This window comes from Hirundo rustica, chromosome 6 (assembly GCF_015227805.2).
Source record: "Hirundo rustica isolate bHirRus1 chromosome 6, bHirRus1.pri.v3, whole genome shotgun sequence".
NCBI lineage: Eukaryota > Metazoa > Chordata > Aves > Passeriformes > Hirundinidae > Hirundo > Hirundo rustica.
In genome coordinates this window covers 56,324,643-56,446,538 of record NC_053455.1, presented here as the reverse complement: position 1 = coordinate 56,446,538, position 121,896 = coordinate 56,324,643, and the positions used below count along the sequence as shown (strand labels likewise).

The 121,896-nt window shown below is 38.2% G+C and overlaps 1 long non-coding RNA gene across 2 annotated transcripts; it reads right to left on the bottom strand.

Annotated features, from left to right (window-relative positions):
- Positions 1–21,383: 21,383 nt before the first annotated feature.
- On the bottom strand, positions 21,384–69,568 carry LOC120754422 (uncharacterized). Of its 2 annotated transcripts, none has more exons than XR_009208005.1 (3): positions 69,247–69,568; positions 48,611–48,657; positions 21,384–21,494 (listed from the first exon to the last, which is right to left on the bottom strand). It is a non-coding gene; the product is annotated as an uncharacterized LOC120754422 (long non-coding RNA). The 2 variants fall into 2 exon arrangements; XR_005701436.2 differs by lacking the exon at positions 21,384–21,494 and adding an exon at positions 42,695–43,437.
- Positions 69,569–121,896: the final 52,328 nt, after the last annotated feature.

The following is a 121,896-nucleotide window of genomic DNA, read 5'->3' as shown; positions in this document are numbered from 1 at the left end:
CTAAATAATAAAAGGTGATACCACTGCAGGTACACATTAAACATTTGAAAATTCAAAAGCCAAAAACATCACTCTGGAAAAAATTAGAAACCCTTATGAGTTAGGGAAATACATTTTTTATTTTAATACTTATCACTGTGTAGTTCTCAAAGTCTCATGTGAAGATGGCAAACAGGGAACAAGAACTTGATGAAACATATTATAACTGATCTACAAAATGACTGTCAAAGCCAAAAAATATTAAGTGTAGACTGGAGGAATCAATGGCAAGGTAAGTAAAACAAATAAAAAATGTAGCAGCCCTGAATATTTAGTTCCAGGACTCATTTGCAGTATCTGGGTGTTTCTGGTGGTCTTTTGGGTGAGTCAGATATGAAATAAAGGAAAACAAGGTTGTTACAAGATCCAGCTTCAGTGATTAGACATGTGAAGGTAAAAGAGTCTCAGAAAAGAGGAGGCATGTGCATCGAAGTTTGATAACTTTGTGATAATTTTTAGGTCATTGTGGTCTCAGAGCCCCTCAGAGAACGAACAGATTAATAACACACAATAATCAGAAAACTATGAAGAAGGAGTGCCAGATCTCTAGCTGGAGCATGTCCCATTCTGGGATGTGGAGCAACCAGAAATGATCCCAAGACTGTGGCCAAACCATCCTCATATGAATATGAAGCACCTCATTCCATTTCTGTAACTTAAAGACTGATTTTAAGGCTTTTTCATATGTTTTTGTGCTTGATCAGAAAGCTTCCCTGGAAACGGAAGGAAGGTAAACCATGCCTGACAAGAGGTTAGCATCCACACCAAACCAAACACACCTTGGCACATTTTAAGGAAGTGTGCTTAGGAGCCTGGGTTTGTGGAGACATAAAATGCTTAGGTAGTAAAATAAGCCCAGTAAAAATTCCATCTTCACTCTTTAAAATGTTCTGATGATTCAGCTCTTGCAGAATTGCATATTTTTGAGCTACGAAAGATATCACAACATCTTATACTACTGACTGTCCCCAGTGCAAAGGAAAATAATGTATTTCAGAAAAGGTGAAAATTAAAGGTCAAAAAATGGCTATGACTCAGTGGAGACGGTGGATTGAGAGACCAGTGTCCAAATCATCACTCTTTGAATATTATCAGCTTTCTTCTGATTTTCATGTAATGGATTGCAATAAACAGATTGACAACAGTAAAAATAAAAAGACACTTGTAACTTGTGTTAAAGAAACCTCAGTCAGTCCTGACCTAATTAAGGGTATTTTTCAGGAGTACTCCCTCATAATGAAAATATAAGCCTTCCCCTGAAATGCTGCCAGGGAAACCTTCCTCTGCGATTATAATTGTCTACAGCAGTAGAGAATTAGACTAACTGGTGCCCCAAGTGGTTTTCCACTAATGAATTGTGCTGCTTTGATTCACTTCTTGTTTAGATGTTTAGATTTCTTTAGGTCTTTGCCATTGTCCCTCCCCCAGAACATATGTTCTGCCAAATGAGGGGAAGCTATATTTTGGGTTGTAATGGCAGGGAAATGCTCCATTACATAAGTTAGTTCTTAAAACATTAGTCTTGTTGCAAAGAGAACTTGAAGTGCACACTGAATGTTTAGTGAAGGCAGAAAACAACACTGAATGTTGTAGAAACAGTGAGGCAACAGAGTTTTGGAAAGGATCATATATGCTCATTCCAAAAGTATGTGCAAGAAACTAATCAAACGATTTATATTAAACTACAGAATAAAAGTGTTGTGCTTAGTGATGCTAAAAAAGGGATTTCCTCAGTGTTTTAAGCCTCCGTCATGCCTAGCTAAGGGGACCTGGAAAACACTCGAGCTCAGAGCTGTCCACCACTTCAGCCAGAGGTGGCAGGGTTTGGAAAGTATTAGTCAAAGTTAGAGTTGTGATGACCATGGCTCCTGCAAGAGAAAATTGTCTAGATATTTTTAAATGGCCTGATAAGTTCATCAGCAGTTACTGATTAACCAGAGAAAACTGAAACCCAAACATCTCCAGTCCAAAAGGAAATATTGTCATCAGATTAAGAGGGATCTTACCTATTCTTTTAAAAATCTACCTGGTATCACCAGATTTTTAAATAAAAATATCTAATTACACCCGTTGGTAGGTTTACATTAGGTTATAGCTAAACAGAAATGCACATGCATCTCTGAGTCAGTCTCTAATGTCACAATTACACTTTTTCAGATGGCTCCTTCTCCTTTTTTTTTTTTTTTTTTTTAAATAGAAGACCAATGTATACTAACAGGAGGCATAATTTTGTATCCTTCTGTTGTAATGTAGAGCTTTGTGCATTATTTATGTGTTCTGTCACTTCAGGCTCCTATACAAAAATGGTGCTAAATCCACAGGGTAACTTTGGTGCCAGAATCACACAGAGTCTCAAAATCCTCAGTCAATGCCACCCACCCACCAGATGCTTAGAGATGTCTAGTTATGAGAAACAACACAGAATAATAAACAACCTTAATATCACAACAGATTCTTAAAACAGTGCAATTCCAGAAGGAATTAATGCAGGAAAGCTCCTAATCAAAAAGGCTGGCACTTGTCTCCACTTGGAATATATATGCCACATGCTTTGCGCAGTTACTAGACACCAGGAATATCTCCATTTCATCAGAATATATTTCCCTTTGATGCTGTTAAGTGCATATGGCAACAGCCCCCTAGCTGGATGGTGCTTAGACAGGAATATATAATAGTTAAAGCAAACCAGTCTGAGGAGGGGGAATTAAAAGCAGCATCTCTTGATGGCTACCACAGGATTTGTTTGAGGGGGTGTTGGTATTTTTTAAACTCCTGTAAATCTTTAATACACATCAGTTTTGCAAAAGATCACGAATGTGGTCAAAAATGGTCTCCACTAAGGTTTTTTTCCTCTAATGCAAATTGGTTTTAAAATGGAAGAATATATTCACCTTTGTGAATAAGGATGTGATTCACAAAACACTTTTGCAAGATCCGTGCATTTTGCTTTGTGACCCTTTTTGTTTTGGCTTGGTTTTTTTTTCAGAAATCCTCCAACACCTTATTTCCAGGCAAAGCTGGAAGATGCTAGAAGTAGCAATATTTAGAGCAGTGATCAAACCTTGATGCTAACTTCCCCCAGCTTCCACTGAGCTTTGGACCCTCAGTGACTGGGTGAAATAGTCACTTTATAAAATGTGATCACTTGTCACACACACAAGCACACACACCAAGGAGAAAATAGGGTTCATAAAACACCATTCTGAAATTGTGTTTCAGTTCCAGAATTCACCTCATTCCAAAGAATCTCTTAATAAGATACAACAAGTTTCAGTCATCACTGTGATCTCTTTTTGGGCAACCCCAAATTTATTTCTGCAGCTCAAAGCAGTGCTGGGGCAAGCCAGGTCATGGGCAAAGTGGGGCTGTCTTTCACTCTAATGCAGCTTGTGCTTAGCATGAGAAACACAGGATTTGTTTGAGGCAGTGCTTTAATTTCTAGGAACCAGAATAAACTTTCAACCTAATCTTTGGTCTTTCCAGATGAAAGGGTTCAATATTGCCTAAATTATTAATTTTGCCAAGTGACAGTCCATAATTCCTATACAAGTCTTAGGTTATAGAAAAGAATTTTGAGCCCCTAATGACACAATATTAATTTTTTTTCAATATATCAGTTTAAGCACGAACAAGTCACTTAGACTTCTCTGAGTTTCAGTTCTTTCAACAGCAAGATGAGATACTATGAAGAAGCCAATTTACAATGTTTAGAAATACTTTGTAACAATTTTATTATATATTTGTCTCAGAATACAGTATTTCCACAAAAGACTGTGGACATAATTTCAAATAAATGAGCTGTTATAACAGTACTAATTTTTGGTTTTGCACTTCTATTGTTACTTTTAATTGCATTTGTTCTCAATGTCAGAATTTGTAGGTTTGTGATGTTCTAAGAGCAACATAATTTATGTTTTTCTGCTCATCAAAAATACTTTGACAATAATCACTGATTTCAACCATGAGTATGAGCTACATGCATGAACATTTAACTCAAAGGCAAACAACACTCAACTGACAGATTGTCACCATGGTGTTTTTACTTCGGTCTGATTCTGTTTATCATGAGAGGGAGAACAAAGACTACCTGCACACTGATTTGTCCATCACAGAAATGCGCTCACTGAAGTGGTGTTTGCGGCACGGTTTTTCAGGTGTCTGTGCTCAGAGGGAGATGCTGGAGAAGAGCATTATTTGGCTCATTCAGATTCTGAACATAAAATGTAATAAGCAGATACACAACATTATGGAGGGATGCCAAGGGAGAGAAGTGAGATGCAATAAAGTGCAATTCTCTAGCCCACCTCACCCTGGAGCCTGTAAAATTAAGCACACCACTTGTGTGGATTTGCTTTTGAACAATCCCAGGTTTTGTTCAGGACCACATCATCCACAGCAGTAACTCCTTGCAGAGCATTCCAGCATTTCTGCTTTCAGCCATAGGTAGGCAATGCAGGAACAATCAGGAAAAGGCAACAGTTATTCAACTTTCAGAATACAGATGAGTCTTCAGACAAGTTCACTCCAGCTTCAAACCCCACTGTTAACTTCTACTGGAGCTGATGAAAATTATACCAGAAGCAATAATGAGCTTTTTCTTTTAAACCCTCATTTCATGTTCTCACTCAAAGGTTGCCTTAATGCAAGAGACAGTCGGTGGCACTGGTAATTGCGCAGAGCTCTACAGAGTTCATTCCAGATTTTTATGTGCTTTGCTTGACAAGGAAAGCAATGGCAGTGTCTGTTCTGCGTCAGTTCCTCAAATCTAGAATTTCACAGCAATTTTTAGAAACGAGATTAATGTTTAAAGTGAAAATCAGAAGCACAGGAGTGTAACTGGATAATGGTATAATAAACTACCTGGGTTCCAGTGAAACCCAGACCAATAAATTAATACATGCTGTAGTGTTGAGTAGGCTGCATTGATTTCCAGTTTTTTTCTCACAGTATATACTCTCCCTGCTTTATGCATAGGTACCTTAAATAGAAACCTAGATCATGGACCCAGGTACCCCAAATACCAACCAAGGATCACAAAAAAAAAAAAAAACAAAAAACAACCAAACAACCAAACAAACAAAAAAAACCACCAACAAAAACCCACCACTTTTAAAGTAAAAAAAAAACCTGATAGACTTGAAGTATCTTGTGTATTTGAAATAAAGTCAACAATGTTGTATATATACACCTACACCATAAACATAACTCAATCATTCTCCCTATAAAATACTATGTTTCATCAGCTTGTCCCATTAAGTTATATTTTCTTGATACATCATTTCTCCTCTTCATTTTTTGTTGTTGCTGTCATGCATTGGCCCGAAATATCCAGGCATAAATGCAACCTGACTCCATTCCCAGAGTAGCCACTGCCTAAAGTTTTTGACATGGTGGATTAGGATTCTTTGATCCTAAGAAAAGCAGAGCCCAGTTCATAGAGCCAAGGACCACATGGCTCAAGCTGCAGAATGGCATCCTGCACTGGGAAAACGCGAAATTCTGTCGTTTTTTTCAGATAAATCTATTGCCAGACTGAACCACAGAATGTGACCGACTGTCAGGAAACGAATAAAGGTAAAAATGTAGCTTTTCTTCTTTTTTTTTTTTTTAATATTAAATTATATATTTAGCTCATGCACCTCTATAATTTTTCCTCACAGAACTGTTAAAAGCATCTTCACAGTGACCTTCACTGCTGTATTGTCATAGTACCTAGTAATGATTAATTCTGTCATATGAATAATGTAATTTCTTATGGATAGCAAATCTTCTACCTGATAATCACTTCTAGTTATTGAGGATTTATGTTCTACAGTACATCAATCAGAAAATGGCAGAACAAGGGGTTTAGTCCAATCCAAGAAAAGGCAGTCAAGTCTTCCTAAGTCTACTATATTTTCCATTAATATCTCCATAAAGTAGATAGATGTGAGGTATTTAAACAAATTTTAATAAATCCAGGTCAATCCTGGATTGACTACTAAAATGTTATGTCACTTTTTGAGAAAAATTTTAGGGAAATTATTTTGGGAGAGTTATTACTCAAATAATTCAGTATTTAATGTTATCAGCCATAGTACTTATATTTTGCTTCTCAAAGTAATCCTGAAATAACAAGGAACAAATACTCTTTTAATTACATTTAACTTCTGACTATTCTTCCTTTGATCAGGGAACAAGGAGGGACCCCAACTCCTACAGTGGCTTTATGATTCAGGGTTTAGCACAAATTGCCTACTGGCTCAGAATTTAACTTCTCTGACTTTCCCAGTTCCTAGAAAGGGCATTTATTCAGGGGGTGATTATGTAATTTTTCCTTAATTGTTATATCAAAACTATAAAACACAAGAGCTAAGTAGCAGCTTATTTACATACCAAAAGCTGGAGGCTGGTCTGTTGAAAAGTGTGTTAAATCCCTCAAAGCTTTCAACAAAGACTGGGCTGCAGCCTGAGAAACGTCTGAATCTATTTAGCACTTTCAGAGGAAAGCATAAGGAGCAAAGAAAAACCAAGGAAAATGTTTGGATTTCAACTTCCAGTATTTGGGTTTGCAAATAACTTATTCTAGAGACCAAGTACAGCTCTAGACCACAAATGCTCCTAAAGCATAAAAATGCTGGGTTTTGTTTAGATTCCCAAGATGAAAAGCCAAGCTCACATTTAAATGTGCAAATATTGAACACAATCAAAGCACTTCTATTTACTTGAAAATTTAATTCCTTGAAGAAATATTACAGCTTTAGGAATATATGCTAATTCTAATTGCATTTGTAAGCCAACTGAACAAAACCAAACTCCCCAAAATAACTTCTAATGAAAAAGTTTCTCAGAACTCATGGAAGTTTCAGCAGATAGACTTCAATTAATATGCAGGCCTAACACAAGGCAATCTTAGCTAATTCTGTGGAGTGGGATGCAGCAGGAAAACTGCATTTTCAGTTGAATGTCAGAAAAGGTATTTTAAAAACTATTAGTCTTAATGCCTGAAGTTTCCATGCAGTTTATGAAGCACCAATACAGCTCTATATGCTTGTCTCACAGTGGGAAGAGGATCTCCACCATGAATGCTTTCTCAGGGGTAATTAGAGATCCTCCAGGGAATACTGAAAATCCAGAAATTCTGATGCAGACATTTAGGACAGGAATAAATTCTGTCCTAAATTCTGATGCCAAATTTCATACTTTCTTAAGACTGACCTAGAAAAATTGTCATTGTGAATTGAGGAGCTGGGATTGAAAAAGATTGAAGTATGGAGACAACAATGTTTAGGCAATACCAACAAGTCAAGGCAGGTCACAGACAACAACCTGTTACTGCTTTTTTCCTTAACCCCATAGTCATATCTACCATTATTTGACCTGGCTGACTCCATTCAACCTGATCTTCGCCTGATTTCAGGCTTAAGTTTTAGTATTTTTCTTTTTTAAAATCTAGAATGGGGGAAAAAAAAAAAAAAAAAAAAAAAAAAAAAAAAAAAAAAAAAAAAAAAGTACTACCTCTCTAGAGACTCCCCAAGTCTCTCTAATCTCTCACTTATCACTTGAAAAGGATTCTCAAACTTTAAGATAACAGCTTTGGTGTGAAGAGGGGATACTTCTACCAGCCCCAAATCTGTTGACAGGGATGAACTCCACTAATGCTTGAGGGATTCAGCGCTTCCAAAGCAAGTCTTTATTTCTGGCTGAAGAATTCTGTGCCAGAACCTGACAGCCTCCAGAAGCTCCAGCTTCCTGCTCAACAGAGATAAACAGTTATCTACTACACAAAAATGAAAGGAATCCCCTGCACTTGAAAATATTTTAATGATGTAGCAACCAGGAATCAGTCACTTGCACTTGGAATTTTCACCTCTTTGATGTCTTAACACATCGTACCCAGGAAATCAGATAAATAAGCAACTCAGTGGGAACCATTTCAACAAATCTGCCCATAAAACAGTGAAAACTGAATTACAGTTCAGGTGCAGTATTTGGAAATAGGATACTTGAGTAAGTCAGTCGTACCAAGATTAAAACTGTAAGACATTAAAACTCATCTTGTTTTCAAACAGTTTGATCACCATTTTCATCCTTTGCCTCCAGATCTGGACATGTTTCTAAACTATCAGTTAATAGTTCTGGCATATTTCTAAGGGGCAGATAAAACAAAATGGATTAAAAAAAAAAAAAAAAAAACAAACAAAGCAGAATTATAGTTCATGACTAAATGTAATTAATTTGGGAGACTTACTCAAAACTTCCACATCTCCAAAAAATTTTGTGATTTATGTCCATCAAACATAAATGATTTATTCTTTTTATGAGTTATATAAATTGACCACCTTCTTCAAGTAGAAGATAGTGGTTTGTGTCTTTTACACAAGACTAAGGTCAGATGACAGATGACAGAAGTGCAAAGTAATTCATCAGAAAGACATAACACCTTTTTGCCAAAATTTTTTCCAGTCATTTTTAGATTAAAACATATTATGCCTGTATACTAGAAGAGATTTTTATCATTCTTACCCTGAAAATCAACCTTACACTTATTACCGTGCTGGATCTGGAAATTTTTACCAGCATTGGTGCAAAATCCCAAATTTTCATGACAGAGCTTTGTTCTCTGGTATGTAAGTATTTGTATTCATTGTACAAACAGTACAGCTGTAAAACTCTTCCAAGTAAAACTTCCTTAAGTTTTAAAATTTTTTTAAACAAGATTCAATTTGTGTTTGTCCACACACAAAAGAGCAAGGCTTTGCAAAGCATACAACCTATTCTCACAGCTTAGACATCTCAGTTTTATTAAGCAATCCCAAGAGGCTTGGAATGGATAGCATTTATCCAAAGCTATGTATTCATGTTAAACACGACAACAGTTTCCTCTCCCTCAGTGCCACCCACCCAGCAGCTACACGTCACCAGCTCTCCAAGGCCCCACCACCAACGGGATTGGCGGTGAGGCGGTAAGGACAGCTTTTAAATCTGCAGCAAGCCAAGAGAAAATAAAAAGGAAGAAATATGAATTAATACTAGCCCACAGGCAAAACTGTTCTTGCTGGTTTTCCCTCATGAGGATGAGGATGAGGGATGAGTTCGGGATGTCTGAGGAGTTTGGGGGACGTTCCAGACCGATGGGGGTGCTGATTTCCAGCACTGCTGTCAGACCCCTCATTCCTGGGAATATCCATGATCTGCTCTCCTTCTATCTGCCCAAACACGAGACAGATGGACAAACTGCCCTACTACAGCAGCACAGCTCATACCAGCCTGAGCATAAAGACTGTTCATTAGGGAATAAGAGAGAGAGGGGAAGCAACACATGCAAATCCTGATTTTTTGCCTTTGGAAATGTACGATTTAAATACTTGACAATGCTGTGGTGTTTCCAAACTGCAGAGAGGGGTTTCTCCAGGGAGAGGAAAACCCTGGACTAACGCCCTGGGAACCTCCTTTCTAAGTATAGCAAGCAAGAGGCTAGCTCATATGTTCCCTCAGTTCAAGTTGTTGCTAGAAAGTTCCTTGTTCTTTGCGTTACCGTAAGTTGATTTTTGGTGTAGAAATTTTAATATTCCTAATCGTTCTCCCCTATTGGACTCTTCCCTCAGACCCCACCTTAACTCCACCCCACAAAGAATATATAAATAACCCTGTCTGATGCTGGCCTCATGCCTTTTGCCACTTGTTACTGCCTTTTTCCAGTTCACTCCAAATATATTGCATGCCTTCTTGTTTGTTATTTTTACATTATTAAAATTCATTTCTGGACAATTGGATCAAGACTGCCTCTCTCTATCAAGTTGCCATCAGGGCAGAGTCCCAAGGAAACACAAAGGGGGTCTGATAATCCAGACTCAGATCCCTGGGAGTTTCCCCAAACCTCAAGGGACTTTGCATACAAGAAAAAATGAACTCACTAATTGTGAAGAGAGATGAGTTTCTTCTCCATTGATAGGCAAGGTTTGCAGCCCTCAAAATTTTTACCACCAGTCACTGAGTTTCATTAATTTATCCATCAGAGAGACACAAAGGAAAAATTTCTGAAAGAAATTACTTCCTCCCTGAACCAAACCAGACTGTCTCTGTAGCATCCGTGGGTAAACCCAAAACTTGTAAAACCAGTTTTGTATAACTGGTAAAACCAGAGGCCCTGAACTGCTGCCCCAACCCTGTGCAGGTCATCAGCTTCCTGACTGCTCCCATTCCATCTCACTTCCAAATCCAGCTTTTCTTTTTCTACCCTCAAGACTATTTCTGTTCCTGTATGTTGCTAAGAAATTCTTGGTTTCCACCACAAAAAGACACTTAGTCTTTAGATAAATTTTAGGTGCTATGAGCGAGATTAGCAAAAATGTTCAAGTATATGAACATGTATGAAAGGATGTACCACAATTAAATCCTTCGTGGGATGCAGTCAGTTACTTAATCCATTTATAAGATTTTGAATTCTTGCAAATCCTAGTACATCCGTGTACTATCCAAGCCCCTGTTACTTGCTTAGCTTGACTATTGTCAAAAGATTAACTGCTAAAGATAAAGTATGAATGGCTGTGCAAAATCATAGCATACCCTAAGATCTTTTAATCCATTACTACATTTCTGATCTGCAGACAGAACAGAGCGCAAGAATGACCTGGTGTGAAAAACCTTACAAATTTTACCAGCAAATGTCAGGACTGGCCTGCTGGCCTTGAGCCACACAGGAAGAAATATGAGGTACGTGAGACAGTTTTCATGATACTTAGGAATTTTTTTTTATTCATTGGTAAATTTAGACTGGATATTCTAGTCATAAAAATGCTACACACCACTTCAGATGCTTCAAATTTTTTGTCTTAGATTGTGACAAGAATAGGACTTAAAGAGATTTCTGGGTCTTTTCAATTGAAAGAGAAGAAAAATATTAAAGTAAGACTTTCACTTTATTATGAGTCTGACAGCTATAACTGAAACTTGAAAGTAGTGGTGTATACCAAAAAATAAAAAGTAATGAAAAAAATTCTACAAGGCCTAGAAGCTCAAAAATTAGTTTAATCCCTATATATGCCTAGCAAATGAGTTGATTTGATTCTCACTTTGTTCATATGAGTTCATTCAGATAACTTACTCTGAGCAACATATTTTCTGTGAAACAGGGGAAAGATTTTATTATTTTTTTAATCAGCTTTAAAGTAATAAAGCTTTACTCACACAACCTTCTTACATTAACAGTGATAATAAAAGCCAACTCCAATTAAAGTCATTTGGTCATTAAAAAAAAAAAAAAAAAAAAATGCTGCAGTTGACCAGTATAGCTTAAGCTTGTACTAAAATGTGATCCTAGAAATTATGGTAGAGCCCCTCCCTTGCTTTATTCAGTTATTCTTTAAGAAGGAAATATTAACTCTAGACCAAAACATCTCTTATGAAAATTTTCACAGCATAGTCTGGTCTAGAAACACAAAGGGTGAGAAAGTTACTCAGCCTTGAAAGGGAATTTGCAAAAGAAAGGTCGTTACAGAAGGGTATGATAAGAACACCCTGTCAACCAGCACAAGCAAAAAATCATAGCTTTCCTTTCTGAAAAAAAAAATATAACTACCAAAAAATGATGACTCTGTACTCTTCTCAAAGAAAGTTCTTCCAAGGGAAAGAATGCAATTTCTAGTATTTTCTTATATGGAAGAGGCAGAAATAAGATCTTTTAAAAAGAACAGGAAAACCTGGCACTTCTAGAAGTGCTATGAAGCCTTCAGTTATTTTTCTATTCCAGTGGTTAAGAATTGAAAAAGTGCTCTTGAGAGGTAACTGCCCATTTTTTATTGTATTTCAATGTCCTTTCCCAAAATGTTTTTTATCCAAGGCTTCTCCACAAATGCACATATTCCTCTGTTACCATTCTTGGATGACTTTTCTTCTTTTTAGCCCTTCATCTTTTAAAAGCCCTTCTAAACTTCCTAATTTTCAGGCAACTTGTCAGTGGCTTGATAAAAGCCTCAGAAGGCTGGGAAATGGTTCAGGAGTTAAAGCAACTAATAATAGAGTTCATAACACCTGCTGACATTTGCTTATCACTAATCACAGCCTCAACTCAGGGGATTTACCTTTTTGGAGAGGCTGATGCCAGCTGTAAATAAGATGATGCAGAAAAAAGTATTGCAGATCAAAACCAACACAGTTCTTCTCTTTCCTTCTGAATTTTTATGTATCTTTTCAGACCACAGTTACATTTCTCATTCATTTTCTGAACCGCTTCAGCTCAAACAATCCAGTTATTCAACTTATTCATATTATATGAATTATATGAATTATAATTATATTATACAAAATTTTTCAACTAAAAATTAACACCCATTTTTCCTGTTTTTGCTCTTTGTACTCAGCTAAATAGAAAAGATATTTAGAACTTCATTGACAGTCAACACACTTTTTAGCCAATACTAGAACCTTCCATATCTGTTTCTGAATTATTCAACCTACAAAACCAACAGTAAAATTCATGTTAAAACTGTTCCATTGTCCAGCCTGCCATGAGATTTCAGATAAAACAGGCATATTTTGCTCATGTTACCTGGTTGAGCTTTCATAACCACCATGGATACGATGCCCCAAATTCTTGTATATTTCTCCAATTTAGACAATCTTTGTACTAAAAGAATAATCAGCAAAGACAAGGGAAAAAAAAAATGGGAGTACCATAAAATTAGGAAAAGGTAGTAAGACGTACTAAAACCACTTCCTTGTTTAAAAGGGATAAATACCATATTTCCACACATGTATTCCACATATGTGAAAGACTTAAAAGCTTTTGCCTGTGAACAAAACTATAAACAATTGCTGAAATAACTTAGTACCAAAAATTAATCTTCATTGGACTTTCTGAAAATTAAATTACTATCAAGTTATATTTAACAATATTCTAAAGCAAAATTCTGTTTACATATTCTACAGCAAACATCACTTATATTATTAATTACTCCAAATTAATTAATACAGGCTTCAATATTTTTTCCCACATCCCTAAAAAATTTACCACCAGTCTCTGACAACTGAATGAAATAGAATCTCATTCTTCTAATAGGCTAAATTTACTTCTCACTGAAAGATTCTTTCTAGTTTTTACTCCACGGAAACCAGTATTGCCTGTTTATGAAAACTCCAGCCTTAGAAGAGAAAGAATCTGCAGAAACATAGCAATACCAGTAACTATTTTCCCCCTCACGAAGCTACATGAAATACATGAAATATCATGACTGCAATAAACTTGATAAGCTTGGCAAAATTTAAAAAACAAATAAATTTCCCCCCCAAAAAAATCCCAAATTTTGCATTTGTTTGTAATTGCTAGAAATGCCATAACATAACATTATACAAGAGTCACCAAAAAGACTAAACTTGGAAACTTTACTTTAAAAATCTTCAGGACTTAAATTTCCCAAGAAACTAGAGGAGTCTTAGAAACCTTGGGAACTGTAGAAATATTTCTGCAGAGATCTCTCACAGGTAAAACAAGAAAAAAAGTTTCATTAAACATTTGGAATCGCGTAAACTACTTTGTGTTTGGGTAAATTCATAACACAAGACCTGATGCTGCATTTTTGCATATTGATCTTGAATTAGAAGAAAATTTCATAGTCACTATTAATTTCTACATTAAAAGAAACCAAACTCTAGTTGTTCATCACAGTGGAAAAGTTCTCCTAAGTTTCAAATTTTTATATAGATTTTTTTTTTCCTTCCAAACTTTGATATAATTCATTTTCCAAATCATATGAGGGACATTCACATTCAGAATAATTTAGCGTTTGCTTTTGAAGCTTTTTCAACTGATACCAATCTACTGATACCAATCTACCTCTGCTTCTGAAGGGGGAGAGCTCAACTAAATCAACTGCAAATTGACAAGAGTAAAATAATAAGAAAGGCATAAAATCAGAGGGGGAAATATTAAGTGATTTTTACAAGAAACATTTGCATTGGGAACAGTAATTTGCTACAACATATATGAAACTACATTTGCTACCATAAAGAAGTGCTTCGCCCTTTTTTTAACCTCCAGAACTACTCATTTGTGGAAATTTGTGTTATTTCAAGCTTTTGTTAAGGCAGGGTCTTTGATCTTCACCTCTGTAGGCCATAAAGAATCTTTATGCCACCTCTTCCTTAACTTCCTAGATGAGCCTGTATTTTAGCTATATAAAGTTATCGCCACCTTGCTTGCAGAAGATGAGAAGCTCTGTTTTCTGCCTTAAATACAAAACCATTGAGCTCTTAAAAAGCCTTTGAAGGACTGAAAGATTTTTTGGGGGGATATTTTGGGGGAAGGGAGGTGGGGGTGGTGTTTTATTGGGTTTTAGGTGATTATTTGTTTGATTTTTTTTTTAATTCTGAAAATACTTCTGCTATTGTTCTGTAGTTGAACAGTTACCAATACTTACAATTCAGATCTTGGAATGAACCAAGCCATCGCAAGGCTCCCAGTGGTTTTAACAGGATCAGGGTTTGGTGCTGTAAAACAACTGGCTGCTCTCCTCCTAAACTCCGTGAGACCCGTAATGTCATTTATTATGTGGCATTAAAACCATGGGTGGTGTAATGCCTGCTCTCTGCATCATTTTCCTGTGTGCCAGCTGTAGCTTAACGTTGTATACAGCACAACTCACTGCAGTAAAGTTTCCTGAGAAGGAGCTGCAATATGTAGTAATTAAAATTACAGCAGGATTTGCCTTCTTAACCTTAATAAGCTGTTCTGTAAGTGTACAAAAAGCAACATTGAACACGTTGACTTAAAAAAAAAAAAAAAAAAAAAAAACAGTTCAGTATCTGCTTAAAGCTGATTTAATTTCAAGAATAAGAGAAAAAAGTTTGCTTCCATTTGCCTGATTGCCTGATTTCTGGGGAGCTTTCCCACTGAAGTTAAACCAACATTTAGCCAAAAATATTCCTGGATGAAAATAAGATAATTCCTCACATGGGATATACAGTTTAATCTCTGTATTTCAGCAACACTGACAGTAAATTGGAAATGGAGAAGGCATGAAAGAAAAAAGTTAAAGATAATTTTATTAATTTCACATGCTTCAATTATAGGGCAATCTCGTTCATTGATCCTCTGGCTTCTAAATCTGATCCTGTTTAGATTAAATAAAAATGCATTCATTTTGCCATGAAGCCTTATGTTTATGTTTTCCCTCAGTGAGAAATCATAGGGAGAGCCTTTGGGTTTGTAAGTACTGCTGTAAAGGGTACAAAGTTTTCCAGTAGGGCACTTCAAAAGAGTCCAAATAATTCAGAGAAAAACCAGATTGTTTACATACAGCAGACTGAGAGAATGATTTGTGTGGATGGACCATCCAAAAAGAAGCAGAGAAACTCAAATGCTTACTAATCACACAGTGACTGTGTAGAGTAGCTTTAGCAAGAGTTCCTTGTATAGGAACAAATATAGAGCAACTGGACAATGGACTCCTGTAGATGTTCACAGTCTGTTCTAAAAGAAAAATCTTCAAGGTTTCCAAGAACTAAATACAGAGAAAAAGTTACTGTTGTGGAAAGTCTCCAAATACACCAGAATATCTAAACATGGGGGTCAAGTTCAAACCCAAAGTGTAGCCAAAAACATTGTAAATAAAGAAGCAGTTGATGGTGCTGAAGTGTTAAAGGAAGACACACTAGTCAAATAAAATCTTAAAAATGTTTATTCGGAAGGAAATTTGCAGCTCATATAGGAGAGAAACCACTGTTGTTTTACGATGGACTGTAGGTATGATATTTCTGGCTCTAAGAGATTTTAGCCTGCTAGCAGCTGTTAATTTTTCCCAAGGGAAAATTTCTCAAGAAAGCTCCTTCTCAAAACAAATTTGGCAAACAACTATCCTTTCTCAAAACAATCTTTCTCAAGTGGTGTTTTGCTGTTTCTTTAGTTTAACTAATGGAATTAGAGAGGTGTTGTTCCTATTCACTGATCATGTTAAGTTTGTATCATTTGTATTGTAATTCTTCCTACCTTATAAAAGGTAGTAAGAATTAGACAATAAAGCTTTTCTATACTCTTTCTGAAATATTTAGAGTATTTTGTCTTTTTTTTGTGTGTGTGTCTTACAATGACAGTGGACAGCACTGAATCTGGGAAAAGGAGCACACACAGATAAAAGAATAATCACAGCAATACAGAAGTCTGCTCTGCATTCCCACTGTCATGCCCCTTCATGCTTTAAGTAAGTGAAAAGTGCTAACGAACTCTAAACTCTAATGAACTGAGGTGCAAAACTGCAAAACATCAAAGGCTCTAGACCCTGCAAAAACATTGACTGGACACATTGCAGAGCATTTCTTGTATATTTTATTACATACCTGTAGGAGTATACTCATTCTTAATTCATAACTATCAAGAGAAACAAGAAGAGAAACTCCTACCTAGAAAAGTCAAGACCAGGATCATAAACTACACAAAACGCTTGCCTTTCAGAACACATTTCTGTGCCGGTAGAACTCAGCCCCTACAAGTACGAGATTCAGTGTTGAACATCAATCAGCTGCTGTGAGGGTTTTGCTGCCTCTCTGAATATTTTCTACAGCAACATCTTTCTCAGATTGGCTAAAATCAATCAGTCAAGACTGAACGGTGGGGAAAAAAAAAAAAAAAAATGGGGTAGGAGTTGTGTGGGAAAGAAGCAGCTGAAACCTCACCCACAGAGGGGAATGCTCTGTTCTGAAAAGCCCTCTCTCCTCTCCCCAATGACCTTTGTGATCCCTCCAGTCCTGTGGCAAACAGTATCCATTTCTAACACAAAAAGTCTCATTTTTTATAGGTTGTATAAATCTTATCTAATGATTTCTGAGACAGGAATGAAGTATTTCGCGTCTGTCTGGCTACTACTTGGTATTTCCTGTGTCATTGAGGAACATTTTCCATCCCAACCCCCTCCACTTTAAGGCCCACTTTCTACATGGAACACAGAAAAAGCCAATTAATACAGAAGCAGAAATTAGGGAATACGCTGCCAAACACAGTAGATGTCTTCCATCACAGCAGCTAGTGTTACATCATTATAGATATTTTTAAAGAAATTTATACAACAATCTATCACCATTTATAGGTGAGCATTTCACGTAAATGCTAAAATCCAGCCAGGATTGTTCACAGTCAGAGTTGCTACCCTCTGTTTGAATAGTTTGTTATATTATCTGGCCAGACCACAAATTGTTCTCTCTTGATTTTTGGTAAGGGGATATGAGATATGGGACCAGAAATTACACTGAGCTTCCCAAGTTGCTGAATATGCTTTCCATCTCTTCCTTGCACCCCAAGAAGGATAAATATAGAAAATGTTGAATACCAATTGCACAAGGGATCACACTGAGATCAATACCTATTTATAATTTTTTACCTGAATAATCAAAGCAAATTAAAAACCACCAAACCCTCACAAAGTCCCATATTTCTGGTTATTTGGTCAAAACAGACCTTCACCTAAACAAGCTTGATTTTTACCTACAAGATTCACCTTCTGATACACTCAACCTGTCTTTCAACACAGCTTCCAGACATGTGGAAAAACATACAAACTTCTAGTTTTTGGAGACACCAGGATCACTTCCACTGCAGTCAGCCTGACTTTAGGAGCACTGAAATCTGAAAGTTTATCAGCTAAAGTAAATCCCGCTTTGGCATGTTCATCAGCCATGCACTGAAAACTGTTTTCCCAGGGCAGCCTCAAGACAGTTTTTGTCAGAAAAGCAGCAAGAACAGCTTCTTAGATTAAAATGCTAATTTAAAAATTCATTGTGCAGCTTTGTTTACCTACTTTCAGATAAACCTTTCCGGGTTTCAGATATGCTATTCCTTAGGTAAGAACCTTTTTTTTTTTTTTTTAAATCCGGTCATTCACAGATATATTGTCCCTAACAAAGTGAATTAATTTAAAGGAATATTTCATTGTACAAAGAACCAAAATAATCTGACAGATGAAAAGTAAGGCATTAGAGCGTCACACCCTCTGAAAAAGGTTCCAGTCTAAAATTCAGATTGACACCAGCAAGGCAACAGTTGCTCTATAATGACACAGACTTTTAAAACATAGCAAGATAAATGACCAAGAATGCCTGGATTGTAGATTCTCAAAAAATCAGGCTTTGTTGATGAGAAATGAAGTAAAATTTGGGAAAACATGAACAGTGCAGCTCACTCAAACAAAACTCACCCATGTCAGTAGGAAGTATGCTATAAAATCCCAATTAGCATAGCCTTTTAAAAAACATTCAAGTACCAATAGCTGTTGCATGGCTCTGTTTTCCAACCTTTTAAAACACAGTATGTTCATTAAAAAACATCTGTTCTCACTACAACACATTATAATAACTGCTAAGGAGAATATTTTGGTTTAATTATTAGCAGATGCAACATGCTTAGTAATGTTTCTTTGAACACAGAATTTCTACAAAGGTGACTAATTATTGTGACTAGTTTCATTCTTTAATCAAGGCAATGCAAGCACCACCAGCAGCAAATCTGTGGCCAGGCAGCTCCGGCACCCAGCTCTGTTACGTTATGGTGTTTTTTCCAGACAAGGGCAAGTAAATAGATTTATTTGCCTTCTTGGGCATCACCAGAACAGTTCTCCAATGAGTTCTGGTCAGCTGTACTTCTGCAAGTCCAGCAGCATAATTTCTCTTGCACAACTTTCCCTGCATCACTAAAAAAGGAAGAAAAACCATGCAGCACTTACAATCTAGACTGAATTTTCAGATATGGGATTTATCAAGCAATACTTTCAACAGTAAATGTACTTGACATTTAGTTGCTGAAGTAAAGTAAATATAGGACCCAATAGTGTCATTTTTATGGAGTAGAACTACACTTCAGAGTGTATGTCAAAAGTGAAATTCATTTAACTAAACTGAAAAGAACCATCTAAACCTGACAAGGGATATGAAAATAGGTTGATACAAACATTTCAAAGATTCTTTTACAAGATATCCCTGAGGAGGAGAAACTGTTAGACCATCAAAGAACATTATCCTGCTACCTACAGAGACTCTTTGTGTTGGATATTACATTTATGCTGCAAAGACTTCACTGTCCATTAGAATAATTTTGATACTTCATGTGTCGTTTCTCCTGTGATATTCAACACTCCATGCTTGCTCATTAAATCCCCGTATTTGTTTATGAAGAGCGCATCAGGCCAACAACAAATCTGGAGTTCAAATTTAGTCTGCATATGATCAAGGGGAAAAAACAACATTGACTTCTCTGTCAGCTGGTGTGAACTCATCACCATGCATTTACATAATCTTGTTTGGGAAGCTGCTGAAATGACACTGCTTTTGAACCTGCTCTTTTTAGGAGAGGCTGGGAAGGAGGAGTGGACGTGTTGCAGGTGGTGTTAAGGAATCGGTAGACTGGGAAGAGCAGCCACAAACAGGCTGAGAGCCTGTGGGTGAAAATGAAGGATCAGGCACAGCACATCGTGTGGCTGGGGTCCACTATGGGCCACCCGATCAGGGCAAGCTGACAATGAGGTCTTGCTTCAGCTGCAGGAAGAGTTACACTCCCAAGCTCTCATTCTGATGTGGGATTTCAAACACCAGATATCTCCTGGGAAAGAAATACAGCTGTCTAGGAGAACAAGAAGAAAAAAATTGAGGTATGAGAGGTACCTAGAGTAGGAGCATAACTGGATGTGGCACCCAGCAGGATGGATACACTTAACAGAGGAACTAGGACTGGAGGCAGCCTAGGCTGTACTGACCATGCCCTAGCTGAGTTCCTGATCTCAAGGAACATGGGTCTGGCAAAGAGCAAAATCAGGACCCTGAATTTCAGAAGAGTGAACTTGTAGTAGTTTAAAGATGAATGGATGAGATCTCCTGGAAAGCTCTCCTTAGAGCCATCAGAGCTGGCCACATTTTAGGACCACTTTTCTTAGGTACACAAGGACTCTCCAATCTGGTGCATAAGAAATCACGCAAGACAGGCCAGAAACTCTTTCTCTACCAAGGGAAGAAAGAAATACTTGGAGAAATATAGACCTTGCTTGTGTGAAGATTATGGAGTAGAGATCCTTATGAAAGCAGTATTAAGGCATGTGCAAGACAAGGAGATTAATCAAAAGGGAACTGCAGTTATAAAGAAGAGCCTTCTTGAGGAGACTTGCATCAGTAGTTTAAAGGGCTCATTCTGTCCTTTAGAACCACCCCTGCAAATCTCTGCTCTCTGGGGAGGATGTAGCAGAGCAGGTCTGTGTCTTCAGGCCATTTTATTCAAGTATTCCATGCTAGCATGGCTAGCTATTTATATTCCTGGCCATTTTCCACAGATAAGTAGACAGGAACCCTTTTTTCCCCTAGATAAAAAGAGAAACACCATTATTGGGTTCTGATGCTTTGGTATTTGTTTGTTTTCCTTACTTTGGAGCAGTAAGGCTGAGAACAGCCAAGAGAGAAAAAAGTGAGGACAGGACTGAGTGGTCTTTGGACTTTACAAGAGTAACTTCATTTTCCTACAGAAAGGATGAGCAACAGTGTAACTCACATGATACATGGATAGAATTGGGAAGTTGGCATAGGGCAAAACAGAAGTTAACACTCTGAAAAATTTTTGCTTCATACTCCATGCAATGTGTGCCTGCTTGGCCAGCTGAATTCAAACACTCAACCACTGGGTACCGTTTTCCCACAATAACTGCTTATTGTTAGGCTGCAGAGCATCTTGGTCCCAGTTCATGTAAACAGGACGATTTCCATCTCTAGAAGCCCAAAGAAAACACAACTACTTGATTATGTATGAACTTGTAGAAGGAAAAACTGGTTACTTGTAAACATTCACAAGCAACCCATGCAGTAAGCTATCAGAATTCAATTATATTCAATATAATGTCTTACTGAAGGAAAACAATTAATCTTGTATTCAAAAGGATTGAAATGACCTTGAAATATATTGTTGAGGAAGCAAACTTTTCAAAAGCCTTTGTAATCAGCTCTGCAACTAAAAGGAAAAAAAAAAAAAAAAAAAAAAAAAAAAAAAAAAAAAAAAGGCAAGAAAAGGAATTCACACCTGGGCTTTCTAGAACAGCACTGTATAAAATAACTGAATAAACGAAGCTGCACATTTCCGATCTGACTACCTACTTTAAAATCAATTTCTAAAATAAATTCAGCCACCTTTATGAAGTTCATTAGTTGATATGCATTATTATCTCATTTAATTCATAATTTGCAGCAATTTCCTTTTGCTTCATGCCAAAGTGTCAGACTGTAGTTTTCTATGTATGCAATCTGGTGTCATTTTCAGTTTTTAATTCCTCTTCCATTTCTCCTATGTTTTTTGAAACTCTGTAGTTCTTATTCTTTTATTCTTGAGCATTTCTGTCAGTGGCTACATACTCAGCTCTCTCCATCATTCTTCCACTTTACAGGAAGGAGTTTCCATGACCTGGGCAGATTGTGGTGGCTCTTAAAACTCATTCTTCAAGCCAGTGGGAAGCCAGGAGACACTGGAGAGAGCAAGTTCAGGTTATCACACCCTGGACTCATCAAGGTTCAGCATCTCTACCAAATGTCAACTGTGTGGTCATCCCTTAGCTCATTGAATTGCATAGTTGTACTTCACCCAGTTTAATCAGACTCCACATCCATAAGGGTCTCTTCTAAAATCACCTCTTCAAATGCATCTTCCACTTATCACCCCAAACAGAATTTTGCATGTTATTTCAAAACAAGAATTGATTAAATGTTCTGGTTCCTTTGCTTCTGCTCACCTTCTTTCCCTTCTCCAACTTTTTCTTTCCACCATACAACAGAGAAAGGTCTCTCATCTGTTCTCCTTCTCTAATTCTTGAACTTGCCTATTGATATTAGACTGTGCTGGTTTCAGCTGAGGTACAGTTAATTTTCTTTGCAGTGGCTGGTGTCAGTCTGTGTTTGGATTTGTGCTGAGCACAGGGCTGATAACACAGAGATGTTTTTGTTATTGCTGAGTGGGGCTTGCACAGAGCCAAGGCCTTCTCTGCTTTTTGTGAACTGCGCTGGTGAGGGGGCTGGGGGTGCCTGGGAGGGTGGGAGGGGACACAGCCAGGACAGGTGACCCAAAACGACCAAAGGGAGATTCCAGACCATGTGATGTCATAGAAAGCGGGTGAAAGGAGGAGGAAAAAGGGGACATTTGGAGTGGTGTCATTTGTCTTCCCAAGTAACCATTACCTGCGATACGACCCTGCTCTCCGGGAGAAGGCTGGATACTTGGCTGCCCTTCGGAAGCAGTGAATTAATTCCTTGTTTCACTTTGGTTGTGTGTACAGCTTTTACTTTCCCGATTAAACTGTCCTTATCTCAGCCCCTGAATTTTGTAGCTTTTACTCTCCCAATTCTCTCCCCAGTCCCACTAGTTGGGGAGAGAGCAAGTGGCTCCATGGGGCTGGGCTGCTGCCTGGGGTTAAACCACAACACAGACCTGCTTACATAGGTTTCTCTCCCACTTACCCCCAGGTTCTATCTTTTGAGGAGTAAAGGCTTTGTTCTGCCTCTCCAGCACATGAAGCAATGCCTGGCCCATGGTTACATGTCATTATAGCTATGCAAATAGTATCTCAAAACTATTAGCTTTGTTTAGAAGAGAAATCACTATTTTCTCTGAGACTAGTAGATCTGGATTTGATTACTGTCTAAATCTCCTGCAAAAATATTACAGAAAGCCAAGACAAACTAGGGCAGTTCATTCCATGAATTTCTTGGAAATGTTTAATATAAGCTTGTGCAATTAGGAGTCCCACAGAATGGGACAATGTAATATTTAGTATTAACTTCTCGTTTTCTTTTAAATTATGACATCATGGAAAGGAATGTTTTTCCATCATTTTTAAAAACTTTGTTCTTTTTAAATTCTTGGTAAAAGAATCTCTCAGGCCAAAACCTGACCTACCTTTGGACCAATTTGTGAGTAGCATGCCTGGAAAATGATTACGTTAAAAAAGGGGCCACAAATAAATGCCTCAAAATCCACCTCAAAAAAAATCCATTTATAAAAGCAAGCAAATTAACTTGACACAAAAAACAGTGTGACTACCAGCTGAGCTCTAATCACCTGGACCATTTAAAAAACATCAATAAGCTCAAGGTTACTTTAGTAACTCATCTATGATGAGAACAGAACTATCACAGTGAGGCAGCCAAACTCTTTTGTCTTCCAGACTCGCCCTAAGTCACCTTAGGGGCCTGTTCCCTCTTCTCTGGATCTCACTGATACACAGTTGGTGAATTCCAACATCTACTATCTCAAATTTTATTACGAATTTGTTTCCAAAACATCCAAGAAACACATGTGAAGCTGGAAAAATTTTGCAATCCATCAATTAAAGAGCTTTTTTCTTTTTCCTTGAAAATCTTGATTTACGATATTCCAAAATAGCTAATTATTGTTTCAAAACAACCAACTGTACTCATATAAAATTCCAGCCACAACCCAGGAAGTGAAAGTTGACATGAGGGCATGATAACTCACCCTTATTATGTTGTGTAAAACTGAACAATTTCAGACTGCTTAACACAGTAACACACTAAGCTTTCTCTAATTCCAGCACAGTATTTTATATTCATCAACAATAAGATTTTTTTTTTTGTTGTTCCTCAAAAAGTCAAAGGTAATGTGCAAGAAGCACTCAAACTAAAAGTAAGAAAGGACCATCATGTTATACATGTTCCATTCATGATTGTCATTGAAAGGATGCCCAACACAGGTTTGTTTCATATTTGCATACCGAGCTGCTTACTTCTTTTCTCTACTTTTTTTTGCTCAGACTCTCTGGACCAAAGGGATCATTGTGGGATTACAGGTCTATTTTAATATAAGTACCTTGTTCCACCCACTTCCACCTCCTTCTCAGAGTATAAAAATGGTTGTAAAAACAAACCTTTCCTACAGAACACCCCTCCTTTTTGAATACAGACATTTGCTAATCTGTTAATTACACCAAACTTCCTCTCCACCAGCTATGTCTTTCACCAGTTATTTATAGAACTCAAAATAACCCTGGTCCAGCATTTATTTAGCACCTCAGAACTGCACACCTCCTTCCTCTTCAGGCAGTGAAGGATTTTTAGGATGCTCTTCTTAGGATGTTGACTGCAGACTGTGGAAAGAAGCACTTTATTTCTGAGAAGAAAACCATCTCTTAGGCTCTTTCTGAGCACCTGGCCTTGTCCTGCCCCACCAGAAGTCACCAGGTGATGGACACGCTGGTACTTGCCTGTCTCAAGGCAAAGATCACTCACTGTAATTGTTTTTCTCTGTCAGGCGTGTTTGTGCCTCTGCACAATGACAAATAACTGCTGCGAAGCTTTGCCTTCCCCTCTCGGGCCCTCAAAATGACCACACACATGCAATTAGTTTCTTTTAATGATTGGTTCTGTTCTCTCACACTTGCAACATATTATTCAGTGAATTAACTTTGCCTCTCCTCCTTTTCAAAAGAACACCATGAATGGTCTTTCCCAGCACAGAATGTGTAATTGCTTCTTTTCCTTTGACCCATGTGTTGCCATGAGGTGCTGGTTTGCTCACTGTACAGTCTATTAATTAACAGGCAGTCCTAGGTGTGCAAAATAGTCAAATTTTTAGAAATAATCATCTATTTGCCCATAATGAGGTATATGGAGAGGGTTTCTGCTCTTAATGCATGGAGAATCAAAGGCGCTCTAAGATAAGCGACTAGAAATACATAGAAAATACAGAGCCAAAACCTAGCAGCCTCCCCAGCTTTTAATTTCTTTGATATTTCATACCAGAGCGTAACTTGTGACACTCTTTTCTTTCACTTTCATTTTCTTGCTCTCAAAAAAAAAAATTTAGCAATCTTTTTTCCACAGATTTTTACATTATTTGAGAAAGTATATGTAAATATATGGGAAATGAAAATAGCAGGCTGATGGGAATACTTTGATAAAATTGTACATGAATAAAAGATGTGAAATCATACTGTTATAAATGTCTTCATCCATTAAGTTTTAGTAGCAAGTAAATTTCCAGCCGTACAAAACTGATCTCTTCATCTTTCTTTCCCTATAGAAGTCACAGTTCACATTTGGAATATTATATGTGCTTCACAGTTGAAAGAAAATGCTATCAACTCTCAAAATTTTCCTCCAAATTAGTAAGCCAAAAGAATTAAATTCCCCTAACATCACAATATTTTGTCCATGTACGAACAATGGAAACTATTAATATGTACATTTCCAGAGTTATATTAGAGCCTCTGTTCATCATGGAAAAGTATGCTTTTCTTTCTTTATCCAATCGTATCATTACTAGATGGCTAAATATATTACATCCATAATTAGATGACTTGGTACCTTACAGCATACATTATATGCATTGTTTTATATATAATTTACTGTATAATCATGCAAACACTGAAATATTTCAAATTAAACTCTTCATTTGAATTCATTATCGTGTACAATTTAATCACCAGAATAGTCATAAGAGATGATGAAAAGAGATGAAAAATGGGAAAAAGGCTGGAAAACGCCTCTAACATCGAGTCAAATCATTAACCCAGCACTGCCAAATCCCACTAAACCACATCCCTAAGTGTCTGACCTACGTTTCCAGGGACACTGACCTCATCACCTCCCTGGGCAGCCCATTCCAATGCCTGACCATTTTTTCAGTGGGGAAATTTTTCCTATCCCTCAATTTTAGCCTTCCCTGGCACAACCTGAGGCCATTTCCTCCTGTCCTGTTTCTCGTTACCTGGGAGAGGTTACCAGGCTTCACCTTGCTGCAACCTCCCTCCATGTATTTGTAGAGAGAAACGGGGTTCTGTGTCTGCTTTCCCAGCTTTTAAACAGGGTAAATTGGAGAACACGAACTTCTCCGAAACCTACTTGATTCCATCTGCAAAGCCAAACTCAGGAATGGTTCAGGTCCCTTTAATCAACCACCACAGGACCTCGATGTAGCGCAGCTTCAGGTTGACACCCCCTCCCTTTGAATCAGGGCCTACCACATAAAGAAAACCAAATCCCATTCTGAACTGGTACTCCAAAATACAAAGATAGCCAAGTCTTAGTCAATGGCAAATTTCAGAACCTGGAAGTATATTAATAAAGGATATTTATAGAAGATCAGCAAGACTTCAGTAACGGAGGTGGAGCTACACTCAGATGGATATATTTCCAAAAAGCAGAGCCAAAGATGGACAGGGAAAGACATTTTATTCACTCTCAGCCATTTTCCACTCTTCTCACACACAGTGAGCATGTCCAGCTTTTACTCGGGAGCTGTCCGTGTGTTGCAGCAATGATTATAGCCTGTGAGGTAGCTGGTGCATGCCTCCAGAATTAGGAAAGAGCACAGCTATACGGAGAATAACCCTTTCTACAGGCATAGACAGTAGCTATCCCAAGCATTAGTGGGCAGAAAACAGCAGATAAATTGCAGTAAGATGTTTCATTGATCTGTCAGAGGAAAACACGAGAGTTTAGAAATTGTTCTCAAATTGCATAAGAACAAGTTGTTTCTTCCTACACATTTTACTAATCAGAGAGAAAGAAAGTTGGTAAACTGTGAAGTCTGTCTATGCCCATGTGATAGACTGGGGGGGCTGGGAGAGGGGGCTTGTTTTTATTGTAGAGGCCAGAAGATACAAAATCTTGCATTTGCGGCTGCCAGGTTCTAGGGGCGTTTTGAGCTAAAAGCAGGGTCCATGTGTTTACCATGTACTAAGGACTTATCCACCATGTACAAACTCATTTTATAAAATTTGAAATACTGACAGTTTCTTCAAAAAGACTGTGTCCTAGCCGGAATCCAAATTCAGTTTTATCAATTCAGGTCCTTTTTCGTAACAACAAAAAAGCCATCAGAGGTTACATAAAATTTTCCTGCAGAACTGTGGATGGGAAATGCAGAAAAATTTAGATGACATGGCAATCAAAACACACAACCTACACCCCCAAATACCTGCATATCATGCTCCCAAGCCTTGCTACTTTGATTTCAGAAAGCTAAAAAAAATTGCCTCCATGCACATTTGTGGTCTTTCAAATTACCTGATCTGCTAAGAAAATAAGATTCTGTCTTATTTCTGTCTGTACAATTCTGGAATTTCTCATGAATGATTATTATATGGAATATTTCAGAGGATTGTCTTAAGAGCTCATAATCTGAGAGTTACTATTAATGACACAGGCAGCAAAGAAAGTTTAGTTTTCTAATCAATTATGTTATAGAGCACTGCTTAAGTTAATTATTTTACTGAGTGTATAGTTATGATCCAATCATAAACTTTTAATGAACTATAAGTTATGACCAACTGGCAACCACAATGTCATAAAATATTCCCAACAATAAGGAATATGAACAAAAGAGCCTTTTTTTGTTGTTGTTTTCCAATTTAGCACTTTCAAACTCCATGGAAGACCTATAAACCTCTTGCTACCTTTCCAAGATTAATGTTAGTTTAGGGAAGATCAATGATTCCTTAGCCACCAGCTAAGGGAAAAAACTTTTCATTTTTATATTCCACTTGTCAGTTTGTCACAGGTAAGAGTGAGTATGTATTTGGGTCCAATAGGCTCATAAATAAAACAAGTAGTGACAAGAGCAATATACTGGGAACTGCTAAAAATGTTTTATTTTTATGCCTGTTTCTTCCCTCATTCCAATCTCAAAACCACCTCCATAGGATCTATAAATTTCCAAAAGAAGATGTACAAGACCTCCTACAAGATGATGTGTCTCAGTTGTCATGTTTTGACACAAATTAACCTGGTACACAGCTTCCCAAATTTTTTTTTTTTTTTTTTTTTTTCCCCCCCAATTTTAATGTTCATTAAGAGCTGGCAGGCTGGAGATGCCAATGCCTTTGAAGAGGGCAATACACTGAATTTACCTGGCTGTTCCTCACATAAGGAAGGAGCAACTTCTTCATTTATTACAAAGCAATATATACAAGAACAACCTATAGATTTACTTTTAATTAATAGTTCACAATACTTACATCAGAAGGTTTTTACGGTTTTTAAATATCAAAAGTGTGATGTTGTCTAACGGCAGACAACAATTCCTAACAGTCACTCAGAAATTAAAAAAATCATTAAGGCAACAATGTTGGAGAATAAAAACATGAAATGCACATGAAAATAAATAAAGAAAAATATTTTAAAAAAGAAAAATACGTGGATAAAGCTTAGTGACAGAGAGCTCATTGATGATAGTTGAACAAAACATTTTTCCCATCACCTGAGATGGAGGTTGGGTAGCAGCTATTGGAAGGGAGAGAATAAGAGAACAAATGTCAGACAGGTCCTGATATAACTGCATGATTAATTACTGCCAAAAAAAAAAAAAAAAAAAATCTAGGGTGTTTTCCCTGCTACACTTTAGGATCCAGCAAAAAAGGCTTTGATGATGAATAATATTTTTAAATAAATAAAAATTTTGCAGTAAGATTTTTTCCCCACAAAAGCATCAGAATAAAATCAAAAACTTTCTTCATAAAATTGAAATTTTGACAGTGGTTCCTTTAAAAAATTAAAGCTAGATCTCACGTACAGAGAATCTGTTGGAAATATCAGTTGAAGACTTTCCAACATTAGCAAATCTGTATTCCTAAATTTCAAGTGCCCACCTTACTCAACTCTAATTCTGCAGAACTCTTTTGCTACAATTTAACTGTTTATTTCACAATTTCTATATATGATGGGATGTAACTTCCTAAAATGTTGGAATGCCATGTATTTGTACAGTTTTATTACCATCTGGTAAACAAACTAAACCAAACAAAAACCCACAAATGAATGAGTTCCTCTAATGCAGCACAAAGAACAAACACAGAAGATTTAACTTGATTGTTGATAAAAGTCAAATATCAAACAGTGGGGGGGCAAAAAAAAAAAAAAAAGGCCACTGCATTAATTTCTAAGTGTAACTCAGTTAAAGACCACTGATTAATAAAAACTCTAATCATCACAAGCACAGACCAGAGACAAGGCTGAAAAACAGAGGTAATTTCCTTCTAGTCACTATTTCTATTCGCTTTCAACTGTTGAAAAACATTAGAAAGACACTAGAAATCAATGTCTAAGATACACAGATGTCAAAAAAATCCACAGCTGGTCATCAGTCCAAATAAAATATATAAACCAACTTCTGAAAAAGAAGACTGGAAAAGTATGGATTCTGTTCCCCACATAAAAATGTACAGACACATGATTATATACAGTCTCTATAATTCATTTGTTTTGGTTCCATGTCTTACTGCAAGTCATCAAATATGCATTGTTCCATACAAAAAGAAGAAATGGCATACTAAATCTTGAGCACAGATAAACCTTCTGACAAATTGGAGCTGATGACACCAAGTGGATACAGAGTTTAAGGATTTCAAACTTTCCTCCTTTCCAAACACTCATCTCTTAACTAGTTTGGGTAGCACTTCCATAGATGTCAAGCTGCTCCTGCTGCTCCTCCTTGAACTTTACTCCTAATTCAAAAGAACATTATTCACAAAAGTGAGCTCTAAAAAATCCCTAATCACTCAGGCCTCCTCAATAAATTGCATAATAAGGAAGAATACATTTCTTCTCCTTTTGTATATAATTTCTTAAACACTAAAAAAATAAAGAAATAAAGTGAAAATAATAGATGTAATATTATTGTGATTTAAGGATGTTCCAACAGGACACCGAAAGCCAGTTCCACCTCTGGCTTCAGAGGGCTGTGGCAGAGGGATAGGGTCGTGGCACTCCTGACACTTTCCAGCATGCTTAGAGTATGTTTCCCAAGGGGAAGAATCAAGGAGCAAGAATCTAAAGGATTGAACAAGAGAAGACTGCATCCAAAGAGACAAGAGAGAGGCAATTGACAGAAACTATCCAGAGCATTCCTGAAGGGCAGAGCCTTCTTAGGAACCTCATTTCACTGTGTTCTCTTCACATCCAAGGTGGGCACCAGAATCTGTGGGTGCCCAGGGCCCCAGGATTCCATGGCTCGAGGAGTCTATGCGTGGAATCCATGGCTCTGTGACACCAGGGATGGGCTGGAGGACTGTCTCCAGGCCAACGAGGGAACGTTGGTGCCAGCGGGAGGGGCTGCAGTGCAGTTGCACCGACAGCTGAGAGCCTGCTGCTGCTGCTCTTGTGGTGGTGCTGCTGGCGCTGGCGGTGTTCTGCTGTGGCTGAGCGTTGGCATCTGCACCTGGCAGCTCCTGGCAGCTCAGGGCAGAGCCCACGGACCCAGTTTGGCACTGCACTTGAGGAGAGACAAAGAGAGCTGAGAGTGTGCCCACGGGGTGACTCAGAGCAGGTCTGTGGCAAGGAGGGAGGGAGGGAGGGAGGGCAGATGAATCCCCTGCCCAAGGCTGCCAAGGGAAGGCCTCTGGGAGGCCAAGGAAGCCTCGAGTTGACACTAAGCCCTTCAAGGGTCCAGCTGCCCATGCTGAGCAGGATTTCATCAGGCTTTGTCTCAAGACAGTGGCAGGGTCAGAAGTGGTGGGAGCACCTGGAATGCAGGGCTGTGCGTTCCCTCTCCCCAGCCCATCTGGCAACATCTGGGCAAGGTCTCCATTGTCTGTCTGCAGCCAGCTTGGGAGGCCCTTCCTCTCCTCTCTTCTCCCTGTTTGGGGGACTGGGCTTGGTTTCTTTGTCCTCCTCTATGCTGAACGTCTCTCTCCTCAAACCTCTCTTTTCAGGCTCTGTGTCCACTTTGTCTCACACCTTCCTCCCCTTCCTCCCTCCCACTTGCTCACGGAGCATCTTTGGGCAGCTGGCTTTGGAACTTGCAGCAGCAGCTGTGCCCTGAGCAGCCCCTCTGGCCTCCAGCCTTTCTGCAGGGCTAGCAAGGACACCAGAGCTTTTCTTGCAGTGTCCATCCTCTTTCCTTTCCCTTCCTGAGACAATGCCCTCTGAATCTTGGCTCTTCCCTCCTTTCTTCCTCTTGCAAGGAAGGATCAGCCATGGTTGGAGTCATCTTCCATGTGTACCTGCTCCTGATGGCCGCTCTCACCATCAACCAGCCCGCTGGAAAGAACGGAGTCTCTCCTGAGGAAGACCAAGAAATTGTCCAGCGGATGAAGGAGAGGGAGGTGTTCCTTGAGCAGCACCAGAGGCGCTTGGAGCAGGAAATTGCAGAGCTGCAAGCCAGACAGGAGCCTGTGGCATGGTCTCTGTGGGAACTGGAAAGACAGATGGACTGGCAGACATGCATAGGGCTTGCCTTGCTTGTCCCTGTGGTGTTGGTGGTCTGGATGCAGCGCAGGAATGAACGCAGATGGGAGCACAGAGACCAAGAGAATGAGCCAGGCTTCCTGGGGGAAAGTCATCAAAGGAGTGGCCTTCCTGACCAAGCCCTTGGTGCTGCTCAGGGCCATTTGCATCTCCACGGGCAGAACTCTAGGATATCTGCGGCCAATTGCAAGTAGACTGCCCCGATTGCTCTTGAAATTTCTTCGTTCCATCACCAAAGTCTTTGTGCTTTATGAGGTTAAGAATTTCCTTTTTGTATTGATAGTTAGAAATAGCCTCTGTATTGATAGTTAGAAATACACTGTATCAATTGCTAGAAATAGTCTATGTATTGGTTAAGTAGTGTCTGTAGTGAATCTTAGAAGTAATCGGTATAATTTTTATACTCTGTGTTGATGGTTAGAAATACTCTGTATTGGATATTAGGAGTACTCTGTATTACTTGCTAGAAATAGTTTATGTATCAGTTAAAAAGTCTCTGTAATGAATCTTATAAATAATCTGTATAATTTTTATGCTCTGTCTTGATCATTAGAAATACTCTGTATTGCTTGTTAGAAATACTCTGTATTGATTGTTAGCAATAGTTGGTGAACTAATTCTTAGAAAAAATATGTATTGATTGTTATACTCTCTGTATTGATTGCTAGAAATAGTTTATAATTGTTCTGGTAACTAGTCTCTATAGTAATTCTCCTAAATAATCTATATTGATTATTATACTCTCCCTATTGATAAAAAATAGTCACTGTATATTGATTGTTAGAACTACTAGGTTTCTGTTAAGAAGGTAGATTCAAACAAAGGAATAAACTTAGAATTGCTTGCATGTAACCACATGACTTCCTATTCTCATTGGCCTCTGCCATTGTCCTTGCACAGTGCTTTCCTTTTACAGGCCCAAATACAAACAGCACAGAAATAGTGTGCAAAACACAGCTAGAAGTGTGTACCCATGCAGCTTGCATCTTTCTTCTCTCTTGGGAGGATATAGCAGAGCATTTAATTTCTTTCATGGGTACATGCCTAGTGCTCTATATTCCTGGCCATTTTCTCTGCACAGAAGCCCTTTTTTTTGCCCCCCTAAATAAGAGAGAAAAACATCTCTGTTGGGTTCTTACCTTGGGGCAGTAAAGCTGAGAACAGCTTAGAGATAAAGGAATAGTGGGGGCTGGATTCAATGGTCTTTAGAGGTCCTTTTCAACCCCAAATATTCTATGATTTTGAGACTCCTCCCTGAGAGACACCAACAACCCACTTGCTGTTTGGACATCTTCTCCAGAGAGGCTTTGCTCCCTTTTAACCTCTCACTTTCCATTTTTTTTGAGCTTTTTAAGTTGGAAAATCTTTCCTGACAACTCTTAATTTGTACTTAGAATGGCAAATGAAAGCATCTGGGAAATTTTTGACTTGAGCATGTTTCATGGAATGTTAAATGCCACTGCCCCTCAAGATTTCTTTAAATTGCTTACATATTTTATACCACTTACAGAATAATTTATATAAAATCCACTATTCTAGCCAATTATTTATCCTTGACATTGCAGTGCATAGCACAGGCAATAGGAAAAAGGTGTCAAAAGGCATCAAAAACACTAAAAATCAGATCTTTAATCATTGCACCAAAAGGTTCCAAAAGGAAGTGTGGAACTACAGAGTGGAAGCTCTGTGTATAACTTAGTACAAAAGAAAATTATTTGTCATTTAATCAAAGAAATTGATTAATATAAGTTGAAAAGATTAGTGCTACAACAGTCACATAATTTACTTTCCCAAAAGTTCAATGTGGAATCATTAAATATGAAGTTTTCTCTTTCAAGCAACATATTTACACAGCTGGACATCTAGAGCAAAATGCTGCTAGATATAATACAGTCATGATGAGATGGAAAAATAAAGAGTTTTCCTGCTTTACACAAATATCTCAGTTGCTTCAGTAAAGCCAGGTTGAGACTTTTAAAAGCTGTTAAGCCTATGCCCACTTATATTCTCAAAACTGAGATAATTTTGTTTAGAGTACTCAGGAAAGGGAGGTTTAAAGACTTAAATTTATGTTTCGAATAGGAAGAGGCTAGCTTTTGTACTGGAATAGCTAACTCTTGGCGAATATTAGCAATAGCCCCCAGCCTACTGTAACTTTTGTGGGGTAAGGGAACGTGGCATGACACCTTCCCTTGTTTTGATAGGAAATTCTGCCTTAAAAAAATGAGTGGCTGCAGTTGTGCCAAGATTTGCTTGTTTGGTGGAAATGAAACAAAATCCTCTGGTCAAAACAGAAAATTTCTCTTCAGCTCCAGAGTTCATGATTTGACAGCATGAAGAAAAATTTCCAAACTAAAGCCTAATACAAATGTACCACTTTGTTCCTTGGTGTTTGCTTATGGATAATACCTGTTACTGCTGCTAGACACTACACAAGCATGTGAAAAGGCTTATTTAGAAATCAGGAGGCAGAAATGCATCATCCTGGACACCAGTAAGTTAACTAATTTAAAATATAAACCTTATTACAGAGGCAGACACTTAACAGCTTCCCCCAAGAAATTGAGTTATTTAATGAGCTATGGAAGTCTAGCGCCTCCAAATCAGACCCACCACTAGGCAGTCAACAAAGCTGGTGCCTAGAATACAGCAGCGGTTTTAGAGTGCCTACAAAACTTCCAGCAAATCTGCTCCAGCTTTTCCAGCATCGTTAGCACATCTGGGTTTTCCATTACCTCCAGCCACAGCTCTAAAGAGAAGCCTGAATCACCACATCATCCATTTTACCACCAAACACTGCTCTGCTTATAAATGCTTCCAGAAGATAATCTGTATAATGTGGATTCAGAACTTCATATTAGAGAAAAGAATCAAGGAGTACAGCAACGTATCTTAGGTTTCCACTGAACAGTTAAACAGAAAAGTCTTTTTATCATATTTTAGCTATGTAACATCTCCTTTGGTACCACTTAAAAAAATCCACGCACAAGGACAATCTCAATGCCATCCAAGCATATGTGGGTTTTTCAAACACAAGCTTTGTGTTCTTTAACACAACAATAGCCTTGCAAAGAACGTTTTCATTTTTTTTGTTGTTTTCTTTCTTAAGATATTTTTAAATTGCTTCATGCCTCTATCTCCCCAAAAGCACCAGTGTGCTTCATTCACAAGATAAACTGACTTTATCTTACAATATCTTGGATCTCCTCTTTATGTGCAATGGCCATTGAATGAGTCCACAAGATGCAAGCTTTAGTATGTATTACACAATATATATTCTTCAAAATGAGAACTGAACACATAAGTTAAAGTCCAGGTAGGCAGACTTGTCAAAACTCAGGATAGTTACCCATTTAAGATGAAAAACTGGTAGCTCCTGAGAGCTGTGGAACTCAGGAGACATTTGCTGTGGTGAGCAATTACTTTATTTGCCCGGATAGGTCTACAAAATACAAAATGCATTCCCATGAGGCTGCATAAATTGCAAATGTTTTGAGCAGTTCTCCTTTTATTACCAGCTCACTAGAGAGACATTATTCCTCCTTGAAAAGAAACTAAACTAAAATCATGCATGCCAATGTTTTTATAATATCAAAAGAAGAAAGGAGATGCAAAGCTCATAACAGACTTCCACATATGACATTCTATAATCAATGCCATATTAAAGCCCTGATTTGATGATAAATAACCTGTGTCCAAACTTCAAGAAAATTATTTAAAATATCCAAAGATCCCTCTGGCTTGGCACCACAAAGCTCCAGCAGTGGAGTTAAAAGTTCCAGGTAATACTGAAGAACATAGAAAGTTTACACAACATTCCTCAAAATACACACCCCACCCCCAAAAATAAAGTGGTTTGGAAAGGTATCTTTGAATATGATAATCCTTCTTCATTATTAAGCTTTAAGGTATGAACGGAAAACTTATAATACCTATTGGATATGTTTATGAAATTAAAAATAGACCAGGTTGCTCAGGGCTCCATCCAACCTGTCCTTGAATTCCTTTGCCTATGGGTGCATACTTGCAAAGGAATAAGCAAACAGTCAGCAAAAACTTAAGCTAAAATAATCAGCCATGTGAACAATAAGCAGGGAAGCATTGTAGTGCCAGAACAGGTGGACAGAGAAATTCAGTGTAGCTTATTCTTTGTAATAGAATGTAAAGTGCATTAAATTTCCTAGATTCCATTTTCAAGAATACTTATTAATAATGCATCGTTTAATTTAACAATGTTTTTTAGTAAGAAAAGAAAGGTTAGTGATTACGGATTTAGTGCTCCTAGGTTGTGCACATAAGGAAAATGCTGAAATACCACGTACTGCAAAGCGCTGCAGCTATTAATACAATCTCTGAAGGGTTACAGATTCTGTCTTTTAAGCAAAAATATCGGTGGCATTTGGAACCGTTTGTTTAAAACTGCAGACTGACAGAATGGGGACATAAAAACATACGGCAAAAGAGAATAGATGGAGTGAAGTTATACACATCTACTTGCTATATTGATTTTTAAAATATATTCCTTGATGGACACACTCTTCTCTGTTTTCACAAATTAAATTTCTGTAAAGTGCCTGCTGTGATACAAAGAATGATAATTGGACTTATTTTTAACATAACAAATATGCACTTAAATGTCTCCTCACAGTGTGATGGTCTTTTTCTGGTAAATTGTAGAGCTATCTGCCAGTTGTCAAAAAGTACTTTAAAGTCTTGAAAAATTAAAGTCACGAACCTAAGAAAGTTTTACATTCCCAAATTTCATTCAGTGTGCCACAAACTGAGAACATCCTACTAGTGAACCAGCGGGAAAAATATGGTCAAATAAATGTCCGTTCTTGCACAGGGAAATGGCTCAACACCTGCTACTTACTAAGGTTACCACTGTTCACCTTACTTAGCTAGTACCTGAAATATGAAGTATGCAAAACCACAGAGATGGACTGTATTATCACAACATTCCCTTTCCCTCTAGATCCAAGAGCAGCTTGTGGAGGTGTGAGGTTGGTGTAACCTGTGAATTAGACCATCTCAAGCTATGAGCAATTGCAAACAAGCAGTAATAGAAAATCAAATTTCTCATATGCCCAATTATTTGACATTTCCTGTTTCCTCTCAGTTTGCTTGCCTCTGCTGAAAGCAATTCTTCTGCTCAGAAACAACAAATGTTATAGTTTCTTTTTAGCCTTTAGGAAGAATAACCTGTGAAATTTTAAGTCTTCAAGACAGAACTGAACTAAGGGTCTGCCTTCTTATTGCCAGCAAACAAAATCAAATGCAGATTTTAATGTGAACCTGCAGCTTGAGGCCGTATTTCTTTCCTCCTGATGATCTTCCTTGTGGTTACACTGGATAGCCACATCCTGCGCTGGCATTGACGCTACAACTGAGAGTGCCTGCAATCAGTTAGGAAAGGTTTAAGATGCATCTTGCATCCATTTTTAGGATTCTTGCTTTATCTTTTCGGGGAGTTTGCCTTTTTCCTCTAAGAGCAATATCTCAAAACTAAGCTCAGAAAATCCCTCACCATAGGACAGGTCTTTGAGGGTTGGCAGGGAAGCTAAAAGAATAGGAAGTTGAGAAAAAAAGAATGCAGCTAAGTGCTCTAACACTATCTTACTCAAGTAAAGTCACAAGTAAACACAAGTAAAACACCAATTGCAATTGTTTTAAAGACCTAAGAAAGAAGGGATTTACAATAAAATGGCACAGAACCACTTAAAATAAATTAAAAAAAAAAAAAAATCTTAATTTACAAATGGAAGGGACAAGCACATACTCCAAGCCACAAGACCAGTAAAGATATTTAAAGAATTATCGCTACTCTTGACTTTGGAGACATCCATTATTGTTTCAAGAAATCCTACCTGATAATGAAAAAATAAGAACATCACCAGCTGTCAGGTACTCTCTTTAATAGAGATGCTAGATTAAGGGGAAGCTGGAATGCAACAGAAATATCTATCAAACAGCAATTGATACCACCTAGGCATATCTCACTCCATTTTTTTTGGCTGCTGCAGATACTTGAAAGCAAATGCATCTTGATCCCTGCTACTCGGTGTGTTGCACAAAGTAATATCTCCCAGATTAATTGGCTTAATTTACTTGTTTACTGCAATCTTCCTCTGTAAAATGGGGTATCCGGATGAAATGTAATGGACTGTGAGATGCAAAAAGTCACGTTGGAAAAACCTAATGGCTCTTTCTGCTTCTGAACTAGAAAAAGAGGCATTGTCTAATCAGCACTGTTTACAGGGCTTATATAACAACAGTTCGACATATTTCAGACTACAAGAAAAGTTACAGGTGTTAAAGGTAAGATATAAGCTAAAAATAAATACTGTAAGTTCAGAAGTTCAAGTGAATTACTAGACCCTTTCCAACAGGCAGCACAGATGCTGGCAGAATTGTCAACACCTGAAAGTAGGAAAACTTGTGTATAACTCATCAACCACTCTCTTCTATCCCTTTTTGTGTCACCAGCACTTAAAACACCTCTCTTTGGCATATTTCTTTTATTTTTGTAGTCTCATCAATCTTTTTCCTGATTTCCTCTGACTAGTCCTTAGCAGTTGCTGGGGTATATATCCAACAGAATATAATTTTTCCTTTCTGTCCTCACATCACCCCACCCGGAGAATGCCCCTCAGCCACAGAATTTGTTTCTGCATATACATAAAAGCAAGACAGACTTGATAAGGATCTGCAATGATGTAAATAAGGTATTCATCCTATGCCTCTAATTTGTTTAAAACAACAGCAATTTTTTTTTTTTTTTTTATCCCTGTGGACTTAATATACATATTCTATGAATATAGATATTCTTTCAACACCTACTTTAATTTTCTTATGCTCAATTATCATGTCTGAAACAAGGATGGAATTATGAAAAGTTAGCATCTGGAATTACAAAAAAAAAAAAAAAAACAGGAAAAATCTACTAATTCATGAAAAAGTACCTTAACTGAGTACTACTTTTTTGAAGTAACAGGCAGTACTAATGTTTTTCCGGAATTTCTGTGAGACTGTTTAAAAATTCATCAAAGCACTTCCACACAAAGTTGGGCTTTGAAATATGTAATCAAACTTGGTGTAAGTACAGATCTCCCTTCTTGTTTTAAGCTTGATTGCCTAAGGAAGCGCAGAAAACATGACCACCCTCTATGCCAGTCTCCCTCCTCCAGCCCTTACATTTCCAAAACTGTTGACGAGTTTCTTTCAAAGACACAAAAGCATTAAAATGGCTCAAAAATAGCAGTATTTCCTCAAGTTGTAAAAAAAAGTTTTCTAGGTATAGAACAGATATTAATGCTGTAGACTGAATCACATCCTGTGATCCAAGTACCTTTTAGTTCTAGCTGTCTGTACCTCAAGTGTCTTTGCCTCTGTTACCTTAATATTTGTTCTGTTGGATATTTAATTGAAACCTTAAACATGTACAGAAAAAAGCAACCTACTTCATCCACGGCAAAAATAACCCTTCATGAAAAAAATACCGAAAACAAATTAAATACTGAAGGACAAAAACCCAGTCCTGTTTCCACAAATCAATAGATATTTCAGATGAGCTCTCATAAACCATGCAGCTTAGGGGCCACATATTAGGTTTTCTGTGCAGGAAAATACTGAAGCAAACACTTGAAGGAAAATGCAGTTGCCTTGGATGTTGGATAAACAAGTTCCTTTAGCAGGACAGGAGAAAAGGTATATTTTAAATTGCAGCTGACAGTTCCTTTACTTTGAAGGTGTTCTCGAAATCCAAACATCATCTACCTAATTTTTATTGAGAAGAAAGACTATGAAATAATTTTTTAAAGCCCTTTATCTGTTACATTTTTCCATCGGTCTGCTGAAAACTCAACAACAGGAATAACCCGTGGTTCCAATTGAAAGCTACCACACAGAGGACTCTCCACTGTAATAGCGTGGAAGAACTGAAGAGGTTGATACTCTCACATTGTCCAACATTTAGCACAGCTGTAATGTTTAATTGCCTGATGCAATTAATCACATCCACATTTTCAAAATTAGATTACTGTCTGCATTCAGAGGTGCTTGGGTTTCACCTTTAATATTCACTCATTGCTAATTTTAAAAACAATTATTTAACCTGCAAAAACTTACAAATTACCTTTTGGCCAAAAATTGCATAAATTGGGTTTCTACATAATTCATGTTCCACTGCAGTTGGATTCCCACAGAAGCTACCTAAAACTATTATGGAAAGAAAAAAGAAAAAACAAACAAACACCACAGAACCAGAAAATTCCAACCAACCAGCAACAGGATAATAAAATCTGTCTACCTCTACAATTTCTACTTCAACATGCTCCACAGCCGTATCCATTGACACCCAGTAGCCTGCACAGACCAGGACTCGTGGCCAGGGTGACACTGCTACATGACAGAGCTTTTTTAACCAACCAGAGATTTCCACAGCATGCTGGTTTGGGAGGAAGGCATGCCAATCAGTTCAGAAAAGTTTCTCCAGACATTGCACTGCTGACAAGAACATGGGGAAATTTTTTCACCCTCAGGAACTTGCCTGTGACTGGCAGCTGATGAAAGACTTTGTGAGAATTACTGAAGCAACATGTACTCCATGTGGCAATCTGTCCCCTCGTGTTGTGCTGAAATAAAACAAGCACTTGGTACATTTCACAGAAATTATTATATTTTATCTTTTTTTTTTTCCTGTTAAGCTTAGATTCTTTAGCAACAGGCATATGCAACTTCTCTGACAACAATCTTCGTTAAGATTAATACATACTTCCATGTCCAAGGTCTTGAAGTGAAAATAAAATGATGCAGTACTTTTTGTCACCTCCTCCTGAAAATTCTTTGCTTTGATTTGGCAGAACAGCCCCAGCAAACTGCGATTGCTGGTGTACAAAACGAGAGCATTTGTTCCATGTACAAAAGGAAAACAGCACTGCGAGCTCCCTACTCTGCTAAGCTGTTCTCTGAGTAGTACTCAGAAAAAAAGCAGCAGGACATTTCAACAGCATCTCAAATTAATAGTTTTCATTTGAAACAATGTCATCTATTTCTGTCAGAGGGAGTCACTTAGAGCTTCCACAGCCTGCCTCAGGGTACTCCAGTTCTGAGGACCCTACCCAGGCAAACCAGGATTCTGTTTCAATAAGGACTTCATCATTCACCCTGAAGCACTGGGTCCCACTGCTGCAGCCCCTGTATATGGTTATTCCATGAAAAATACATTCTGCTGCACTAGGCTGTCTTACTGCCTCCTATGAGTGAAGCTGCAGGTCTAGGCCATTTGTATTTTGCCTTGCCCTACTTCAAAAGATTTCAATCAGAACTTGAATATTGCCTTCTGATATGAACATGGAAAAATGCCTAAAGCTATCTGAATTAAATTTGGCACAAAACAGTGCTCTGAAAATACTATTTAACTACTTTTAGCCTACAGCAAGGCTTTACATCCAAGCTATAAACTCCCTAATAATAAGATGCCTAATAAAAGTGCTGACAGACCATTCAGAGCTTCAGCAGCACTCATTAAAATGCACTAGAATAGAACATTCTCAGGATGACGGATTTTCAGTGCCCATGAACATCCGATACCTTGACAAACACGCGCATTTCTCAGCATGCGCCCCACAGACTCACTCCTTCTCTCTGCACAGCTTGGAATTATATTACTTGCTGAAAAATAATGACTTTGGCACTGAATATTAATGACCTGTTTAACAACTAACATAAAATCATATCCTACCTCTCTGAAAGTACATGAAACTTTAAACAATATTTCCATAAAAATTAACATCAAAGGAATATTTTTACTGAAGTATTTCATAATGGATTGCTTTGCTTCAAGGCTTTATTTTTTCCATGTGTCCTAACACTTCTTCTTTTTTTCATAAATCTGTGTAATTTTGAAAATAAGTCCACATGTTACAGAATTTCCCTTTAATCATACAAGCTATTCCTCTGAAACATCAGGAAAGGACATAAATATTGTTTTCTTTTCCAAAAGTCACATTTTCAGGCATTTAGGCTACACAAAAATACTTTGGTACTTGCTCCCAGGAACAGCAAAATAGCATCCAGACTTGGATTAATAGTCTGCAAACACAGGGGCTGGGAGGATTTTTAATTCGTATGGAGGGAATTCCCGAGAAGCAGCAAAGAGAAATCTCACAGATGTTTATTATGAGTTTTTTGAAATTATTATGAAATCACAAATTTATAGTGGAATTTATACATTTGCTTCTTGTTACCACCTCCTCAAAGCAGGGATAACTTCAAGGATAAGTTCCTTATTAGGATCTTGTCTCATTAAATTTTGGGTTAGACTAGAGGTCCCTTCCAACCCCAACTGTTCCATGATTCAGTGAATTTTGAGTGTCTCAAGGAAGGAGGTCCTACATCTTCCTTCGGAAGCCTCTGGCACATTCAGACCCACATTTTCCACCTCAAGAGAGGTGATCTTAATCCTCTTGAAAGTATCTTTGACACACATGTAATCACTAAATCTTTACTGAGCTCTAGTGTAAGGGCTGAGCACAGCACCCCCATGAGAGCCCAGGCCCAGCCATCCTCCTGGTTCCAGTGACTGTGAGCAGTTGGTATGAACCACAATTTAATAAAATGCCAAATTAATGCCAAAGCAAGAAATCCCAAGCTAAGCCCTGGAACCACCCGCCACTGGAGCCATACTCAATATTTTCATACTCTTGTTAGTCCATGCAGAGCAGGACATAAAACAAAGAAAATCCCACTGACTCCTTCAGTCACAAATCCCCTCCAGGTAATGATTACCTTAAAACACAAATGGAATTCTGACACAAAGCCTTACTGGCAGGACACCGGTCAGCAGAATGCTTCAATCCAATAACATGAAAGGCGCAAAGAACACAAAGAACAAAAAAGAATATTGGCTACAGAGCACATGTAATACTTTACCACTTAGACCTCAATGTAATTAAATTAATTCTTTAATTCAAATGTATATAACCAAAAATATTTGTTATAAATATTTTCTGATTTAGAAAACGTGGGGCTTTTTTATTTTTTTAATTGTCTATAAAGCATCTGTTTTCCAGCATGAAAACGTGCTTTTTCATCACAATTATTGATCTCTACAGAGCTTCTAATGGGACTGGCAGTCACAGAACCACACAATTTTCAACATCCATAATGCAGCCACAGGCAATATTTCTGCTTTTACAAGGCACTCTAGCCTGAGGTACCAGGTTATTCGAAACATCATTTCTTAGTGGGAAATAACTGTAACACACAAGAACCCAAGCTGTCAGTTGTCAACAACTTTTTTTTTCATTTAAGAACTGTGTGACATGTACAACACGTTCTTTTTAACCAAGCAAGTTTTCTTTGTTGCTCAGAAATGGCTTCAAGAAGCCAGGATCCAGCACTGCCCAATGCTCATGCTACCACAGTTCTGTGGATCAGAAAGTTCTCCATACATTAACTACTCCTCTTTTATGGTGACACATCTATTCAAGCTCTCTTTTTTAGCTAGAACATGTATCAGCTGAGAAAAATTAAACCATTACAGAAAATTACAAAATACTACTTACAGACATGCTACAGAATAGTCAGAGAAATTACACCCTCATTCCATGTCATGAAAGGCTTCAAGACCGCAGGGGTGTAAGAACAGATATTCAGCCAAAATTGTGGATTTTCATGCCTTACACATTTCTTCTCTTAGTCTTAAACTCCTGGAAGCTTCTTGCCAGTGTGTCCAGGACAGTATTTTATGCCCTTTCTCTGCTTTGTGAGAGAGTTTGCACATTCTCTCATATTCCTGACTATTTCAAAATTCTTTCTTAGAAACTAGAATTTTTCCTATAAGAAATCAAATACCCAAGAATTTATCCCCTTACTACCCTATCCATTACTTCATTACAGAATTTAGTTTCTCTTCATATGTTTTCTAAAAATCTTCTGACTTTATTCCCAGAAATCCACTGCCAGGAAAAAGTATGAGATTTCTGATGGACTGTCTGATTTTTTGCAGCCTGAGGTCTCAATCATAAGAGATTCAATGTTCATCAGACTCAGATTTGTGCTACAGCTGTCAATTGTTCTCTGGTCCAATCAATTCATTCAGGTTTTACTTGCAGCCAGAATCACTGATTCAAGGTCAGAAATCTTTCTGTCAGGGTTGAAGAATATTCCAGCTGCAGCCGACCACCACTAGAGAAACGGGAGTCTTATGCCCTATGAGAAAATGGTGGATAAAGGAAAAAAAACTTCAGGCTGTTCATGTACTCCATAAATAAAGTTCATTAAAATCTCCTGCAACAAGGGATCATCTCTGTTACTCACATTAATGAAAGTCTAACAATTTAATTAAAAATATTTGCAACTGCAATTCAACCACCTTTTCCTTTCATCGTGAATTTTTGATCCTTAATACACTTTTTAATGGGAGAGGCCCACCTCTTTTGTTACAAAAGGAAACAAGAAGAAAACTCAAATCCATGGCATACAGTGAATCCCAGAAAGCTCCCATTTCCCCTTCATCTATACACTTCACCATGTGGGAAGGTCACAAAAAGCACCTGCTTAATTTATCAGACAAATTTTAATTCAGAAAAAAAAGCCCTCTAAAACAAATAATCAAAACAAGGAAAAAAAACCTGCCTCAAATCAATTTCCAGTTGATGCATGCTGCTCTATCTGACACAGTGTTTCAGAGCATCAGATAATAAACCAAAGTCATTGCACAAAATCTCTTTAATAGCCTAGTAAAAAAGGAGTTGTAAATCAGAATGCCTTAGGGGTAGATAAAAGTACAGCACAGCAAAGAAAAGCAGATGAGTACGACAAGCTGATCAGGTTCACTTTAAGTTTCCCAAGACAGAACAGGCCCTCACTTTCATAGAGCTTAGGTTAAAGTTAGAGAAGACAAGACCACAGAAACTTTGATATGACCTGTCAAACTCTAAAGATGCATTGTATAGAAAGTTAACAAAATCAGATATTAACTATTAGTATTAAAACACACAGGATTTTTGAGAATCTAGTCTCTGATATCTTGAGAGGCCCCTTCAGAACACTTGTTTCAGAGCTGTCACCATTCCAGGCAATCCAGAGACAAATGTCCATTATGAGACATCAGTAAGATACTAATCCTTTATATGAAGTGGTACTTGACACGTGAGAACACTGAAATTCTCCTGTTACAATCACGCAACAGCCCATGGTCCCACAGAGGCAGGTGTTTGTTACAAGCTCACATTGACACTGAGATGTCTCCTCCACGATTGTTCTGCTGCCAAACACACAGCAGCAACTATTTCATTATGAAAAAATGTCTGTTCCACAAAAATACTCCATGCTCCAGCCATCAAAACACCCCATCTAGCTCAGCTGCAACCTGCTTTGTATTTCAAGCGTCCTGTTGTGGGGACAGCAAGACTAAAGCAGCAAGATGCTAGGATTACCAGGCCAACACAGTCATATTTAGACTCTGCAAAAAATTTACCTCAGAATTTCTTAGCATTCCTTTGTTGATGCACATGCAATACACTGAAGAATTATTCAATGGTGGATTTCTGCTGCACATTCCAGATTGAGACCACCCCTCTTGAAAGAGTTTCTTATTATTCTACTCATGGAATAATGAAGCATTAATCCAGCTGAAATGAAAATCTCCTTTCAAATCCTAGGCTTTATCTATAGGTACAGTTTTTAATATACAGAAGATTAAAAATGCTGGAACATAAGGATACCCTCTTGGGATGTTTCACTGGCATCTTATTAGGTGAAAGATATTGGAAAGTACACCCTTGCCTATTCCCTTGGTGTCTTTGCATGAACCTGCTGGCGATGAATTTGAATCTGCCTCCACATCCTACTTTGGCAATAAATCTCAGAATTCCAAGCGCTTTCTCGTAAGCTTTAAACCAAACTCCTCGTATTTTCATCAATACACTGCAGCTCAAACATTGCAGGATAGGGAAATAACAACTCTGTATTCGTTTTACCCATGACCTTCATGATTTTGTGAACATTGATCATATCAACTTTCAGCCTTATTATCTCCTAGCTGCCTTTTTTCCCAGCCTTGTCTCTACCTCATAAAGTGACTGCTCTGTTTCCATTAATCATTTTGACTCCCGTACACAAATATATTGTGAAAATCATTCTCCACACAGACAGACATAAATAATGCATGAATTTCCTCAATACCTCTTGATCAAGACTCAACATTGGCACTCAGTAAAAATGGAGATGAATTCTGCTGAATCTAGGCCCCATCCTGTGGCAGGATTTTACTGATTTGCCAGATAAGGCATAGCAAGAAGTATGACAGGATCATGCCACAGGTCAGGAGAACCCTGTAAATTTTAAGTGTGAGACAGACATTTGTCACTATGTCAGCAGGAAAAATTTAAAACTATCTCATGACAAATGCCACCTGGTTTTTCCATTTCCCACCAGATATTTGTTTGCGTAGTTCTCCAGATAAATCACCACCAAAACCAAGGAACTCTTACAGAAATAAAAGTTATGCTGGTGTTAGGAAAGACAGTTCTGTAGGGGAGCTACACATTCATAGACTTATTGTTTAATCAAGTGTTTCCCATTCTTCTTTTATTTCTTTTATGAGAGTTCCCTCATTCAATATCCTGAAAGAATCCAAAAGGGCAGTGGACACTTCTCAGAAGTACCTTTAACTGAGAATAATTTCTAAACAGAAGTGAGGTTAACTACAGTTCAAAGCATTTTCAAAATTAGAGCCTGGCTCCAGAAGTATTGATGCAAAAAACATCCAACTGGCGCACAAGAGCTGTAAGGAAAGCAGTGCATCTGGAATTTTTTGGTGTTGGAATTTACAGGATTGCAATTTCCCTGTGCTTTAAATAACAAAAGCTTTAGGCCTACTTTAATTGCAGTACTGCATCCTGTAAGGTAGTGGTGTCCCTGTACATTTTTTCCAGACTTCAAGAGTGGGATGTTGCCCCCTATCACCACTATTTCACTGAAAAAAAAAAAAAATAGACTTGGAAATTCTTGTCTTGCAGGATTTGAATCACAGCAGAACATCTTGCTTTCTTTTTTTTCCCCTTGTATATGTAATTTTTCGATGTTTTACATAAAATAAATCTGAAGAGTAGCTATGCCTCACTTCAAAATAAATAAGGGATCATCTGAATTGCCAAAAAGAAAATGCATAATATTACTTTCTTTCAAGCCTGTAAACTGGATTTTCTTAACAGTAGAGTTGCATTTTGGTTTGAGCCACAAATATCTTTGCAAAAATATACAGACACACAGAATTTTGGAGTTAAAATTCAGGTGAATACACCATTGCTGATGGTGCTTAGACAGGAGATTATGGCACTCATCTTTCTGAGAATGCCTCTTCAGAAAGAGAAGCAGCACACACAGTTATATTCACTACCCTGTAAACATTGTCTCTATTTTGTAAGAAGCAGTCACTGAAAAATAAAATTATAATGACTGATGAAAAAAAACTGTGAAATAAAAAGCATCAACTAGAAACATGCAGAATGTCAACTGAAGTAATTATTTCCATTTATTTGCATTTCAAATTACCTGCTAGTATATTCTTGCTCGCCAAAACCCCACCACCACAATCAGCAAAAGGAATTTAGCTACTTCTAACTGAGAAAAGTGCATGCTGTTCACATGCACTTTAGAAAGTTTCTTGCATAAATTCCGCTTGCAGCAACCAGTTTCCTGGAAACCCTTCTTGCCAAAAGATCAAACTGTGTAGTTTTATACAAACAAAAGTCCCTGTGAGAATTCTACTTGATTAAGAACAGATTAAAGACTGCACATTAACACCCAAAGACTAAAATTTTCAAAACATGCAGATAATTTAGAAACCCTTTTTCCCGTAAGTTTTAATCAATGATCTGCTTTGAAAACCTCAGTGCAATTGTGTATTGGATTAAAACAGAAGAGCCAGCTCCTGAGGCAATTCATAAGTGCATCAACAGATTTAAACAATGCCAAGTGGATAAGGAACTGGCATCAAGGGACAGGGCTTTCAGGAGTGTTTATTCATGTTCTTCACTGGATCTGATCACAAAATTTCCATTCATTTTAACTAAGCAGAGACCAGACAACATCTACTTTGCTTCTCCAGTATTAGCTGATTTATAATAGCTATCTATCCCTTGCAGGATACATCTTCTAACCTGTCATTCCAATCCACACCTGTCCTTGCTTTACACAATTTTATAGGTTCACAGACCAAATCTATATTATAGTTTAGGACTGCTCATAGCATAGCAGGATGCATCCCTACCCAATTATTTCCTCAATCAGAGCCAGCTTTGGTGCAAAGCTATCGGCTGTACAAGCATGCACAGCCACCATGAGCTGAACACCACCAATAATGGCTAAGAATCTGAAAACAGTAAAGTTTGTCAAGTTTTTTTGTTTTGTTTTCTGGTGCCCCACCCAGTCACCTAGACCTGTGCTACCCTACAAGCAGCACAGTGCTTCAAATCCTGATTTAAATCTCTCTTAATGTATTCTTTCATCCAACTGTGAAATAACACAAGTTAAGCCAAGGTTTCAGTTCCAAGTGTTACCATGGTAAACAAACATCACGTCCTTGCTCCATTTTGTACCCAAGAGGCAAAATCTATCTAACCCCAGTATTTTTCAAGAATTCTTATTTCCTGGCATTCTAGGTTCATATAGGTTAAAAAAAAACAGCATATTGTCAGTCAGAGCTATGAAAAGCTGAAGAAAACTTGGTAAAATTTGCTTTTACAGAAAACATTACCATACTTTCCTCCTACAGGAGTTTTCTTATTTTAAGATGGGTCACAGGAGTTTACACGCAAAAAACCTTCAGCACTTGCACAATAAGCAGCAGCAAAGCACATAACCCCACCCAGCTGTTCATGAAAGGCAAATCACACTTCACCTGTCATCCAAACGTGGAGAACCGCAACCAGCATCCCAAATGCAAAGTGCTGCTCTGGAGTACTTGGGGCTCACCTGTTGTGTGTCACGCACCCATCTGGGTGCCAGAGCTGCTGCAGGTGTAACTGAGAGAGGGACATTCATACAGCTGTGGGACAAGCACACGTGGCACTGCTTTCCCGAGCTGCTTCCACAATAGGACTGAGTTATAAAAAGCCCACAGATCTCACACAATGTTCTACCGAAAGCAACACACAAGCAAACCTAAAGACTAGACAAATATTTCCACGTGTTCTACCAATCATAAGCAGTTCTTGGGACAATCATATCCTCTCCTTAAGATCTCGATGAATGTGATTGCTATTAAGGTTTTGTGCTTTTTTTGGATTGTGATTGCAGTGGGTATAATTTTTTCTATTTTTTTCTTTTTGTTTTGTAATCATTACTTTGCAGAGAGAAAATGAATTTGTTCTCTTACCTGAGTGTTAAAATCAGTCACTGGAACACAATTCTGAATGAAGGGCCCTTGAGGAAAGGAATAAAAAAAAAATTTAAAAAGGGGTTATTTTCTAGATTACAGTTCTAAAAAGCAAGAAAGTTGAAAAGTTTTCTGTGAACTATTTAATATCTCTAAGCTCCACGACATCAGCTTCAACTCAAGATTTTACAAGACCTGGCTCACTTGAGCACAATTTTAAATAAGTTTTTTCAGCAACTTCAGCAGTTTTTGGTCAGTTATTCCATAGCTACTTCAGAGGGAAAACCACAGACTGTGGCTAAAAGTCTCTGAACAACCCCTGAGATACAGGCATAGAGATAAAAAAGTAATTTCACCAGTGTACATCCTAACATGCAGCATCATATATCCTTACAGACAGCTTTCAGAGTGACACAGAGTTTTACATCATTTAAAGATACTGCTGCCTTCTGGGAGTTTTCCTTTCTATAGCTGAAGTGGCTTGAAGTTACATTCATTCATGCACAGTTGCACCAACCATCCAGGAAGCACAAAAAAGAGAGATTTCCTCACACAACCTTCTCGTATAAACATTTGAAAAAAAGACACTTGGCTAAAATTACCCATTTTGCAATATAGAGCTGGCTTCCCCCCCGCCCCCCAATCATTATCAGTGGCTTTAATTCTTTCAGAAACATACTGATTTCAGTGCTTTTAATATCAGCAAGTCAGTTTCAATACAGATTTGTATCAACCTTGATGAGGCTAGGTTGAGATATCTGTATATCTCATCCAACTCTAGTCAGTGACAAAATGGCACAATTTCCTTCTTGTCTGCTCTACCCTATTCATTAAGGAGTTTGTCTAAACAGCTGTTTCACCATATTTATATATTAAGAATTATCTACTCCATCACCCTTTTCTTCCCTCTTGTAACTGTACCACTTGTACTACTCCTAAAGCAGTCTGAGGTTTCTCTTCACCATTTACAGACACACTCAAAGATGAAACTTGCTTATCTCACAGAATGCCAGTTTTTAGTGCTTCCTTTCTGCAACTTATGCATTCTAATAGCACGCATTCCCTTGGTGTTTTGAGAAAAGACAACATATTAAATCAAACTCCCAGCTTTGGAATTTGATAATGTCCCCAAATCACTGTTTGTCCTGAACTGCTCCCTCCAAGCAAAACAAACCACCCCTGAATGGAATAATTTCTCTTGTCTTGCCTGAGATAACAGTGTCTATTACTCTGTACACTGCCACCCTGACAGCCTTGCAGGAGCATTTGTGTGACCAGTCCTAAAGAACTTTCAGTGAAACACTTCACAAGAGGTTATTTCATCTGTACTTGTGCTTCTGACACTTGTGTTAGCAGCTTAATGCTCCCTGGAATTTTCTAAATATTTAAAAGCAGGAAAAAGTTATTTGGTCCTGGGGATTTGAGAAGATCTATATGTGACAGGGAAGCAAGAAAGCAGGTTACCTATGAGCAACCGGTAAATGGGAGCCTCAAGTCTTTTCCCCTACCTGTTATTTTTCCTGTTTGGGCTCAAGGATGCAAGACACTGGATACTTTTATAATATTGTATTTACAAAGACAAGAGGTGATTTGTCTATGTATATATAAATATATGTGACTGACTTGTTAAAAAACAACAATTACCCATTGACAGTGGCTTTTTAACCAAAATCAGGATACATTAACAATCACAGCTGACAAAAAAAAAAAAAAAAAAAGTTAAATCTTACTAAGTTCAAAGTAGTTAAGAACTCTTGCCTTAAAACACTTTCAAGCTCTCTATTAGCAATAACTCTAAAGAATGGGTTCTTCATGCCAGAGATATATATGCATGAAAGGAAAAAAGATGTTAAGAATAGGTGGATTCAAATGAAGGGAAAACAGATTCAAATTAGGTTGCGAACACCTCATTCCAAGCACACCAGGAAAGCGCCCTGAGAGAGACATGAAACCAACACACAGATTTTTCTTCCACGTTTGATACTGATGAAAGCTAAACCATACAAAGCTCTATGTAAGCTAAGTGCCAGAAGATTAAACAACATCCAGAACAAAAGGAAACACTTTTTTTCCTGAGCCGCTTTGTCTGACCAGAACATTACTTCATTTAGGCCTTTTTCCATCTCCTACTTCAATCACATCATCACCAGAGTAACTACCTGAAGCTGTGCCTTCATGGCAGCCTGAAGAGACTGATGCCTTTTGTACAGCTCAGCTGCAAATCATGCACCTAAGACAGCTTTATGATTAGGTGTGAGGGAATGAGGAGGAAAGACAACTAATATATCCACATTTTAATAGGGATCTGAGGTGCCTAATGATAACAACATGTTGATTTGAACAGCTACTCACTTCAATCTTCTAATTTACTGATGGAAGAACTAATTTATTTTATGCAAAAATTCAAAGGAAAGTTCAAGAAGACAGCCTGAGAAGCCTTCTATAAAAAGACACCTACTTTCAAATGATTGACGCTGCTGCAGATATCTGCAAGGCATTTCCAGCAGATATTGATTTTGTTGATGTAACTGCAATTCATAGATAAATACTGCTCCACAGAACACCCTGTTTACAGAATTTTCTGTGAGACTAAGAAGAAAAAAGGTTTTTTTGATCAAGTAAATGACTTAGGAACAAATACTGCTCTGGAAAAACAGGGTTTTTTTCCCTGTGTCTGCCTGTTTGATGAAAACATGAAACTGATTAGTGAAATACGCATAATGTAAATGCATTTTCAGGGAAAGTGAAGAGTGATTCCTCCCCTAGAATATGAAAGCTAAGATATCCCAAAATTTGATTGGGGTGGGGGGGAGAGGGGAATGCATATTTAAATTGGGTATTTGATTTTGGGTTTTTTTGAAGATGAAAAAGGAAGCACTTCCTCCCTCTCAACAAAAATATTGGTTTTATGTGGATGTCCCAATATTGTTTCTGTCAGGAGGAGGGAGAGGTGATGCACACCAAGGCCTCATAATTTCAATCAGAAATACAGCAATTCTAGAGCTTGCAAGATATCACAACTTTCTCCCTCAGCCTCAATGCAGACAGAAAACCGGGAGCACAAGCAATCGGCCCCTTTCATAGGAAAAGCCGTAAATCTTAGCACTGTTAAGGGATCAAGCCTAAAAATGAAATTCCAAAAATGTATGATTTTTGTTTGTTTGTTTTTATGTCTTCGGAACCTGTGGAGTGGAAAATCTCTAAATGAGGTGGATGGATGAGTGCCGTGATTTTATAATCAGTCAGTCAGGTCCGTGTGAGGGGAGGCACGGCCCGGCCCCGCGGGCTCGGGGGGCAGCGCCTCGGGGGGAAAAAAAAAAAAAAAATAATATACATACACATATATGTATAAAAGGGCACCCAGGGGTGAGGGGCAAGTGTGACATGTGGCCGTGACATCGGAGGAGGAAGGAACAAGGCGTGATTGAGCAGGGATTTCCCTGCGGACAGCGCTTGGAGAGCCTGAAGGAGGAGCTGCGTCACGGTTCCCACTCCCCACCCCCTGCTCTGCTCGGAATTAATGCTTTAATCTGTCTTTTACCTCACCGTACAAATCTATTTTCTTTGGAAGCTGTTTAACCTCCCCAAGATGAGACTGTTTTGCCCACGACAGAAATGGGTGCATCCTCTCCCCATCCTTATTTTTTGACTCAGAAGCTTTTTCCCCATCTTTTCCTATTCTGCTGAGGGGGAGGGTGAGAGCGCAGCGGGGTGGACGCTGGCCAAGGGTGCCCTCACACACAGACCGCACTTGTCCTTCAGATAAAAAGGAACCTTAAATCCATAGGGAGCAAAGGATGTAACAGAAAAGAGCTTAAATGCTAACAGCACTGGGAGAGCTCCGCACCTGCACAGAAGCATGACCCCAAATAACCGGATCATCCCACTGCTCTCAGGCATTACTTATTTAAGTGTCCATTGCAGACCTTGCTTGAAAATGCTGCTGTCCTGGCAGCAGGGCTTGAAAAAAAAAACAACTTTGTGGGGTTTTTATTCTTTTTTTAATTTTTTTGTTTTTTTACAAAAAGAACGTTCATCTTCATCAGGAAGGCTACAAAATCACAGCCTCTAGGAGAAAGAAGAAGTATGAATCTCCCTCATGAACAAACTTCATTTTAACATCTGTACTGTGTCTTTTAAAAATGGAAATTTAATCAACATTCAGAATGATACGCTGAGAATTTGTGAGAGCTCCAGTTAAAAGCAGTGCCTTACGTTTTATTTATTCTGTTTGCTTTTCCCTCACAAGAGGCCCATGTTAAGGGTACTGTCCAAGTACTTACTTTTGTTCAGTTTGCTTCCTTAAAACAGTTTGAACAATATTTTATATAACAAGATATTATAGTTGTACATAACTAGTATTTATTATTTCAAAGCACTTAACATTTGTCTTTCTTTAGAATTCTGCACTGAAGTTCCCACTGGTATCTTTAGCAGCAGAGTTAGGACAGGGCTAGCCAAGGTTTGAAATGTCTGGTTTTACTTATCCAAAAGTTAATTTTCTGTCATAGTGTACAGCAATTAAAACTGACAAGAGAAATACCTGTTCTGAAGGATGAATTAATAACTCCATTAGCCCTGATTTAATTCCAGGGAGAGTGACCATGCTACCTCTCTCCTTCAAAAGGCAGCAACAAGTTGGGCAGGAGGTAGGAATTTATGAGTTTCTACCTATGAAGTGCAATTTACTTTCCAGTTTTTAAATAGTAGCTTTCAAGTGTTGTTACACAGATGAATAGCTAAATTTATCACAAAGCAAATATTACAACCACTAAACACAACCACTATTACAACCACCCAGCTCTAACTCCGGACACACGGACAGGGAACAGCCTCCAGAGCTGCCACTTTGGGGACAATTTTAACCCACACCCAAAGCCATTAAGAACAATTTGGAGTGAAAGTCACTGACCCTGAAAGGTAGGTCTGTGATTAATTTTATTGCCAGTCATTGCATTTTAAAGTAATGCTATTAATAAGAAATTGTACTTAAAATGAAGCACATGGGTAAGTCTGAAGACCTGGATGCTGCCCAGAAGAGACAAGTATTTTTCCTTTGTTCCTCACTATGTGTAACTCAGACAAAAAACTAATTCCTCTAAGGAAAAAAAAAGTAATACAGCTGCCTTTATAGGCACAGCCCTTTATTAAAAATGTAAATTGAAACTCAACTGCCCATGTAACCTTTACCTCCCACTACTGAAATATCTGCTAACCTACTGTCTGATGGGAAAAGTAAAAGGCTCGCTTCTCATTTACTGGGTGACTGACTAGCAGTGCATTCTATTTCAGTCATTATAATTGCAGTGTTGGGGGGTTTGTTGTTGTTGTTTCGTTGTTGATTTTTTTTAAACAATGCAGAATGATCGATCTGCCAGACACCTTAGAGAGCAAGCTCTCTTAAAGTAATGCTTGCATGACCATTTCAAACTCAACTGACTATATTATACTTCCCTAGAATGACAGCATGAATAAAATATATTCTTCTCATGTCATTCTTAAAAACAGGTATCATGCAGCAACAAAAATATCAAATTTCAGAGTCACATTCAAAGCTTGGAATATTCCTCTCAGAGGTAACATGGCTCTCAGGAGTTTATTCCCTGTAAAATGCAAACTCAAGAAACAAAACACATTGCCAGTTCTTTGGTTTATGTATTTAGTCTTGAGGTTATGCTGTCCCTGGGCAACAATCATGTTTTGTTCTGCTCACACTGGCAAAATAACATGAGCTTTCTATTTGACTTGATGCTGTAATGGATAATTAATCCAGATCAGATGGTTTAAAGCAAAGAAGACTTATTTCAGCAATGTACTTGATCTGTTGACAAGACACTATTCTAACTACATTCCCGTGGAAGAAAGTCTGCAATGCTGACACATAAAAAAATCCAAACTTTCTACCTATGAAGTGCAATTTACTTTCCAGTTTTTAAATAGTAGCTTTCAAGTGTTGTTACACAGATGAATAGCTAAATTTATCACAAAGCAAATATTACAACCACTAAAAAACTTGAATCACATTGTTATTATGAAGATGCTAGAAAAATAAAATGCGTTTTTGGAAAAAAAAAATGTTGTCTCATTTTATTTTTTACCAAATTGCAAAAGAAAGCAGCTGCATAGCACAGGTTGGGGGAGGAAAAGCTATGAAATAGGTTTTTTCTTTTTAATCAATAACTCATAAATTGATGATAGAAGCATACTCTTTAAATTGTGATTATAATGGTAGCAAAGGTGTTTTGATTAAAGAGCTTGGGATTTACTCCACTGGAGATACAGTGTCTAACACTTGCTGTGTTGGACACTTCATGTGACAAGTTATTAGGATGGGAATAAAACAGTGAGAAAAAGGCAAAGCAAATAATTTGTAGTCAACTTCTTCTCCTTGCTAATATGCAACTGTAAAGGGAAGGAGCACAAAGGAGGAGGACAGACATTCAGAGACAGATACTGCATGTGAAAGTGCCCTGGGAAACAAACTCTCCTCATTGTCAGTAGACTTCCTACTACAAGAGAACTTTCCTTCTTGGCTGGCTTCCTCTACATGAAAACGTGACAAGAAGTGGGTGAATGTGTACAAATGATGTCTGACATCACTGAATTCCAGCCATTCTCTGTAGGATATCAAGGAGGAAAAAGCAAAACAAACCATATCTTTTATCCATTTAAAAAGTAGGATGTTGTGACCTATTCAAACAACAAAACAAGAATAGAGAGGATAAATTGCCAATTTGTCTATATGAAATAAATGTCAGATTCAGAATCACTAACAGTCAACACTGTAAGGGTGTTCCTTGAAATAACTAAAAGTGATTTCACAATATAACAGTGCTTTTGAACTAGAAGTTTTTGAGATCCTTATGAAACCGTATTTCCTTTATGCATCTATAAGGCTTTCAGTTACCAACTATCTTTCTTCATATTGTCAGAGTGATTAGAATATGAGCACTACTCAAAGTTCAAAAGCACAAGGAGGCTTTCTAAGAAGTTGGTTTGTCCTTTTTTTTTTCTTTTTGTTCCACATTTGGAACTCTGTATCTTAAGAGAGCTCACTTGCCTCTAATATCTTCTAAACCCATGAAGTTTTTCACAGCCTGGAAAGACTTCTGTACATAAAATGGTATTCAGAAAACAGTGAAATTGAAGAAAAAATCCTTGAAAACACACAGGAAAAAGAACCCTCTGAGAATTCATGACAGCATGTTCCTTTACCTTCTTACCCCACCTAAAACTGCCAGCAACATGATAAATATCAATCCCCAAACATTCCTGCAATATCAGTTTCTCAGGAAATGCCAAGTGTTATGATCGCAGTTTGGATTACTTATTTAGATTAATTCAACATTTAACAACTACTCTTTCAGAATGTTTATTCAAGGACTGCTGTAAAAGACAGATTATTCTGATTTCTCCTCATTTTAGTCAGTGTTATTTTGAAACAGTTCTCTAGGAAAAACAGTGCAACATTGATGAGATTTTGGATTTGTTAATTCTGCCTCCAGGAAAAGACATTGTGTTAGAAAACATCCCCATCAGTTAATGTGCTCGTGTCAGGGAAAGTCAATTAGAATTCTGAAAGAGCATTTGCAGTGTGTTACACTCAAACATGCAAAACTATCTCAAAACCTTTTTAGGCTGACTTGTTTCTGTGTTACCATGCATATTTATCAACTTGTTGATTAGAGTGCTTTGTGATGGGGTACACTTTCCCTGGAAAAATGGGCTAATGGGTGTTCCTTAAATGTATGTTCTACACAAAGAACACCTTCATGGAAGGGGTGCAATGGGAAAGTCATTCCCTGTGGCCTCTTAGGAATATGGAACATCCTGTCTTTTATGCCTGTATAACATATTTGCTATTTTTACCCTCCTCTGTAATATATTTAAAAATTAATACATGGAAACAATGTCACAGGGTTTTCAACACATTAGAAAGAGGAGGGCTAAGTTTTCACAGGTAATAAAGCAACCAGTTTCAGGAATGTAAATGAACTCTTTTCCATCTATACAAATACGTTCAGCTATTGTTTCCAAACCTTTGTGTTTCTACAAAGGTATTGAGCTTCAAGTCTCATTTTGATGTCACTGCTTCTCACAACTTCAGTGCCAACAGTATCCTAGTGCCAGTTCAGAAATAAAAGAGAAAACGACAGCAGTGGCTGGGGTAATCCTGGTTATAAACTCCTCCCAAAATGCCTGATAACAGAGACAGGAGTAATCATATTTTCACAGGGGAACATGAGGGGGAAGGTAGCCAGAAACTGTGAGAAGAAAGGAAAAGGAACTCTACCATGGCAGCTGAGAGAGCAGCAGTATTGTCAATATTTTGGCCCTTATGGTGGAAGTCTGAATCCTGTCCTTCCCATCACAAAACAGCTGCACAGCTATTTTGGAGACAGCCCTGGCAAATTATGCTGTTAGTCCCCACCAGCAGTTAAATTACCACAGGAGATTACATTGAAGACAGCCAGCTTATTTTAAATCAACACTTAAAGGTATGCTGTGCTCAACTGTTTTGGTTTTGAATCAAAACAGATTAGAAACATTCAAAGAATCTGTTAACAGCAATTTGGCTGCTCAGAGAGCAGAATCCAGTTCAGTAGCAGAAATGAAAAATTGTTCCAACTATAATTTGAACAAAATTCTGTGAGCCATCAGAAATGGAAAATAAAAACTAACACGCTGAGTGGAATTTTTCCTAATCTCAATACTCTGAGCAAGGCATGTAGTTTTACTGGAAAGCGAAATACACAGGAGAAGATAATTTCTGCAATCCCAAATCACTTAAGACACTACATAATAATGACAAAGGCCTCTCTGATGTTTTGAGATGACATCCTAGAAATCCCTCCTAAGTCTGGTTAGCATAAACAAGACATATCATTAAGCGAGAGCAGGGTCACTATTTTACTAAAAGAACTGTCACAGAAAAATCTGTTGACTGCCTATTTTAAATGCAGTAACAGAGACTATTCAAGATATGAGAGGTATGATCTGGTTGTCTCTATTGTCCAAATAGTGGAATAGTAAAGAAGGATAATTCAAGTTAGAATTCAAGTTAGACTCAGGAGGTGTCACAGAGTAAGATCAACTGGGAGATCAGATCTGGCTGTCCAGCACTTTATCCTGTTGGAACTTTAAGAGATGAAGACCACGCAACCTCCCCAAACAATCCATTTCAGTGCTTTCATAGAATCCTTGTGAAGAAGCTGTATCCTTATGTCCAGTGCCTCTACTCGAGGAGTGTTCAGAATTCCTGCAGATGTCTCACTCAACAGCAGCACTGCTGCAGAGTTCTTGCAGAGTCGACACTCTGCAGCACAGGGCTAATTTCAGCCTTATTCTCTAAGATATTGTCATTAGCATAAAGCAGCCTTTAAATATCCTTTGTTCACAGATCAAAATCTCTGCTTCAGAATGGAGTAAATTATCCAGGCATACCGAGAAGAACCAATTTCACAACTTATAGATTCTTTATGACAAGGGTACAAATAAAAAATTTGCCTTAGGCTACACCTGACGCAAATGTGTGGGTAGAAATGTTATTTAGGTACTTAAAATAGGGAGTTCAAGCAAAAGCATGCCCCCTCACAGGAGTCTTTCTTGCATCCTTTCTCAGCAATTTGTCTAAATGGAATAAATTTTCTCCTTTTATGTTTATGCTTTTTACACAGAGCTTCTTTGATATAGAGGACACATATGAGGATGGAAAATGATAATATTTTATTTGCTCATTGTACAGAGAGGGAAAATGCTTTCAAGACTTGTAAGTACTAGTCACATTTTAGAAGAAAGTATTTTAAATCTTTAGAGAGATTACATGATTTCCCAAAGTCTCCTAGTGAGATAATGGTTGAAATAAGAACAGAACTACATTACTTCATCCAGTATACCTAGTTCTAACCCATCCTCTGATTTAATTCATCTCCTCTAATATTAGATATTAAAGTTAACAGGCTCAGAGAGTAATGACCACGTTCCTGGAACAGAATCCAATTAAGATGACTTAATACATAGAAACCATTCCTGGATGAGAAAGGCTGAGACATGAGGGGTTGGGAGACAAGGAAAGAACTCAGGTGAAGCATCACCAGTGTTTCCATTCTTCCCTAGCTTCCTCTGTTTGGTTGCTGATGGATAACAAACACCAAGTGAGATATACAGCTATTTATCATTCACCTTCAGTATGTGTGCTAAGCATAGAGAATTTGATAAATCACTAATCACCAACAAAGGAGATAGTGCTGTAGAAATAACACAATGGGTACACTTGGCTATGGGGATATTGCAAGAGGCCAACTGTTTAAAGAAAGGGGTTTTCCTCAGATTCCTAGACTTTTGGAGTTACTATAACAACACAACAGCACCACCTAAAAAATGCTTCCCCTCCTTTCTTTCTTACATATGCACAAGACTAAAGTGTTTTAGAAAATCTGATCTAACTGAGGAACCTCTGAGCAAAGAATAATGTTGACCAAAGCTGGCACAAGTTGCCAGTCTCACAGAAAGGGCTGTATTGCACTGCTTGGTAACTTAATTTTCATAAAAGGCTTTTAGCCTTTTAGCCTTGCATCCTATTTCCCAGGATCCTCAACAGCATTGGAGGTTTCTACCTAGACACAGAGGAATTCACTGACGGACAGCTTTAGACAGTGAAGAAAGAGCATCTTCATTCAGCAGCACTGGGAAAACCAGGGGCCAAGAATGGCCCAGAATAACAACTCCATGGGGACAAGATTTGCATATTAACAAGGGTGGGTGCAGAGGCTTGCCTTCCAGAACAGTTTTGGCCTCTGAGGAGCAGGGTGTTACTCTACACATCTGATTACATGTGGATCATATCTATGTGCCAGGGATGGCAATGTTCTGCTGTTTAAGGAAACCAAGATGCTACTGAATATGTAATCTGATTATTTTACGGTGTTTTAAATACAATATTCCAACAAATAGCCTGGCTGATCCTACTGGAAGTGGGAAAGACATGAGAGGCTGCCTACATTATTAAACTGCTGTGGAAGCTGCAATGTATTGTCAGAACACAAACAGTATTTACCTTCCAAGCCCTTCTCTAATATCCAGTCTCAGCTACACATTTGTTTAAGCTCCATGGCTTGGCTCTGATGACAGGCATATAACTCATATAGACGGAAGCAGCCACACTGCTGGAACAGACACAGTGCTGACCTTTCCCTGCGATAGTTAATTCTTATAGTTGTGAGAGCCTTACTTGTTATTTTCTACTGTCTTAACCTATTGACCAGAAAGAGTCTATACAGCTAAATCAACCGATGCTTTAAGGGGGAGTTTGCTGCTATATTATAACAAAAGCCTCTAACTGCTCGTAGTACAGTTTAACACTCAGGCTAATCAGTTAAGAAAGAGAGAAGAAATAGGCTATAAAATAAGATACATTACTAAAACTCACTGTAAAGTTATTGTGTTTATTTAAAAAAACAAATGCACTGCACTTGTCTCCTGCCCAGATGCCGATCTACCCTCAGAACTAAAAAATAACATTTTTGAGATATTTTATTTGATGTCTTACTGGCTGCGTTATATATTCAGAGCAGATGGTCTGAAGCAAAGAACAAAGGCTGCATAATTTGAACTTTAACTCATACTTCACAAGTCGATGCTTCACTCAGCCTGCAAGAAAAAGCAATTATTGCACTCGAGCTAACAATATTATAAAAGGGGGTCAGTGACACACCATTTCATTGGCAAAAATATGGGCAGTAAAAAAAAATTAAACTAAAAATAATTAATTTTCTTAAAAACACCATTATTTCAACCCCTCGACTGAAGAACTGTTCAAAAGCATAAAGGAACACACTGACATGACATTAGCTGCTTGAAATCTTACCCTGAAGTACTCTGAATACATTTGTGATTGAGCCTTTTTTTAAGTTTTAATACCACCTTTTTCCCTCTGTGTTGCTAATTAGATGCTTTTCTTTGACTAAAATTTTAAACAATGACAGGTTCAAAACAAATAGGGTGACCTATTCCTAAGTAATGTTAATTTAATCTTATCCACTTCTGGTAACTTCTGTTTTTAACAGTGGCTACTTTCATCCTTGGGAAACAATGGCTGTGCCTTTTGGAACAGGTAAATGACTCCAGTGGGTGACAAGTTAGTCCTCTTATTGGGATATGGGAAGCTGTCCCTTCCATCAAAGGTAAGCTGGTCGGAAATAACAGATTTTATGCTTCACCAAGTTTTGTCCTGCCTGCATACAAGAGGACATTATCTCACTGCTGCCACAGCTCTGGAAAAAGGGGAAAAGGACCTGTGTGACCGAAGTGCAAAGTGCTCAGCTAGAACCTGCTATTTAATGAGGGGGACAGGGTTAGGGTTAGGAAAGGACAGAAATCTCCTTTCAGCAGCTCATGCCTGCTGTGGAGGCAACCGCTCCAAAACACAGCACAAAATTTGGATTTTGGTATAGGCAAGCATCCCTCAGCTGTTCCCATGGGACATTCTTTTCCTTGAAGTCCCTGAATTGAAGCACATCCTAGAAACATTTATGGATTGTGGAAATACTTGACCTACTGTAAGACAAGGCAAAAAAAATCTCACTCGAAACTCCCCAGCTCTGTCTCATTTTGCATTTTCACCTGTTAATCAAAGTGAGTATCAAAACACTTAATTGAAGCCTTTGAACAAAAATCAACTTGTAAGCCAAGGCATTTGGTCATGCTTACCCAGGTCTGCCCCAGTCTCCCATAAAGCACTGCTTTATTTATCAGGACAGACTAATTAGCTGCTTGTGCTGCGCTCAGCTTTGAGCAAAGCAAAGAAGCTGGAAAACTGCTAGAGACACATTGCAGCAAATGGAAAAGCAGCTGGGCAGTTACACAAATTCATCCTCTGTGGGAAAAGAAAAGTTTAAGCCAGTAAATGCAGCATCAGACAGTGCTTGACCTTTGAAACTTCGTGTCAGCCTTGGTGGGAAAACAAATATTCCACTTGTCATTAACGGGCATCTCTTCTACATGTGAACAACAGGCTATTGTGCCACAGAAAAAAAGAAATGTCCTCAACATCTTACATTAATCCTCCCTTAGGGGGGAGGGCAGGGAGAAATGTGAGGTGAGGGCACTCACACACACACAAAAAGTCCCCAAAAGAACAATGCTGCCATTGTTTTCTTAAAAAAAAAAAAAAAAAAAAAAAAAAAAAAAAAAAAAAAAAAAAAAAATAGTAAAATCACCGTAGCAAGATCAGTTTTAGGTTCTAGGTTCCAGGAAACTCTAAAAGCAAGGGTCCTTGAAATACTCAAACTTACTACATGTGTATAATCCTTTAAAAGCTGTGAGGGTGGAACAAGAATAGCTAGAAACTAAGTGATGCAATGCATCACCCTGGGCAAGAAGAGCACAAAAAAATACCTAAAAACCAACACTGTCCTTGAATCTCTTCCCCTCTCAACTTTTTTTTATTAATTTGCAGCTAACAATCAACATCACAAATGCTAATTTCATTTCCAATATTGTTCTGGAAGGTCAAAGACTGCACACAAATAGCTTAAGGTGAAATAGCATAAGAATGAGAATGTTGCTCCAACTCTAATGCATCTCCTGAAGCATAGTTAAGACACTGAATTGACTCTTCTCTTTTTAGAGGACACCAAACACTGTGTGATGTCAGGATAACTAATCACGTTGTATTATTAATCTAGCATATATAAAAAAAATCTTTTACCTGCATCTTGATACGAAAACTACTTTAAAAATTATATTAATCAATATGTCTCTGTTGTCTTATCAAAGGAAATAAAGCAGTTTACTTCTGAAATAAAGCATAAAATGCAAGTGTCTCAAATGATTAGTTGGCTGTATATAAAATGGAATGCATGTCTATTTATATTACTTGGTAAGTTATATGTATGCACTGCAGAAACCATATTAAGAAATAAAATCAAATCAGAATATGACAGCTCTCAAACTGATCTCATCTCACACTTCCTAACTGCAGACAGGCCAATCTGCTTGATCTAGAACATTACAAAGCAAGTGCCTTCCTCAGACCCCTCTAAGTCAGGTAAACTCAGGATGACACCCTTGCATGAGCATTCCTGCCATAAAACACACCGGTTAGAAAAAAAGAACCGTCTGTCCAGTTTTTACAACAGTGGCAAGGAAAGTAACAGATAAAAACCTGCCTTGGCATACAGATGCTACTGAACACTAACTGTTCTGGTCTGTGTAACTGCAGCTCCTGCAGTATTTTGTGTCAGGAGTTTCCTTGCCTGGCAGTGTTCATTAGGAGACTTTATATCAAGGCACTTATGCTCTCCATCTGTTTTGAGCACATTGCCGACGTAAATCAGCTTAAAGCGAGTTTATCCACCCCTTCCAAGTTTAGGAGAATCCTCATTTGGCATGGAAACATCAATTCTCGTGTGGTCCACTTCCAGGGATTGCAAAGCAACTTAGAAAGGAGGCAAGCAATGACTGCAGAGTGCCAGCGTGTTGCCTTCTGCCCGCAGTTCTCCGGTAGCTGTAGGTCAGTGGATTTACAACTCTCATCTCTCAGTGAAGAGGATGTTAAGGTGCTTTTATTCTTTGCTGCCAGAAATCTGTGCTATCTGAACTGCTGCCCTCTGTGAAACTGAATTGTCCAAGTAACCCATAACAGAGAAGTTACTTGCAGAGTTTTTGTGGTATAGTACATCTAACTTTTGCCCATTTACAAATCCAGTTAAATCACTCTACACCACCACCACACAGATCAAAACCTGGCATAGAAATACAACAACTAACAAAGACTCTGCTTTGAATTCGATTAATTACAAGAATTCTTGTCCTACCCTATACATTTTAGATTTGTTGCTTGATTTTAAACTGAGACTTGAAGGAAAGCATGCAGAAAGAAAATCCACATGGAATTGGATGCTTTCATTCATATCCTATCCACTAAAGAAACAACACAGCACTTTGAGGAGTGCTGCAAAGGACAAAGGCCACAGGTTCAGCAGACAAGGGAAAGGATTCATGTCCTCTTTTAATGGAGAGCTGGGTTTAAGCATTTCTTTTCCAATTTTTAGTTTTTTAAAGGTTAAGAATTGTTAAAGACTAGCTAAACTGCTATTAAAGGTTTAGGGATTAAAAATGTGAAAATTTTTGTCTATCATAAAATTTAAGCCAAATCAATGTGTCTGTTTATTCATCAATTCAGAAGAATGTATTGAAATGAAATATTCATGATACAAACCTCTGAATTGTATTGTTAGATTAAGCGTGCATGACAAAAATAATCCCAAAACGTCTTTTCAGATTTTTGCATGTAAACATAAGTTTTGTTTTCTAAACTATGGCATTTTTAAGGAGGAAGATTTCCTGTCCACTTCAGTATTTCTGGATCATATCAGACTTACTACAAATTCTTTTGATATTTATAAAAGGAAACTGGAAAGATGCATAATTTCCCTGAAGCTGAAAACAACGACACTCAAACAGAGCAGTGGTGTGTGTTCCATCTTCTCCCACCTGCTGCAGAGGTAAAAAACAAACCTTCTCTTCCAAAGTCTCCAGTCCACATGGATTCAAATACTTGCGACTGTGCTCTTAACAGCCAGACCATGCTCTGTTTTACAAATAAGCAACTTGTCTCATTCAAGCATCTATTAATTAAAGTCTCCAATATAGATTTTCCTTCAAAGAAAACCTTCATGCATCTACTACACTACTGCTTACAGAATTCCAATTTATGCTTCAGGACCAGACAACAAAACATTGTAAACTTTTTCTTTAAAATCCACTTCCATTCTGTTTATCCTCCTTTTGTTAGGTTTTTTGAAACCAAATTTGAATTTTTTCTTTTTATATGATCCAGGCCTGTATATTTATGAATAAGATTAATGTGATTAAGATGATTAATAACCTCAAACAGTTCTCATTCCCCAATAAACAGCAAGGCAGAGATTCAGCAAGAGGCATTCTTAGTTTCCACGTGAGGCCTCAAGTTGGAGTTTAAATATTACTTAATCATTGAGCTCTGCGCTGAGAAAAGTTCCTTTGTAGGCAACAGACTTCATTTTATAGGGTATTTTCCCCTGCATATTTTTAGATATACTTTTCCCCCCTTATCTCACACTATTTTCTGTAGAACATTTTGTGAAAGACCCTCTGCTCACAACCATGTCTGAACTAACCTTTGCTGTTCTCACAGCTTGCACAATGTTTTCATAAGGTGTTTTATATACATTGATACCCCATAAACAACTCTGGGTCCTGCTATTCTGTTAGAATAAATCAGCATAAGCTCCCTGCCTACAGAACTAAACTGGCTTGCATTTGCCATAAATTGGGCCAACTCTTTATTTAGTGATATACAAATCTGAATCCAGCTGCTGAAACTTGGAGCTGCATAAAATGCAACGACCATGCAGAGACTTGGTTCTTCTCAAACTTAGGATATAGTTTAACTATCCAAGTTTGAGGTCTGAAAGGACCCAATGAATTCAGTTAAAATGCGGGGGGGGGGGGGGGGGGGGGGGGGGGGGGAAGAAAAAAAAAGAAAAAAGCAAACTCCACGTGGCTTTCTGCCAAAAGCTATACAAAACTTTGAGTTTAATACCAGGTCAAGATAAAAAATGGGATTTAGTGATTTTTTTTACCAGTCTGCTTATTCTCTATCTCAGTTAAAGAAGAGAAGAAGGGAGACCAAAGCACACAGAAAGCATCCATGATAAAAGCAGGGGACCAGCTGGGGAACAGAGCCCTTGGCATAACTCAGCCATGATCCACTGCAGCTGGAAATACGTAGAAGGATTAAGGGATGGTGGCAGCTCTTCCCTGGGGATGATACCCGAGAAGAGTAACAGGGCAGGCTGTGCTGTCCACACAGCAAAGGACTCAGCTCAGAAAGAGTCACCCAAAACATAGGAGATACCAATCTTTTTATATCAATGCCACGTGCTGCAACAAGCTTCTTTAGAGGAAGTGTCACCCACAGAAAGCCCTGGATTCCCACAATCTGTCAAGAACGGCAAATATTTCAGACTTGAGTGCCTCAGAGTAACAGCTCCAGCAAGCAAGTGACCAGGTTTTTAACAGGTTCAGCCCAAGCTGCTTCTCACCATTTGCATTCCCGTTCTTGGGATTTCAACTCTTGTTGCTGTGAGGAGCCCTGAGCCAGGAACCAGCACTGAAATTCACACAGTACAGAAAGACCAAGTACAGAACTGATAACCTGGTGAGGTGGTGCCTGAATCCTAGTGTTCAGTGAGCACAGATGGACCAGCATCCCAGCTGCTTCACATCCCCAACCACCTTGCACTGCTGATATTTGTCACATCACATGCAGCACCACCACAGCAAACTTCTGCTCTGAGATAATGCCGAGTAGGACTCACCCCTGATCGAGAAACTTATCATCATGTGTGCTTTCATAATCTCTGCAGCAAGGCCAGAATTAATCAAGGAGAAACTGGAGTTATATTTTTAGATTAGAATAAAAATGCCATTTATGGCTCCCCTGGCCTGATTATGCACACAGACCCCCACACACCATTTATGATGTGAATAAACAGTTGTAAATAAAGATTTGCACTTTGAGGAAGCTGTGCTTCAGACCTTGAAGCACTATGTTTCCCTGAGCTTGGCAGTGAGCACACAGTTGTGATTTAGCAGCACAGTTTTTCAGGATCTGTGTTTTAGGTCAGCAAATACAGAGGAAAATGAAACCAGAATGTACTACAAAGAGGGCAAGCAGAAAAACAAGTAAAAAACTAAAAGAAAGAACTTTTGGGGAAGAAACTTACAGAAAAGGAGATAATATGCACTTGAATAGAAAGGAACAAGTAAAAATTTGGGATTGTAAAAATTTGCTTCAAAAAGTTCACTTTATATAAAACGTCATAGGATCTAAGGAAGTGATTTAAGCAACTGTCCCTATGTTTGTTCCATCTTCCACTCCTCAATTCATATTTCTGCTGATGTAACCTCCCCTTGGCCACTAAAATTGCTTTACTACAATCTTCTCTTCATACTTATTTGATGGGTTAAATACCATAAAGTTTCCACGTGTTACATCCTATCTGTATGTTCACATATATGCACACCATATTGGATGAAAACAATGTATGGAAAGTCTACCATTTTCCATTACAGAAACAACTTTTCAGCTCATTCCTGAGTATGTCACTGATGGAACCCTATACAAAGCACTTTATTGCTTCACTCAGCTCAATGATTTGTGTGAAAAATTTCCTAACCTTTTTTTTTTTTTCTTTTAACTTTGGATCTTTTCCATAAATAGCAGCTATTCAGAATACACAAACTGAGGAATGTTGACAAATCTGCCATCAATTCATAGAAAAGAAGGACTAACTGCTTCTTCACCTTTCTTGTTCTAACTCTTAACACTGTTTAATCTCAGACTTTTTTCAACTGCTGATAATGATAGCAAAGATACTTCGCTATGAAGTTCTCAGCTGCAATTTCTTCAAGGTTATTCACAGTGTTTTACTGAATCACCTTTAATATTAGTTGATTAGTGCAGTGCAAAATTGATTCCTGACAGATCAGTTTCTAAAATGGTCTAGGAATGGTCTAATCACAGGCAAGAAGAAACCTTCTAAGGCAGGCTCCAATTAAAATCAAAACAATACCATCCTAGCTCCATACTTAAATGAAATTACATTTCAGCTTCTTACAAAAGCATGAATTGAAATTACATTTCAGCTTATAAAAAAGAATAATGTGGCAGATCAGTTACTTACAATGGTTTCATTCCTAAATGTTGTGCCATTCTGTGTTCTGCTGCTACCAAACTATCAATAAAATCCCCATCTCTTATAATTGAATTCAAAAACTCTCTGTCTAAATGTGATCTTTTTATACCTTGCTCTCAAGTGGACTGCAAATCAACTTATCTTAGAGCTCAGTTTGGGTTCAATCAAAGCAAAACTTCAAGGACTGTATTTAAGCAGTACTGTGATTTAAAAGCATGGAGAAATAGCATCAAAATCATCTCTGGCATTTGCAGTTCTCCCAACATTAAGGCTTGCATACATGTACTGGCCTAAAAGCTGTAGCATTATTTATTTAAACTCTAAAACCAAAAATCTAAGCTTTCTTGTGAGAAAAATCTGATTCAATACATTTTCTTCTAGTAGGAATGGCAGCTTGAAAACAGAAGTTATTCAAAGAATATAGGACAACTGGAGCAAAACCACTTCATTTCACTGAGTTGTCTGCAAGCTTAAGAGGACAGATAGATTACATTTCTGCAGAATGAGGACCTCCTCCCCACAATGAATTGCAACAGGAAGGAAGCACGCAGCATCCCACTCAAGAGGGCAAATGTGTCTAAGTAATTTTATGTCGTCACTATCTGCAAAGCCCAAACCCTCAACAAAAGAGCGCACACACACACAAAAAAAAAAAAAAAAAAAAAAAAGAAAGAAGTCTTGCCAACTCTAATGCAGATGCAACCTCATTCTTCCTTACCAATAATTCAGCAGCACAGAAAATGTTTTTCAATAAGAAACAATCCACCTTTGGGATCCCAAAAAACAAATGAAGGTGAAAAGTAACACCCAACCACAGCAATAAGGTTTGTGGGGTTTTTTTAGGAGGTGATCATTCCACAATGAATTTCTTCAAAACATAAAGCTCTTTACCACAGTCCAGAAACAGACAAGGAAAACTGCTTCCTCAAAATCTGCCACCCACATTGTCACCTACTCGTTATTCCCTTCATTTTCATGCTCGATTTGAGATTTTGTCCTGTACAAAGGAAGAGGATGCTTCTGGCAACAACCTGTCTTCAAATTCTGCAGAGACTCAAACCCTTCCTGTCCCATCATCATAATGACAAAGCATCACAGTTTGATGTTGATGGGAAGAGACAAATTCTGTCTACACAAATATAACTAGCTGCACTATTTCCAAAGGAAGTTGGTGTGTCAGACCTATGTGACAAAGTTTTGGCAGTGGGGGCTGCAGGAGTGACTTCGGTGAGAGGGCAGCAGGAGCTGCCCCACCTTGGGCAGAGCCAGTTCCAGCTGGCTCCAAAATGCACAGCTGAATAAATGGAAATTGAGCTCATTTTCCCAAGTTCCCCCCATGGTCTGTATACCTTGATAACATTCTACATACATTAATAATTGCCTTCTGCATTTCAGAAGAAGCAGTAGCGTATTAAAATTCCAGTATTTCAGGGAAGTTCTTTTCCTGACTAAATCCTGGCAAGAGTCAGTGTGGACCTAAGTGAAAAACAACCCTCTGGAGGTTCAAATGGTTATCTCTGGAAAATTGTAGTAAGACGAGTGACATCAGTGAGGGTAGCACAGATTTTCAAAGGAGCAAAAAGACCAGAGCCTAGCACAGTTTTACAAAAATATATATACACACATGTGGTTTCTACTTCCTCACAAAATTGCATATTTTCATTCTTTCCAGCAGTAGGGATCACAAATGTGAGCATCCTTCCTACCACATTAGTATGAAATCAGCTCTGAGGAGGCAGTGGCAGATGCATCATTAAAAATGTGAACTCAAGTGCTGGCCCCAAGCTGCCCCTGGGTTGTGGCACTGAGGTCTGCCATAATTAGTGATGAAGCAGCTTTCAAATCACTGGGAGCACATCTACAGCAAAGCAGGTGGGGAATTCAGCCACCTACCTGTAGCAGCAGCCCTCTTGTTAGAAGGTTAGCCAAGACACAGACTCCTTGTTTATCACAAAGTGAAGAGGATCCTCGTTTATTCCTCCTTACAGCTCAGCCATCCTGACTCCAACCATTCACTGACCCTGGCTGCAGCAAGCTCCTGCTGTAGGTTTCCCTTGCACCCTCTGACTGCTGGTTATTTCCTGCTGAACTCTGACTGCAGGTATCAGTTTGCAGACTCTGAGTGCAGGCTTTCACCCAGCTAGACTGTGACTGCAGGCTCCAACAACAGGCTCTGACTGCACACACAGACTGACTTCACAGCTGCGACTCCCTTTCGCCAGGATCCTTCTTCTTCATGACTCTTCCCACTCAAGATCCTCAAAGTTCCTCCCCCCTCCTAATTCCCTCCTCCCCAGCTAACCCACTCCCTTTTATCACACTTATCTTTATTGGATACAGCTGTGATTCATCAGGGGTGAGGCTGAACTGGGTAATTAACAGAGCTGTTACTTATCAGGGGCAAGTTCACCTGTATTCCTTTTCTCCAACACTCCCAGGATTTTTTCCAGGTTTCATATTTACAGCAAAACACTTCCTCTGTGCTGACAAAACAAAACAAACCCACAAACCCAACACTCACACACACACCACCACTGAAAAATCCTTAAACACTGCATCCAATTTGCAATCTCTGCTTTTTAAGCCTTTAAAAGTTCATTCATGCCATGAGTTGAAATTCATGGATTGAAATCAGAGCTGAGGGACTCAGGCTCCTGAGTCTTCCATGTTTTGTGCATGAACACCCTTTCCATGAGCAGGAACATTAAAATAAAAACCAAACCAAGAAACCAAAACTGAACTGGTAATGATTGTAAAAGGTATATTAATGGCATTACCGAGAGAATTTCCAAATCAAATAAAAATATGCCAGAAATCTCACAGGATTTTTGGGTATAGAGTTGGTTGTTATTTTATATGGGGATTTGTGGGTATTTTTTACATGTCCCTTTTTATTCCTCAGGAACTTAAGCTTACAGTCTGCTGAAACAGTTTCATGGCTTAAAGTACTATAACAAAAAAGGCATCAGGTTTCCTAACTGGCATAGGAAACAACTGAAGAAGCTGTATCATATCTTAAAGTGCCAATTTTAATGAAAGCTTATCTCACCTCATCCTCTTAATGACAGGTTGCGTAATTCTATGTCAAACCGCTCAAAATGTTGCCTGGCACTAAAAACACGTCTCAGCTATCGCTGCCTTCCAATTTTCAGGTAATGATTTTGATTCTCATGTTTTTTATTTAGTCGGGACTCGGGTTTACCTGATTTCCTTTGTATAAAATACAACACCTTCAACCAGCAGCAGATAGTTCCCTGGGCACATGTTCTGGAATAAAACATTTGCGTGATTGTTTTGATTTATTTCCTCTTGCCTCAGTCAAGTTTCAGGAATTGAGCTGCTTGTACTCCTACCCTGCAGGGATTAACTTAATGAATCTCTTTGTTCAATCTGTTTTGTGCATCCCAAAGTCAATGTGATACAGTGAGAGCAGGCTGGGGTTTGGTGAGAGGGGAAAAAGTCAATCATTTCACCAATAGCACACAAGTAGAGACTGTAGAGAAACTGGTTGGACTGTCTGAAAGCTATTTTATGCTTGTCCAGCCTCTGTCTCCTGAAAATAATACCCCAGTTTCAGTCTCATGTAAAGGTACTATGAGAATTGCCTCTCTTCTTTACATCAGCCTGAGCTGGGGGGAGGGAGGGGATTAGTGTGGAAAGGCAAGAATAATGGAGAAAAAACGAGACAAAACTTTCAATAGTAAGCACCTCCAAACAGCTAGATGTATCCAGAGCTCATATCCAGGGCTGTAACTGTTCTTACTCTATTTCTGAGCCTTTAAAAGCAGGAGCAATAGCTCAGGTCCTAAGCCATTCTTAAGTATTAAGCATGTTTATTTCAGCTTTCTGCCAGAAGCTACTCAGAATTAATAGCACTTTTTGCTCATGGCAATTTCTTTTTTATTTATTTTATCAGTTTACGAGTAAATTTTTTCTTAATAATTTTCTCTGCAGGGAACAGGAAGACATTTATTTCCACAAGGAGCATTTCTCTTTCCTGGTGGTTCAAACAGTTACATTAAATAAAAAAAGTATGTACAAAGTTTTAAAATAAGGATATATACACTCCTCTCACTGTGAAATACCATCTTTTTTTTTTTTTTTCCAAGTACTGACAGTGAATTGGTTCTTTTAACTCCCAGACATTTCAAGAACAGCATGAGTCTTGCAAAGGCAAGAGAAAACAATACAGAATAAAAAGTACTGATTAGCTTGTGGTGGCTCATTGAGTCAGAATATGGTTCCCTACTGTGCTGTCTCTAAAAATCTTAAATCATCCTTCCCTTCCAGAAGCACAAAGAACAATTTGATCTCTCAAGGTAACAAAGTTAATTCCTTCAATCCAAAGCAAAAGGTTTTTAAGGGTAGAGGACCTTGTTAAATTGCGTAACTAAAATGTCCACCAATATACTACTAAACATAGGTTTTGGATTTTTTTTTTTTTTCCTTTTTAAGACAATCAGACCCAGCTATTTCTTACAAAATAGCCCCACAGGTTTATGCTAAGAAAAAACTTTCTACTTGGTCCTACTTCATTGCTTTACTACTAGCTCCAGTTTTAATTGCCCAAACGAGAAGGTGTTACCATCAGGATCCTTGAAGCATCACCACAGAGAAACAACATTCTCTACCAATTGGCTGCTGTCCTATGTTTTTCAGTATCTATTGGTTTCTTTCACTAGAAGCTGCTAAAATTTCCACCCATTTCTCGAGATCTTTATTACTTCTGAAAAGTAAGGTATTACTACTTGAATCACTTAATTACCAGTATAATTAATAAGGGATGGGATGACGCACAACATGGAAGGACAAAGCAGTTAGAGACACTTCCATTACATTTTTCCCAGAAGCAGTCCCATGATTGTTTTTTCTTTCATTTATCTTTGTTTCTTGATAACATGTTATGAATTTCTATTTGGATACCACTAATATAGTCACTATGTCACCAAATCATTCTATTCATTTTTTTTTTTCATAGCTGTCCCAAGCTTTTCCCCAATTTGTCTTTCCTTACTACAAAGTTCCTTCTCTTCACTCACTGTGGTTATCTTCACTCTCTTTCAGGCATTTAAGTTTTGAGGCGTGTAATGCCAGCTCCTTCCCTGTTTATCTGGTAGAGGCAAGTGATCTGTCATCTTTGAACTTATGCTTTTGTCAATGCATCTCTTTACATTCCCACTGTTCAAATCCTGTCTTTTTGTGTCCAGCTGACTCCAAAATATTCAGCTGATGTGTAAATTCATTCCTGATGTTTTCTTTACATCCCCGACAGGACCAATAAAGGAGAATGATGCCAGAATGAAGAAATAAAAGTTTCTCTGGGTGTTTCCAGACTTTCCTGCAATTTAGAGAGATTTTATAATAGATTTTTCCCTTTGCAGTAGAGTTACAGACTTTAACGACCAAATCCTGCTTTTTCCATGCTGCAGCTCTCCTTTGCATGTCACACATCATCTCTCAGTGTGCACCCAGCCTTGCTTATCTCAAAAGGTTTACTCAAAGCATAATACTTCACAAATAGGGGCCCTGAACTAAGGCCCTAAAATAACATAACCCCAATTAGCCCAAACACTGAAGAATGAAAGGAGATTCTGAAGTTAGCTGTCATCAGCCATATCAGGAGAGAGCAATGGCAAACTTTTGTCTTGGGAATACAACATGAAAGCACCAAAATATTAAATTAAACATTGTTGTGCTTTGGTAAATGTCAACAACTACCTCAGTGGGAGAGTGACAGGCCTCTGGCAGAGGAATTCAGTATAAAAGAGCAGATTTCAAAAAAGAACCTGTTTTACTCTTTAAAAGGAACTGTCAACATAAGTCACAAAGGGTGACAGAGAGAAATGAGATTGGGAACAGTCTTTTAAAAAAACCTATCATCCTAGGAAATCAATAAGAAATAACTAATAAATTATACCCTCTGCTATCTTGGGATTTAGTGTTCTAATGCAAAGTTCCTTTCCTAATTTGGTTAAACAGTTAAGATATTTAGCACATTGGGAAGACACACAAGTAACATTACTGCCTTGTGTCTTAGCCTCCAATATAATAAAAATGTAACTTCCTATGCAAATACATCTCAGAACTAAGGATCATCTCAAAGAAAAAGGCATTAATGACATCGTAGGCTTTATCCTTACTATTATCAGGACAGTCAGTTCATGTTCTGTGTCGGTGTATGTACAAATGCTATATGTATAGAAAACAAAATATACACATATATATGTTAACAGTGAATTCATGGGGTGCAATATACATAATATGCAAAATACATAATGTGCATTCATAATGTGCTATATACATTATCCAGGTGAAGTAGCTTTGGTACAAGTAGCACTTCATAAAACAATGCAGAATGATACGCAAAAATTATGTATCTAATTTATATCACCACTTCAAATCAGAACTCACAGCTAATCCCTTTGAGTTATTGAAACCTCCACAGAACATCAGATTTCTGAACCTTGTTATCATCTTTCCACACTGTAAATCTACAGTGACAGCCATAAATCTATAAAAACTATTCAGCTTGAATCTAATAACCCAAAACTACATAATGAATTTCTACCTTATCATTTTACTCTGCATTTACTCAAAGGCCACTATACCTAAGTTTCTACTATAAACTGACTTGTGTAATATATTACTGGGGTTCACAAAATAAAGACTGCTTAGCTAAAAAATAGCTTAAGATATAAATACCAATAGTACCTATAATTGACCCCTATGTAAAACACACACCTTTCGTATCACATATTTTTATAAGACAGTGCTGTTCTGATCATAAGCAGATCAAAACCAGCCCAATGCAAAGATGATTTAATTCCCCATAAACAGAAAGACCTTTTCTTCATGACTAGTTGTCAGTATTTTTCTACACATATAAACCCAAAAAAATACAGTACAAGCAGAAAGAAAAATAACCTTGAAAAACATTCACGGCATGGACTACAGGTCTGGTCGAGTTCAAGAAGAAATGGCACAATCCACATACTTTTTTGAGACATTAACAAGAAAGATTCAGGATTGCTGAATGCACCAAAGAGAGGGGTCTAAATATAAACAGTAAATATATTAACTATAGAGAAATGCTTATATAGGAATACCCAGATTAGAAGGAAATAACGTATAATATAAATGCACTAATTACAGCTTATTATATCCAATAATATATGCAATAAATTCAGAAGGTCACTGTATACAGGCTTTGTCACCAGGCCCCAAAAGCACAGCTCTGGGCACCAGGAGCTCTTTCAATGGCCATGGATAAGCAGCTGTTTGAGCCGATGCCTCAGGCGAATGTACTCCTGCACATGGGCATCCCAATTGCTCGCCAGGTGCTGAAACAGGTTGGGTGGTTCAGCCACCCGCAAGTCAGAGGGCAGACTGATCTCCAGAGGAAGCCTCTCATTGCCAATCACAAAGTGGTGGAGTTGTTCTGTCTGCGGGGAGCAGTGGAGGAACTCCAAGATATCCATCAGCCACTGCCAGAAATCCCCCCCTGCACCACCGTGTCAGGGGGATGGTGCTCAGGAGATGCATCAGCACCGTCTTCAAGGTGTAGCTGGAAAAACCTACACCCAAGCAGGGAGCTGCTGAGCTGCTGCAGGCGCTTGCAGTGCCAGCTGTCCTGGGGGGCTGCCTAGAAATGGGCCTGAAGAATTTGGCCTCTGCCACTGCATAAGTCTCTGGCCACATTGTGCTGAGCATGCCAGCTTCTATCAGCTGGCTCTCCACAAAGATGTCAGAGTCTCCTTGCCGCACACCAGAGATCGTCTCAGCCATAAAGCTCTCCTTGTCCTTGCTTAGCTGAAATTTACAGGAGTGGCTGGATGGGTGCAGCATTAAATGCCAGCGGTAGGACTGAGGCAAAAGCAGCCAGGCTATTCTGACAAATCGACAGAACCAGCGGGCAGTTGCCTCCACATCGAGGCAGGAGCCAGTGCAGAGGGTGTGCAGGAGGCTGGGCTCCTGTTTCCTTCTCAGCTCCTCCTCAGGGTGCTGGAGGCAACACAGCATGTCCTGCCCCAGCTGCTCCCTCGTGCAGGTGCACAGCAGCTCCACACGGACACAGAAGTTCCTCTGGGACATCCCTGCAGTGTCCAGCTCCAGCTGGATGGCGTATCCTGGAGGGGGATCCATGGCAGGATCTTTGTTCCTTCTGTGCCACGGTAAGAGGACCTGGATTGCAAGGAAACATTTCCCAGGGGTGATGGGCAGGTGTGGGTGCCGATTTCCAGTGCCCAGCTCCCACAGCTGACGGAGAACAGTGTTCTGCATGTCCAAGAAGTTCATCTGCGGGGTGCCAAAGCCCTGCAGAGTGTGTGGGATGAGCAGAATCTCCATTGTCTCCCCAGTGAACACAAGCAGGCACAGCAGCGGTGCCTCTTGCTTGCTCCCTGCCCTGCCAGAGCTGCCAGGGACTTTCAGAGCCCATGTGAAATGGCCAGCATGGCCTGAGAGTGCAAGGGGAACACTGGCCAGAAATCACCCCTGTAACCACAGTGGTCTTCAGGGGCTGCACCAGGGAGAACTTGGAGAGGAGCACTGCCAAGTGAGAATTGTGTGCCTTTCAATAAAAATGCTTTTTAAAGAGTCCCCTAATCTCAGCCAGTCACAAAATCAAAACTAGTGCAGTTCACCAATACTTCATCTAAAGTTGTTCTAATTTTAAAAAGTATTTAGCACTTATATTTTATTTTGCATAATGACTTGTTTCTACTTATACTTGTGATACCTGATAATTAAATGGATTATTTTCATAGCACTGAGTCAAGACTGTTTTTGCAGCGATACTAAATTAGGCACTAATTTTTCAGATTAGCCAGCAGATCTTTGAAACTGAAGATGAAATAAAGGGCATTTGAGGTGTCAAATGTCAGCTCTCACCCACCATCAGGTAAGAGTTACCGAGAGGAAAGTTCTACCTATGCAAGTCGTTTTGTGAGCACTAACTTGGTCACTCCATTTTTAAACTATCCAAGTGGGGATTATATGCTTTCATTAACAGCACTGATTTACTGAGGGATTTTTTCCTTTCATTATGTAAGAAGAAGTCCCATGATCATTTTCAGTGTGAGATCTGTAGGGAGAAGTGACAGTAGTAAGTGCAGTGCCATCAATATATCAACCTATGCAGCTGTTTCTATGTGCCACCACGCAGAAGAGCAAATGGCCCTTTTATCCAGCTTAAAGTTGAACCAGGCTCCACATCTAAATATATTTTGTTTTTATTTCCTCAGGCTGTCAGCTTCAAAGGATGAACTGAGACAAACAAAAAGGACAAGCACTAGTGGTAGCCTGTTACGTTACAAAATACATACCTCATAAACAAGACCTTGTAAAAGGAATGTCATCAATGCAAGAGTTGTCAGATAAATAGCACTGAAATTACTAATTTGGCAAACATATGGTTTTAATGAGGCTGGAAGAAAAATCCTTTCCTACTGGTGTAGTTGAAAACTATGAGCTGAGAAACAATTACTTAATCTGAAATGAGATTTGTTACATAAATCCATATAAAGTCATTGCTAAGGGTTTCCACTTCTTTACCCTCTGTTCTCTTACATCAGCCTTCTTAGGGAGCTCTTATAATAGAAAAAGCATAATGTCAGGATAATTATTGAATTCCAAGGCCTTGGAAAATGTCCTTCTTCCTCAGATACCACTGATTTTAATTTTATTTTTAATTCCTGAGTTTGCTTCCTTTTCTCATAAACAATAATCTATTTGCTAAATGAGACCTTTCCTTGTCTTTTCCAATTCCAGAGAATTTTTGCTAAATATAGCACTCCCAGTGCAGAGAAATGTGTTTGCACTCTCCAGACTAGAAGTTCAGGCTAGAAGAGGAGGAAACAGGAAAAGAGAAGGGGGGCAGAGGGGGCTGTGTGAAAGAAATAAAAGATGAAAAATCCTCACAGTGTAGGGCAAAGCCAGCACTGCAGCAGAAGACTCTGTGAGAAATACTTCTCCACAGTGTGCATGATGCATCCTGATGATAAAATAAAGCTCTTGGAGCCACACAAATTCCAAAAGCTTATGCTGACTGCCTTTGATCCAATAAAATCAGCAGCATCTCTCTTAAACAAAAGTAAATTTTTTGCAAATAATTGAACAATTTCAATAATTTCAACAATTTATCTGCTTGGTGGATAAGGAATTGGCTGGATGCTCAGGCACAAGGAGTTGTGGTCAGCCAAGTAGAGACCAGTTAAAAGTGGTGTTCCTCAGGGGGTGACATTTGAATTGTCACTGTTTAACATCTCTGTCAATGTGGACAGAGGGATGGAGGGTACCCTCAGCAAGTTTGCCAATACCACACTCTGTGTGCAGTCTCTGGAGGGCAGGGATTCCATCTAGAGGGACACTGACAGCCTGGAGAGGCTCAGGAGAACCTCACAGAGTTCAGCAGGGCCAAGAGCAAGGTCCCGCACCTGGGCTGGGGCAATGCCCAGCACTAACACGGGCTGGGCTGGGAATGGATTGAGAGCAGCCCCGAGGAGAAGGAATCGAGGGTGTTGGTTGACAGGAAGCTCAACAGGACCCAGCAATGTGAACTCAGAGCCCAGAAAGCCAAATGTGCCCTGGGCTGCATCCAGAGCCCCGTGGGCAGCAGGGCAAGGGAGGGGATCCTGCCCCTCTGCTCTGCTCTGCTCTGCTCTGGGGAGATCCCACCTGGAGCCCCGCATCCAGCTCTGGGGCACCCAACAAAAACAGATTGTGAAGCTGCTGGAGGAAGGCCACAATGATCAGGGAGACGAAACACCTCTCCTGTGGAGACAGGCTGAGGAAAATGAGCCTGTCTAGCCTGGAGAAGAGAAAGCTCCAGGGAGATCTCGTTGTGACCTTCCAGTACCTAAAGAGGGCCTGAAAGCAGCTTTTTACAAGGGCATGCAGTGACAGGACAAGGGAGAATGACTTTAAATAAAAGAAGGTAGATTTAGATTAGATATTAGGAAGACATTCTTCATGTGAATGTGGGAAGACACTGGAAGACAGCCTGGAACAGCTGTGGCAAACCCATCCCTGGAAATGCTCAAGGCCAGGTTGGATGGGGCTCTGATCAGCCTGTTTTAGTGAAAGGTGTCCCTGCCAAGGGAGAGAGTTTGGGACAAGATGATCCTTAAGGCCACTTTCAACCCAGGCCCTTTTATGATTCTATGAAGTGCAACCTGAACCATTCTCTGTTTCCTTGAATATTGTGGTCAGAGAAGTGTTACCCCTTTTTACAGTATAAGAGGAAAAAGATGAAATATTCTTGTCAATAAAAATAACATCTTAAAAGGTGATCTGGTGTTGGTGACCTTTAGGCTGTCTCGTTATCTTTTAAGAAATCTTGTAAGAAAATGGGGAAATTATTGACCACTCATACGAAGATAAGGTCTAGAGGACAGAAGTTCCTCCTGCCTGCTTTGTCAGGGGACTAGAATGCCAGGGCAATTAAAAAAAACTCCGACAGCAGAAGAGGATGTGTACAACCATCTTCCCTGATAGAATTCCGCCGGAGAAAAAAGATCAGCAACAGGGCTTTGAACTTTGATGAGGCCCAGACAAGGCAATTGCTCTGTGTGTCAGGAAAGAGGCACCGAAAGTTGGTTCCAGGCAATACTGAACTAGAAAGTCAACTTAAAGAGAATAAAAAACAATTACCCACCTCCTGCTGTCACCTCACCCATGTAAAGATACCTGGCATAGCCCTCCAACTTCTAAGCTCAGAGAGTTTTGCACAAGCAGCATAAATGTGTCATCTTTTTTGTGATGACAAACTGGTGTTTAGCCAATTCACTACCCAGCAGGCTTTTGCAGCAATCCTTTCAGAATTTTCCCCTAATTTCAAGTGATTTCTCCCATTTATTATTGCTATTGAGCTATAAGTTAAGAAATTAACAAAAGAAACATATTATACCTCTGACCTCATGTATGTGATTTTATTAGAATAACTAGAATAGTACTAGCAAGGATAGTTTGAATAATTCAATAATTAGAATTCAGTAGATTAAATGATTCACTAAATATTTTAAAAGTTAGAAGAACAATTCCATAGTAAGAACAATTAGAAAATTAAAGTAACTTTGACTTTCAGTATTTGCAGCTATGCATTGTCAGGTCCAGGAGTGCACATTATTTTGAAGCTCTTGATGTGATTGAGCTAAGCAAGAGCTCCAAACAGGAAAAGCAGCTGCTAAAACTCCTACAGATAAATGGCATTTGTTCAAGGGATCCACTGCACTCAGGGGCCCTGGATGTGATTTTCTGACACATAGAACCTTGCTGCAAAGAACTGCATAGAAGAGGAAAAAAAAAGCAAAACATAAACAATAAAAACAAAAGAGAAAGGTATGAAAAAATTGAAAGTACTCTTTTTGTATATAATTTATATTGATACTTCTAGCCATAGTTAGAAAAAACAAATAGAATGGCACTAGGCCTAGGGAAAAGAAGAATTTCATACATTAAAAAGTAAATTAATGATGCTACCACCACAGGTGTTGCAGTAGCTGTATCTCTTAGAAAAATAATTTAAATATCCTGCGTATTTCTGCCGTTACAAATGTGCCTTATTTATAATGTTCTATGGATTTTAATTGCATCCCTCTAGCTCAGTGCTTTTCCTGGACTTAAAAATTACAATTTTTCAGTATCTTTCCTCAAGTGCAACACAAGACTAAAGCAAATGTGCTGTTTCTATGGGCTCCTTCAGCATGTCCAAGCATAACACAGTAACTTCAACCTAAGAAAAATCTTTTTGTCAAGGTCTATGGGTGACTTTACCACAGCCTCCTCAATAGTCTGAAGGAAGCAGTGCACCCATTCCACAGCCAAAGCTGAGTCTGACATTCTACTATCTTTGCCCAAAAGTAATTTCCTGCTTTGTTTCATCCAAGTTGATTTTTGAGGGGCCAATTTTCAATGTGGCACTTCAAAAGAATAAAAATTATCTTCTACACATATAGCTGTTTTCTCTTTTTCTCCATTGTTTTTCTCTATTCTGATAAGAAAACTAATTAAACTCACTCATTCCTTCAAAAAGAAGAGCTGGAAAGTTTTAAATACAATGAACTCCACTAAGTGCAAGTCATGAAGTCAAAATCATTTTCGAAATGTGTTAAAAGAGCAAAATCGTTGATTTTAGTCCTTAGGCCAACATAGAGCAGTCATAGATGCAAGATGGTAAATCTGAATAGAACATCAGCATGACCCTGATCCTATGCAATATTGTCCACTGAGCTAAAGAAAAACATTTCTTTTCTTGAGAAGACATTTTCTGCTGTTTCAAGTATAACAACATAGTTTAAGAGCAATGTGCCAAGCAAAGATGGCATAATGCAGAGTTTTTAGAACATAAAACACAAGGAAAACAAAAGTTTGGACACACATTTCAATGCTCTTTCTTTGCCACGCTTCAAAATTATTTATATGTTGTGCAGAATAAATATTAAAATGCCACTTTAATAATAATAATAATTAAAAAAAAAAAAAAAAAAAGTTACTGAAAGGAAAACTTTCTTCCCACTCTCCAAAAATGTCAGGCAACCTGTTGTGGCCTGTGCACAGTCTGTAACACACAATCACTAATGACTGGTGAGTGGTTCCATAGCCTCACTAATTTTTTGCCAAGTATCAGAGAAATTATTGAACTGAAAAGAAAGAGATTAAACTAAAAATTAACTTCATCCATCACTCTTTATGAGCCATGAAAAAAACGTCTTCAGAGGGAATAAATCTTTGTATGAGAGACTACTGCTATTTAGAACCTTCCGTGCTTGAAAAGCGTGAATACCTTACAGGTTGTCATCTGTTCTGTTGACATTTTGCTCTTTTGATTAAATTTCCTGTGCTGCTGTGTATAATACGAAATGGTGGTGAGTTGCTGTTGCATTTCAAAAATACCTTTGCTGTGTAAACACTTTAGCAGTCTATTCAAATTCTTAGATATATTATTACTGGCCTGGAGCTCTTCTGAGTAGCAGTTATAGGCTTGAGAAACGTGTTTATTAGCACTGCTAACATAGAGCAGTAATTAGCAATTACAGCACTCTCCTCAGGCTCAAAATGTTCTAGGAGTCACAAGGAAGATCTTTTTTTCCAAAGCACAAAGAGGAGTTCAATCTTTTTCTTATTTGTGAATGACATGACACACAAGATTAGAGTTAGATAAACGGAGGTGTTTCACAAACATGGACTAAAGGGATTTGCCAAGGCCACAGCTGGAATCACCAGGACAGCGGGGTCTGAATTCTGTTTTCAGTTCCGGTGTCAAGAGGGATTTTAAAGAATAAAAATAAATAGATCAACAAATAAATAAACAAGCATTATTTTTGTTATCCTCTTGACCAGAAATCTCCATGCATGCAGTTAAGCATTTTTCTTGGGTTGGGTGATCTGAAATGCTGACAATCACAGATATTCTGAACTTTTACCTGCATACAGAAACTTTATTCTCAGTGAAAGGCCACAGATGGACACAGAAAAGGTATCCTAATTTATCTCTGTGGTTGCCAAAACAGACAGACCAGTTTCCTAAGAAAAAAACAGCTAATACTCCTTTCAGAAGAGCAATTCACACCTCATCTCCCTCGCTTTGTCGGAGCTTCATTGGCATGTGTTTAGCAGAGTGAAATGGGCCGAATTCTCAGCTTCAGTGACTGCAGAGCCTGGCCTACTGTAACATTCTGTGCATCTCCAACTCTGACTGAGGTCAGGAGCAGCCCAGATTCTTTCAAGAGTTACTGAGCATCTAGTGAGTGAGACTTTCACAGAATATCACCATCCACAGTTTCGGCAGGACTGATACCGTCTGTGTGAAAGTCTTGAATGAAGACCATCACATCCATGGAAACGCTAAATTCAACTGTTCTCAACTGAAACATGAGAGAGCTTTGGACCCTTTCCAAACAAGAACTCCACTCTGTACACACGGTTAATTCCTTTCCCCTTGAACCCAAAGGAAAAGTTTACTATAAAGGTAAATACTTGTTCAATAAGGCTACAAGATTAAACTTAATGATTTATCTAAAAACAGGTGCAGGCTTTGGGCACTTACTATCAAAGAGAAGTGGAGAGATGTTCTTTAGCAGTAAGCTGTTTTGAACAAAGTTGTAAAATTAACTTTAGCCAAAGAAATTGAGTTTTCTAATAGCATTTGGCTACAACTGTCTCAGTATACAAAAGCAGGTGAAGAACATCTACTTTTTTTTTTTTTTTTTTTTTTAATAGCACTGCTCCTGGCTTGTTTTTAGCCCAAAATTAATGACAAAACAGGTGCCCTTCTGGGCCCCTGGCCTCTGCTCAGGGCTTCCCAGGCTAACATATCCTAGCAGCAGCCACAGGATAAATCCTTCAGATGCTTCACATTTTAAGGTGCTCAGGACTGTGGTGACACAACATAAATGTTTTGACAAACCAATCTTGATTATGCATAAATCAAGGAAACCATGACTTTACTGAGATTACAAATCTGGTTTTGTCAGTGCTCAGAAGAAACTCTGCTCCTGAATTACATCTCCTGGCAGAAAAATGCCCCAAAGCAAAACTACTGCTCACTTCACATCCAGATGGAAGAAACACGGTTTTGGACAGAGGGATGGTTGTTGTAAACTGATGTGTAAGAAAAGCATACATGAAGCTAAACTGTGTGAAAAATCTTATTTTATTCGGTATTTTGACCCCACGTCCAAGAACTAAGTATCCCACATTGCACCAGGGCTTGTGGGTGACTGAGGTATGAGGGAAGTACTGTGCTAAAAAAACATGTAATTTTTTAAAAAATATTCCTTTTTCACAAACTACAGTAGTAAATTACAGTTATTTACAGCAATTTCTCCTCCCACCTTCCTTTAGCAGTAAAGTTTGAATGGGGATGACAAATGTATCTGAACAAAACCTGAGGAACGACAGAGTCAGCACTTGGTGACATTGTTCCTCCCTTCATATACCAGGAGGCTTTGTGGTGATCCATTTCTGACATTTTCAGCTATAAAGAAGAAAGAAAAAGATGCTGCCAGCAGCCCTTTGCAAACTTTCAGGTGATGGCTGAGAATGATAAGGGGTGACCTCTAACTCTTGTGTCTGGCAGGCAACTCTCCAGTTAGGAGGGGCGAGACCCACTCCTGTCAAACACAAATGAGGAAGGATTGGGAAGAAAGAGGCTGCTCTGTATCAGCTTTGGAGTAATTTCTGCTGCTGTGTATCAGCTTTAGAGTCCTCTCTGCCTTTGTGTGGCTGCTGAAGAGCCTGGATTTGCCAGCACTTCCACACAAGAAGCGTTATCTGGAGGTGCGTTGGTTTAGGACGGACGGTAAAAACCAATTAGTGGCTGACTTTGAAACTGACAATCGGATTAACCAATTAAATATAGGGATACACCTCTGGATCACACAGGCTTAACAATCAGGAGTGTTATAAATAAATAGACCAAATTCGATGTATCAAAAATTTAGAATTTTATTGTGAGACAAAATATCAGTCTCAGAAAGCCACAATTAAAAGGACAGCGTCGAGCCCGGGATCGCCACTGGGTGAACACGGATATCAGCTTCTGCCAGCCTGGTATCCCCCCAAGTTCACAATTTTGGTCTCCAGCCACCCTTTTTTATACACTAGATCGTGGAGTGAAGTCCAAGATTCTGACGTTATCCTCTTCGAGGCGTCTTCATTAATTATTCAAGTCCCGGTATCGGGAGTCTGAATGGACCGGTAGGGTGGAACAATGCCGCTGATGGCCGAGCCCGGGTGTGTCGTGGATATGTTAATTTCGACGGAGACGAGTAGAGATATCCATCTGAAGTGATTATCTTGGTCTCCGGACTTGTATCTTCGTCTTCCGTGGTCCTTTGTCTCTTTTCAGGGATTCCCGGCAGCGATAGTTTCAAGGCCCCCTCTCTGGTAATTCCAATCATACTTTCCTCGTGTCCCTCCTGTGCTTCCCAAGCTGAGGAAATTTTCCATTTTGGTTTCTACATTTTACCTTTACCTATGTTAGTTTGAGCACATCTTTGACACTCATATTTATACAGTTAACATTTACCCTTTATAATTTGATAACACGAATTAACTTTAGCACATATATTACAAGGAGGATGCCAGGAAAAGTCTTTTTCCCTTCTGGCTTGCCTGGGGTAACACCGGCCCGCTGGGCCCCCAGGAGGAGCGGCCCAGGCCAGCCAGGCCCCTGCGGCTTTCCGTGCTGGGGGAGAGCCAGCGCCGACCTGGCCGTGCCGACGGCCCCGCTCCGCTCCAGGCGGGGGAAGGGGGGGCTGCAGCTCAACATCTGGCTAACTTTAAAGCCCCTCAGCCCCAGCTAGCCTGAGGGAGATGTCTGCTGAGCCCCACTCCCGGCGCCTGCGCTCGGCCCACCCCCTGACACCGAGGGCGGAGGGGTGGAGAGGGGCGAGGAAAGCCCGGCCCGCTGGAGAGATCGTGCAGCTGGCACCACAGGCGGCTGCACCGCCCGGCGAGTGGCCCTGCAGCAGCCAGAGCCCAAAGACTGCGGCCCAGCCCAGTGAGGCCTGACCCTACCACCTCTGGTCACAACCGAGAGGAACCATCATGCCCCCTTGTAGACCTGGGCAGGATATTAACTCTTTCTTTACATAAATGAAGCTTACAAAAGCACTGGCCCTTCTCTGAGTGAGAACAGACAAAGTGGTTGAACTGTAAGGAGACGCAGTGTGAAACTGAAGTCAGTGAAGAGAGGGAGTTGAGTCCTTAGTGGAAGAAGGGGTTGAGGAGTTGTCATTTCAGGCTGGAATTTTCTTACAAGCTATGGTATTGAACTGCAATATACTGGTATCCCCTTTAAACCACGGGTAAAATAAGCATTTTGAGGAGATGATTATTCAGATTTGCGGATTTGAGCAAAAGTATCTGTGATGGACTGAGTGAATATTGAACAGAGAGAGATGAGATACAGAAGCCCGCTACGCCAGTGAAGAAGTGAATGACATTTCTGTTCCTTGAGATGAAGAATCTTTTGTCTTTGGAGTTGCTCATCTTTAAAAATGACACTTCAGTATGCATGAGTCCATGTCCCATATGCAGCTTGGGAAACTGCTAACGCGAGGAGCTTCACAGGCTGCAGAGAGCTTTTTCTAGGCGGGGGCAGATTTATGACATGGGAGCCACCAGAGGACTGTTTCTTGTGGTGATGTTACTGTGGAGTTCTAAAAGAGACTCCTCTCCCAAAGAACTGAAGAAAGTTTATTTTTTAAATGGTGAAACTGACTGAAAAATCACAGGTTTTGTCTCTGTGTTGTTTGTGGGAAAGTAAATAGTTTGTGGGGGAGGAAGAGTGTTTTGAAAGTTTCATTTTGATTCTTATTTTCTTTGTTTAGTGTGTGTTAATAAATCTAGCTTTATACTTTTAAGTTTGGGCCTGCTTTGCTTCTCCCCTGCCTCTCAGAGAGGAAAAAGAGTAAACACTTAAACCACTACACTAAATTTGGCAAACAGAATTGGGCAAACATGAAACCACTACAGAAGGGGACACTAAAACCTGAGCCTGCACATTCATGGTGTAATTCCCCTGCACAAAAAGAGTAAAGTTTCCTCTTGAGTGTAAGAGATAGAATACGGTTTTGTGTAGAGAGCTAGGTCCAGGCAGGAATTTTCTCTTTCTCCCAAAATTTAACAGAGCAGCCGTCCAACGGAGATGTTACAGGAAAGGGCAGTTGCACATTCATGGAAATATCAGCAGTTAGTGGATTTGCTGTATTTGAATTCAGTAAATTCTGCCACAACTTGCAGTGCAATAAGAGAAGCAGATGGACATAATTAATTATGGAAGAACTTCACAAAAGTAGTGGAATGAGATATGTTAGGTGCGATTTTTTCCACCAAACACTGAGAAATCTTTCAATTCCAGCATCTTATTCCCTCATCACTTTCTCAGAGATGCTTCTAAGTTTCTCAGTAATAGAAATTTTCTTAGCATTTTAATTTAAAAAAAAAAATCATTAAAAAATTATACAACAGTGTTTGAATTATTTTAAGTGTGTTCAGGTGTGAATGTCACTGACTGTTGTTCTTTAATTAATAATTTTGTTTTTATGCTACACTCAACAAGTGTCTTGCTAACTAGCAGAGACAAAGAGAGAAGGGGGTAAAGAATAGTGACAAAGAAACCAGAAAAAGAAATAGAAGAAATCTGTTTTCCGGTATAAATTTGTACTTTGTGTCACACTATTTAGCTCACTACAAAAGCCCAATAAAAACAAATTATATCTTGTTCTTCACCAATAAACAGCAGTGAGAAAGGAAAACTTCTTACCCTCACTTCAGTCAGACCAGAAGAAAGTAAAAATGGGGACTGTACTCTGTACAGGTGATTTTTGTTTCACAGGGATAAAAATCAGGCATAAAACGACAGAGTATGTGCCTAGCTCCAACAATGCATCTGCCACATAAACTTGGCTTCAGCTGGAGCAGAATAAATTAACAGAATGTCTGGACATCTCAGCATCATCTCAGAAAAAAAAAAAAAAAAATCTGATCCTAGAAAATCAAAAAATCTAGGAAAATAGAAATAATTCATCTGAATAACTGACATTCTAGCAATAAAACACAATTTTTTTTCAAAATTATATGCTGCTTAGTTGATTCTTTGAGTTTTTAAAATATATTGTGAAATTTATCCTTGTGCAACAAACTTTTTTTATCCATCCTGTTGATAGATATAAATTAATTATATTATTGATGTATTTATTGTTTAAGATTTTTTAATAAAAGTATGATTCCTCCCTATTTATCAGTGTATTAACTTTTAATGTATTTGTGTTTTACTCTCGCCTTTTATTATATTCAATAGCAACATAGTTTATGAACTTAAAAACTGAAAATGCAAATCCTGTATGCTGCTGTTCCTTTAGCACTAGCTCACTTAGTTCCACATAAGGTTTTGGTTTTAAATAAACATCTCTTCAGAAAATCCAAGCAGCAGTAAATTATTTTTTCACTAGACTTTTACAAGACAAGATTTTCCAACCCATTGTATTAACACACATTCTAAACTGAAGCTCAGTTTTTAGGATAAGTGACAAGAAGAGAAACTAAAAATATGTGAACTATCAAAATATCATAATACTGAATCATAAATTAGTTGAAATTCTGAAAACAATAAAAAACTAAACAAGAAAACTCCAGAAATTTCTTCCAGAACAGGCCTGTGTGGGACGTTGATATTTGTGAGAATCGAGCCTAGAGCTGCTTGGATATTTGCATCCAAATTCTCATTAGACAGAGCAGAAATCTGATTTTGAACAACCAATCCTCCCATGCTCAATTCCAGCAAAAAATTAGAAGTCATGAAGAAACCTTTGAAACAGCCCACTTCCATAAAATCCCTCAGGTATTTTCTTCCAGGAAAAAAAGTTATCATAGTGAGCTTCCTTTCCCATATCATCACCTGCTGTGCCTATTCCTGTTTTAGAGAGGGCAGAGAGAGCGATTTCCCGGGAGCATGGGACTGCGCTGGAGCATTGCACAGCTGAAAGCAGGGGGAGAGGGGCCATAAATAGTATATAAAAATGGTAAATGGTGCATAAACCAATTGTCAAGGACAGCATAAACCCAGTTCTGCTGTTGAAGTGACACACTGATGATGCTCATCTGAGTGAGAGAAAACATAAAACCACAAGAGAAAAAACAGGGTCATGGCACTAGGGCAAATTTAATCCCAAGTTCAGCCAAAACTGCCAAAACTTAAATAAAAATAAACTCTATTCTGTAGAAAGACATTATTTTCTCCCTAGGCCTCAATCTATTAATTGTGGGCAGGATAACACTTTCTTCCTCTTTCCTTTTTTATTGACAATTTGCATTATAAAGCCTCAAGCCAGTAAATGATTCTTATCATTCCAGTTGTTATTTTTTTCATGTGTCAACCTATTTAAGATTTTGAGTCCAGCTACAATACATCTTCAAATGAAAGAGTGATTCTCCTCACCTCAGAGGACTCTGAATCAGATCCTCTGTCCTCAGAAAACCTCAAGCAACCACAGGAAACAATAGGGTGGGAAAGCAAGGAGGAGAAGAACAAAAGGAAAAAGTCTCCTTCACTCAGATATATATTTATAAGCAACAATCAACCAACCAAAAACAAAGCAAAATAAGAAAAATTTCTGCAGACAAAGTTAATTCTGCAAAAGCACTTCTGCATTATGGAAAAATCTATGTAGCAAATTGATCTGACTGAAAAGATAAAGTTCTAGGCTGAGGAACGAGGAGTGAGTCCCTCTCTCCTCACATGAACAAACAAGCCTATTGTTCTGTCATTGGAAACACTCGCAGGGTAAGATTTCAAAACCACTGAATGTATACAATTAACTGACATTCTCGTTGACTTTTTTTTTTTCTATCAGGAGAAACCGCTATTACTTTTCAGTGCTTCATGCAGTATTCTAACAACTGCTGCATTTCATCAACTTTGGCTATTTCAGAAATTTAGTCAATAACATGGTGGGCTAAAGAAAAAACCCTTAGCAGAAATATTTTTAAAAGGTAATCAGGTTGCTTGAGTTCTTATGATCATTCACCTGCAAGTAGAAAAAAGCCCTTTTTCTTCTGCATAATGCAGCTGGGCAAGCTCCAGTCTAAGAACTAAAATTAACAATATAAGAACTCTGGCAGCACATATGGGAATGAATAAGGGGCAGGTCACAGGATCATCAGAAAAGAGTATCTGCTGCTCTTATTTTAGACTCAGGATGCACAACTATCTCTCTACTCAAGTGCTAATATTCTTTTTCGTCCCCTTGAAGTAAAATGCAGTTATTCCTCTTGGCACAAAGCAGGTAATTGAGATGACAATGAGCACAATTGAAAAGACTGCAAGGTTCTGCTCTCCCCATGCCTCTTAGAGTGGCAAAGCCCTGGCAAAATTTTCTTTACATAATTCTATGCCTGCAAATTGGGCCAATTCTTCTACCTCTGAAATGAATCTCAACAGACAATAAAAGAGAAAGGAACCCCAAACATAACGCGAGCCTCCCACACAGGAGTAGGTAGGTGGGATAGCAACGGATTCCAGGCAGGAGTCAAAATGAGAGAGATTCAGAATGGCCATGAAGAAACACTTCAGCATGTTACCAGTGGAGCAGAAGACCCTTCCAACCTCAATTGTCCTGTGACCCCCTGTAATCGATCATGACCTGGTATTTTTGGGGTTTAGATTAATTTGTGACCTCACGTTTTTGACCTAACGCCACCCAAACATGGCATTCAAGAAAGAATAATTGGTTTCTTTGAGAGCTTTGGACTTAGATCCTTGCTTCAGCTACCAGTGTGTTGTACATTTCAATTTTTTTTCTGCATTTGACGGAGGGATACTTTAAGAAAGATTAAAATAGAAACTATAAATTGGTAACATCTAATCACTTTGCAATAAAACCTAATTTTATCAAGACAAATCGGTTTGACGTATACCTGTTCTTTTATTGCAACTACAACTGCAACTATGATTGTCTCAGTACACTTTAATTGCAACTCTAATTGCAGCTGTAACTGCAAGTCCAGAATGGCTCTGAAGAGCCACAAAGTAAATATACAGGAAAGGAAGACCACTGAGTGGCTAACTGAAAACTGTGGGTTTGGTACTGCATAGTGATCAAGGTAATAAAGAAGAAATTTGAATGAATTTAGATTTTTTTTGTTTTGAATCCAAATTGCTTGTGTAGCCTGGCTCTGAAAGTCTCCCTATCTACATTTAGCATAAAAGGCTAAGCTTGGCATCCTGTCATAAGCTAGTCTTAGCCATCACTGGACAAAATCCAGCCCACCACATCTTACCACTAGGCCACATTTAATCTTTTAAATCCTTGCCTCATTTACTGTGCTTCCAACTTCAATTGTGTTATTGTCCCACAGATGACAGCTTTCTTCCCTACTCCTGATTTAAATCCAAGGCATGTTCCCAGCCCTGATTTAGCTGCAAAGCACCCCAGTAGACAGCAGTTTGGTGGGAATACAGTACATGCTTATTTAATTACAGGCAATGCCATAATGCATATGGACAAGACAGCTAATTTGACACTGAAGAAACAACAGGAAAGGAGAAGCCTGTGCATGATATTCCCTTTTAAAGACTGTGAATAACAGGGGTTTAATTACATCATGTCATATCTATATGCACGTAGATGATCAATAAGGCTGCTCCAGACAGCACTCCACCAGATACATTAAAGATGTAGTTTAGTCTCATGCAATAAAAGCAGTAGGTTGTCAACTTCCTCAGGGAATAACCCTGCCAAGAATGGTATATTCTGGCTGGAGGTTGTCACAGGTATTTCCTGTCTAGACTGGAAAGGAAGGTAGAGGATTCCTAATGTCATTTCACCTCTCAAACAAATTTTATTTAAGATGTTCATTTTTCACCGCAGCAAAATAATTTCTCTGTCTTTGCAACCAACACATCCCTAATGTACTTCTTCTCTCTTTTCTTTGGTTGTTTGTTCTAATCTCATTTTCCTCTGCAGTTTTCATTATTTCTATTCTACTTCCATTCTCCTCATCCAAGTGCAACCAACACATCCCTAATGTACTTCTCTCTTTTCTTTGGTTTTTTGTTCTAATCTCATTTTCTTCTGCAGTTTTCATTATTTCTATTCTACTTCCACTCTCCTCATCCAAGTGCTATTGAAGGTTTTTCTCCAGAACATTCGATACCCTAAAGTTATCAGTCCCTCCTGCTCAAATCAACCAGCATGAATGTATCCTTTATTTATTCCAGTTTCATGTTTCCTCCTCCCTCTGCTTCTCCCAGTCCATTAACATTTTTAGAATTCCCATCAATTAAAGGAATTTTGCATCATAAAGCACAAATTTGTATGTAACGTAGACATGAGACAAGAACAGCATGGGATGAGCCATGGAAGCGCACAAGGGATCAGCATTTTGAAATATTTTGCATCTCATGAACATCTAGGTTTCGCTCCCAATTTACCATAATTTAAAGTTGGTGTGGCTTTTTTTAAATTAAAATCAGATTTACCTATGAAATTCACTGTATTATCGACGGTTCCTGTAAAGCGTGATATATGGAAGAGCAAGAAACATGCACCCAATAAAGCAGAACTTCGTCTTTAATTAATTCATGCTTACAAATTTCAAAGTTCTTTTACACATCGACCATCCAGATGGTCTTGTAAATAAGTAAGAGCTTTGGGTGCCATTTTTAGAAACAAGTTGTATGAAAGATGTGAAGTAGAAAGTGCACTGAGATGGGTGACATAATTTATTGACAATGCTGTGGAGAGAATCTTTTTTGATGCAAGGCACAAACTAGCTTACATTACTTCCAACACATTCTTTAATATTCTGGAATTTGATGGGAAGCTAGAGAAAGAGAATGCCATCCAGCACTGGCAAGACTATAAATTACATGAGAAATATTAGGCATGAATGTATTTTTCCTAATTAAAAATAAAATATTTATATTATATAGCTTTTAAATATGGTAAATCAAATTTTCTTTTTTTTTTTCTTTTTTCTCATGCAAGCCAGTACTCAGGTGAGCTTGTCTTCCTGGAAGAGTTATTAGAAGAAAAGGCCTCTGTTATTTCTTAAATAATAAAGAAGGTTAGTCTTGATAAAACCATGCGAAGAACCACCAGCAAAGTAAAGTTATTAGAGAGCCTTTTACATGGGAGAAAAGAAAATATCCCAATTTACTCATGTCATAGTTCACATATCAAATGAAAGTTAAAACATTTTGGATGATTATCCAAAGAGCTGCTTTCCAACAATCCGCGAATGACACAAGGAGGGTAGAATTTTCCTGATCTTGTTTAAAAAAAAGTTCAGTAAGGAAAGGACCTCAGCATACCTACACAGTTATTTTTTTAAACTGAGCTTGCTAAGTCACAAACTGTGAGGTTCAAAATAGCTGCTGCATAAGCAATTTGTTTCAACAATATACAGAACTTCTTATTTTGGTGATAAAACATAAGGGAGTTTGTATTTCAAAACTTTGAATCTCTGCCTCCAGATTTCTTGCTTCTAATGGAGCTTAACTTTTTACTAATTTGCAAAGGCATTCATGACTTGAAGGGGGAGATTTAATCTACAGTGGAAATTGGATGCTATGCCCTGTCCCTTGTGGCAGTGCGCCTGAACATGTGCTACCAACTCATCAATGAGGTGGTGAATATTTATCATGTATAAACTTTGATTTATCCTCTCTAGAAGGGACTGGTACTGTACACCCATCAACAGCACAAAGGGGATACAGTCCATGAGAAAAAAACAAGATAAATCATCCATTTTTTACATTTTTGCAATAGCAAGGGAGCTCTCAGACAGGAATACTCAGGTGACCTTGGGAAACCGGTACAAGGAATGAGTTCATTATTTTTGCTTTCCCATATACAGACTTCTGTGGGAGATTGGGTACAGAAATCCCCAGCCCTTGGGAAAAGCGATCATCCCTTTGACAAGCACTTCTAGAGACACTGACATAAGTGGATTGAATTCCCTCCTTGGCCTCATGCACATCATTACAGGACACTGCACTGCCTAAAGGTGAGTGATTCTGTGAGTATCTGACATCGTCACTCCATGCCCTACATCTAACAGTGTACATGGATGGCAGTAATAAAAACAGAATAGTAATGTTTGCTGTGACAGAGCACGAGGATCAGAAGCATATTTATCAGCTTATTCTCTCTCTCTGTTTGTTTGCTTTGGGTTTTATTTTATTCACAAGGAATTACGCTGTGGAAGGAGAAGAGAATTGAGATATAGCACAGTCTCTGGGTAAAAGCCTTTCCAAAACTATTTATTCAAAGGCATAAAAAATTAGTTCTATTACAGCTGTTTTCTAATAAGATGGGTTTTGTTTGTTCTAGAGTGTTAAAATCTTGCACAGTCAAAGGCTGTGAGAATAAACATTATCCTAATTCACGAGGCTGCATGCAAGAGTTTGCTTGTCTGGGATAGTTCAGATGGATATCTGTCAAGTTACTCCTTAAGACAATAAACATCCTTCCTAGATTTTTCCCTTCTCAAGTTAGTGGATCATTTGGTTCATATAGTCATGCTTGTAAATACATACAGTGGATGACTTAAGGAGCTCAAAATCATTAATTTATAAAGAAAAGTGGATGACAGTTTTTCCTCATTTTCTTTTTCCTTCAGCAGTGTTGATCATTGGACCAGAATAGCCTCGGCTGCTGATGTTTTAAACCAAATTAAACAACTCTGCATTACATGTTGTTTTCAACAAGGATTCTGTGTTATACAAGAGTCCTCTGTCAAATCAAAATCTCATTGACAACCTCACTGCCCCTGTTCAAGGTGATGGACACACTGTGGGACTCGTTACCAACATGTCTATTTAATTTTTATCCAACAGAAGACTGACTGAACTTAAGTAAGCAGCTGGCACCAGTGAAAAGCCAAACTCTGACATTTCTCTTACTGAAATAGTGGAGAGCTGTATTGGTAATTACAGCTTTTGAAGCATGAAGAGCTGCTGTTGCTTCATAGAAATTTTTACAGGAAATAAAAACACTGAGGCTTCTTTGGATTGAAATAAAAAGATGAATCTTAAGTGTACACAACAGTATTGGGAATTATGTAAAAATCCAGACATCACCTTAAATGCCCAATTAAAGGAAAAGCAGTCAGAAAAAAAAGAAAAAAAAGAAAAACCAAATAAAAATCAAGCTGCCTACTTATTCAACTTATTCAATGTATATACATCCATAGGAAATGGGTGCTCCATGGCACTACAATCTTAGAAGGAACAGTAAGATTTTTTTATTTTATTTTTTAAGTTCAGAGCAAAGCAATAGTGGCAGGGCTGCAGTCACACAAACAGAGTTTAGATAGGCATAAATTTACACTTCAGCTTTTTGATTTCTGTGTTCACCATGCAGACCTATTTCTAACCTTTTTTAAACTAAGCCAGACATATATGGAATGTGTAAACAAAAACAAATCAATACTACCTTGGATGAGTATCCCTTTTCCTATCTCAGTACTCTTCTATCTTTCACTTAATGCATTACACTGTGAATGTTTTCAGAACAAAACATTCACTTTTCAGAACAAAACATTCACTTTGCCTTACAAGGAAACAGTAATTTAATTCCAGAGTATCAACTTTCTAGAAATTGCCAAAAAAAAAAGTTAGCAACCATCTTGGTAATGCCTTGTGTATGTGCTCAATAAGCATTTACTGTGGTAAGGATTACAATTACCTTGAAACCCATTTATTTAAAAATGTTTGTCTTTCAGTTCTTCAGGCAATCTATCTATTGATATGAAGATGCTTTCTCAAGACTGCCTTGTGCTCCACTTCTCTTTATTTTTACCCCTGAAACAGGATAAAAGCAGAGCACCAGCCCTTAGCATTTTTGTTGTTTTTTGTTTTCCATTGGCCATTGAACTGTAAACCTGATTCTCTTTGATGCATTTATATTTGCCTGCACATTGAGATTTACCCATGCCTACCTGTTTAATTTTCACACAGCATTTAAAGGCCTGCAACAGAGGCTCCACATTCATAATCTGTTCATCTTTGTAGTAAATGTGTATGGCTATAAAAACACATTTTATGTGTCCCACTGAAGGTATGACAACAGTTTCAAGAGACTAATATATGCACAGCTATTTAGGGCTTTATTTCCACCTTTCCCTGTCCCAAACTAAATTAGCTGTTCAATTAAATCAAAGCAAACAAAAATCCCAGCCCACAAACAACCCAGCACTGCCTGGGCAAATGAACATGGCCTGGCACAGAAGAACAGTGACTGGTCTAACCATGTCCATGTTTGGCATACAATGCTTTCAAAATACAGCTTTTCTTATTCCAGATTGAACTCTAGGTACTATTTTCACACTGCTTAGGTTATTTTAATTCTATTAAATTTAAAGGAATAATAATAATAATAAATAAAAAAGTATATGAAACTAGTTCAGAAATAACTTAAAAATAAATACATAAATATCCAATGCATTTTTATATCTGTCAAGAAAAGCCAATTAAAGTCTCCCTGTAGTGAACAGAGGTTTAAAAGTCTGAGTTTTCTCCTGGATTACACTGTGAGCTGCCTTCTCAGAATGATTCATCATGATCCTCATTATTTCCAGCTTCCAATTTTCCTGTGCTTGGCTGGGTTACCTCAGCAAATGACCACTCATTTGCAAACAGTGCAAGTTATGCATTGCCATAAACAGATTATTTGTGGCTTGCCCAAACGCTAATGGGCATCCCAAATCCAACAATGCTTCCTAGAGCAGTAAAAATCTATTTTTAACTCTATTTTCACTTTTACAAAGTCAGCTTGTTTTTCTGTTAGTTTTACTCGTGCTTTGCAATTTGGATTCCACAATACTCTTCAGTATAAAATAAAATAAATGCATAATGATTGGAATGGAGGGCTGCATTACTACAGAGCACTGTCCTTTAGCCTTAAAACAAGAATGGCACATTTTCAGAGCTCAGTGCCCCTTGAGCACTTCAGCAAAGATTTATACTTTTTGGCAAAGTTGCATTTTAATAAAGATGCATGATTACTTCATTTTCTTTCCCCCAACTTCAATACTCCTTTTTCCCTTCCGTATTTACTGAAAACTTTACACTTCTTGATAATTAGACCATCACACATAGCCCAAGAAAGAGCATTTTCAATAAGTGTCAGAGAAAATTGCAGGAAATTGGGAATAACAGAGATTAAAAAAATAGTTACAACACACACAATTCTCCTTTGTTATATTTCAAAGAACATGCAAGAAGAAATAATTAGAAGGAAAAAAAATCATAAAGAGATTGTATAGATGTATTGTATTGTGTGCCTGTTACAAAGTCCTCCAAAATGGTGGAATACATCATCTCTTAATTCGTGTTAATAACCTTAAAGATAATTTCATCAGAACTCTTCACTTTCAGACCTCAAAACACTAAAACTGCTGAACACACTTCCTCTCACCCCCACTGCCTGCCCAACATAACTCTTTCAATATCCAAATAATGTGTGTATCTAAATATAAAATTGATTTTCTTCCACATCAAGGTTGATGATTATATTTTATGAAGCATCAGGAGGTGCTGATTACCTTATGAGAGGAGCTCATAAGATACACACAAGAACTGCACACTCAGGCAACTTGGGTTTTAATTTCTTAACACACCTCTGGTTTTGAATGAGGTGGCATTTAATAACATTCCCTGGAAAATGGCACTAACAAATGTTAATACTTTTTTCCAATCAAAATGCCTGTTCACTTGAATGTAACAGCAAGTATTTCCTTCAGTGCAGTAACTGTGCACATGACTCTGGCATTGATGAATTCACAGTGTTTTTAAACTATTATTAACTTTTTCCAGTTTTGAATAAAAGCTTCCTATTCCTGAAGATAAAATTAGTTTATAATTTACAACGTTTGCTTAGCACAGTGCATGCAATTTCAGGCACTGATAAAGCTGGTGCTTTCTTTCCTGATGTATTTTTTTTAAGTGCCTCAGCAGAACTGATTATCAGTGCAGAAAGCAGCTGCATGCAGTGCCAGAAAGCGCACTGTCGTGCCAGCTAATGTAAAATATTATTTGGAAATATTTCTATATAAACAGCATTAATAAGATTTTTTCATTACAATTCAGATCGGGAGTAGGGTTTAGGTTATACGGTTAGGAAAAGTTATTAAAAATAAGGTTTGGGGAGAAAAGAAATGTCCTGCTCCTGACAAAGTACACAACTAGCTAAAAAAAAAAAAAAAAAAAAAAACCAAAACAAACAAAAACAAACAAACAAAAAACCCCAAACCCACAGGTCTAAAAACATTGCAAAATATAAATAAATCTACTTTATATTCTGTCATAAATTCCTTGGCAACTATCACATGTGATTTCAAATCTCTGCAGCTTATTTACTCATTGAGGATGTTGTTAGTCGCTTCCACTGAATAAGTCAGGATGCCACAATTGCACTCTTCATCCAAAAATAAAAGCAAAGAAAACGCCTTCTGCTGGTTAATCAATTAATTTAGTGTTAACTTCAGAAAAGGAAAAATTAAGCATATATTAAACAAATATATGCTTTAAATATCTGATATAAGCTAGGGAAGGAAAAAAAAAATCAAAACATCCCTGGCATGTGTTGATCAATGAGTAACACAAGGCAATGCTATGTGCTCCAGCAAACATATGTTCTCTGATGATGAAATAATTATGTTGGTGTCTACACAACACATGCCTGAATGTCCTTTAACTGAAAAAAAGCAGATCTTTAGAAACAAGGGGATGTAGCAGCTGGCAGTTCTGCGTGCTCCAGCTGAAGCTGTTGGCGTGCTGCAGAGTCACCAGAACACAGCAGCTCACCAAATGAGACAATGAGCAGGGCAATAACTGGTGTGAAATCAAAGACCCACGGCATATTTTCACATGGTGCACTAATGACAACACGACTGGAGGCAATGCCAAAATCTGAAATTCAGAGGAAGGTCAGGAACTCAGGAGAGGCAGATGTTGGTTTACAAACTCATCACCCCACTGCCTTAACAGGCAACCAGGACGCTGCAGTCAACATGGAATTAAACTTTAACAACACCTGGATGCTGCAACTACTACCCAATGTGACATGATGCTGTACATTCAGTGTCTGCTCACAAAGACAGTTCAGCCATGCCCCAGAAAACAGGGCCCAGTTCAATAAGATATCAACTGTGTGCCACGTTTCATATTCCTGAAGGAAGTTCTGACACAATTAGTGCTTTTTTCCTCCTCTTCCTCCTTTACTAGGTTTTTTCTCCCTATGTGGAACCAAGAATTGACTGCCTAATAACACTTGAGGTCAGCAATAAACTGGTTTTAATTTATTTTAAGTAACTTTGAACTTGAACAAGTCAGTTTCAAGAACTTGCATGATATCTGCAAAGGCAGGGAAAACAACTACCTTAAACTGGATATTAGGAAAAATTTCTTCCTCAAAATGATTGCCAAGCACTGGAAGAGGCTGCACAGGGAAGTGGTGGAGTCACCATCCCTGGGGTATTTAAAAGATGTGCAGGTATGGCACTTGGGGACATGGGTCAGTGGTGGACTTGGCAGTACTGGATTAATGGTAGGACTCAAAGATCTTAAAGGTCTTGCCCAACCTAAATTATACTGTGGTTCTAGAAAATTAAGAGTAAAAAGCCTTTATTAGGCAAAATGATTATGAACTGGCAGAAGAGAACCTCAGCTTCTCCATTTTGGAGTAATGTAGTTACTGCACAACATGATACATTAAATTATTCTAGTTGGCTCTGCCATCCTATCCTGGAAAAATAATCTTTAGTCAGAAGTAGATATACAGGAACCATAGCAATAATTATTGTGTATGGATTCCATCTGGAAAAATAAATAGTTTCTGATAAATTTAATAAGTTATGAGAAAAGTAATTAGAAATTTCCATAAATAAACAATCAACTTAAAACTCATTTGGATTCTAGCTGACAATAAGTTCATTTCTCTGGGGGAAATTTTTTGTATGATTGAAAATACATCTCCATTAATTTCTCCATGCCAATGCCTTTCTGTGCTGTTTCTCTCTACTGCAGATCAGTTAAAGTTTCAACTCTTTCATGTTTCCGGGACAACAGGAGTTTCACTTTGTTTTTTAAGACTGCAAATTCAAGGGATACAAAATCCACCTGAAAGCAACTTGGAAAGAGGCTTAGAACAAGGAATGAAAAAGCCAGAGTCTCACATAAGAGGGCAGCTTTTCCTGCTGCAGTGTGACAATAACTTTCTGAACATTGAATAATCATTTTTTTAATATCTCCTCCATATAACGATAGAGTATGTGCTGTACAAGACTCACTGGGACAAAGGTAAAGGTAAGATCATTATTTGAGATGCCAGAAATTAGCTGAGCACCTAATTTCTTCTGTTGTTCTTTTGGTTTAATAACTGTGAAAATTATCTTTTAATTACAATACCAACGCTCCTGGTTTTATTCCTCTATAAATCTGAGCAACTTGGGTTTATTTGTTCTTATTCTTTACGCCTATAGCACACATCACCTGCTGTGGTTAGAAAAGGTGTCAGAACCATGGAGAAATTCATGTTTCCTTCCTCTCTCTCCCAGAGAGAGAGACCAAAGTGGCTGGACAAAAGTGTCTTCCTCTGGTTTTATTTATTTAGCTCTCTATTTTCTTTGCCTTCTTTATTTAGCTCTTTCTTCTTTAGCCCATCCAAAATAGGGAGAAGCTGCTTCATCCCAATTTTCTGCAGGGTTTTAGAAGTTTTAAGTTCTCTTGGAATGGGAAGAAATAAATATATCTTCCTCACAAAAGACATTATATTTTAACAGTGGCGATTACCTACCAGAAACCCTTACTATTCCTGAATTACTTAAAGTATTGTAATTCTTTCTCCTGGGCTAAGGGCCCATCAACAAGCCAAGGACCAGGTGTGCTTATTAGGCATTTTTATTTTCAGAGCACACATATCTTTTAAACAATATTGTTACAATAACATATTGTTTCTGCCCTGATAATTAATTTTTTTTGAGAAATTAAGAAATATTTGGCTACATAATTTGCAACAAATAATTGTTCATTATATGCTTCCATTTCACAACAGCACAACTTTTTTGAGCACTTTTTTACAGCACAGCTTGAAGAAGCTACACTTTAAGTGTTCTTCAGTGAGGTATGAGGTAAATAAAGAGTCACAGTACTTGAAAAGAAACCTCTCACACAGAGGGAAGAAACACTTATTGGTTGCATAGGTTTGAAATATTCTTTAAAGACTGATGTCCTCACTTCTGAGGCTGCAAAACCTTTTTAGAGAGAAATCTAAAAACAAAACAAACAGACAAACAAAAATTCCTAATGTTTAACAACTTTTCTTTTACAAAAGGAAAGCCTCACTCATACAAAATGGTCTTCAAAAATGTAACGAGGTCCAAGTCAGTATTGAAGAGTTAATCATGAGCGTATGTACATGGAATTCCACACATTTCCTATGTGTTTTGAATACATTTACAGAACCTATAGTGGTTACCCTAAACGGGTGCTAAAGTAGTAAGAGCCAGAAATGGATGATTTTGCCCTTTTTTGCTGCTGTTGTTAAAAAAAATATAGACCACAAACAAACAGTATTAGAGACAAAATTTGGTGCAAGCCATCAGCTAAATATTTTCCCCTGGAGCATGATGTTATTCTTATATAAGTAATGAGTCAGTGAGCATAGAGACAAGCATCTGAAATAAGTACACCACATACAAAATTAAGTGTATTTCAGGGCATCAGCTATAGACGGAACCTGACGTGTAGCTTAGGAAAAACGATGAAACAAAAAATAAAGTCCGAGTTGTTGGGTTTGTTGGGATTTTGTTTGGTTGGATGGTTGGGTTTTGGGAGGTAGAAACAATTTAAAATATTTTCAATAATTACTGCTTTATTTTCAAGTGTAACTAGAGTTTAAAAGTCATGGCTGAGTAACCTTCCCTGACACACGCCTGTGCAATTTGTATTCTCAGAGGTGAATTCTACACAAGCTTTACATGGACGTCATCCAAAAGTGTCCGCCTAATCACCAGGGCAAGGTTCATTTGGGCAGAAGAGGACAGCAACACCTTCAGAGCTGAGCTGGCTGGCAAAGATGGGGCAATTTTCCTCTCTAGTGTAGGACCTGACAAACATTTGCGCTCTCTAAAACATCCTACTGAATGGGATGAGTGGAAACCTCTGAGCTGGAACTCTCCAGCACAAGAGAGAGCTGTCAGCATTGCATTCACACTGCTCCAATGAAATCCAGGCTTTCTCAGCCTCCTTCACACACTCTGTAAAAATCTGTCTTCCCAGAAATTTGAGGAATGGATGCCCTGATATTTTTGTTTTCTTTTCTTCACCGTTATTAACATTGCATTTTATACCAAATGCTACTTTGTAGGCCCCAAGAGGAAATAGGCTGTCTCTTCCAATGCAATTGAAAAGATTATTTTACTACGTGTTTAACTGTTCCCTAACAGCCAGGATTCATACACAGCTTTCCACACCAAAATAAAACAAGTACCTTATTTCTCCCTCCTCTTACATCTCTCTCTAGTCACTGCACACATGTGCTGTTCCTAGCTAATTGCCACTAGCAGTAATTCCCACACGAATCCCTCAACAGGCTTGCATGACTTTTTTTTCTCCAGTCTTCACATTATATTGAAATAAAGATTCAGGATAACACATTCTGCACAGGCCATTAAGCGTTATTTCTATATGAATTAGAAGGTAAACCGTTTCCTACCTCTTCGACTAAAAATGTTACTTTAACAGTCTTTGCTTCTGCCTGTGAATTAGCCAAATCAACCTAAACTATTTGTAAATTCTTTACAGCTTCAACTGCCTGATTCAAGAGAGAGGAATAGAACACTTGAATCAAACAGGGGTAAGAAATTCTAAGGTAATAATAAATCCTATTCTCCCCTCCCCACCAATGCCTTCATTTCTATCAGCTGCAGGAAAGCAGAGGCATTCTTGTCATGGAAGAAAAAAGATTTGAAAATATTTCATAAGGCGTACAAAGGCAGCTGTGCCCAAATCTTTATGTTTGCAGCCACTAGCAGGGTTTTTATTTCATAATAATTGCTAAATGTAACAGTGGGAAAAAGTCCTCCTATTGAGGCTTTTTTTCTTCTTTTTCCCTGAAGATAATTTTTCAGGATTATCTATGTTACATATTCTGGTTTTAAGCCATTCATAGTAGAGATAAAGGAGTAGACACTGAAGGATGTTGTCCATATCCCTTTAAATTTACTGGAAACATTGCTGGATCTGTCAGGGGGGAAGGGAAAAAAATCATTTGATTTTACAGAGATGGCTAGTAATCTTTTCTTCATGGATACATCTATAGCCATCCAGGACCTGATTGCATTTTCTGCTTTCTCTTACTGAATTTCATGAGCCATTGATAATATATGAAGATTACAAAAGCAATGTATAGCAATTTCAGATTGCAATAGTGCAGTATTTCAAACACTGGCATGAGAAATCGAGAGATGAAGTTAAACCATGTTTATTACAAAGAAAATGACAAATTTTAAGATGCCATGTTTCACTTGTGATTTTATGCATTAGTTTGATTTGAAGATATTCAGCATTCCCTTCTATGCCTCATTTATTCAGCTGCTGATAATACACAGATTCAGCTTGCCAGTGCAGCAAAAACAACCTTATCCAGAGAGGACATCAGCATGAGAATTAACCTTGAGTGGCAGAAGCTGATCTGCGCTTGGTAACTACTAAAGAGTTTGACTTCCTTAGGAAATGCAGCTGTGAGGAATAGACAGGAGGTCTGGGCTAAATTCTCTCACAATCAGAGCTGAACAAACTATCTGAATGGCAAGGTTATTGACTGTCTATTCTAGTTGATAACTTAAGGGGTTTTACTGTAGTTTTATGTGTATAACAAGAATGCATTTTTAGCTTAAAATAGAAAATACTAAAATTGATGCAATCTCCTTATTTAGGAAAGAATATTATAAATACACTTAAATCACAATATTCATAAGGATGGATGGATAAAATAGACAGACTCTCACAAAAATTTGACAAGGCAGTCTAGTTTTATACAAAAGCTCTAAAAAGGTAGGAAAGTACGCCTAAAAAGTCTAATCCTTTGGATACCCTGCCTACTAAAATAGGGAATAAAAATCCCACCACGTCCAGTAGGCAGCTCCAAGGTAAATCAGTGAAATGCAGTAGGAAGCATAAAGGAGATAGCCAGAGTATACTTTGCTTTAAATTTCAGCGGGAAGACACTGAGTGGAAAATCTCTTACGAAACCTAGCAGTAAAAAAAAATAATTTAAAAAAAAGGGGGTAAAGAAGCCAGCACTGAGCAACTTCAGTTTGCTCACTAAAAACTCACAAATTTCTGTTCTAATGTATCACCAGCTTCCTAAATAAAGAGCACTGATCATCTGAAAAGCAAATGTTACTTCCAGATTTAGGTAGGAGAGTTTCTGAAGCTACTTTAAAAAGAGTAAATAATTCCAAGAAGAGCAAGCTAGCAACACAAAGCAAGCAGAACACAGAGAGCTACCAAAATGGACAGAATGTGTGTTTTAGAAGTACAACAGAAAACCTGATATTCTATTTTAAAAGTCTTGCAAAAGCAAAGAAATAATGAACTCCTAAACATAAAATTACCTTTTTTATGTACCACACAATCATGTCTATTTTCCAGATTCTGTGTAAATAGTGAGATAACATTTTCTCATCCAGTCCCAGGATAGCATACTTAAAATAATCAAGGGAAATCACACCATGTGAATTCACAGCTCTACCCTTCAACTTCAGCAAAAAATATCTCAAAAATCTCCTCAAAATACATGCTACTAAAGAAATAAATGTGTCAATGCATGACAGAGTCCTCCTGTTCAGTTGTAGGGACTCATATTTAAAGAGACTGGAAAATTATTTGGTCCACCACAACATACAACCCCCAATGACAAAGAACAAAGTCTCTTTATACCTTGCTGCCATTCCCCTCCAATTCAGAATTTAAATAGCAATTAGGAAAGCATGATAAAATATCTTAAACATTGACCATAAAAAAAAATTCAAATATGAAATGCATGAGGAGGAGTGAGAGGAAATGCAAAAAGCTGTAGGGCCACACTCAGACAAGTACTTAGATATTTAATGTGCATACTCCAAAAAAAACCCCAGTTATTACATCAGTAGAACACATGGCTTTATCCAAACTTTAAAAACACAGCTTTAAGACTAACCTTTAATTTCCTTGAACGCAGTCCTACTTCTCTGGATTTGCAGTGAAGGTACATCCAAAATCAGAAAGAAACAAGGGAGCTGTTTTGCCATCAGCTCAGGGTTGAATAGTCCTTGCACTGGGTGAGAGAACTCACTCAGCCCACCTGAAGCTCATTAAACCATTCTGGCCCGTGATACAAAGCAAATAAAGCCCAGGCAGGGAAGCCAGGGAGCGTTTGGGGTTTTTTGGTTTTTTTTGTAGGAGGGTTAATGGTGATGTTGTGCCAGCAAAGGAACTTGTTGCAGTTTGATTTCCTGCAGTATCAAAGAAGCTGCTCCCTCTACCATGGAACTTTTGTTCCTTGGAGTCTCTAATTCTATATTTTCTTCTATGCACTGACACTGACAAAACAGGGACATGACATAAGAAGTGCTCAGCTGGCAGAAGACAATTCATAATATTCTCTCCTTTACCCTAAGCAACTGATCTTGACACTGGAAATTTTTTGCAGCCATGCTGTCTCTAACCTCTGGAAATAGCAAAACAATTAAAAATTTAGGTAATTACTCAGAATACAGTCAAAACAGTTGTTGAGACCTTACAAGAAGAATAAATGCACACATTACTGTATCAGTGAATTCTGAAGCAAAAAATAAAATGTTCATATAGCCAACACGTGGCATGGGAGCCCATTCTAAATTTTGGTGTTAAAAGTTCAAGGACTGAAATTACATTTGTCAATTAGAATAATTTGGTAATTAACAACAGCAATTTATTAATATTCTTTAGTAGCCAGATAGTAGCAGCTATTTAGAAACCCGTAAACTCTAGTTTAGAGTCTACTCCAGACTCTCTTTGATTAACAGGGCTTCTATTTCCCTGAAAATATGTTAATGGAAATAATCTTCCATTAAAATAGGAAAACTTACGAGTAACATATTTAAAAGAAAACAATGACTCTTTGTCATTGACAATAAAGGAATCACCACTTCATAAACAGAAGCCTACCTTCACTTTCAGCCTTTTGATGAGATTGTGCTGAACTTTTATGGAAGTATTTACTAGAAGAATCCCAGGTAAAGGCTGTTCATTTATTTGGAGTAAAACACAAAAAAGGCATCTCAACTGCTACAAGAAGTGGTGGAAGAGACACAAGAATATGTTTAAAAGTAAATGAACCACACAATAATGAAAGTTTGCCAAAAAGGGAAGAAAATCCTAAAGCTTTGGCAGAAAACATCTCCTTGAAATGAGTCCATGATCAGCTTAAATGATGAGTAGAAAGGTGCTCTATGTTTTTACATTGTATTCAAATGAGATGGGAGAAGTCCTCAAATACAATGCTGTACAAATTGAGCAAGGAATATATATGTAAGTGTGTGTAGAATATATATACACTATACATATGTATGTATGTATAGAATATATGTATATTCTATATGTGGAAGACTGCTGGCTATATTATTATGCCAAAAAACAGGAGTCAAGCATGGGAAATTCGCTTCATATGTGAATAAAAGCAGGGAAGACCCCTCTGAAAGCCTTGATATTTATCACCAGTACTGACAGAGCAGCAAGACGCCGTGCTGCATCGTCTTTAAGGTGTGCTTCTGTGGCAGCACCTTTGCTCTATGGGGCTATCAGGCTAGCTCAGCACCCCGGAGCTGCGACAGGAGCGGGGAACCGTGTTCCCACGGCAGAGCCTCAGGATACATGGAACCTGCTGGAGTCGAGGCAAACTCCCGCTGCGCTTGGGCGTCAGTGAGAGCTGGGGTTAGGGAAGAGAGGAGTCTTTATCTGGGATAAATCCACAAAGTTTATTAGTGAAGGGATCCAGGGAGAAAGAGCAAGAAGCGCTACTCTGCGCCGGGGTTTTTAACAACAGGGGTGGAGACAACTTACAACCAATCGGGTTCAACCAGGGAGGAGCAGAGGGTGGAGAAGGTAACTGGAGAAACCAGTGGGATAGCAGTGTGGGATGGATTGTATTGCTCAGGCTTCGGGGGAGGTTTGATGGACATGGAACATGCTAGATAAAGGGGTAGGGTTTACAATTATGGACAGGGAGGGTAGGCAGGGTTTAGGTGACTGATAGGGAAGGTACTGGAACAAGAGGTGGGGAATGACCATATAGGGAACAAAAGGGGAGAATACAGAACTTGGGGCAAACCATTAACATGCAGAACCATAGGAGAAACTAGAACAAACCATCTTAACGGAATACAACATGCTTCAGGCACCAAAGTAAACGTGTATGTTGAGACCTAAAAATTATTTCAGTCAATAGCTCTTCAGCAAATGAACTTGCTCACAAACACCATTTTTAAAAGAGATATACTTCATAAAGTTGCGTCATGGAATAAAAGTGATAATAATATATTTAAATAATTTCCCTTTCCTATGAGACATGATTGATCTTCTTGTATAGAACAGTTAAAATTTTGCTTTCAGCCAGTGATTGAAGGGGTATCATTTTCAGGTAAATAATATTAACTCATAAAGAAGGCTTTCTAATTAATTTTTCACTCATGTTTTGAAGTCTGATATTTTATAGAGCTTTAATTTTGTTCACCAACATATTTAGTTCACCAACATATTTAGTACATAAAACCTCTCTTGTGATAACTGGTTTTCTTCTTGCCTTGTAATTTCTGTTGTTTGAAATGTTAAGGAACCTGAAATGCATAAAACATGGCATTAAATGCTACAAAATGTGGTGGGGGAAAGGATCACAGAAAATTGTTACTACTTGAAATAAACTCCATTAATAAGCACTTCATTTCTTTATTTAGAAAACAAGAACTCCCTAGACAGCAATAAAATGGCATTTTTAATGCTGTTAACTATGGAAACTCCAAACGCCTAATTTGAGCCACACAATTTCTGTTTTCTTCTCTCAGGTCTCTGAAGCTTCTCTTTGGCACAGCCCTGAAGGAACGAACGATAAAAGCATTACGAGCCTTTGTGACAGCCTTTTTCTCTTTCTTGTTAGTGAAGAAGATAAGATTTATTTTACTGTCAGAAGATCAAAAAATGAGGAAACATTTTGATAGCTGAGGAAAACAAGTTTTGATTCTGTGTAGCCAGCATTGAAGTCACACTATGAATCGACAGAAACTCCTTTACACTTGACAGTTTTCATCACATTAGGGAAAAGAATCTCTCAGCAGTTTCAGATGAAGATTTTGATATCACTTATATTGCTGGAAACTCAAGAGTAATTCCAGCAAAGTGCTTAATCCTGCCAGAACATCTTGGTAGTAAAGTTATAATCCATATTTATTTTGGCCCAAGTTGTTCCTCCCACTTGTACAACTCCCCTACCAAGGGATTCCTGACAGCAAGGGAATAACCAAGGGTTCAGAGATGGTTTTTAAAGACAGAGGGAAAGAAAAAATCATTACCAAATCAAAGGGGAGTGAGGGGGAGAGAGGGCTCAAATGGACACAGTGGGACACAGACAGAAAATAACTAAAATATCCTTACAGCACACCCTCTAAAATAAGCGACCACCAAAAAAATATCATAAGCTTTGCCATCTGGCAAACCCCAACAACTTCCCTCCAAGGCTGGCACAGCTGCCTTCATTTTAAGGTCAGGTGCTGGTCAATATTTAAAAAAAAATCTCTCCCAGATTAATCAAGGGGGATTGCTTTCTAAAATACCCTTCCTGAGAATCAGTGTGAAATATTAAAGAAAAACTTATACAGTGCAGCATATTCTGACATTTACTATGGGACTTGAGGGAAGATGACAGAGAGAAGAAAAATATGGTTTTAATCCCACATTCTTCCTGTTAAAAGAGAGATTACTTAAATTATTATTTAAATTATAATTTTATTAATCCGTCTTCATAGCAATGAATATTACAAGAAGAGCAATTTTCACTTCCATTTATACTGTGACCTATATTGCTTGCACATGCACATTTTTTAAGAAATAGAACATCAGAGTAACAGGAGACAGAGGCTTATTTGCATATTAAATACATGTTATTTCATGGCTTTGACAGTAAGAAGATTTTTCTTACCCATTTTGGAAGCACTGAAGTTAGGAGAATAGATTAATAGCTGATTAGAGCTTTGTTCTGGACTTAAGACTCTCCAGAAGCTTGTGCCAGGTACTTGGTTTTATTTTGCATGTGCCTGATTGTGTTTTCCACACAAAAGCCACTGGCACCGACAGCTCTTATTCAGATTGTATATTTCTTCCTTAGGTAAATGGGGGAAGGTGCAGTTACCCAATAATTTTGTCCACCAATTGCACCCCTTTTTTCTGTCCTCTCCTCCCCACCAGCAGGAGCAACTGGAAATTGTGATGATTAGTCAGGGTGGCAGCACACCTGCGAAATATGGCCACAAATCCCTCTTCTGGAATGGGCATAATCCTGCAGAGGCAAAAGCAGAAATACAGTTTCTGGCAGAAACCCAAGCACTTGGGAGATTCAGAGGCAAAACTGATGGGGTTTTTTATGTGTCAGAGACCTTAGAAGCCTTTTTTTTGTTGTTGTTTGAAAGTTAACTAAAGGACAGCATAAAAAAACATGGGGTTTGTCAATCAGCTTTTGTATCCTTACGTACAATTGCTGAATTAAAAAAAAAAAAAAAAAGTAATTTTCTGATCAAATTCCTTTCCTGTGGAAGGCAATTACCTAAACTGAAGAACAGAGAAGTGCAAGAGAAACTTGCATTCATCCTAAAATCTCATGAGTCCTCCATGATTTTACAGGGATCAATAGGAAGAGGAAGAAATAGGAATCAATTGGTACAGACCAATAACCAGGATACTCCCAGGAACTACTGCCTTTCCAAAGGAATTTCCCTTTCCCCTTTCTTCACCTTTTCCTATCTTCAAGCCCTGCTACCCTCGTTGATTCAGGGTTTTGAGATGCTGCTAATGAGAATTTTATCAGTCTTAAGCATTTAATTGATTTTTTACCTTCAGTATCATGCAGCACAGCCTCCACAGGAGGGGAATTAAGAACTGCCAATCCCACACAGTCTCCCTACTTATCTATTATAGCCCTTGCTCTTCTGCTTCCTTCCTTTCACAGAGAGCATTTATTGCCCTGCTCAGCGCACAAAGCCTTTTCCCAGCCACATCAGGGAAAGCTAACAGAACAAATACTGTTTAAGTCCCCCAAAGTCTTGTAAAACCGCAGGAATAATGGTGAGTCTCATTACGTGAAGATGAAAGAAGGAAGAACTAAAGGCTTGAACAATCAGTATCTTGAGCCTGAACTGTTCTGCTAAGACCTTGCAAGAGCCTTAGGTCCTTAATGGATGTGGGGAAATAAATTCATTCTTTTAATAGCATTCATCACTCTGTATGAGATTCTAAGCCATTTTCAAGTAAAAGCATGATCTCGATGGATGACAGGATTGTGACAGGTTCCTGTCCTCTCTTACAAGCCAGAATGTCACTCTAAATTGCTACTCATAAAAAGTGTAAAATGTTAATGCATTATCAAAAAGAAGGTGCTGGAAATTGAAATTCAAAATAATTGTATATACACCAAAGATGCCTTTGTTTACGGAATGTCTTGACAAAAATCTAGTGTATGCACAGCTTTGTTTTCCATTAAGTTCATAAAGGAGACACACCTGGTCCTCTAACAACCCTTAAATTTAGTTTCCACCGATGTATTGCTATCAGATTAAAACATGTGAAGTACAGAGCAAAAAACCATGAATATTAAAGCTTCCCGAGAACTCAGGAGCACTTTGTATAAGAAAGTTACCACACTAAATTAGAAGTGCTTTTTCATTTCAGCAGAGTGCACTGCAGTATGTTGTCAGGCAGAGAAGAACTCTGAAGTACTGTCCAGGAAAAATGAAGAGTCCAGTTAGCTGATATACTTTAATTAGAATCTAAATGCTCCTCTCACTGAAAACCTCTGAACAACTCAATTAAATCCATACTGATCCAACACCCCGAGCTGTGTGCTGGTTCATTTTCAAACCACAGGAGCTAGGACAGAACTTACTGTACAACAGAAATGTACATTCCTCTTTAGAAGGGTGGAAAGATCACTTAGAAATGAGATCAGGCTGCCTGTTCAGACTGAGGTTTTGCCACAGGCATTCTGTGCTCTTTGGAGCTTTTAAGCAGTTTATTTTTATGGCAGACACATGGCAAATAGCACATTGCTGATTTAATTAATCCCATAAATAACCTTTGCGAAGCTGAGCACTGAGGCTACAAGAGGTGGCATTAATCACATATCTTTGTTTGAATAGTTACAAAAGTTTTTTGAGCCAGATTTTTGGTTTGATATGTAACTGAGCCCAACAAGAATATTTAGATACCCATTAATCAGACTGTTACCTATACTGAATTACATATTGCATAGAGAACAGAGGCTAAACACAGTTTAATCTAATGTATTTGAAACATGATTGTCAGAATGAAAACCAGGAGATTATCTTAGTTCTTGGGCATAGAGACATGTCATGGCATTGTCTAAATATCTTTAAAAGAAGAAAAAAAAAACATTCAAAATGTATCTTAAGCCTTAAATTAATAGAAATAGCACATAAATATTTAACAGAAAAACTATAATGCTTTTAAACCAATTGAGAAATAATTTTACAGGAATCTGCTATTTTTAGAGCCAGTTCAACAGCTCTCAATAATATAAGCCAAACTGAATTTTGCCAATTCAAAAAGAAGAACCAGTGAGAAAACAAGATATAATCACACTGTCCCTATCCCAGAAAAGAAAAAGCAGAGCTAGACGAAGTGCCTTGGTTAATGAAAGAGGAGGCAAAATAACTCATAATCACAAAAACCTTTTGATTATGAGAGATTTTCCTCTCTGTCTCTTTATACTGTCCAGAGAGTCTCTATTTATTACTATGATTTACAAGACTAATATTGACTGTGCTGTATGATTCAGAGCCACATACAAGCCATCAGGAATTGTAGCAACTGTGCCTACAAACATTCACACAGAAAGGTACAATGCACTGATTGGCAACCTCAAAAGAAGTGGTCTTTACATTTCTTGCATATAAAGCAAAAGAAAAGCAAATATTTCATTTTAGATCTTAATGTACACTACTTCCATTTTTAACTTATCCCTTCATTTTTCTGTGTCATGCACAACATTTTTCTATTTTCAGACTGCTCTTGAATGTTGAACTCTTGGTAATGAATCTACTTAAAATGTACATGTTTTGACATAGCATAAAAATATAGCATGAAAAAAACATTACTAAGTCCACTGTCAACTAAACTGAGCTGTGCTCTTCAGAATATACGTGGGAAGGATGCAATGGGGACATTTCATCATTTTAGTAAATGATAAGTTGAGGGTTGTTTACTTCAGCGTGGATCTCCCTTAAGAGTTTAATGCTGGTCTAAACTCATACAGGATCTACCCTGGAAAGGGAGGGATTTGCAGTAGATGTGGTTAAATTCAGGAATAACACAGGCATCTTGAGGCATAATGCATCACTGAGCAGTTATAAAGCAGCTTCAGCAGAAAAATCTTGCAGGAAAATGGAAAACAGCTGATAGTTTGATATCACAAATCTTGTTCCTCACCCACAAATGGTTTACTCTACATACAGGTCTTTCCAATATTCTGTAGCATTCAGCCATTCATATGTAGACCTTTTGCACAGTAAATAATTAGCTTTGTTGTTGTGAAATACCTCCAAGGGTACAGTAAACCTAAACATTTTGGAATAGCGGATGTTTATTTTGTAGGTGTCACCACTGCAGGCAGCAGGACCAAACTCTACTCCCAATTACATGAGAAGGAGTTGAACAGGAGCTTGCACCAGCCAAAGAGAGGTCCTAAGGGATATGAAATGGTAATTCTAGCTGGTGTAGGTGCAGCTGTCATACCTCAGAAGAAACCATCTGAAACTGCACTGAGGAAAAGCTGCGCTCACTTGTTTCCAAACCTAAGCCTGTGGGTGAAACATTCAGAGGGGATGAAAACAGGCTTTAAAATGAGAGTTTCTTTCTCCCCCTGGAACACATTTGCTTCCTGTTTCTGGGAGCTAGAGCACTTTGAGGAGCACCCAGCAGATTCGCCCAAATTGGCTGTTAGCAGGCAGAAAAATGTTCTGTTGAACAGAAAACATTTCTCCTTGTGGTTTTCCAGACTTTGAAGCAGGAGCTGCCTCAGCCGGGCTGAACGGGGCTCCCGTGCCTCGTGCTTCCTCTGAAACTGTTTGGTGGACCAGATCAAAGCATTGCCAGCATAAAGAGTTAACTTGCCTACAGTTTGTAAATAGGCAAATCTATTGGATATTTAACGTGCCTAAATACAAATGACTGGACAGAGCTTAACAGATGCCAAACAATATTCCACCCATCGGGGTAAAATAACAATTTTGCTCCTTTAACATTTCCAAACTTTCAAATTTAAAAGCCACCATACCTTGCAGTACTCCCATTACCTCTCCTCTGTAATATTCTTAGACACTACATTTTGTAGAAAAGAAAATAAAAGGGCGAAACAAAGATGTGCTACATGGGAGGTAGAGAAGTCTGGAATTTGTTCTCCTGTGACTGTGTTCAATTAAAGAACACAGCAAGAAACAACAAAAGCACCCCAAGGAAATTAGATTGACTTAGATCTGAATTATTTGTAAGTATTTCCAAATTGGAATATTTTCAATAACACTTTTCCTTGATTAGTGAAAAAATATTTACTCAATGCATTTATTGGATGTGGAGGTCAGTGCAGTATTTAAACTGTGGCCTAATTGTTTTTAAGAAGTCACCATTTAGTCTTATTGATGTGCATCTTAGAAATTTGTCATTGTTCCTCTACAGTTGATTACATTCAGCAGACAGAATTACACCAAATGTGGTTTAACACAATTGCTTAAAAAGTGTCATCCAGCCCGTGCTCAGTATGCAAAGTGACTTCAGTGGATTTTTACACCCATCTGCCTAGGTAGACAGGGCTACAAGGAGACCAAAAGAATGGGAAAATAATCCATCTCTGAGTTTTGTATGCAGTGACTTGTGAACATAAAGAGCTGGGAAAGTCCATTTTAAACACATTATTTCTCAGTAAAATCAACTGCTTCCCGGTTAACTTCACCCGACTCAGCACGAGGTGTGCAGACTTTCTCACCTCCAGCTAACCAGGGTTGGGAGCAGCATTCCAGAGAAAGAATACACTTTTCTTCCTCAGATTTCTCCAGGGAAGAGGGGAAGGTAATGGGCTTGATTTAGTTGGACAGAGTTGAGAAAGACAAACGTTTGTTAGCTCACCTCAGGAAAAAGAAGTCAGTGTATTCCGAAAGAGGTAACAGGCACTCATGAGGCAAATGATCTTGAAATGAAGTCCCCATCCAAAATACACTTTCAAGTATAATCTCAGTATTCTTAGTTCTTATGAGTGGTATTTTTCTCTTTTTGTAAATTTGTCTTTCCTCTTAGAAGAATGCACTTAACTAACTTGAAAGTAAAAGCAGATAAAAAGCTTAGAAAGCTGAAAAGTGCTGATTTTCCAAAACGCGAGATAGTAAGAGGAAAAAGTGCCCAGACAGTTGTTCCTATCTGTCTACATATCTGTCTGTTTATAGGGATACGTGCAAATAGCTGGTGTCAAATTACAGATGACATAAAGATTTGATTAGGTTTTTAAATTCAAAATTTAAAGACCAGCTCCTACTCAATTTTCACAAGAGTTATTTCTTGATATTTAGCTAAAGCTATGATTTAATATTTCAACTGTTAATCCTCTTTCCTCTATTTTTCTATGTATCACAGGACAGGAACAAAACACTGTGGACAGCTTTGGCAGAATACTGGAAATGAAAAGTTACTGAAAAACACTTGAATGCTTAATTCTGTTTTTGTGATAACATGGAAATTTCAACAGCATTGTCTTTTACTGAATTCCTTTTTTTAATTTCACACACACACACGAGAGATTATTTGGCATAGGAAAACCCTACTGCAGTTCTGAATTTACACACTGGATAGATGAACAGATAAATTCTCATTTCTCCTGCTCTTGGTGCTTGGCTGGGGACAGTTTTCAACAGCAGGTTACAAGGCAACAGCACATCAGTCCATAATGTGAGAGTTACAGCCACCAAATAAAATAAATCTCCTTTCTTGCATTGGCACTAAAATGCTTACAAGTTTCCAATGAATCAATAAGTATTTCATTTTGCTATTTTGGAAAAAATAAAAGTAATCCCAAGGGGACATAGGAAAAAAAAAAAAAAAAAAAAAAAACAAAAAAAATACCAAAAAAAAAAAAAAACAGAGAGAGAGAGAGAGAGAGAGAGGGAGAAGCAAAAAACTCCCTTAGAGCTGAGTTTAAAAAAGCTGTGACTCTTCTTTGGGGTGTGAGATGACTCTTGTTCAAATTCACCTCGTGTTTAATGTCCCCACGATGAACTTCATTCTCCCACTTTCCCAGGATAGCAGGAACGCTGTAACAGTGCTGCAACAGATCTCCCAAAGTCAGTCCTCTTCACACTGTTCAATTTTACATGAAACCCTGAAATATTCATTGGGACAAATAGAGGGCGTTGAAAATGAGTTTATAGCCTTGGGGTTAGGGCACTCACCTGGCAGGGGCAACACCTCAGTGCCAATACCTTTCCCAGTGAATATTTAAATATTTATACTGAATTGAACAGCTGCAAAAAGACAGAGAGGGAGATCTCCTGCCAAGTGGGTTAGAACACCTCCCAGAGATGATTTGAGGTGAATGGTTCTAGAAGAAGCACAAGGGCTATTCAGCCAACTCCAGCAGCTGAAGGAGTTTTTTTCAGTGAGGAAACCCAGTAAAACCAACCCTGGAATTAATAAAGTAGTCTTATAATAAGGATAACAATTACCATGCTGATTAAGGATTTTGGTTTAAGAGCCATTCTATTATTTCTCCCTTATACAAGCTGGGATAAGCCTTTTTCTTTAACCGTAAACCTGGTCAAAGGAAATTTCTCTATGTAAGCTGCTCCATGGTATGGAAAACCTAAAAAACATGGAAAACCTAAAAAACTCCCAGTGATTGAAGTTTTCATTTTACCTATCTTTCTGTTCTTTGCTTTTACTATTACAGTAGTCCATAATGCTTCAAAACAGATAAAGTATTCCTCATTTTGAATATTGTTTACTTTATTATCTTCCCAATTAAAATTTTAAGTCTTTTTTGTCAAAATATTGTCTCTTTTTCTTTGAAACCCATGATCATGTATAAATAAAATCACACTGAACTTTTGACCAATGTTTAAAAATCTTCTGCACCCAAGTCAATATTCTGACAAATAAAGGTCAGGTGTGTCAGATACAAAATCATTTCTGTAATATGGTTTTGCAGTTGCTGACAGCTTCAGCTATCTACGTTTTTTTGCAGGTCCAAAGCAATTTAATCACATTTTCAGGAGGGTCCAAGAGATTGCGTCCAGTTTCCCTGCTTGTAGAATCATCCACAGACAGAAATGGTAACAAAATCTACTTCCCGGAATTCAGGAGATGGTTTAGCAATCCCATCCCAAATTAATTTACTTAATCCCCTCTTGAACCCACTGCTACTTTTGATCTCCACAGTGTCATGCCGTAAAGACAAAAAGCACATCCCAGCTGAATTCACTGTCTGGGATTTTCCTGGCATCTTGTTGTTTCATTGACCATGATTTCTTCAACACAAACTGTACGTCAGATAAATCACTCTGAAAGAGTATCTTTGTAGAATATTCCTTCAGCAGTTCTGGTTCTGTTTTCTAACACTAAAATCAATATTTAACCTACCCTCAAAAACTAAAATAATGCATACCATTAAAATTCTCTCATTTGCCACAAAGATCTGAGGGGAGAAATTGAAAAACTAAAACTAGCCGAAACAAGTTTGGGGAAATGAAATACAGATTATTGTAGCACAGCTTTAAACTAACTGAGGTAATGTGTGCATTTATAGCATTGAAAATGGATGGCAGCATATACTTTACAGTTTACTGAGCCCTATCGATAAAAGCATCAACATTTTTCACCCAGACAAGGTTTCATGTTCCTGTCAAACAGCCGGCTAAGCACACTCCATCTTCCCTCACAGGATGCAATCACAGCCATCAGTACAATTCCAAAGCCACCCCTTTCCCTAAATGCCCACCCTGTACAACAGAGAACCTGTCCACTTGTTTGTTTTTCCATTTAAAGCAAGCAGCAGAAGTCTTGTCTCAGCAGCAAACGTGCTGGAAACAATTTGTCAGCTTTTGCAATTTAACTCGCTCTGTGGACCTTCCTCTGTGCACTTTGAGAAGCAGCACGTTCCCATCCATCCATCAACATCCACCAGGTTTCACTTTTATGGAGAGCTGTTTAGGAAACCCAGATCACACAAAGCTCTGCTAACTCTCCTGATCTAATATGAACAATGAAATTATAAATATCTTTTTTTATTCGTGACTCTTTTTCCACCCACACTTATTTTCGCTCATACACACACACACTTACACTCCTTTTTGCCCCTTTTGTCTTTAAATGATGTCCATGCAGAATGGCTAAAGCTGTGAAACTTTCTACAGCTGCAGGGGATTTCAGGATGGCTTCTCTGTACAGCTGCAACCAGGGGTTATCTTTTTGTTGGTACCCAGGTCCTGACAAACTAATTCAGGAGCAGCTTCTACGTTGAAGCATTTTCTCTGCTATTCTCCCCTACATGAGTTAACTCAGACGGCACTGAAGAAACCTTGGGACAACTGAACTTGACAAAAACATGAGAAAGACGTTTTCTAGTAAAGATTCAAAGAACTCTGACTAATTTCAGATTAAACAGTCCATACTACGGTCTTGGTGGAAATCAGTTCTCTATCAGAGCAGGAGAAGAGGTAGCCTAGGGTTAGTTTCTCTGGGTACTCTGCTGCTTATAATGAAAAAGGTTGGGGGAAAAAATAATGATATTGCATAAAGAAAAGGATCCTCAAATGCTGGAAGATTGGATCTAAAATGCCTCAAAACATCCAAACCCAAACATCTGAGACTGAATGGCCCATCTGGTTCCGAGGCAGAAGCAAACAAAAGTAGCCTTTACAGACAAGACAATCAGTGTTATCCACAAAAAGGGTCGAGACACTCCATTGATTTCCAATTGTTTGCAGGTGGAAACAACAGAGAAATTGGCACCACCTGCTCAGATAAATCACTGACTGCAGCAACTGAATGCTGCTGCAGCTCCAACAGTGCAGTAAAAACCCCTCACATTACCAAACCTCTGCTAGCTCTGATTAGTGACTACAAAAGTCACAGACTGCAGATGACAAATAAGAAGGAGAAAGGATGTGCACTGGAAAATTATCCTTATTAGTGAATATGCAAACACTCTAATGAGGTGAACTCACTGGAGCCAACACAATTTAATGGTACAGGGGAAAAGGCCATTTGTTAATGGGTTAAAAATATGACAAATCCTGAAGCCCATTGCTACATGTCACCAAGGGCAGAGAACTGAAAAAAATTCAGAGTCTGACAGCGTATTCTGAGGAGCAGCCAAGTACCAAAGAAGTGGAACTGACCCAAGATGCGTGACCTCTTAGACACTTTATTTCTTTTTGAGCAAGGATTGAAAGCTTTTCAAGAAAGAGCTCCTGAAAGTAGGAATTCTGTTCTGGAAATGTGCTTTGGGTTTGCATGGCAAGGTTATGGTAGCAGAGAGGGCTACTGGGGTGGCTTCTGCAAGAAGCTGCTGGAAGCTCCCCCAGTATCCACACTTGGAGCAGCCTGTTCCCAAGGACCTGTATCCCATGGAAAAGCTAACATTAGCCGCTGGAAAAGACAAACATTTACTTATGCTTACATCCTCCAAAAAAACAAAGCTGAGAGAAATATTGCAGTGCCTCAAAGGAGAAAAAAAAAAAAAAAGTTCATTACAGAAAAGCATTTTCTGCTGCTGAGAATACTGCTGTGCAAATAGAAACAGCATAAGCATCTTTCTAAAGTGAGAAGGCACAGTCCACAGATAATGCCCAGGGAAATGATTAACACAGTTATATTTTCAAATAGATATATTTGGACATTTGTATCAGTGGCTGATGCACCACTCTTTCCTTAAATGCACCTCAACACCCTCTGGCTTTAGAGTGTGGTTTTGGAGTTCTGTTTTTTAATATTCTTCTAGTATTCATTTTTTAATTCCACTAAGGTTTGCATAGCCCTTGAAGAGGATTTGACCCTTGGGCATATGAAATATGATAAACCAAAATGTCCTGGACATCAGTCCTCAGTCCAGAGATCTTGGGAAGATACAGCAATCAATTTAAAATACATTACATGTCCTCAGTGGTTTACTTAAAGGAGAAACACCTTACAATGAAGTATTTTCCAAAACTGAACCTTTGTATATGTGATGGCTGACACTGAGCCACAGTAGTTCACACAATTCAAGGTCCAATACAATTGCCAAATTTATTTAGCCATCTTTCACACAAAGAAAGAGGCAAAAGTCATCTAATGCAAACAATTTTTTTTTTTTAATTATTATCTTTAGGGGATTTGTAATCCAGGAGGAAAAAAAAAAAAAAGTCTATACATTTTTGGATGGAATTATAGAAAGAACTGTTATTTAATGTTATTAAAGTCTACTAATAATTTCATTATAACTGTAAAAAGTCAAACGCACATAATTTTTCAAATGCTGACAGAATTAGCATTATGCTGATGATCTTCATTTGCATTGTTTAAAAGCAACTGTTGTTTCCTTAGTTAGAGCAGGAAAATTGTACCTGGCAAAGCATTTGCACTCGTGCAGCAGAGCAATGCATCACTTCCTGCAGCATAAAACCAAGTCAGGGATTCCATCAGTGCAGGGAAAGCAGCCACACATCATCACTTGGAGTTTGTGGTCAGAGGGACACCTTCATACTGTGCATTCTCATAAATTACTTCAGCAACTGCATAATTCAGGTTTGTGAAGAATTTCCTGATAGCTTGAGCAAAGACAGAAAAGAAAAAAACCTCAAATACTGAATCATAAAAATTTAATAAGAAAGAGAATGCAGTCATTTAATGGAGAAAAGGTACAATCACCACAAAATTAATAAAACTGAGACACAGCAGCACCAAGCCAAACCAAAACTCTGGAAGTTAGAAATTGTGTTTGATGCAATGTTGATGACATTTCTCAAGCTACCTTCATTTATTAATTTTCCCCAGCAACTAACCATACTCATGGTGCAATAGTTTCTTAAGAGTAAAGATTTCAAAATGTTAAGTCTTAAAGAAAAATCTATAATTATTAAACAGAGAGACAAAACCAATGAATAGAGTGACTTCATATTTTGATGTTTTGGTTCCTCTCCATGACTGCATTTTCAGCTGTAATATTTTACCTAGAAAAGACAAAAGAAATAAACAATATTTTTTCCTCGGTAAGTGTTTTTGGTGGCATCTCCTGTTTAGCCAGCAGAGACTAGGAAAGTGAGACTACTGTTCAGTGTTTCCTTTTGTCCCCCAAATGCTGATGATGTGACAAGGGTGCATTACCCAGTGTGTCTCAAGAGCAGCTCCTGAAGCCCAGGTAGCAATACTACATTTTTCCACCTAAACAAAAGGCCAGGAAGACAAACCCAGCATTAACATAATTCACAGATGCTATAAACCTAACAGGGATTTTTCTTTTTTAATGATGTAAAATTGCTTTTCTGTCACAGAGCTATGGAACATTGATTTCCCCCCCCCTTGATGCTAGGGAAATCTGGATTATAAGTTCACACTGTTCATCTCCTCCAATAGCTTTGGAACACATTCCTCAATTTTAACAAAATTTGACAGAGGGATATGGCCTCAGAGATATTATGTTCCCACAAGTTTTGTGACACTAAACAGATGGGAAGAGGAGAGAGATCTTTATGTTATCACATTGCATATTCCACTGAGAGAAAAGCTTCAGAACACACTTCTGCTTTTTTAAAACTCCAAGTGTTTCCAGGAAAGAGAACTTATGCCCTATCTGGAGAAAAAAAACTTGATACAAAGCAGGTCAGCAGAGAAAAAAAAAAACACACATACACAGGCAATTATTCTGGTGTTTGTGAAGTTAACTTATTCAGAAGGAGAGACAGTGCTGAAGACATCATATTTATTTGTTCTCTCCTACCCAGCTTTGGAGATTTACAGTTCCCAGCAAGTCTGGTGACCTGTGTGGCAGTGAAGACACCGTCAGGTACAATTCATGGTTCAGTGGTGCTGCTCTGCAACATCATTGTGGTGAACAGAGATCAGAACAGGATTTTTTTTTCATTTTAGACTGGGTGGGGGGGGGGGCAATTACCATGATACGCAATGCAATCACACGTAGACGAGAAATTTTGCAGGGCTGAGAGGTTCCTCTGTGCCAGCTCAAAGCTGAGTCCGGGGTGGGGAGAGACCTCTTTGTTTATTTCTTACTTTTTATACATTTGTGGGTCTGGCTAAAGATTGGCTTCTGGGGTTAAACACTCCTCAGCCTCAGTGGCTAGACCAACTCTCAGTTACAATTGTTTTCAGGTTAGAAATATGCAAACAAAGAACAGAGAATGAAAAACAAATGATTTGTTTATGTTATAATGTGGGGGAAAAGGTAGAAACTGCTCATAATATTGTACAGTAACTAAAGATCTGACTCCATTTTATGAAAATTCAAAAGGCTATAAAAAACTCAGAAAAACCAGAGTAACAGGGGGCAGTTTATAACTCCTAACTGTATACTGATATCTTTTACAGGGTTTTTCTTAAACTGTGTTGGACTTCAGCAGAAAACTACTGTTCTAGTGTTTGCAATACAATTAAGGAAGAGCCAGCTTTGCATACCTTTGTCCTCCTTTTGCTGGGGTTGCTGGCTAGCAGTGCTTACCACAATTTCTGTCAAGTTATCCTAACATGCGCTATTTTTAAACAAACATGCGAGAGTCTATATCCCAATGGAAACCCTAAGGAGCCATGTATTTCAGGTATGTGTTGTTCCACCGTGGAGAATTCTCTCATGACTATGCAAGGGGTTCATAAATGACATATAGCTGCCTACTGCAATTTATTTTTTTTTAAATAAAATCGTTAAATATTTCAGTTTTTAATCAAGATTAGGCTGTGGAAGGCTGGATGATATATATAACACAGCCAGCATACAGCTGAATCTCCTCAGGGTTATACAACCAGAGCTGTAAGTTACAAATTTTCTTAATAAACTTCTTTACTCTTCCAAATAGGCTGAATCCGCTCTACTTTCCCTAACTCGTCCCAAGTGCATAAAAACACAAAATTGCCTTCTCCTCCTTGGCTGATCTTTGCTACATCTTCCTTGTCAGCTGTAATGTCAAAGCACGCTAACTAAAAATAAAAATTAAAAAATCTGTCCTTAAAAGAGAACCGAAAGCGGCACTTACAATAAGTACTGATATTGAAACAATTAAATTATAAGAAGTAGTTTTCATGCACAGCTAGATGGAATTAAGATAAGCTACTATCTGGATTTTCTTTGTAGATTAGAAGGGAGCACCACCTAGGATGATAAGTAATTTTGTCTATAAAAGATGAATAATATAAAATGCTTCTTTGAAAATCAGGCACAGAAGGCTATTCAGCTTGATTCTACTGAGTTCTACTAAGAAATTTCAATATTGCAAAAGTTTTCATACTGTACACAGGGACATTATTCCTACAACCTTCTGAGCATCTCCTTGTGTCTCAATATTAGGCCTTTCTTCCAATTTCTAATATTTCTTGTGCCCCCAAAACTTTGGAAAAAAACCAAAGTTCTCCAAATCCAATTTTGTTTTCTCTTAGGTGTTGAAGTATATTTCATCCTTGAATCATTTGTTAGGAAAAAACTTCAAGCTGTGTTTTCTTTCTTGTCTTTCCATGCAAATGATAATTTTAAATTACAGATTTCTAGA